The following is a 129,510-nucleotide window of genomic DNA, read 5'->3' as shown; positions in this document are numbered from 1 at the left end:
TTTCCTGAGCAGAAAGTGTTATTCCCAAAAAGCTTATGTCTAAAGTAAACGGAAAAGACCTATTTTTCTCTTCAAACATTGTTTTTTGTGACTTGGTCGCTTGTAAAGAAAACATTATGGAAGATTACGTTTGGGGGCTGATACTTGAAAGTGATTTGCATTAGAGTCGCAAATCTCGAAAAACTATTCTATTCTAAACATTTTATATAAATTTAGTGTAAATACATATAAATCTTGGTTCATATGTTGTATTATTCACACATTATGTAAATGAAAATGTGTAGCTCTGCCCGTTTTACAAAAGCAAAGTTTGAAGAAGAAAATGGCGATTTTCTTTACTTTTACAATATAAGCAATTGAGAAATGACACCACTCAGGAACAAAATTTGTTTTACGTAGTGTTATATACCTTTCATGTGACAAATGTCTACAAATACATTAAGTTTACTAAAACGGATTATCAAACACGACTTTGTCACTAACCTGTTAAACTTTCCATTTCATCCATTAGAAAAACAACACAAGTACTTGAAATTATTCACGATCGGTTAAAACATATGTTTCTAACTTTACCGAGAATCTTAAGTTTTTTTTTTTTTAGACACGTTCAACGTTTCCAAATGACATTTTGTTAGTGTCCAGAAAGTACAAACTTCGATTTTTCTTTATTGGGGACAATAACATCGTCGAATTGTTTCAAAGAGGGAAACGACACGTTAAAAAACTTACTATGTGAATAGTGTGTCGTGCGTATTTATTTTCATTCTCACGTAACTCACGAAGTGATAGTTTCGTTAATTGGTTGTGAACCAATCTGAACAAAAAAAGTAGGTACGTTTTAGTCACAAAGCGTAAGGAATAGAGCAACGTTTGATTATGTGAGAAATCGTAAATAAACTTCCCATAGGTTTTCACATTTGTCTTTTGTGTCATTCTGTCTAACAACAGCTGTTATTAAACGAGTAAGAATAGAAAACACTGAATAACGAGAAAGGAAAACACATATGTGCTGACACGATTCCTAGTTTTATTTTAATTCGTTCTATATCCTCATGAAATAAGAATCGTTAGTGATGTCGTTCGCTACACATAAACTGTTTTTCAAAATAAAATTTAGAAAATATCTAAAACGCTATCAGAAAAAGTTTAAAAACCGTAAACTTGATGTTCTTTATTTATGTTTCCTCTGTCGTTATTTTCGTTATTTAGTTAAATTTTGTATTATATGAAGACCTAATCATCATTCTTTGCTTTTGTTGTAAACATTTAACCGACGATATCTCAATGCTTTCAGCAAAGCGTTACTTTTCATAAACTTTGTAGTTGGCGGAACTCTTGACATGTATTACAAAACATATCCATACAAAATTTTATCTATACTTCTTACACATTACTAGAATTTTAAATATCCTGAAAATACGTGTTTGTCATTAGTTTCGAAATCGCAGATATAATACATATCGTTGAAAAGAGAGAATCACAGTATCAAAAATTTCGTTCAAGGACAAGTATTGGAAGATTAATCGACTTGAAATAGCTCGAATAGACGTATAATAGGAAAGCCAAAATTTTATCGTAATGTTATTGTGATAAGACTTTTATCGTTTCTAAGAAATTTAACAAGGAAGTTAGTAGATAAGGTCTGAAATATCTCGTACGCGATAATTATTTCCAAAGCAATTCGAGACCATACAAGGTTTATGAATGAAACAATTTACACCTTCATGAAAAGTGCCCATTAGAAACAACGAACATCAATATATTTTATAGCATAAAGTATTTTTTTATGAACTTTTATAGTAAAGATGAACTAACGAAGCAGAGTGGCGCAGTGGGAGCGTGCTGGGCCCATAACCCAGAGGTCCGTGGATCGAAACCACGCTCTGCTACGTTGTTTTCTCTTTTTTTAAATATCGCAAAGAAAGGCACGAAAACAAAACGACAAACTCTAGACCTGAGGCTAAACATGAAGCTTCAAATCACTACATTTTTGTTCAATTCCAACGAAAATTTCTAGTAAAATTTCAAACGTAAAAGAACTGTAAAGAAAAGACGGTGAAATTCTAAGTTTTCTATATCTACTAAAAGTTATATATACTTCTAAACAATAAATGTATAAACCGTTTAGTTATCATATTGGGACTTTTCCGCATTGTAGCTGATTAAGAATAAAGGCTATTAAGATGTCATTTGCACAAAATAGAAGAAACAGAATATAAAGATTCAAATTTAGAAATATCTGATGGTGAAAATAGTGATAAACAACGAAAGTAGAGAGTGCGTTAAACTAATTCACTTTCAACAGACTAAGTTGGGGAATTTGTGAATTCCGTTACTTCTCTTTGTAAGATTTTCTGAGTAGCACGCAGAGGACTTAATATAAAAAAAATTATAAACAATAGAAATTCACTTGTAAATGTAGTATAGAATGAAAGCTGATTTATATTAAACGGTATTCGTCTGCATGATATGGCAATTTCTATAAAATTAACGTATCTTTAAAAGTAAATAAAAACGAAAACCCAAATCGTATAGAGAAAGAATCGCCACACTTCTCCAAATACGACATTATCATCATTTACAAAAAAATAAATTATTTGTCCCAATGTTTTCGAATTTATTAGGAAGTTTGAAAGTCTCATTATTTAGAACGTCTCCAGTCACATACTTAGAAGTTACTGTTGAAAGTTTAAATAAAACTTCACAAATATCGAATAATGTTGATAGAGTAATTAAAACCTTAATAATAATACACTACGTTACATTTTTTTCCTTTTTCTTTTTCCTGAGCAGAAAGTGTTATTCCCAAAAAGCTTATGTCTAAAGTAAACGGAAAAGACCTATTTTTCTCTTCAAACATTGTTTTTTGTGACTTGGTCGCTTGTAAAGAAAACATTATGGAAGATTACGTTTGGGGGCTGATACTTGAAAGTGATTTGCATTAGAGTCGCAAATCTCGAAAAACTATTCTATTCTAAACATTTTATATAAATTTAGTGTAAATACATATAAATCTTGGTTCATATGTTGTATTATTCACACATTATGTAAATGAAAATGTGTAGCTCTGCCCGTTTTTACATATAAAATAGGTTAATTTCTGAATTTCCTTAACCAATTAACGAAAGCAAAGTTTGAAGAAGAAAATGGCGATTTTCTTTACTTTTACAATATAAGCAATTGAGAAATGACACCACTCAGGAACAAAATTTGTTTTACGTAGTGTTATATACCTTTCATGTGACAAATGTCTACAAATACATTAAGTTTACTAAAACGGATTATCAAACACGACTTTGTCACTAACCTGTTAAACTTTCCATTTCATCCATTAGAAAAACAACACAAGTACTTGAAATTATTCACGATCGGTTAAAATATATGTTTCTAACTTTACCGAGAATCTTAAGTCTTTTTCTTTTAGACACGTTCAACGTTTCCAAATGACATTTTGTTAGTGTCCAGAAAGTACAAACTTCGATTTTTCTTTATTGGGGACAATAACATCGTCGAATTGTTTCAAAGAGGGAAACGACACGTTAAAAAACTTACTATGTGAATAGTGTGTCGTGCGTATTTATTTTCATTCTCACGTAACTCACGAAGTGATAGTTTCGTTAATTGGTTGTGAACCAATCTGAACAAAAAGTAGGTACGTTTTAGTCACAAAGCGTAAGGAATAGAGCAACGTTTGATTATGTGAGAAATCGTAAATAAACTTCCCATAGGTTTTCACATTTGTCTTTTGTGTCATTCTGTCTAACAACAGCTGTTATTAAACGAGTAAGAATAGAAAACACTGAATAACGAGAAAGGAAAACACATATGTGCTGACACGATTCCTAGTTTTATTTTAATTCGTTCTATATCCTCATGAAATAAGAATCGTTAGTGATGTCGTTCGCTACACATAAACTGTTTTTCAAAATAAAATTTAGAAAATATCTAAAACGCTATCAGAAAAAGTTTAAAAACCGTAAACTTGATGTTCTTTATTTATGTTTCCTCTGTCGTTATTTTCGTTATTTAGTTAAATTTTGTATTATATGAAGACCTAATCATCATTCTTTGCTTTTGTTGTAAACATTTAACCGACGATATCTCAATGCTTTCAGCAAAGCGTTACTTTTCATAAACTTTGTAGTTGGCGGAACTCTTGACATGTATTACAAAACATATCCATACAAAATTTTATCTATACTTCTTACACATTACTAGAATTTTAAATATCCTGAAAATACGTGTTTGTCATTAGTTTCGAAATCGCAGATATAATACATATCGTTGAAAAGAGAGAATCACAGTATCAAAAATTTCGTTCAAGGACAAGTATTGGAAGATTAATCGACTTGAAATAGCTCGAATAGACGTATAATAGGAAAGCCAAAATTTTATCGTAATGTTATTGTGATAAGACTTTTTATCGTTTCTAAGAAATTTAACAAGGAAGTTAGTAGATAAGGTCTGAAATATCTCGTACGCGATAATTATTTCCAAAGCAATTCGAGACCATACAAGGTTTATGAATGAAACAATTTACACCTTCATGAAAAGTGCCCATTAGAAACAACGAACATCAATATATTTTATAGCATAAAGTATTTTTTTATGAACTTTTATAGTAAAGATGAACTAACGAAGCAGAGTGGCGCAGTGGGAGCGTGCTGGGCCCATAACCCAGAGGTCCGTGGATCGAAACCACGCTCTGCTACGTTGTTTTCTCTTTTTTTAAATATCGCAAAGAAAGGCACGAAAACAAAACGACAAACTCTAGACCTGAGGCTAAACATGAAGCTTCAAATCACTACATTTTTGTTCAATTCCAACGAAAATTTCTAGTAAAATTTCAAACGTAAAAGAACTGTAAAGAAAAGACGGTGAAATTCTAAGGTTTCTAAATCTACTAAAAGTTATATATACTTCTAAACAATAAATGTATAAACCGTTTAGTTATCATATTGGGACTTTTCCGCATTGTAGCTGATTAAGAATAAAGGCTATTAAGATGTCATTTGCACAAAATAGAAGAAACAGAATATAAAGATTCAAATTTAGAAATATCTGATGGTGAAAATAGTGATAAACAACGAAAGTAGAGAGTGCGTTAAACTAATTCACTTTCAACAGACTAAGTTGGGGAATTTGTGAATTCCGTTACTTCTCTTTGTAAGATTTTCTGAGTAGCACGCAGAGGACTTAATATAAAAAAATTATAAACAATAGAAATTCACTTGTAAATGTAGTATAGAATGAAAGCTGATTTATATTAAACGGTATTCGTCTGCATGATATGGCAATTTCTATAAAATTAACGTATCTTTAAAGTAAATAAAACGAAAACCCAAATCGTATAGAGAAAGAATCGCCACACTTCTCCAAATACGACATTATCATCATTTACAAAAAAATAAATTATTTGTCCCAATGTTTTCGAATTTATTAGGAAGTTTGAAAGTCTCATTATTTAGAACGTCTCCAGTCACATACTTAGAAGTTACTGTTGAAAGTTTAAATAAAACTTCACAAATATCGAATAATGTTGATAGAGTAATTAAAACCTTAATAATAATACACTACGTTACATTTTTTCCTTTTTCTTTTTCCTGAGCAGAAAGTGTTATTCCCAAAAAGCTTATGTCTAAAGTAAACGGAAAAGACCTATTTTTCTCTTCAAACATTGTTTTTTGTGACTTGGTCGCTTGTAAAGAAAACATTATGGAAGATTACGTTTGGGGCTGATACTTGAAAGTGATTTGCATTAGAGTCGCAAATCTCGAAAAACTATTCTATTCTAAACATTTTATATAAATTTAGTGTAAATACATATAAATCTTGGTTCATATGTTGTATTATTCACACATTATGTAAATGAAAATGTGTAGCTCTGCCCGTTTTTACATATAAAATAGGTTAATTTCTGAATTTCCTTAACCAATTAACGAAAGCAAAGTTTGAAGAAGAAAATGGCGATTTTCTTTACTTTTACAATATAAGCAATTGAGAAATGACACCACTCAGGAACAAAATTTGTTTTACGTAGTGTTATATACCTTTCATGTGACAAATGTCTACAAATACATTAAGTTTACTAAAACGGATTATCAAACACGACTTTGTCACTAACCTGTTAAACTTTCCATTTCATCCATTAGAAAAACAACACAAGTACTTGAAATTATTCACGATCGGTTAAAATATATGTTTCTAACTTTACCGAGAATCTTAAGTCTTTTCTTTTAGACACGTTCAACGTTTCCAAATGACATTTTGTTAGTGTCCAGAAAGTACAAACTTCGATTTTTCTTTATTGGGGACAATAACATCGTCGAATTGTTTCAAAGAGGGAAACGACACGTTAAAAAACTTACTATGTGAATAGTGTGTCGTGCGTATTTATTTTCATTCTCACGTAACTCACGAAGTGATAGTTTCGTTAATTGGTTGTGAACCAATCTGAACAAAAAAGTAGGTACGTTTTAGTCACAAAGCGTAAGGAATAGAGCAACGTTTGATTATGTGAGAAATCGTAAATAAACTTCCCATAGGTTTTCACATTTGTCTTTTGTGTCATTCTGTCTAACAACAGCTGTTATTAAACGAGTAAGAATAGAAAACACTGAATAACGAGAAAGGAAAACACATATGTGCTGACACGATTCCTAGTTTTATTTTAATTCGTTCTATATCCTCATGAAATAAGAATCGTTAGTGATGTCGTTCGCTACACATAAACTGTTTTTCAAAATAAAATTTAGAAAATATCTAAAACGCTATCAGAAAAGTTTAAAACCGTAAACTTGATGTTCTTTATTTATGTTTCCTCTGTCGTTATTTTCGTTATTTAGTTAAATTTTGTATTATATGAAGACCTAATCATCATTCTTTGCTTTTGTTGTAAACATTTAACCGACGATATCTCAATGCTTTCAGCAAAGCGTTACTTTTCATAAACTTTGTAGTTGGCGGAACTCTTGACATGTATTACAAAAACATATCCATACAAAATTTTATCTATACTTCTTACACATTACTAGAATTTTAAATATCCTGAAAATACGTGTTTGTCATTAGTTTCGAAATCGCAGATATAATACATATCGTTGAAAAGAGAGAATCACAGTATCAAAAATTTCGTTCAAGGACAAGTATTGGAAGATTAATCGACTTGAAATAGCTCGAATAGACGTATAATAGGAAAGCCAAAATTTTATCGTAATGTTATTGTGATAAGACTTTTATCGTTTCTAAGAAATTTAACAAGGAAGTTAGTAGATAAGGTCTGAAATATCTCGTACGCGATAATTATTTCCAAAGCAATTCGAGACCATACAAGGTTTATGAATGAAACAATTTACACCTTCATGAAAAGTGCCCATTAGAAACAACGAACATCAATATATTTTATAGCATAAAGTATTTTTTTATGAACTTTTATAGTAAAGATGAACTAACGAAGCAGAGTGGCGCAGTGGGAGCGTGCTGGGCCCATAACCCAGAGGTCCGTGGATCGAAACCACGCTCTGCTACGTTGTTTTCTCTTTTTTAAATATCGCAAAGAAAGGCACGAAAACAAAACGACAAACTCTAGACCTGAGGCTAAACATGAAGCTTCAAATCACTACATTTTGTTCAATTCCAACGAAAATTTCTAGTAAAATTTCAAACGTAAAAGAACTGTAAAGAAAAGACGGTGAACTTCTAAGTTTTCTATATCTACTAAAAGTTATATATACTTCTAAACAATAAATGTATAAACCGTTTAGTTATCATATTGGGACTTTTCCGCATTGTAGCTGATTAAGAATAAAGGCTATTAAGATGTCATTTGCACAAAATAGAAGAAACAGAATATAAAGATTCAAATTTAGAAATATCTGATGGTGAAAATAGTGATAAACAACGAAAGTAGAGAGTGCGTTAAACTAATTCACTTTCAACAGACTAAGTTGGGGAATTTGTGAATTCCGTTACTTCTCTTTGTAAGATTTTCTGAGTAGCACGCAGAGGACTTAATATAAAAAAATTATAAACAATAGAAATTCACTTGTAAATGTAGTATAGAATGAAAGCTGATTTATATTAAACGGTATTCGTCTGCATGATATGGCAATTTCTATAAAATTAACGTATCTTTAAAAGTAAATAAAACGAAAACCCAAATCGTATAGAGAAAGAATCGCCACACTTCTCCAAATACGACATTATCATCATTTACAAAAAAATAAATTATTTGTCCCAATGTTTTCGAATTTATTAGGAAGTTTGAAAGTCTCATTATTTAGAACGTCTCCAGTCACATACTTAGAAGTTACTGTTGAAAGTTTAAATAAAACTTCACAAATATCGAATAATGTTGATAGAGTAATTAAAACCTTAATAATAATACACTACGTTACATTTTTTCCTTTTTCTTTTCCTGAGCAGAAAGTGTTATTCCCAAAAGCTTATGTCTAAAGTAAACGGAAAAGACCTATTTTTCTCTTCAAACATTGTTTTTTGTGACTTGGTCGCTTGTAAAGAAAACATTATGGAAGATTACGTTTGGGGCTGATACTTGAAAGTGATTTGCATTAGAGTCGCAAATCTCGAAAAACTATTCTATTCTAAACATTTTATATAAATTTAGTGTAAATACATATAAATCTTGGTTCATATGTTGTATTATTCACACATTATGTAAATGAAAATGTGTAGCTCTGCCCGTTTTTACATATAAAATAGGTTAATTTCTGAATTTCCTTAACCAATTAACGAAAGCAAAGTTTGAAGAAGAAAATGGCGATTTTCTTTACTTTTACAATATAAGCAATTGAGAAATGACACCACTCAGGAACAAAATTTGTTTTACGTAGTGTTATATACCTTTCATGTGACAAATGTCTACAAATACATTAAGTTTACTAAAACGGATTATCAAACACGACTTTGTCACTAACCTGTTAAACTTTCCATTTCATCCATTAGAAAAACAACACAAGTACTTGAAATTATTCACGATCGGTTAAAATATATGTTTCTAACTTTACCGAGAATCTTAAGTCTTTTCTTTTAGACACGTTCAACGTTTCCAAATGACATTTTGTTAGTGTCCAGAAAGTACAAACTTCGATTTTTCTTTATTGGGGACAATAACATCGTCGAATTGTTTCAAAGAGGGAAACGACACGTTAAAAAACTTACTATGTGAATAGTGTGTCGTGCGTATTTATTTTCATTCTCACGTAACTCACGAAGTGATAGTTTCGTTAATTGGTTGTGAACCAATCTGAACAAAAGTAGGTACGTTTTAGTCACAAAGCGTAAGGAATAGAGCAACGTTTGATTATGTGAGAAATCGTAAATAAACTTCCCATAGGTTTTCACATTTGTCTTTTGTGTCATTCTGTCTAACAACAGCTGTTATTAAACGAGTAAGAATAGAAAACACTGAATAACGAGAAAGGAAAACACATATGTGCTGACACGATTCCTAGTTTTATTTTAATTCGTTCTATATCCTCATGAAATAAGAATCGTTAGTGATGTCGTTCGCTACACATAAACTGTTTTTCAAAATAAAATTTAGAAAATATCTAAAACGCTATCAGAAAAAGTTTAAAAACCGTAAACTTGATGTTCTTTATTTATGTTTCCTCTGTCGTTATTTTCGTTATTTAGTTAAATTTTGTATTATATGAAGACCTAATCATCATTCTTTGCTTTTGTTGTAAACATTTAACCGACGATATCTCAATGCTTTCAGCAAAGCGTTACTTTTCATAAACTTTGTAGTTGGCGGAACTCTTGACATGTATTACAAAAACATATCCATACAAAATTTTATCTATACTTCTTACACATTACTAGAATTTTAAATATCCTGAAAATACGTGTTTGTCATTAGTTTCGAAATCGCAGATATAATACATATCGTTGAAAAGAGAGAATCACAGTATCAAAAATTTCGTTCAAGGACAAGTATTGGAAGATTAATCGACTTGAAATAGCTCGAATAGACGTATAATAGGAAAGCCAAAATTTTATCGTAATGTTATTGTGATAAGACTTTTATCGTTTCTAAGAAATTTAACAAGGAAGTTAGTAGATAAGGTCTGAAATATCTCGTACGCGATAATTATTTCCAAAGCAATTCGAGACCATACAAGGTTTATGAATGAAACAATTTACACCTTCATGAAAAGTGCCCATTAGAAACAACGAACATCAATATATTTTATAGCATAAAGTATTTTTTTATGAACTTTTATAGTAAAGATGAACTAACGAAGCAGAGTGGCGCAGTGGGAGCGTGCTGGGCCCATAACCCAGAGGTCCGTGGATCGAAACCACGCTCTGCTACGTTGTTTTCTCTTTTTTAAATATCGCAAAGAAAGGCACGAAAACAAAACGACAAACTCTAGACCTGAGGCTAAACATGAAGCTTCAAATCACTACATTTTGTTCAATTCCAACGAAAATTTCTAGTAAAATTTCAAACGTAAAAGAACTGTAAAGAAAAGACGGTGAACTTCTAAGTTTTCTATATCTACTAAAAGTTATATATACTTCTAAACAATAAATGTATAAACCGTTTAGTTATCATATTGGGACTTTTCCGCATTGTAGCTGATTAAGAATAAAGGCTATTAAGATGTCATTTGCACAAAATAGAAGAAACAGAATATAAAGATTCAAATTTAGAAATATCTGATGGTGAAAATAGTGATAAACAACGAAAGTAGAGAGTGCGTTAAACTAATTCACTTTCAACAGACTAAGTTGGGGAATTTGTGAATTCCGTTACTTCTCTTTGTAAGATTTTCTGAGTAGCACGCAGAGGACTTAATATAAAAAAATTATAAACAATAGAAATTCACTTGTAAATGTAGTATAGAATGAAAGCTGATTTATATTAAACGGTATTCGTCTGCATGATATGGCAATTTCTATAAAATTAACGTATCTTTAAAAGTAAATAAAACGAAAACCCAAATCGTATAGAGAAAGAATCGCCACACTTCTCCAAATACGACATTATCATCATTTACAAAAAAATAAATTATTTGTCCCAATGTTTTCGAATTTATTAGGAAGTTTGAAAGTCTCATTATTTAGAACGTCTCCAGTCACATACTTAGAAGTTACTGTTGAAAGTTTAAATAAAACTTCACAAATATCGAATAATGTTGATAGAGTAATTAAAACCTTAATAATAATACACTACGTTACATTTTTTTCCTTTTTCTTTTTCCTGAGCAGAAAGTGTTATTCCCAAAAAGCTTATGTCTAAAGTAAACGGAAAAGACCTATTTTTCTCTTCAAACATTGTTTTTTGTGACTTGGTCGCTTGTAAAGAAAACATTATGGAAGATTACGTTTGGGGCTGATACTTGAAAGTGATTTGCATTAGAGTCGCAAATCTCGAAAAACTATTCTATTCTAAACATTTTTATATAAATTTAGTGTAAATACATATAAATCTTGGTTCATATGTTGTATTATTCACACATTATGTAAATGAAAATGTGTAGCTCTGCCCGTTTTTACATATAAAATAGGTTAATTTCTGAATTTCCTTAACCAATTAACGAAAGCAAAGTTTGAAGAAGAAAATGGCGATTTTCTTTACTTTTACAATATAAGCAATTGAGAAATGACACCACTCAGGAACAAAATTTGTTTTACGTAGTGTTATATACCTTTCATGTGACAAATGTCTACAAATACATTAAGTTTACTAAAACGGATTATCAAACACGACTTTGTCACTAACCTGTTAAACTTTCCATTTCATCCATTAGAAAAACAACACAAGTACTTGAAATTATTCACGATCGGTTAAAATATATGTTTCTAACTTTACCGAGAATCTTAAGTCCTTTTCTTTTAGACACGTTCAACGTTTCCAAATGACATTTTGTTAGTGTCCAGAAAGTACAAACTTCGATTTTTCTTTATTGGGGACAATAACATCGTCGAATTGTTTCAAAGAGGGAAACGACACGTTAAAAAACTTACTATGTGAATAGTGTGTCGTGCGTATTTATTTTCATTCTCACGTAACTCACGAAGTGATAGTTTCGTTAATTGGTTGTGAACCAATCTGAACAAAAAGTAGGTACGTTTTAGTCACAAAGCGTAAGGAATAGAGCAACGTTTGATTATGTGAGAAATCGTAAATAAACTTCCCATAGGTTTTCACATTTGTCTTTTGTGTCATTCTGTCTAACAACAGCTGTTATTAAACGAGTAAGAATAGAAAACACTGAATAACGAGAAAGGAAAACACATATGTGCTGACACGATTCCTAGTTTTATTTTAATTCGTTCTATATCCTCATGAAATAAGAATCGTTAGTGATGTCGTTCGCTACACATAAACTGTTTTTCAAAATAAAATTTAGAAAATATCTAAAACGCTATCAGAAAAAGTTTAAAAAACCGTAAACTTGATGTTCTTTATTTATGTTTCCTCTGTCGTTATTTTCGTTATTTAGTTAAATTTTGTATTATATGAAGACCTAATCATCATTCTTTGCTTTTGTTGTAAACATTTAACCGACGATATCTCAATGCTTTCAGCAAAGCGTTACTTTTCATAAACTTTGTAGTTGGCGGAACTCTTGACATGTATTACAAAAACATATCCATACAAAATTTTATCTATACTTCTTACACATTACTAGAATTTTAAATATCCTGAAAATACGTGTTTGTCATTAGTTTCGAAATCGCAGATATAATACATATCGTTGAAAAGAGAGAATCACAGTATCAAAAATTTCGTTCAAGGACAAGTATTGGAAGATTAATCGACTTGAAATAGCTCGAATAGACGTATAATAGGAAAGCCAAAATTTTATCGTAATGTTATTGTGATAAGACTTTTATCGTTTCTAAGAAATTTAACAAGGAAGTTAGTAGATAAGGTCTGAAATATCTCGTACGCGATAATTATTTCCAAAGCAATTCGAGACCATACAAGGTTTATGAATGAAACAATTTACACCTTCATGAAAAGTGCCCATTAGAAACAACGAACATCAATATATTTTATAGCATAAAGTATTTTTTTATGAACTTTTATAGTAAAGATGAACTAACGAAGCAGAGTGGCGCAGTGGGAGCGTGCTGGGCCCATAACCCAGAGGTCCGTGGATCGAAACCACGCTCTGCTACGTTGTTTTCTCTTTTTTAAATATCGCAAAGAAAGGCACGAAAACAAAACGACAAACTCTAGACCTGAGGCTAAACATGAAGCTTCAAATCACTACATTTTGTTCAATTCCAACGAAAATTTCTAGTAAAATTTCAAACGTAAAAGAACTGTAAAGAAAAGACGGTGAACTTCTAAGTTTTCTATATCTACTAAAAGTTATATATACTTCTAAACAATAAATGTATAAACCGTTTAGTTATCATATTGGGACTTTTCCGCATTGTAGCTGATTAAGAATAAAGGCTATTAAGATGTCATTTGCACAAAATAGAAGAAACAGAATATAAAGATTCAAATTTAGAAATATCTGATGGTGAAAATAGTGATAAACAACGAAAGTAGAGAGTGCGTTAAACTAATTCACTTTCAACAGACTAAGTTGGGGAATTTGTGAATTCCGTTACTTCTCTTTGTAAGATTTTCTGAGTAGCACGCAGAGGACTTAATATAAAAAAAATTATAAACAATAGAAATTCACTTGTAAATGTAGTATAGAATGAAAGCTGATTTATATTAAACGGTATTCGTCTGCATGATATGGCAATTTCTATAAAATTAACGTATCTTTAAAAGTAAATAAAAACGAAAACCCAAATCGTATAGAGAAAGAATCGCCACACTTCTCCAAATACGACATTATCATCATTTACAAAAAAATAAATTATTTGTCCCAATGTTTTCGAATTTATTAGGAAGTTTGAAAGTCTCATTATTTAGAACGTCTCCAGTCACATACTTAGAAGTTACTGTTGAAAGTTTAAATAAAACTTCACAAATATCGAATAATGTTGATAGAGTAATTAAAACCTTAATAATAATACACTACGTTACATTTTTTTCCTTTTTCTTTTTCCTGAGCAGAAAGTGTTATTCCCAAAAAGCTTATGTCTAAAGTAAACGGAAAAGACCTATTTTTCTCTTCAAACATTGTTTTTTGTGACTTGGTCGCTTGTAAAGAAAACATTATGGAAGATTACGTTTGGGGGCTGATACTTGAAAGTGATTTGCATTAGAGTCGCAAATCTCGAAAAACTATTCTATTCTAAACATTTTTATATAAATTTAGTGTAAATACATATAAATCTTGGTTCATATGTTGTATTATTCACACATTATGTAAATGAAAATGTGTAGCTCTGCCCGTTTTTACATATAAAATAGGTTAATTTCTGAATTTCCTTAACCAATTAACGAAAGCAAAGTTTGAAGAAGAAAATGGCGATTTTCTTTACTTTTACAATATAAGCAATTGAGAAATGACACCACTCAGGAACAAAATTTGTTTTACGTAGTGTTATATACCTTTCATGTGACAAATGTCTACAAATACATTAAGTTTACTAAAACGGATTATCAAACACGACTTTGTCACTAACCTGTTAAACTTTCCATTTCATCCATTAGAAAAACAACACAAGTACTTGAAATTATTCACGATCGGTTAAAATATATGTTTCTAACTTTACCGAGAATCTTAAGTCTTTTTCTTTTAGACACGTTCAACGTTTCCAAATGACATTTTGTTAGTGTCCAGAAAGTACAAACTTCGATTTTTCTTTATTGGGGACAATAACATCGTCGAATTGTTTCAAAGAGGGAAACGACACGTTAAAAAACTTACTATGTGAATAGTGTGTCGTGCGTATTTATTTTCATTCTCACGTAACTCACGAAGTGATAGTTTCGTTAATTGGTTGTGAACCAATCTGAACAAAAGTAGGTACGTTTTAGTCACAAAGCGTAAGGAATAGAGCAACGTTTGATTATGTGAGAAATCGTAAATAAACTTCCCATAGGTTTTCACATTTGTCTTTTGTGTCATTCTGTCTAACAACAGCTGTTATTAAACGAGTAAGAATAGAAAACACTGAATAACGAGAAAGGAAAACACATATGTGCTGACACGATTCCTAGTTTTATTTTAATTCGTTCTATATCCTCATGAAATAAGAATCGTTAGTGATGTCGTTCGCTACACATAAACTGTTTTTCAAAATAAAATTTAGAAAATATCTAAAACGCTATCAGAAAAAGTTTAAAAACCGTAAACTTGATGTTCTTTATTTATGTTTCCTCTGTCGTTATTTTCGTTATTTAGTTAAATTTTGTATTATATGAAGACCTAATCATCATTCTTTGCTTTTGTTGTAAACATTTAACCGACGATATCTCAATGCTTTCAGCAAAGCGTTACTTTTCATAAACTTTGTAGTTGGCGGAACTCTTGACATGTATTACAAAAACATATCCATACAAAATTTTATCTATACTTCTTACACATTACTAGAATTTTAAATATCCTGAAAATACGTGTTTGTCATTAGTTTCGAAATCGCAGATATAATACATATCGTTGAAAAGAGAGAATCACAGTATCAAAAATTTCGTTCAAGGACAAGTATTGGAAGATTAATCGACTTGAAATAGCTCGAATAGACGTATAATAGGAAAGCCAAAATTTTATCGTAATGTTATTGTGATAAGACTTTTATCGTTTCTAAGAAATTTAACAAGGAAGTTAGTAGATAAGGTCTGAAATATCTCGTACGCGATAATTATTTCCAAAGCAATTCGAGACCATACAAGGTTTATGAATGAAACAATTTACACCTTCATGAAAAGTGCCCATTAGAAACAACGAACATCAATATATTTTATAGCATAAAGTATTTTTTTATGAACTTTTATAGTAAAGATGAACTAACGAAGCAGAGTGGCGCAGTGGGAGCGTGCTGGGCCCATAACCCAGAGGTCCGTGGATCGAAACCACGCTCTGCTACGTTGTTTTCTCTTTTTTAAATATCGCAAAGAAAGGCACGAAAACAAAACGACAAACTCTAGACCTGAGGCTAAACATGAAGCTTCAAATCACTACATTTTGTTCAATTCCAACGAAAATTTCTAGTAAAATTTCAAACGTAAAAGAACTGTAAAGAAAAGACGGTGAACTTCTAAGTTTTCTATATCTACTAAAAGTTATATATACTTCTAAACAATAAATGTATAAACCGTTTAGTTATCATATTGGGACTTTTCCGCATTGTAGCTGATTAAGAATAAAGGCTATTAAGATGTCATTTGCACAAAATAGAAGAAACAGAATATAAAGATTCAAATTTAGAAATATCTGATGGTGAAAATAGTGATAAACAACGAAAGTAGAGAGTGCGTTAAACTAATTCACTTTCAACAGACTAAGTTGGGGAATTTGTGAATTCCGTTACTTCTCTTTGTAAGATTTTCTGAGTAGCACGCAGAGGACTTAATATAAAAAAATTATAAACAATAGAAATTCACTTGTAAATGTAGTATAGAATGAAAGCTGATTTATATTAAACGGTATTCGTCTGCATGATATGGCAATTTCTATAAAATTAACGTATCTTTAAAAGTAAATAAAACGAAAACCCAAATCGTATAGAGAAAGAATCGCCACACTTCTCCAAATACGACATTATCATCATTTACAAAAAAATAAATTATTTGTCCCAATGTTTTCGAATTTATTAGGAAGTTTGAAAGTCTCATTATTTAGAACGTCTCCAGTCACATACTTAGAAGTTACTGTTGAAAGTTTAAATAAAACTTCACAAATATCGAATAATGTTGATAGAGTAATTAAAACCTTAATAATAATACACTACGTTACATTTTTTTCCTTTTTCTTTTTCCTGAGCAGAAAGTGTTATTCCCAAAAAGCTTATGTCTAAAGTAAACGGAAAAGACCTATTTTTCTCTTCAAACATTGTTTTTTGTGACTTGGTCGCTTGTAAAGAAAACATTATGGAAGATTACGTTTGGGGGCTGATACTTGAAAGTGATTTGCATTAGAGTCGCAAATCTCGAAAAACTATTCTATTCTAAACATTTTATATAAATTTAGTGTAAATACATATAAATCTTGGTTCATATGTTGTATTATTCACACATTATGTAAATGAAAATGTGTAGCTCTGCCCGTTTTTACATATAAAATAGGTTAATTTCTGAATTTCCTTAACCAATTAACGAAAGCAAAGTTTGAAGAAGAAAATGGCGATTTTCTTTACTTTTACAATATAAGCAATTGAGAAATGACACCACTCAGGAACAAAATTTGTTTTACGTAGTGTTATATACCTTTCATGTGACAAATGTCTACAAATACATTAAGTTTACTAAAACGGATTATCAAACACGACTTTGTCACTAACCTGTTAAACTTTCCATTTCATCCATTAGAAAAACAACACAAGTACTTGAAATTATTCACGATCGGTTAAAATATATGTTTCTAACTTTACCGAGAATCTTAAGTCTTTTCTTTTAGACACGTTCAACGTTTCCAAATGACATTTTGTTAGTGTCCAGAAAGTACAAACTTCGATTTTTCTTTATTGGGGACAATAACATCGTCGAATTGTTTCAAAGAGGGAAACGACACGTTAAAAAACTTACTATGTGAATAGTGTGTCGTGCGTATTTATTTTCATTCTCACGTAACTCACGAAGTGATAGTTTCGTTAATTGGTTGTGAACCAATCTGAACAAAAAAGTAGGTACGTTTTAGTCACAAAGCGTAAGGAATAGAGCAACGTTTGATTATGTGAGAAATCGTAAATAAACTTCCCATAGGTTTTCACATTTGTCTTTTGTGTCATTCTGTCTAACAACAGCTGTTATTAAACGAGTAAGAATAGAAAACACTGAATAACGAGAAAGGAAAACACATATGTGCTGACACGATTCCTAGTTTTATTTTAATTCGTTCTATATCCTCATGAAATAAGAATCGTTAGTGATGTCGTTCGCTACACATAAACTGTTTTTCAAAATAAAATTTAGAAAATATCTAAAACGCTATCAGAAAAAGTTTAAAAACCGTAAACTTGATGTTCTTTATTTATGTTTCCTCTGTCGTTATTTTCGTTATTTAGTTAAATTTTGTATTATATGAAGACCTAATCATCATTCTTTGCTTTTGTTGTAAACATTTAACCGACGATATCTCAATGCTTTCAGCAAAGCGTTACTTTTCATAAACTTTGTAGTTGGCGGAACTCTTGACATGTATTACAAAACATATCCATACAAAATTTTATCTATACTTCTTACACATTACTAGAATTTTAAATATCCTGAAAATACGTGTTTGTCATTAGTTTCGAAATCGCAGATATAATACATATCGTTGAAAAGAGAGAATCACAGTATCAAAAATTTCGTTCAAGGACAAGTATTGGAAGATTAATCGACTTGAAATAGCTCGAATAGACGTATAATAGGAAAGCCAAAATTTTATCGTAATGTTATTGTGATAAGACTTTTATCGTTTCTAAGAAATTTAACAAGGAAGTTAGTAGATAAGGTCTGAAATATCTCGTACGCGATAATTATTTCCAAAGCAATTCGAGACCATACAAGGTTTATGAATGAAACAATTTACACCTTCATGAAAAGTGCCCATTAGAAACAACGAACATCAATATATTTTATAGCATAAAGTATTTTTTTATGAACTTTTATAGTAAAGATGAACTAACGAAGCAGAGTGGCGCAGTGGGAGCGTGCTGGGCCCATAACCCAGAGGTCCGTGGATCGAAACCACGCTCTGCTACGTTGTTTTCTCTTTTTTAAATATCGCAAAGAAAGGCACGAAAACAAAACGACAAACTCTAGACCTGAGGCTAAACATGAAGCTTCAAATCACTACATTTTGTTCAATTCCAACGAAAATTTCTAGTAAAATTTCAAACGTAAAAGAACTGTAAAGAAAAGACGGTGAACTTCTAAGTTTTCTATATCTACTAAAAGTTATATATACTTCTAAACAATAAATGTATAAACCGTTTAGTTATCATATTGGGACTTTTCCGCATTGTAGCTGATTAAGAATAAAGGCTATTAAGATGTCATTTGCACAAAATAGAAGAAACAGAATATAAAGATTCAAATTTAGAAATATCTGATGGTGAAAATAGTGATAAACAACGAAAGTAGAGAGTGCGTTAAACTAATTCACTTTCAACAGACTAAGTTGGGGAATTTGTGAATTCCGTTACTTCTCTTTGTAAGATTTTCTGAGTAGCACGCAGAGGACTTAATATAAAAAAAATTATAAACAATAGAAATTCACTTGTAAATGTAGTATAGAATGAAAGCTGATTTATATTAAACGGTATTCGTCTGCATGATATGGCAATTTCTATAAAATTAACGTATCTTTAAAAGTAAATAAAACGAAAACCCAAATCGTATAGAGAAAGAATCGCCACACTTCTCCAAATACGACATTATCATCATTTACAAAAAAATAAATTATTTGTCCCAATGTTTTCGAATTTATTAGGAAGTTTGAAAGTCTCATTATTTAGAACGTCTCCAGTCACATACTTAGAAGTTACTGTTGAAAGTTTAAATAAAACTTCACAAATATCGAATAATGTTGATAGAGTAATTAAAACCTTAATAATAATACACTACGTTACATTTTTTCCTTTTTTCTTTTCCTGAGCAGAAAGTGTTATTCCCAAAAGCTTATGTCTAAAGTAAACGGAAAAGACCTATTTTTCTCTTCAAACATTGTTTTTTGTGACTTGGTCGCTTGTAAAGAAAACATTATGGAAGATTACGTTTGGGGCTGATACTTGAAAGTGATTTGCATTAGAGTCGCAAATCTCGAAAAACTATTCTATTCTAAACATTTTATATAAATTTAGTGTAAATACATATAAATCTTGGTTCATATGTTGTATTATTCACACATTATGTAAATGAAAATGTGTAGCTCTGCCCGTTTTTACATATAAAATAGGTTAATTTCTGAATTTCCTTAACCAATTAACGAAAGCAAAGTTTGAAGAAGAAAATGGCGATTTTCTTTACTTTTACAATATAAGCAATTGAGAAATGACACCACTCAGGAACAAAATTTGTTTTACGTAGTGTTATATACCTTTCATGTGACAAATGTCTACAAATACATTAAGTTTACTAAAACGGATTATCAAACACGACTTTGTCACTAACCTGTTAAACTTTCCATTTCATCCATTAGAAAAACAACACAAGTACTTGAAATTATTCACGATCGGTTAAAATATATGTTTCTAACTTTACCGAGAATCTTAAGTCTTTTCTTTTAGACACGTTCAACGTTTCCAAATGACATTTTGTTAGTGTCCAGAAAGTACAAACTTCGATTTTTCTTTATTGGGGACAATAACATCGTCGAATTGTTTCAAAGAGGGAAACGACACGTTAAAAAACTTACTATGTGAATAGTGTGTCGTGCGTATTTATTTTCATTCTCACGTAACTCACGAAGTGATAGTTTCGTTAATTGGTTGTGAACCAATCTGAACAAAAAAGTAGGTACGTTTTAGTCACAAAGCGTAAGGAATAGAGCAACGTTTGATTATGTGAGAAATCGTAAATAAACTTCCCATAGGTTTTCACATTTGTCTTTTGTGTCATTCTGTCTAACAACAGCTGTTATTAAACGAGTAAGAATAGAAAACACTGAATAACGAGAAAGGAAAACACATATGTGCTGACACGATTCCTAGTTTTATTTTAATTCGTTCTATATCCTCATGAAATAAGAATCGTTAGTGATGTCGTTCGCTACACATAAACTGTTTTTCAAAATAAAATTTAGAAAATATCTAAAACGCTATCAGAAAAAGTTTAAAAACCGTAAACTTGATGTTCTTTATTTATGTTTCCTCTGTCGTTATTTTCGTTATTTAGTTAAATTTTGTATTATATGAAGACCTAATCATCATTCTTTGCTTTTGTTGTAAACATTTAACCGACGATATCTCAATGCTTTCAGCAAAGCGTTACTTTTCATAAACTTTGTAGTTGGCGGAACTCTTGACATGTATTACAAAAACATATCCATACAAAATTTTATCTATACTTCTTACACATTACTAGAATTTTAAATATCCTGAAAATACGTGTTTGTCATTAGTTTCGAAATCGCAGATATAATACATATCGTTGAAAAGAGAGAATCACAGTATCAAAAATTTCGTTCAAGGACAAGTATTGGAAGATTAATCGACTTGAAATAGCTCGAATAGACGTATAATAGGAAAGCCAAAATTTTATCGTAATGTTATTGTGATAAGACTTTTATCGTTTCTAAGAAATTTAACAAGGAAGTTAGTAGATAAGGTCTGAAATATCTCGTACGCGATAATTATTTCCAAAGCAATTCGAGACCATACAAGGTTTATGAATGAAACAATTTACACCTTCATGAAAAGTGCCCATTAGAAACAACGAACATCAATATATTTTATAGCATAAAGTATTTTTTTATGAACTTTTATAGTAAAGATGAACTAACGAAGCAGAGTGGCGCAGTGGGGCGTGCTGGGCCCATAACCCAGAGGTCCGTGGATCGAAACCACGCTCTGCTACGTTGTTTTCTCTTTTTTAAATATCGCAAAGAAAGGCACGAAAACAAAACGACAAACTCTAGACCTGAGGCTAAACATGAAGCTTCAAATCACTACATTTTGTTCAATTCCAACGAAAATTTCTAGTAAAATTTCAAACGTAAAAGAACTGTAAAGAAAAGACGGTGAACTTCTAAGTTTTCTATATCTACTAAAAGTTATATATACTTCTAAACAATAAATGTATAAACCGTTTAGTTATCATATTGGGACTTTTCCGCATTGTAGCTGATTAAGAATAAAGGCTATTAAGATGTCATTTGCACAAAATAGAAGAAACAGAATATAAAGATTCAAATTTAGAAATATCTGATGGTGAAAATAGTGATAAACAACGAAAGTAGAGAGTGCGTTAAACTAATTCACTTTCAACAGACTAAGTTGGGGAATTTGTGAATTCCGTTACTTCTCTTTGTAAGATTTTCTGAGTAGCACGCAGAGGACTTAATATAAAAAAAATTATAAACAATAGAAATTCACTTGTAAATGTAGTATAGAATGAAAGCTGATTTATATTAAACGGTATTCGTCTGCATGATATGGCAATTTCTATAAAATTAACGTATCTTTAAAAGTAAATATAAACGAAAACCCAAATCGTATAGAGAAAGAATCGCCACACTTCTCCAAATACGACATTATCATCATTTACAAAAAAATAAATTATTTGTCCCAATGTTTTCGAATTTAATAGGAAGTTTGAAAGTCTCATTATTTAGAACGTCTCCAGTCACATACTTAGAAGTTACTGTTGAAAGTTTGAATAAAACTTCACAAATATCGAATAATGTTGATAGAGTAATTAAAACCTTAATAATAATACACTACGTAACATTTTTTTCCTTTTTCTTCTTCCTGAGCAGAAAGTGTTATTCCCAAAAAGCTTATGTCTAAAGTAAACGGAAAAGACCTATTTTTCTCTTCAAACATTGTTTTTTGTGACTTGGTCGCTTGTAAAGAAAACATTATGGAAGATTACGTTTGGGGGCTGATACTTGAAAGTGATTTGCATTAGAGTCGCAAATCTCGAAAAACTATTCTATTCTAAACATTTTTATATAAATTTAGTGTAAATACATATAAATCTTGGTTCATATGTTGTATTATTCACACATTATGTAAATGAAAATGTGTAGCTCTGCCCGTTTTTTACATATAAAATAGGTTAATTTCTGAATTTCCTTAACCAATTAACGAAAGCAAAGTTTGAAGAAGAAAATGGCGATTTTCTTTACTTTTACAATATAAGCAATTGAGAAATGACACCACTCAGGAACAAAATTTGTTTTACGTAGTGTTATATACCTTTCATGTGACAAATGTCTACAAATACATTAAGTTTACTAAAACGGATTATCAAACACGACTTTGTCACTAACCTGTTAAACTTTCCATTTCATCCATTAGAAAAACAACACAAGTACTTGAAATTATTCACGATCGGTTAAAATATATGTTTCTAACTTTACCGAGAATCTTAAGTCTTTTCTTTTAGACACGTTCAACGTTTCCAAATGACATTTTGTTAGTGTCCAGAAAGTACAAACTTCGATTTTTCTTTATTGGGGACAATAACATCGTCGAATTGTTTCAAAGAGGGAAACGACACGTTAAAAAACTTACTATGTGAATAGTGTGTCGTGCGTATTTATTTTCATTCTCACGTAACTCACGAAGTGATAGTTTCGTTAATTGGTTGTGAACCAATCTGAACAAAAGTAGGTACGTTTTAGTCACAAAGCGTAAGGAATAGAGCAACGTTTGATTATGTGAGAAATCGTAAATAAACTTCCCATAGGTTTTCACATTTGTCTTTTGTGTCATTCTGTCTAACAACAGCTGTTATTAAACGAGTAAGAATAGAAAACACTGAATAACGAGAAAGGAAAACACATATGTGCTGACACGATTCCTAGTTTTATTTTAATTCGTTCTATATCCTCATGAAATAAGAATCGTTAGTGATGTCGTTCGCTACACATAAACTGTTTTCAAAATAAAATTTAGAAAATATCTAAAACGCTATCAGAAAAGTTTAAAACCGTAAACTTGATGTTCTTTATTTATGTTTCCTCTGTCGTTATTTTCGTTATTTAGTTAAATTTTGTATTATATGAAGACCTAATCATCATTCTTTGCTTTTGTTGTAAACATTTAACCGACGATATCTCAATGCTTTCAGCAAAGCGTTACTTTTCATAAACTTTGTAGTTGGCGGAACTCTTGACATGTATTACAAAACATATCCATACAAAATTTTATCTATACTTCTTACACATTACTAGAATTTTAAATATCCTGAAAATACGTGTTTGTCATTAGTTTCGAAATCGCAGATATAATACATATCGTTGAAAAGAGAGAATCACAGTATCAAAAATTTCGTTCAAGGACAAGTATTGGAAGATTAATCGACTTGAAATAGCTCGAATAGACGTATAATAGGAAAGCCAAAATTTTATCGTAATGTTATTGTGATAAGACTTTTATCGTTTCTAAGAAATTTAACAAGGAAGTTAGTAGATAAGGTCTGAAATATCTCGTACGCGATAATTATTTCCAAAGCAATTCGAGACCATACAAGGTTTATGAATGAAACAATTTACACCTTCATGAAAAGTGCCCATTAGAAACAACGAACATCAATATATTTTATAGCATAAAGTATTTTTTTATGAACTTTTATAGTAAAGATGAACTAACGAAGCAGAGTGGCGCAGTGGGAGCGTGCTGGGCCCATAACCCAGAGGTCCGTGGATCGAAACCACGCTCTGCTACGTTGTTTTCTCTTTTTTAAATATCGCAAAGAAAGGCACGAAAACAAAACGACAAACTCTAGACCTGAGGCTAAACATGAAGCTTCAAATCACTACATTTTGTTCAATTCCAACGAAAATTTCTAGTAAAATTTCAAACGTAAAAGAACTGTAAAGAAAAGACGGTGAACTTCTAAGTTTTCTATATCTACTAAAAGTTATATATACTTCTAAACAATAAATGTATAAACCGTTTAGTTATCATATTGGGACTTTTCCGCATTGTAGCTGATTAAGAATAAAGGCTATTAAGATGTCATTTGCACAAAATAGAAGAAACAGAATATAAAGATTCAAATTTAGAAATATCTGATGGTGAAAATAGTGATAAACAACGAAAGTAGAGAGTGCGTTAAACTAATTCACTTTCAACAGACTAAGTTGGGGAATTTGTGAATTCCGTTACTTCTCTTTGTAAGATTTTCTGAGTAGCACGCAGAGGACTTAATATAAAAAAAATTATAAACAATAGAAATTCACTTGTAAATGTAGTATAGAATGAAAGCTGATTTATATTAAACGGTATTCGTCTGCATGATATGGCAATTTCTATAAAATTAACGTATCTTTAAAAGTAAATAAAACGAAAACCCAAATCGTATAGAGAAAGAATCGCCACACTTCTCCAAATACGACATTATCATCATTTACAAAAAAATAAATTATTTGTCCCAATGTTTTCGAATTTATTAGGAAGTTTGAAAGTCTCATTATTTAGAACGTCTCCAGTCACATACTTAGAAGTTACTGTTGAAAGTTTAAATAAAACTTCACAAATATCGAATAATGTTGATAGAGTAATTAAAACCTTAATAATAATACACTACGTTACATTTTTTTCCTTTTTCTTTTTCCTGAGCAGAAAGTGTTATTCCCAAAAAGCTTATGTCTAAAGTAAACGGAAAAGACCTATTTTTCTCTTCAAACATTGTTTTTTGTGACTTGGTCGCTTGTAAAGAAAACATTATGGAAGATTACGTTTGGGGGCTGATACTTGAAAGTGATTTGCATTAGAGTCGCAAATCTCGAAAAACTATTCTATTCTAAACATTTTATATAAATTTAGTGTAAATACATATAAATCTTGGTTCATATGTTGTATTATTCACACATTATGTAAATGAAAATGTGTAGCTCTGCCCGTTTTTACATATAAAATAGGTTAATTTCTGAATTTCCTTAACCAATTAACGAAAGCAAAGTTTGAAGAAGAAAATGGCGATTTTCTTTACTTTTACAATATAAGCAATTGAGAAATGACACCACTCAGGAACAAAATTTGTTTTACGTAGTGTTATATACCTTTCATGTGACAAATGTCTACAAATACATTAAGTTTACTAAAACGGATTATCAAACACGACTTTGTCACTAACCTGTTAAACTTTCCATTTCATCCATTAGAAAAACAACACAAGTACTTGAAATTATTCACGATCGGTTAAAATATATGTTTCTAACTTTACCGAGAATCTTAAGTCTTTTCTTTTAGACACGTTCAACGTTTCCAAATGACATTTTGTTAGTGTCCAGAAAGTACAAACTTCGATTTTTCTTTATTGGGGACAATAACATCGTCGAATTGTTTCAAAGAGGGAAACGACACGTTAAAAAACTTACTATGTGAATAGTGTGTCGTGCGTATTTATTTTCATTCTCACGTAACTCACGAAGTGATAGTTTCGTTAATTGGTTGTGAACCAATCTGAACAAAAGTAGGTACGTTTTAGTCACAAAGCGTAAGGAATAGAGCAACGTTTGATTATGTGAGAAATCGTAAATAAACTTCCCATAGGTTTTCACATTTGTCTTTTGTGTCATTCTGTCTAACAACAGCTGTTATTAAACGAGTAAGAATAGAAAACACTGAATAACGAGAAAGGAAAACACATATGTGCTGACACGATTCCTAGTTTTATTTTAATTCGTTCTATATCCTCATGAAATAAGAATCGTTAGTGATGTCGTTCGCTACACATAAACTGTTTTTCAAAATAAAATTTAGAAAATATCTAAAACGCTATCAGAAAAAGTTTAAAAAACCGTAAACTTGATGTTCTTTATTTATGTTTCCTCTGTCGTTATTTTCGTTATTTAGTTAAATTTTGTATTATATGAAGACCTAATCATCATTCTTTGCTTTTGTTGTAAACATTTAACCGACGATATCTCAATGCTTTCAGCAAAGCGTTACTTTTCATAAACTTTGTAGTTGGCGGAACTCTTGACATGTATTACAAAAACATATCCATACAAAATTTTATCTATACTTCTTACACATTACTAGAATTTTAAATATCCTGAAAATACGTGTTTGTCATTAGTTTCGAAATCGCAGATATAATACATATCGTTGAAAAGAGAGAATCACAGTATCAAAAATTTCGTTCAAGGACAAGTATTGGAAGATTAATCGACTTGAAATAGCTCGAATAGACGTATAATAGGAAAGCCAAAATTTTATCGTAATGTTATTGTGATAAGACTTTTTTATCGTTTCTAAGAAATTTAACAAGGAAGTTAGTAGATAAGGTCTGAAATATCTCGTACGCGATAATTATTTCCAAAGCAATTCGAGACCATACAAGGTTTATGAATGAAACAATTTACACCTTCATGAAAAGTGCCCATTAGAAACAACGAACATCAATATATTTTATAGCATAAAGTATTTTTTTATGAACTTTTATAGTAAAGATGAACTAACGAAGCAGAGTGGCGCAGTGGGAGCGTGCTGGGCCCATAACCCAGAGGTCCGTGGATCGAAACCACGCTCTGCTACGTTGTTTTCTCTTTTTTTAAATATCGCAAAGAAAGGCACGAAAACAAAACGACAAACTCTAGACCTGAGGCTAAACATGAAGCTTCAAATCACTACATTTTTGTTCAATTCCAACGAAAATTTCTAGTAAAATTTCAAACGTAAAAGAACTGTAAAGAAAAGACGGTGAACTTCTAAGTTTTCTATATCTACTAAAAGTTATATATACTTCTAAACAATAAATGTATAAACCGTTTAGTTATCATATTGGGACTTTTCCGCATTGTAGCTGATTAAGAATAAAGGCTATTAAGATGTCATTTGCACAAAATAGAAGAAACAGAATATAAAGATTCAAATTTAGAAATATCTGATGGTGAAAATAGTGATAAACAACGAAAGTAGAGAGTGCGTTAAACTAATTCACTTTCAACAGACTAAGTTGGGGAATTTGTGAATTCCGTTACTTCTCTTTGTAAGATTTTCTGAGTAGCACGCAGAGGACTTAATATAAAAAAAATTATAAACAATAGAAATTCACTTGTAAATGTAGTATAGAATGAAAGCTGATTTATATTAAACGGTATTCGTCTGCATGATATGGCAATTTCTATAAAATTAACGTATCTTTAAAAGTAAATAAAAACGAAAACCCAAATCGTATAGAGAAAGAATCGCCACACTTCTCCAAATACGACATTATCATCATTTACAAAAAAATAAATTATTTGTCCCAATGTTTTCGAATTTATTAGGAAGTTTGAAAGTCTCATTATTTAGAACGTCTCCAGTCACATACTTAGAAGTTACTGTTGAAAGTTTAAATAAAACTTCACAAATATCGAATAATGTTGATAGAGTAATTAAAACCTTAATAATAATACACTACGTTACATTTTTTTCTTTTTCTTCTTCCTGAGCAGAAAGTGTTATTCCCAAAAGCTTATGTCTAAAGTAAACGGAAAAGACCTATTTTTCTCTTCAAACATTGTTTTTTGTGACTTGGTCGCTTGTAAAGAAAACATTATGGAAGATTACGTTTGGGGCTGATACTTGAAAGTGATTTGCATTAGAGTCGCAAATCTCGAAAAACTATTCTATTCTAAACATTTTTATATAAATTTAGTGTAAATACATATAAATCTTGGTTCATATGTTGTATTATTCACACATTATGTAAATGAAAATGTGTAGCTCTGCCCGTTTTTACATATAAAATAGGTTAATTTCTGAATTTCCTTAACCAATTAACGAAAGCAAAGTTTGAAGAAGAAAATGGCGATTTTCTTTACTTTTACAATATAAGCAATTGAGAAATGACACCACTCAGGAACAAAATTTGTTTTACGTAGTGTTATATACCTTTCATGTGACAAATGTCTACAAATACATTAAGTTTACTAAAACGGATTATCAAACACGACTTTGTCACTAACCTGTTAAACTTTCCATTTCATCCATTAGAAAAACAACACAAGTACTTGAAATTATTCACGATCGGTTAAAATATATGTTTCTAACTTTACCGAGAATCTTAAGTCTTTTCTTTTAGACACGTTCAACGTTTCCAAATGACATTTTGTTAGTGTCCAGAAAGTACAAACTTCGATTTTTCTTTATTGGGGACAATAACATCGTCGAATTGTTTCAAAGAGGGAAACGACACGTTAAAAAACTTACTATGTGAATAGTGTGTCGTGCGTATTTATTTTCATTCTCACGTAACTCACGAAGTGATAGTTTCGTTAATTGGTTGTGAACCAATCTGAACAAAAGTAGGTACGTTTTAGTCACAAAGCGTAAGGAATAGAGCAACGTTTGATTATGTGAGAAATCGTAAATAAACTTCCCATAGGTTTTCACATTTGTCTTTTGTGTCATTCTGTCTAACAACAGCTGTTATTAAACGAGTAAGAATAGAAAACACTGAATAACGAGAAAGGAAAACACATATGTGCTGACACGATTCCTAGTTTTATTTTAATTCGTTCTATATCCTCATGAAATAAGAATCGTTAGTGATGTCGTTCGCTACACATAAACTGTTTTCAAAATAAAATTTAGAAAATATCTAAAACGCTATCAGAAAAGTTTAAAAACCGTAAACTTGATGTTCTTTATTTATGTTTCCTCTGTCGTTATTTTCGTTATTTAGTTAAATTTTGTATTATATGAAGACCTAATCATCATTCTTTGCTTTTGTTGTAAACATTTAACCGACGATATCTCAATGCTTTCAGCAAAGCGTTACTTTTCATAAACTTTGTAGTTGGCGGAACTCTTGACATGTATTACAAAACATATCCATACAAAATTTTATCTATACTTCTTACACATTACTAGAATTTTAAATATCCTGAAAATACGTGTTTGTCATTAGTTTCGAAATCGCAGATATAATACATATCGTTGAAAAGAGAGAATCACAGTATCAAAAATTTCGTTCAAGGACAAGTATTGGAAGATTAATCGACTTGAAATAGCTCGAATAGACGTATAATAGGAAAGCCAAAATTTTATCGTAATGTTATTGTGATAAGACTTTTTATCGTTTCTAAGAAATTTAACAAGGAAGTTAGTAGATAAGGTCTGAAATATCTCGTACGCGATAATTATTTCCAAAGCAATTCGAGACCATACAAGGTTTATGAATGAAACAATTTACACCTTCATGAAAAGTGCCCATTAGAAACAACGAACATCAATATATTTTATAGCATAAAGTATTTTTTTATGAACTTTTATAGTAAAGATGAACTAACGAAGCAGAGTGGCGCAGTGGGAGCGTGCTGGGCCCATAACCCAGAGGTCCGTGGATCGAAACCACGCTCTGCTACGTTGTTTTCTCTTTTTTTAAATATCGCAAAGAAAGGCACGAAAACAAAACGACAAACTCTAGACCTGAGGCTAAACATGAAGCTTCAAATCACTACATTTTTGTTCAATTCCAACGAAAATTTCTAGTAAAATTTCAAACGTAAAAGAACTGTAAAGAAAAGACGGTGAACTTCTAAGTTTTCTATATCTACTAAAAGTTATATATACTTCTAAACAATAAATGTATAAACCGTTTAGTTATCATATTGGGACTTTTCCGCATTGTAGCTGATTAAGAATAAAGGCTATTAAGATGTCATTTGCACAAAATAGAAGAAACAGAATATAAAGATTCAAATTTAGAAATATCTGATGGTGAAAATAGTGATAAACAACGAAAGTAGAGAGTGCGTTAAACTAATTCACTTTCAACAGACTAAGTTGGGGAATTTGTGAATTCCGTTACTTCTCTTTGTAAGATTTTCTGAGTAGCACGCAGAGGACTTAATATAAAAAAAATTATAAACAATAGAAATTCACTTGTAAATGTAGTATAGAATGAAAGCTGATTTATATTAAACGGTATTCGTCTGCATGATATGGCAATTTCTATAAAATTAACGTATCTTTAAAAGTAAATAAAAACGAAAACCCAAATCGTATAGAGAAAGAATCGCCACACTTCTCCAAATACGACATTATCATCATTTACAAAAAAATAAATTATTTGTCCCAATGTTTTCGAATTTATTAGGAAGTTTGAAAGTCTCATTATTTAGAACGTCTCCAGTCACATACTTAGAAGTTACTGTTGAAAGTTTAAATAAAACTTCACAAATATCGAATAATGTTGATAGAGTAATTAAAACCTTAATAATAATACACTACGTTACATTTTTTTCCTTTTTTCTTTTCCTGAGCAGAAAGTGTTATTCCCAAAAGCTTATGTCTAAAGTAAACGGAAAAGACCTATTTTTCTCTTCAAACATTGTTTTTTGTGACTTGGGCGCTTGTAAAGAAAACATTATGGAAGATTACGTTTGGGGCTGATACTTGAAAGTGATTTGCATTAGAGTCGCAAATCTCGAAAAACTATTCTATTCTAAACATTTTTATATAAATTTAGTGTAAATACATATAAATCTTGGTTCATATGTTGTATTATTCACACATTATGTAAATGAAAATGTGTAGCTCTGCCCGTTTTTACATATAAAATAGGTTAATTTCTGAATTTCCTTAACCAATTAACGAAAGCAAAGTTTGAAGAAGAAAATGGCGATTTTCTTTACTTTTACAATATAAGCAATTGAGAAATGACACCACTCAGGAACAAAATTTGTTTTACGTAGTGTTATATACCTTTCATGTGACAAATGTCTACAAATACATTAAGTTTACTAAAACGGATTATCAAACACGACTTTGTCACTAACCTGTTAAACTTTCCATTTCATCCATTAGAAAAACAACACAAGTACTTGAAATTATTCACGATCGGTTAAAATATATGTTTCTAACTTTACCGAGAATCTTAAGTCTTTTTCTTTTAGACACGTTCAACGTTTCCAAATGACATTTTGTTAGTGTCCAGAAAGTACAAACTTCGATTTTTCTTTATTGGGGACAATAACATCGTCGAATTGTTTCAAAGAGGGAAACGACACGTTAAAAAACTTACTATGTGAATAGTGTGTCGTGCGTATTTATTTTCATTCTCACGTAACTCACGAAGTGATAGTTTCGTTAATTGGTTGTGAACCAATCTGAACAAAAGTAGGTACGTTTTAGTCACAAAGCGTAAGGAATAGAGCAACGTTTGATTATGTGAGAAATCGTAAATAAACTTCCCATAGGTTTTCACATTTGTCTTTTGTGTCATTCTGTCTAACAACAGCTGTTATTAAACGAGTAAGAATAGAAAACACTGAATAACGAGAAAGGAAAACACATATGTGCTGACACGATTCCTAGTTTTATTTTAATTCGTTCTATATCCTCATGAAATAAGAATCGTTAGTGATGTCGTTCGCTACACATAAACTGTTTTTCAAAATAAAATTTAGAAAATATCTAAAACGCTATCAGAAAAAGTTTAAAAACCGTAAACTTGATGTTCTTTATTTATGTTTCCTCTGTCGTTATTTTCGTTATTTAGTTAAATTTTGTATTATATGAAGACCTAATCATCATTCTTTGCTTTTGTTGTAAACATTTAACCGACGATATCTCAATGCTTTCAGCAAAGCGTTACTTTTCATAAACTTTGTAGTTGGCGGAACTCTTGACATGTATTACAAAACATATCCATACAAAATTTTATCTATACTTCTTACACATTACTAGAATTTTAAATATCCTGAAAATACGTGTTTGTCATTAGTTTCGAAATCGCAGATATAATACATATCGTTGAAAAGAGAGAATCACAGTATCAAAAATTTCGTTCAAGGACAAGTATTGGAAGATTAATCGACTTGAAATAGCTCGAATAGACGTATAATAGGAAAGCCAAAATTTTATCGTAATGTTATTGTGATAAGACTTTTTATCGTTTCTAAGAAATTTAACAAGGAAGTTAGTAGATAAGGTCTGAAATATCTCGTACGCGATAATTATTTCCAAAGCAATTCGAGACCATACAAGGTTTATGAATGAAACAATTTACACCTTCATGAAAAGTGCCCATTAGAAACAACGAACATCAATATATTTTATAGCATAAAGTATTTTTTTATGAACTTTTATAGTAAAGATGAACTAACGAAGCAGAGTGGCGCAGTGGGAGCGTGCTGGGCCCATAACCCAGAGGTCCGTGGATCGAAACCACGCTCTGCTACGTTGTTTTCTCTTTTTTTAAATATCGCAAAGAAAGGCACGAAAACAAAACGACAAACTCTAGACCTGAGGCTAAACATGAAGCTTCAAATCACTACATTTTTGTTCAATTCCAACGAAAATTTCTAGTAAAATTTCAAACGTAAAAGAACTGTAAAGAAAAGACGGTGAACTTCTAAGTTTTCTATATCTACTAAAAGTTATATATACTTCTAAACAATAAATGTATAAACCGTTTAGTTATCATCTTGGTACTTTTCCGCATTGTAGCTGATTAAGAATAAAGGCTATTAAGATGTCATTTGCACAAAATAGAAGAAACAGAATATAAAGATTCAAATTTAGAAATATCTGATGGTGAAAATAGTGATAAACAACGAAAGTAGAGAGTGCGTTAAACTAATTCACTTTCAACAGACTAAGTTGGGGAATTTGTGAATTCCGTTACTTCTCTTTGTAAGATTTTCTGAGTAGCACGCAGAGGACTTAATATAAAAAAAATTATAAACAATAGAAATTCACTTGTAAATGTAGTATAGAATGAAAGCTGATTTATATTAAACGGTATTCGCCTGCATGATATGGCAATTTCTATAAAATTAACGTATCTTTAAAAGTAAATAAAAACGAAAACCCAAATCGTATAGAGAAAGAATCGCCACACTTCTCCAAATACGACATTATCATCATTTACAAAAAAATAAATTATTTGTCCCAATGTTTTCGAATTTATTAGGAAGTTTGAAAGTCTCATTATTTAGAACGTCTCCAGTCACATACTTAGAAGTTACTGTTGAAAGTTTAAATAAAACTTCACAAATATCGAATAATGTTGATAGAGTAATTAAAACCTTAATAATAATACACTACGTAACATTTTTTTCCTTTTTCTTCTTCCTGAGCAGAAAGTGTTATTCCCAAAAAGCTTATGTCTAAAGTAAACGGAAAAGACCTATTTTTCTCTTCAAACATTGTTTTTTGTGACTTGGGCGCTTGTAAAGAAAACATTATGGAAGATTACGTTTGGGGGCTGATACTTGAAAGTGATTTGCATTAGAGTCGCAAATCTCGAAAAACTATTCTATTCTAAACATTTTTATATAAATTTAGTGTAAATACATATAAATCTTGGTTCATATGTTGTATTATTCACACATTATGTAAATGAAAATGTGTAGCTCTGCCCGTTTTTACATATAAAATAGGTTAATTTCTGAATTTCCTTAACCAATTAACGAAAGCAAAGTTTGAAGAAGAAAATGGCGATTTTCTTTACTTTTACAATATAAGCAATTGAGAAATGACACCACTCAGGAACAAAATTTGTTTTACGTAGTGTTATATACCTTTCATGTGACAAATGTCTACAAATACATTAAGTTTACTAAAACGGATTATCAAACACGACTTTGTCACTAACCTGTTAAACTTTCCATTTCATCCATTAGAAAAACAACACAAGTACTTGAAATTATTCACGATCGGTTAAAATATATGTTTCTAACTTTACCGAGAATCTTAAGTCTTTTTCTTTTAGACACGTTCAACGTTTCCAAATGACATTTTGTTAGTGTCCAGAAAGTACAAACTTCGATTTTTCTTTATTGGGGACAATAACATCGTCGAATTGTTTCAAAGAGGGAAACGACACGTTAAAAAACTTACTATGTGAATAGTGTGTCGTGCGTATTTATTTTCATTCTCACGTAACTCACGAAGTGATAGTTTCGTTAATTGGTTGTGAACCAATCTGAACAAAAGTAGGTACGTTTTAGTCACAAAGCGTAAGGAATAGAGCAACGTTTGATTATGTGAGAAATCGTAAATAAACTTCCCATAGGTTTTCACATTTGTCTTTTGTGTCATTCTGTCTAACAACAGCTGTTATTAAACGAGTAAGAATAGAAAACACTGAATAACGAGAAAGGAAAACACATATGTGCTGACACGATTCCTAGTTTTATTTTAATTCGTTCTATATCCTCATGAAATAAGAATCGTTAGTGATGTCGTTCGCTACACATAAACTGTTTTTCAAAATAAAATTTAGAAAATATCTAAAACGCTATCAGAAAAAGTTTAAAAACCGTAAACTTGATGTTCTTTATTTATGTTTCCTCTGTCGTTATTTTCGTTATTTAGTTAAATTTTGTATTATATGAAGACCTAATCATCATTCTTTGCTTTTGTTGTAAACATTTAACCGACGATATCTCAATGCTTTCAGCAAAGCGTTACTTTTCATAAACTTTGTAGTTGGCGGAACTGTTGACATGTATTACAAAACATATCCATACAAAATTTTATCTATACTTCTTACACATTACTAGAATTTTAAATATCCTGAAAATACGTGTTTGTCATTAGTTTCGAAATCGCAGATATAATACATATCGTTGAAAAGAGAGAATCACAGTATCAAAAATTTCGTTCAAGGACAAGTATTGGAAGATTAATCGACTTGAAATAGCTCGAATAGACGTATAATAGGAAAGCCAAAATTTTATCGTAATGTTATTGTGATAAGACTTTTTATCGTTTCTAAGAAATTTAACAAGGAAGTTAGTAGATAAGGTCTGAAATATCTCGTACGCGATAATTATTTCCAAAGCAATTCGAGACCATACAAGGTTTATGAATGAAACAATTTACACCTTCATGAAAAGTGCCCATTAGAAACAACGAACATCAATATATTTTATAGCATAAAGTATTTTTTTTATGAACTTTTATAGTAAAGATGAACTAACGAAGCAGAGTGGCGCAGTGGGAGCGTGCTGGGCCCATAACCCAGAGGTCCGTGGATCGAAACCACGCTCTGCTACGTTGTTTTCTCTTTTTTTAAATATCGCAAAGAAAGGCACGAAAACAAAACGACAAACTCTAGACCTGAGGCTAAACATGAAGCTTCAAATCACTACATTTTTGTTCAATTCCAACGAAAATTTCTAGTAAAATTTCAAACGTAAAAGAACTGTAAAGAAAAGACGGTGAAATTCTAAGTTTTCTATATCTACTAAAAGTTATATATACTTCTAAACAATAAATGTATAAACCGTTTAGTTATCATCTTGGTACTTTTCCGCATTGTAGCTGATTAAGAATAAAGGCTATTAAGATGTCATTTGCACAAAATAGAAGAAACAGAATATAAAGATTCAAATTTAGAAATATCTGATGGTGAAAATAGTGATAAACAACGAAAGTAGAGAGTGCGTTAAACTAATTCACTTTCAACAGACTAAGTTGGGGAATTTGTGAATTCCGTTACTTCTCTTTGTAAGATTTTCTGAGTAGCACGCAGAGGACTTAATATAAAAAAAATTATAAACAATAGAAATTCACTTGTAAATGTAGTATAGAATGAAAGCTGATTTATATTAAACGGTATTCGCCTGCATGATATGGCAATTTCTATAAAATTAACGTATCTTTAAAAGTAAATAAAAACGAAAACCCAAATCGTATAGAGAAAGAATCGCCACACTTCTCCAAATACGACATTATCATCATTTACAAAAAAATAAATTATTTGTCCCAATGTTTTCGAATTTAATAGGAAGTTTGAAAGTCTCATTATTTAGAACGTCTCCAGTCACATACTTAGAAGTTACTGTTGAAAGTTTGAATAAAACTTCACAAATATCGAATAATGTTGATAGAGTAATTAAAACCTTAATAATAATACACTACGTAACATTTTTTCATTTTTTCTTTTCCTGAGCAGAAAGTGTTATTCCCAAAAGCTTATGTCTAAAGTAAACGGAAAAGACCTATTTTTTTCTTCAAACATTGTTTTTTGTGACCTGGGCCCTTGTAAAGAAAACATTATGGAAGATTACGTTTGGGGCCTGATACGTGAAAGTGATTTGCATTAGAGTCGCAAATCTCGAAAAACTATTCTATTCTAAACATTTTATATAAATTTAGTGTAAATACATATAAATCTTGGTTCATATGTTGTATTATTCACACATTATGTAAATGAAAATGTGTAGCTCTGCCCGTTTTACATATAAAATAGGTTAATTTCTGAATTTCCTTAACCAATTAACGAAAGCAAAGTTTGAAGAAGAAAATGGCGATTTTCTTTACTTTTACAATATAAGCAATTGAGAAATGACACCACTCAGGAACAAAATTTGTTTTACGTAGTGTTATATACCTTTCATGTGACAAATGTCTACAAATACATTAAGTTTACTAAAACGGATTATCAAACACGACTTTGTCACTAACCTGTTAAACTTTCCATTTCATCCATTAGAAAAACAACACAAGTACTTGAAATTATTCACGATCGGTTAAAATATATAATTCTAACTTTACCGAGAATCTTAAGTCTTTTCTTTTAGACACGTTCAACGTTTCCAAATGACATTTTGTTAGTGTCCAAAAAGTACAAACTTCGATTTTTCTTTATTGGGGACAATAACATCGTCGAATTGTTTCAAAGAAGGAAACGACACGTTAAAAACTTACTATGTGAATAGTGTGTCGTGCGTATTTATTTTCATTCTCACGTAACTCACGAAGTGATAGTTTCGTTAATTGGTTGTGAACCAATCTGAACGAAAAGTAGGTACGTTTTAGTCACAAAGCGTAAGGAATAGAGCAACGTTTGATTATGTGAGAAATCGTAAATAAACTTCCCATAGGTTTTCACATTTGTCTTTTGTGTCATTCTGTCTAACAACAGCTGTTATTAAACGAGTAAGAATAGAAAACACTGAATAACGAGAAAGGAAAACACATATGTGCTGACACGATTCCTAGTTTTATTTTAATTCGATCTATATCCTCATGAAATATAAATCGTTAGTGATGTCGTTCGCTACACATAAACTGTTTTTCAAAATAAAATTTAGAAAATATCTAAAACGCTATCAGAAAAAGTTTAAAAACCGTAAACTTGATGTTCTTTATTTATGTTTCCTCTGTCGTTATTTTGGTTATTTAGTTAAATTTTGTATTATATGAAGACCTAATCATCATTTTTTACTTTTGTTGTAAACCTTTAACCGACGATATCTCAATGCTTTCAGCAAAGCGTTACTTTTCATAAACTTTGTAGTTGGCGGAACTGTTGACATGTATTACAAAAACATATCCATACAAAATTTTATCCCTACTTCTTACACATTACTAGAATTTTAAATATCCTGAAAATACGTGTTTGTCATTAGTTTCGAAATCGCAGATATAATACATATCGTTGAAAAGAGAGAATCACAGTATCAAAAATTTCGTTCAAGGACAAGTATTGGAAGATTAATCGACTTGAAATAGCTCGAATAGACTTATAATAGGAAAGCCAAAATTTTATGGTAAAGTTATTGTGATAAGAGTTTTTATCGTTTCTAAGAAATTTAACAAGGAAGTCAGAAGATAAGGTCTGAAATATCTCGTACGCGATAATTATTTCCAAAGCAATTCGAGACCATACAAGGTTTATGAATGAAACAATTTACACCTTCATGAAAAGTGCCCATTAGAAACAACGAACATCAATATATTTTATTGCATAAAGTATTTTTTTTATGAACTTTTATATTAAAGGTGAATTAACGAAGCAGAGTGGCGCAGTGGGAGCGTGCTGCGCCCATAACCCAGAGATCCGAGGATCGAAACCACGCACTGCTACGTTGTTTTCTCTTATTTTTAAATATCGCAAAGAAAGGCACGAAAAGAATGCGACAAACTCTAGACCTTAGGTTTAACATGAAGCTTCAAATCACTACATTTTTGTTCAATTCCAACGAAAATTTCTAGTAAAATTTCAAACGTAAAAGAACTGTAAAGAAAAGACGGTGAAATTCTAAGGTTTCTAAATCTACTAAAAGTTATATATACTTCTAAACAATAAATGTATAAACCGTTTAGTTATCATCTTGGTACTTTTCCGCATTGTAGCTGATTAAGAATAAAGGCTATTAAGATGTCATTTGCACAAAATAGAAGAAACAGAATATAAAGATTCAAATTTAGAAATATCTGATGGTGAAAATAGTGATAAACAACGAAAGTAGAGAGTGCGTTAAACTAATTCACTTTCAACAGACTAAGTTGGGGAATTTGTGAATTCCGTTACTTCTCTTTGTAAGATTTTCTGAGTAGCACGCAGAGGACTTAATATAAAAAAAATTATAAACAATAGAAATTCACTTGTAAATGTAGTATAGAATGAAAGCTGATTTATATTAAACGGTATTCGCCTGCATGATATGGCAATTTCTATAAAATTAACGTATCTTTAAAAGTAAATAAAAACGAAAACCCAAATCGTATAGAGAAAGAATCGCCACACTTCTCCAAATACGACATTATCATCATTTACAAAAAAATAAATTATTTGTCCCAATGTTTTCGAATGTAATAAAAAGTTTCAAAGTCTCATTATTTAGAACGTCTCCAGTCACATACTTAGAAGTTATTGTTGAAAGTTTAAATAAAACTTCACAAATATCGAATAATGTTGATTGAGTAATTAAAACCTTAATAATAATACACTACGTTACATTTTTTTTCCTTTTTCTTTTTCCTGAGCAGAAAGTGTTATTCCCAAAAAGCTTATGTCTAAAGTAAACTGAAAAGACCTATTTTTCTCTTCAAACATTGTTTTTTGTGACCTGGGCGCTTGTAAAGAAAACATTATGGAAGATTACGTTTGGGGCTGATACGTAAAAGTGATTTGCATTAGAGTCGGAAATCTCGAAAAACTATTCTATTCTAAACAATTTTATATAAATTTAGTGTAAATACATATAAATCTTGGTTCATATGTTGTATTATTCACACATTATGTAAATGAAAATGTGCAACTCTGCCCGTTTTTACATATAAAATAGGTTAATTTCTGAATTTCCTTAACCAATTAACGAAAGCAAAGTTTGAAGAAGAAAATGGCGATTTTCTTTACTTTTACAATATAAGCAATTGAGAAAAAACACCACTCAGGAACAAAATTTGTGTTACGTAGTGTTATATACCTTTCATGTGACAAATGTCTACAAATACATTAAGTTTACTAAAACGGATTATCAAACACGACTTTGTCACTAACCTGTTAAACTTTCCATTTCATCCATTAGAAAAACAACACAAGTACTTGAAATTATTCACGATCGGTTAAAATATATGTTTCTAACTTTACCGAGAATCTTAAGTCTTTTTCTTTTAGACACGTTCAACGTTTCCAAATGACATTTCGTTAGTGTCCAAAAAGTACAAACTTCGATTTTTTTTTATTGGGGACAATAACATCGTCGAATTGTTTCAAAGAAGGAAACGACACGTTAAAAACTTACTATGTGAATAGTGTGTCGTGCGTATTTATTTTCATTCTCACGTTCATCACGAAGTGATAGTTTCGTTAAACGTGAACCAATCTTAACAAAAAGTAGGTACGTTTTAGTCACAAAGCGTAAGGAATAGAGCAACGTTTGATTATGTGAGAAATCGTAAAGAAACTTCCCATAGGTTTTCACATTTGTCTTCTGTGTCATTCTGTCTAACAACAGCTGTTATTAAACGAGTAAGAATGGAAAACACTGAATAACGAGAAAGGAAAACACATATGTGCTGACACGATTCCTAGTTTTATTTTAATTCGTTCTATATCCTCATGAAACAAGAATCGTTAGTGATGTCGTTCGCTACACATAAACTGTTTTTCAAAATAAAATTTAGAAAATATCTAAAACGCTATCAGAAAAAGTTTAAAAACCGTAAACTTGATGTTCTTTATTTATGTTTCCTCTGTCGTTATTTTCGTTATTTAGTTAAATTTTGTATTATATGAAGACCTAATCATCATTCTTTGCTTTTGTTGTAAACATTTAACCGACGATATCTCAATGCTTTCAGCAAAGCGTTACTTTTCATAAACTTTGTAGTTGGCGGAACTGTTGACATGTATTACAAAAACATATCCATACAAAATTTTATCCCTACTTCTTACACATTACTAGAATTTTAAATATCCTGAAAATACGTGTTTGTCATTAGTTTCGAAATCGCAGATATAATACATATCGTTGAAAAGAGAGAATCACAGTATCAAAAATTTCGTTCAAGGACAAGTATTGGAAGATTAATCGACTTGAAATAGCTCGAATAGACTTATAATAGGAAAGCCAAAATTTTATGGTAAAGTTATTGTGATAAGACTTTTTATCGTTTCTAAGAAATTTAACAAGGAAGTTAGTAGATAAGGTCTGAAATATCTCGTACGCGATAATTATTTCCAAAGCAATTCGAGACCATACAAGGTTTATGAATGAAACAATTTACACCTTCATGAAAAGTGCCCATTAGAAACAACGAACATCAATATATTTTATTGCATAAAGTATTTTTTATGAACTTTTATAGTAAAAATAAGCTAACGAAGCAGAGTGGCACAGTGGGAGCGTGCTGGGCCCATAAACCAGAGGTCCGTGGATCGAAACCACGATCTGCTACGTTGTTTTCTCTTATTTTAAATATCGCAAAGAAAGGCACGAAAAGAAAGTGACAAACTCTAGACCTGAGGGTTAAAATGAAGCTTCAAATCACTACATTTTTGTTAAATTCCAACGAAAATTTCTAGTAAAATTTCAAAGTAAAAGAACTGTAAAGAAAAGACGGTGAAGTTCTAAGGTTTCTAAATCTACTAAAAGTTATATATACTTCTAAACAATAAATGTATAAACCGTTTAGTTATCATCTTGGTACTTTTCCGCATTATAGCTGATTAAGAATAAAGGCTATTAAGATGTCATTTGCACGAAATAGAAGAAACAGAATATAAAGATACAAATTTAGAAATATGTGATGGTGAAAATAGTGATAAACAACGAAAGTAAAGAGTGCGTTAAACTAATTCACTTTCAACAGACTAAGTTGGGGAATTTGTGAATTCCGTTACTTCTCTTTGTAAGATTTTCTGAATAACACGCAGAGGACTTTATATAAAAAAAATTTTAAACAATATAAATTTACTTATAAATGTAGTATACAATGAAACCTGATTTATATTAAACGGTATTCGCCTGCATGATATGGCAATTTCTATAAAATTAAGGTAGCTTTAAAAGTAAATAAAAGCGAAAACCCAAAACGTATAGAGAAAGAATCGCCACACTTCTCCAAATACGAGATTATCATCATTTACAAAAAAATAAATTATTTGTCCCAATGTTTTCGAATGTAATAAAAAGTTTCAAAGTCTCATTATTTAGAACGTCTCCAGTCACATACTTAGAAGTTATTGTTGAAAGTTTAAATAAAACTTCACAAATATCGAATAATGTTGATTGAGTAATTAAAACCTTAATAATAATACACTACGTAACATTTTTTTCATTTTTCTTTTTCCTGAGCAGAAAGTATTATTCCCCAAAAGCTTATGACTAAAGTAAACGGAAAAGACCTATTTTTTTCTTCAAACATTGTTTTTTGTGACCTGGGCGCTTGTAAAGAAAACATTATGGAAGATTTCGTTTGGGGGCAGATACGTAAAAGTGATTTGTATTAGAGTCGGAAATCTCGAAAAACTATTCTATTCTAAACATTTTTATATAAATTTAGTGTAAATACATATAAATCTTGGTTCATTTGTTGTATTATTCACACATTATGTAAATGAAAATGTGCAACTCTGCCCGTTTTTACATATAAAATAGCTTAATTTCTGAATTTCCTTAAGCAATTAACGAAAGCAAAGTTTGAAGGAGAAAATGGCGATTTTCTTTACTTTTACAATATAAGCAATTAAGAAATAACACCACTCAGGAACAAAATTTGTGTTACGTAGTGTTTTATACCTTTCATGTGACAAATGTCTACAAATACATTAAGTTTACTAAAACGGATTATGAAACACGACTTTGTCACTAACCTGTTAAACTTTCCATTTCATCCATTAGAAAAACAACACAAGTACTTGAAATTATTCACGATCGGTTAAAATATATGTTTCTAACTTTACCGAGAATCGTAAGTCTTTTTCTTTTAGACACGTTCAACGTTTCCAAATGACATTTCGTTAGTGTCCAAAAAGTACACACCTCGATTTTTCTTTATTGAGGACAATAACATCGTCGAATTGTTTCAAAGAAGGAAACGACACGTTAAAAACTTACTATGTGAATAGTGTGTCGTGCGTTTTTATTTTCATTCTCACGTTCCTCACGAAGTGATAGTTTCGTTAAACGTGAACCAATCTGAACAAAAAGTAGGTACGTTTTAGTCACAAAGCGTAAGATATAGAGCAACGTTTGATAATGTGAGAAATCGTAAAGAAACTTCCCATAGGGTTTCACATTTGTCTTCTGTGTCATTCTGTCTAACAACAGCTGTTATTAAACGAGTAAGAAAAGAAAACACATATTATGTGATGACACGATTCCTAGTTTCATTTTAATTCGTTCTATATCATCATGAAACAAGAATCGTTAGTGATGACGTTCGCTACCCATAAACTGTTTTTCAAAATAAAACTTAGAAAATATCTAAAACGCTATCAGAAAAAGTTTAAAAACCGTAAACTTGATGTTCTTTTTTTATGTTTCCTCTGTCGTTATTTTCGTTTTTTAGTTAAATTTTGTATTATATGAAGACCTAATCATCATTCTTTGGTTTTGTGTAAACATTTAACCGACGATATCTCAATGCTTTCAACAAAGCGTTACTTTTCATAAACTTTGTAGTTGGCGGAACTGTTGACATGTATTACAAAAACATATCCATACAAAATTTTATCCCTACTTCTTACACATTACTAGAATTTTAAATATCCTGAAAATACGTGTTTGTCATTAGTTTCGAAATCGCAGATATAATACATATCGTTCAAAATAGAGAATCATAGTATCAAAAATTTCGTTCAATGACAAGTTTTGGAAGATTAATCGACTTGAAATAGCTCGTATAGTTGTATAATAGGAAAGCCAAAATTTTATCGTAATGTTATTGTGATAAGACTCTTTATCGTTTCTAGGAAATTTAACAAGGAATTTAGTGGATAAGCTTTAATATATCTTGTACGCGATAGTTATTTCCAAATAATTCGAGACGATAGAAGGTTTTTGAAAGAAACAATTTTCATATTCCTAAGACGGTATCGTTAAAGAGAACCCAAATCAGGATATTTTATAGTATAAAGTACTTATTTCATGAACTTTTGTAGTAAATATATAGAAACGAAATAGAGTGTTTCTTTGGGATCCAATTTCTTTACTTTTACAATATAAACAATGCAGAAATAACATTATACTATTCTGGAACAAAGTTTCTGTTAAATAGTTTTATCCTCGCAACTCGTATAAAGCACAAACTTTATTTTTAGCTAATATATCGTTGTTTAGTAAGCGACGCATCAAATATTAGAAATGTGCGAAGGTAAAATCCAGCTTACACGAAAAAGGTAAAACTGATGCGTAACTTTTCAATGGGAACTTTTACCACATTTAGTTTTAAATTAATCATGAACTGACATAGGACATTGTAATGTAAAACTATTTTCTGTCACCATTTATAGGCTTAAAGATCTCTTTTACGCTACTATTATTTTCGAGCTGATTTACTGAACAAAGAGAATATCGCTATACGTTTTGCATGTTTAGCTTTTGGAGGCTTTTATCTGTTACAGTCAACCAACCTTCTTTTGAAAGGTATTTTTTATGTTATGGCTGAAGCTTATGTGCTTTTGTCCGTTTAATCTCCATTATACACTGCCAAGGTTGATAATACGGACAGCAAGTTCTAAAATTAATAGTACTTCAATGAAATAATTCAGTAAGACATCTTAGTGATATTTTCTTTTCCTATAGATTTCTATTTCATCACAGTTTGCTGGTTTCTTTGCCATTTTGTGTAAAATATCTTCATATCCTTTGCTAGAAGCTTCCGAAATTTAACCACAACGTCCTGGTCCACTTACTCTAGGTTATTTATGGGAGAATGTTTTAAGCACTATTAAAAACAACAAAAAACATGTCTTCAAACATTATTTACTGGAATGGTTAAAAAAGCTTTAACCCGGTAGAAATGAAATTATGGTTAAGAACTTGGTTTCAGATTTAATGTTAAAGACTGTTGGTTACAGACTCGTAACATCTGAGTAGTTTTATACCTTCTTATTTATGGCCAGGTGGGTTAAGGTGTTCGACTCGTAATCTGAGGGTCACGGGTTCGAATCCTCGTTGCACCAACATTTTCGCTTTTTCAGCCGCGGGGCGCTATAATGTTAAGGTGGACCCCACCACTCGTTGGTAAAAGAGTAGTCCAAGAGTTGGCGATGGGTGGTGATGACTAGCTGCTTCTCCTCTAATCTTACACTGCTAAATTAGGGACGGCTAGCGTAGATAGACCTCATGTAGCTTTACGCAAATTATAAAAAAACCTTCTCATTACTTAAAGCAGTAATGGAAATTTTCTCAATTATTCTGTGCCTTGGTCTGGTTGTTAGGGCGCTCGACCTTTTGCGGAAATTAGTGTTTTAGTGTCAACAGTTAGTACTATCTCATGTTTTTTAGAATTGTAAAATGCAGTTTGAAGAAATGTAATAACTTTTCATAACCATTTAACTTGGCCTGATGGTTGAGGTGTTCGACTCACATCCTGGGGGCCAAGGGCTCAAAACCAATTAATGAACATGTCCGCCCTTTCAGCCATGGAGATGTTATAGTGTGATGGCCCAAAACATTATTATATTATAGCAGCCCAAGAGTTCACGGAAGGTGATTATGAATATCTGCCTTACCTCTATCTTATCTAAATTGAGGACGGTTAGTGCAAATAGCCGTTGAATAGTTTTGCACAATATTCAACAAAATAAGCAAGCAAACTCGATCATATGCAGTTAGATAAAAGTAGACACAACTTTACCATACTGAACCAATCTAAATCTTTGTTCAATATTGAGAAGATCTCTATCACCTATTGTACGTGAACTATATACGCAAAAACTAAAAAAGGTGCATTAACCTGTGCTCTATATAAACCTATGAAATGGTTTATATATGTTGATGACGCTTTTATTTTATTGTGGTATACTAAAGATAAAAACTACACAAGTTTCTTGAAAATCTTAGTAACTCATAATTACCAGTTCAATTCATCTTAGAAAAAGAACATAGTGGACATCTTCTATTTCTTTGCACAGCTGCAAGTAGAGATGGACACCATCTTCTAAACAAAGGCTTAGAGAAAACCTTTAAAGAACATTCAGTGTATTACTATCAATATAATCAAAGTTAATTGTATTTTTGCAGGTTAAGTTTCTAATTTAATCACTTATATTGTTATTTTGACCAGAGGGATGTTTGATGATTCAAGCTGGAGTAGAAAGTTATTAAAAATTGAGTTTGCTAACAAGGTATTCTTGGTCGACAAAATCGTTAAGTTCCTGTGTATGTTTAGTCAGTTTGTCTGTTATTATCAGACGGTTATTTCTGTGTTGTAATTTGTAATTTTACGTTTATGTTTATAACGTACAAGCTATGTGAAATTAGTATCATGATAAAACTCATCCACCAATAGAAACCACTCAAAGTTAGTTTCAGAAGTGAGATTATTTTGCTAAAAAACAATCAACTTCAAGGTGGTGATATGTGCTCAAAATTTGATGAAAAAGTTGCTGTATATAATGAAATAGTGGAAAAAAACAATTAAAGAGTTGGAAAACTGACAGAAGACCAACAAGAAAGAAACAGGCAGTTAAAAAATGAATAAGAGTGGATAAAACATCTGAAGAATGAATTTCTAAATGCAAGGATCAAACTAGCGACACCTCTTTCAACATCACTCGAGAATTCCAACATCAAGCATCAGTAAGTGTGGTGTATGAGAACCCATATGATGTACTACTGCTACAATTACTGTGTATCATCTATAACTCTAGCTACACTACTACTTTGTTAAATTATAAAATCGGCAGACCAATACAAGAACATCATCCAAACAAAGAACCATTACATTTTGGTGAAAAGACAATATGAGAGGTATATCAAGCAAATTTTGAAATAATTTACGATGTAATTAGATGGAATAATTAACACCAAGCTATTCATCTTGCTGAACATTAAAAAAATCGGCTTTAGTTACATTAAGCAATTTCCTAAAGAGAAGTGCAGTAACTAATATACCTGATGACTGAATGATGTTGACCTTAGACCTCAGTTTGTGAACCAAAATGCACTCTTTTTAACTGAAGCTTAAGAAGAGAGTTTTCTGATTCACAAACTGAAGCCTGAGATCAATGTCATTAAGTTATCAGGTAGATTATTTTTAAAATTTAAAATTTAAACCGTAATATTTACTATGCATTAGCGGTCATCTTATCAAATAGATTTCATTTATAACACCAGAAAATGTTTCTCAAGTAAAGTTTAGGAGGATTAAGGAAGAAAAAAGAGATCTTAACTGAGCTTGTGAAAGATGTGGAGAGATTTGTTCATTAACTTTATCCGAGTGCTCCACATGAACTGATGTATTTGTTGACATGAAACCATTTCGTATATGCCATAATTCACAAAGATATGTGAATTAGACTAAAATAAAATAGATACATCTATCTTTGAAGAAAGCTGTTACTTTTGTGGTAGACCTTGAATTAATTGAATTTGCAGCTAAACTATCATTAATATAACTCAAAAGATTAATTAACAACAGTTTTTTTTTAGAATAGATCAAACTATGTTACAGGACAGTAAAAATGTAGCTTAAAAGGCCATATTTCTAGACAATGTATACAAATGTCTTTGGAAAATAATAACCACCCCTTATAGAAGACAAGAAAAAGTAAACTAGCATAAATGTAGAAAACATGGAAATTACACCTGTCTCTGTGGTAAGTCATCCCCTAATTATATACCATGGATAAAGTATTTTGAGAATAAAAATAACTGTTCTGCCCAAGTTTAAATAAGGAGTAAATTGTATTATTTAAGGAAAACAGTTTATGGAGCGATTGATTCATTGATGGGAAGCTTGTAATATGATGATTAACACTGCTTCTACGAGAACAATAGTTCTGATTTGTCAATTAAAGTTGGTAATTTTTTCTAGAGATGAAGAAAGAAGAGGGACTGTTGCGAATGACAAATATTCATAAAATTTCAGCAAGAAGAAAGTTATAAGTCATTCTTATGGTGTGAAGCTTCTCTACACAGCATGATGTGTTGGATGTGGATACTGAGGAAGAACGCATTATGGGTATTAACTTCAAATATAAAAGGGAAGTTCTGTTCACTTCAGTTAGTTTTACAGCCTATGATTAACATAAAACATCGTTCACTGTTTGACGATTTCCTGATCAAAAGTTGGACTTTCAGTTGTAACAAGGACAGAAACACAAGATAACCAAGTTAATGTGCAATAGAGTCGCATACAGAAAAACTGGACATTTCAGGCCAAAAGTCATTCACCATGATTGTTTTTCGAAGTATAATGTGTCAGAAAATTGGCCAACTGGTAAATTTTTAGGGAAGGCTTCACTAGAAGTAATTTAACCTGCTTAAGAGACGTGATTGAAGTTCTAGTCGGATGTATTACCAAATAAGGACCGACATGGCCAGGTGGTTAAGGCACTCGATTCGTTATCCGAGGATCGCGGGTTCGAATCCCCGTCACACCAAACATGCTTGCTCTTTCAGTCGTGGAGGTGTTATAATGTGACGGTCAATCCCACTATTCGTTGGTAAAAGAGTAGTCGAAGAGTTGGTGGATGGGTGGTGATGACTAGCTGCCTTCCCTCTAGTCTTACACTACTAAATTAGGGACGGCTAGCAGATAACCCTCGTGTAGCTTTGCACGAAATACAAAAATAAACAAAGAAGCGAATTGATATAAACAAAGAGATGATAAAGAACAATATATCATCTTATCTTTGTATCATAAGTCAACAAAAATATTTGCTGGCTAGACAGTTTAAGAACAATAAATGAGTAAAACAATATTTTATTTAACTAATTATAATTTTGATTGCACTCTGTTTTACATAGTTAATTAATGATTGTAATGTTGTACGTATTTATGAAAGTTAATGTTGCTAATTGTCAAGAATTATTTTATTGTTAATTATGGAATATTTAAATTAATATGGCTTTGTTTTATTTGAGTAATAGGAATGTTCAGTGTATTTAACAGTTCAGGGGTTTACAAGGGGATGAGTACATTACGCTTAAATGGTTTTAGCCTAACCAATTCATTACACTCCATATCATATCATTAAGTTATGATCTATCTGATGTCATGCATCTTGACAACAGTTTTATTCCGTAGTTTTCATTGCCAAAGGCTCTGTCATATCAAAAGCTCACCACATCTTTATGCATGTTTTCCATAATCAATCTAGTATCTGAGTACAATGGTTTTCTAACACTTAATTCAACAGAAGAAATCCATTGGCACTGTGTTCAGTGACTTGACTAGTAAATATTCATACGAAATAATGTGAATACCGGTTTTAGTCTCCAACTACTTGAAGTATTAGGTTGAGGAATAATTCATGAGTGTTTTTAAATAATTTCATTCAAGCATTACATGCAAGACTATACAATACTTCAATGCATGAACATATTACACCCAACACATTTATTATAATACTTTAGTTCATGTAATACCTAGGTATATAGTATGCATTGTTTTAAACGAAATTGCAAGAAATTAAATGCGAAAAGCAAATGGTGTCGAAAATGCTCGATTTTGTCCACTTGACATTCCATTTAATGAGCTGAAAATGAAAGCAAATATTAAAAACATATGAAAATCAAACACACCATCTATTAGAGCAAAAAATTATCTACCAAATGACATGAAATATTTTGCGAAAGCGTTTCATTTATGAATATATTTTTTTAACTTGAAAAACGCTCACGAATTATTCCTCAACCCAATATATAACAATTCAACGGAAGACGTTACTAGAAGTCTTATCGTGATGAACACATATTCTGGTATTCTTATTTCTAGACAGAGATCTTCTTTGTTCATGTTGTATTCTGTTACCTGGACCAAGTGATTGAACTTAACTAGTGACTTTTGTTGTTGTTGTTTTTTTGTGTTCAAATCTGTTGTGTGACTCCATACTCTACTTATTATGCTAGGGTGTAATTTGTTGCGGGTGTATTTCTGAATGGTTCTCGTCTCCCGAGCTGACTTTATTCTTTTTTTCCAGTGTCATTAAGTGTAAAGGGATGCCTTGTCTTAAAAATTCTAAATCCCAGATCTGAACATATTTTTTATGGTCTGAGTATATGAATATTTTGCACCGGAAAAAGCTGTTACACATCCTTTGCAAAAGCAAATAATTTTTTGTGGTATCACACTATCTACAAAATGTAGTCCTGATATATTACATTATGCTGGAAGTTTAAATCGGCTTTGGTTGACACGTGACTTACTGATTTACATATTAAAATTGTTTCACTATAACGCACCCAATTCTGTACAATATGTTTTAAATTTAGACATTTGTATCGTTGTTTTAGAACACCCTAAGCGATGTAAAACGGGATAAGGCTAGAGTAAATAAGTATAGATTTGTGAGTAAGTCACATTGAGTGAGAAGTAATGAATAATTACCTCAATGAGTCTGCTAGTTAATTAATGATTTAGTCAAACAATTTGTTTCTACCAACCAGTTACTTATTGTTCAAAGCCATAATTTGTGTGTGTGTGTGTGTGTGTGTGTGTGTGTGTGTTTTATTATAGCAAAGCCACATCGGGCAATCTGCTGAGTCCACCGGGGGAATCGAACCGTTGATTTTAGCGTTGTAAATTTGTAGACTTACCGCAGTACCAGCGGGGGATGCCTTAATTTGTAAATTTTTATGCTTTCGTTTGGCTTCTCTTGAACAGTGGTATAGTTGCAATATGTATATACTAAATACCTTGGTCATTTTTCCATAGTGTATATTTTCTACTGTTTACCTGCTTGGCCGCAGCGGTATGTTTACATACTTACAATGCTAAAATCCGGGGACCAGTTTCTCATGTAGACAGAATGTACATTGTCCAATGTGTAGCTATCAATATTTCATCAATAAAAAAATAATTCTTTTAAATGAGAATTTAAAATATCAAATTTCAGTTGAGGTCATTTTCTAAGTACAACGTGAATTGTTAGAGTTATTGTAAACTGTTTACCCAATGAACTTATCAATGTTTCATGCCACAATTCTGTTGTATTTTGCTTCATACTCTGTCTGATAAGAAACCCATACGCATGTCACTTGAAACAGGGACAGTTCAGCTTTCCTGCACATATTTTATTATTATATAATATAAAAATAGTTTTGGCACTTTTTGAACAAGTGCTTCTTCTCTCGGTTTAACATTGATATTACCAAATTGTTTCAGAGTAGAAATCCTTCTGAAACGAGCGGAGTTGTCTAAAATCAGTTTAAACTGTTTTTTTTTTTTTTCTGCCTCTCCCTAATCCCTCTAGCTGTAAGTCGAAAGGCTTATAATGATAAAACTCAGTTTTCGGAACTCGCAGTGGGGAGGGGCATAGAGTACATTGTGTACTTCTGCGCAAATATCAATAAATAGTGAATTTTAAGTCTAACTTTACACCTGATAAAAAGAGTTACTGAAAGAACTTGAAAACTTGTGATCGAATTATATACTAAAAAGCCTGTTAAATTTTTGTCATATTAATTACTGAGAGAAGTTTTAGATCGACTTAATTGAAGAGGGTAAAAAATGCTAACATGGAAAGGTAATTTTTAGAAATTCATATCTTACATATTTTTGCGTCACTTTATGTTAGTAAGTTTCAAATTACCGAATATGTATGTATTTTCTATGTTTATTTTTTATTACATATCCCATTTTTATTGTTTCTACGAGTACACGTGTTTTATTTAAACCTGTTATTCTTGTTTTGTTGCTCCCAGAAGCGTGTAATATTTCATCATAGCTCTTGCAGGAAAACCCAAGTGAAACTGACGGATAACTTACATCATCATAGCAACCAATAACATTTTAGTATGTTGAAGTGGTTGCCACGTGGCACCCAAATTGACACAATTGAAACGTAGCAAAGAGGGGTACAACGTTAGAGTAGTTTTTGAATTAAGGTATGTTTCGTTTGTATAGGCTATAAATGTGTAAGCCAATTATTTATTTATTTTTCATTTCTTCACCTATCGCTTTATCCTAAAAGTGTAAAATTGAAGCTGGAGTTGAACAGTATTTCTTATACCCAAAAATGGCTGTCGTAATAAGTGTTCACAATCGAATAGGATCAACAGAACAACAATTTAAAAAGCCCTTGTTTCCTTCGGTATTAACAGAAATTTCAGACTCTCTAACCCCGTTTGGTTTAGTTTCTAACATCAGTACTACTTCTCGAACATCAACTATGAAGAGAAAGAAGACTTATAAAGAAGATAAAATGCTGGTAGTAGATCAAGACATCTTAGAATCTAAGTCTGTAGAAAATACCCAACCTTCTGTTATGGCTAGGAAGAGACAGAGACTTGATCATCTTAGCTTCGAAGAAAAGATCATGAGAAGGTAAGTTGGAATTATATGTTTATTTATATTTTCACCTTCTAACTCAAAGATTTACTCATTGTAACTAAGCAATATAGTCTATAGAAAAAACTGAGAGACTGTAACCCATCCTTGTAATTTGTATTTAATTGTAACCTCTGAGTTTTAAATTTACCATTAATATAAAAACATTTTCCATAAAATGGTGAACATCAAAATTTAAAAAAAAAGGGAAAAGCAAAGCCAATAATGTATATTGTTAGTCTCTCTAACTACTTCCCTTCACTTCAGTTTTGAAAACCTAATTTGTTCAAGTTACTTATTTGTGAGTTAAGACTCAGTATAATTACTAGTGTTATAGTAAATGATAGCTATAATTTTTTTTTTCTGCACTGTTTTATTTGTTTGTTGAAGTATCTTAATATCGTAATGTAACAATTACAAGCCCATCCATTGGCTGGTTAGCATAAGTACTTTTACAGTACCAGTTGCAGGTGTACAGTGTAGACTATATACAAGACTAGTTACTTGTTACTAACATTGTATGTGTAAGTGAGGTTTTGAAGAAGTTATTTCATTTTTTGTAACTGCGATTACTTTTACAGAAAACTGAAAAACAGAATTGCAGCCCAGTCTGCTAGAGACAGGAAGAAAGCAAAATTAAGTGAGCTTGAAATTGCTCTTGAAGAATTACAGGAGGAGGTAAGATAGTGATATTTAGTTTGAAAAGCCTAAACCAGTTACATGTGAACTTTATTTTCTATCAATAAGTAATATCTACCATTAATAGAATTTAATGAAATAGTATACATGGTGTTCCTAATGACCACAAGACGAATAAACAAGATACCTGAGTATTCATCAACCAGAGGATATGTATTATATATTTGTTTTATTTCAGTTTGGAGAGCCATGTTTGTCAGTCTGCAACACATGTGATAATCTGGAAGAAAAATAAATTCTGTACCTTAATTACATGATCATATTTTATTACAAGAACAAAACATTTTAAATTAGAACCAGTTTAAAAGGACGGATTTAGGAGTATGATTCTAAGCTCAAAAATTAGAAAGCTAACCATTTTCTGTTCTCTTGGCTTATGAGAACATAAGTTAACTTACATTTAATCACACAAATGAGTATGATTGAAAATTATAATCTGGGAAATATATTCAGAATCTTATGTGGCTGTCTACATTGATTAGTTTGGAGGAATATGCACCATCCTCCAGTGAAAGCCAAATTCATAATCATAATGAATTCATAATCTCTTTATCTTGAGGTTGTGGACTTCATTACCTGTATCACACTACTAGCTATTGAAACTAAGGATCAAAATCAATTAAACCCACCTGATAATTCTGAGTTAATTAATAGGCTTAGGCTTACATCTTGGAACTATTCATAAGGATCACGTGTATAACTTGAGCAGTAAAACAAAATCAAGATTGATTGTAAAACATTTACATGGCAACCAAGTAAACAGAAGCCATTTTAGTTCTGATGTAAGTTAATCAATAATTGTAAAATTATAAAACAAAAGTGTGTGGCTGTTACTTGGCAGTAGTATTACCAATATATAAACATAAGATAAAAGCTTTTTATCTAAAATTATATGTATTAGTACGTTAAAGTTACCATTTTGTCAGTAGAAAAGAAATCTAATAGTCATTGTGGAGATACCAGTTAATTAATAACCTAAAATCTTCAATAAATAAAGAGTACAGTTGATTACTTATACAATGAATTGTGTCATACAAACAAAACTTTTAGTTTGAAAAGTAAGCTGTTATTGATTCAATAGTCTAATCATGTGATGCTTCCATACACTTATTGACTACATATTCTTTCTTAAATACAGAAATTATATCCAGTGTAATGAATAAGATAATTATAATATTGGTGCCTTTTACATAATTTTCATTAAAACTCTACTTTTAAAATTATATCACAAAAAGATGCAACTGCATTTCATAGAAATATTATTGTACAACATTCATTTAGATAACCATTGAAGTACAAAAAACACATCTCATAAAGTCTTTATTCATTGTAATAATGTAACACCAGTGAACAGTAAAGTACAATTGGTTAAACTGCTGTTGTAAATTATGCTCCATGAACACCTTTTGGAATAGAGGAATTTATTGTAGTAGTTTTTTTTTTCTTTTTTTGCTTATGTTTATTTAATATGTAATGGTAATTTTCATATATTCTTAGTGTTAGGTTTCCATTAACATTTCTTTCATTTGTTCTAGAGATGAATATGTGATTTTCAGTTGTATTTAAAATGCTTTGTAAAAATTTTCTAAAATTTTATTTTATAACTTCAAACAAGTATATGTGTACATTTCTTCTCAGAAAGTGGCCTTATTATCAGAAAATAAGGCATTAAAACAGAAAGTAATGCTTCTGGAAAATGAAAACTCAGATCTGAAATCAAGACAAGGCCTTAGAGAGGTGAAATTGAAGCAAGAAAATGTGGTATTGAACTCCAGCATGCTGTCATATCTGTCTGTACCATAATACAAACTAGTTAAATTAGTTCTACTTTTGTTATTTACAGTGAATTTTTTTGCATATTTAACAGAATTTTAGACTCAATATTTATCAGTGAATGTAGATTATATTCATTATTTTTACATTTTAATTTTTAACTACATATGTCTGAAGATAATTTATCTATATCTTCCACTTCTTTTCTCTGTTAACTCTCTTCCAGTTGTTTAAATTATCATAAGGTATAAAAAAATTACTTTGCGTACTTTGCATGTTACAGTGGGTGGTAAGTGGAATTTGTAAATCAGGTAATCATCTGGATCATTAATTGACTACTTTCACATGGGACTTGTGTAGTTGAAATAATTAAAAATAATAATAAACATTAACTTTGAGTAGTTGAGTTACTGATCAGTTAATTTCAATTTTGAATTAATAATAAATAATAGATCATAGTGTTTCTGTTCCAACTATTCAAGTAATCCAACTTCAATTAGCTGGTTGTTTTACATGCTCTAATTTAGTAACTGACTTAATCATCCAGCTTGAACACATGCACATTGTACAGGTAGTGCAGGACTTCTGGATGACATCATGCTTATATTATTTTAAGCAGTTGCTTGTATATTGAGTAACAATAGTATTAACATTTTAACAGTACTAAATTACCTTCTCTCTTTCTTTAATTTAATTACATTTGGAGACAGTACGTGAAACATAAGTCATGGTAGTCATAATCGACACAAATCTGCTAATGAAGCCTTTGGTGAATCCTGTATGTGTTTTAATGAGGTGAATGTAGGTGACTATCATATGTTTACCTATCAAAGACCACTAGTATGTTGGTGACTGTAGTTTTATCTGGGCTATATGCTACCATGAATGTTATAGTACTTAGGTACCATGATGTTGTCATATGAGCTGTGGCAGTGCTTAGTTAAAACCATTACAATATTTCAACTTTAAAGTTTCAAGTTTTGTTAACAAAATGTAATATTTACTTTCATGGGTTAAACTACATTTTATTTTACTGTTCTTATCTAGTTTATTGCAATAAGTCATAATATTTGAGTTATCAGATTTAATAAAACTTTATGTTACCATATTGAATTTAAGAGTCATACTCATTCACTCAATCATTTGATGTTTTCTTTTATTAATAAAAACATCAGATTTTTATTATGCTCAGATTTTGTATCTGAATAAAAACATTACCAGAAATTTTATTTTAAATCAACTAGCAGTGAGTAAAACTTCTTAGATTTTACAATATTATTTATCATATTCAGTTTTTAAATTAAGAAAGTAGTCATTATGTCTGTTTAGATAATGTTATCAGATGGATCTGAAGTGTAGCTTTGTAAAATAATTTGTATATATTTGCATGTTTATGTACTGTTTATCAAGAGTTTGTGTAGAGGATGTATATCTACAAAATGTGAATATCAACTGAAAAAAAACAATTTGATTATCACTTCAGGAACAGAACTGTGTCTTTGAAGAGAAGGACTTAAGTGGATCTCTTAAGCATGCATCGCTTATTAATAGTCCTCTGCAGAAGGAACAAGATCTACTGATTCCTATTCTCTTGATGATGCAATATGTCTTCTTGCCAGTGATGATGAGGTTTGTATTTTATGTCTGATATTCCTATATTGATCCTCACATGTTTAAGAAACAATATTTGTTCAAAGTTTGTACAAGTAGAATGATTATAACAATTTATTATTGTTTGTTCTCTCTTTCTCAGTATAAGTTAAATGTGAACATTTTAGTGCATGATATATCAGATGTTTATAATTTTTTTTACTGTAGTATAATGCTGGTAATATCTTAATAAACAACCAAGGAATATTAATAAGTTTTTTTATTTTGATTGAGGAATTTTGTTTATTATATATAATTTTTTTTTTATTTCCACAATGAATCTTTAATAAACATGTTGATGACTTAAAATGCTCAACTTTAGGAATGTGAATTACACATGTGCAGTTGTTTTGCTTGTAACATCTAGTTTTTATAAACATACAAACCAGAAAGTTATTACTTAGACATGATGAAGTTTCCCCTTTAAAGTTGCCTTTTTTCTTTAAATCTTCTATTTGTAATATTTTTATTTCTCTTTGCACTGTGTTCTTATAGGAATGCACCTCCCTCAAATGGCATGTCTGTAGACTTACACTGCTAGAAACTGGGTTTCGATACACACGGTGGGCAGAGTGCATATAGTCCATTCTGTAGCTTTGTGCATAATTCCAAACAAACTAACTTATATGAATGATTATTTCCAATAGTCCTACAAATGCAAGAGAAGATAGAACAAATGTACACTAGTTACAAATCAAAGAATACATATAAGTAAATAAGGGAATGTTAACTTACAGTTGGCTGCTAATTTCCAATCCTTATGTAAGATCCATCAAGATTCTAACCTATGGATCACTTAAAGTACATGCACTGATCAAATAGCATTTTGCTATTCTGAGTTGGAGCTAGTGCTTTAATGAATAATTTAAAAACTTACTAATGAAAAGAGGAACTGGATTGAACTCTCTCACTAATCATTGTGAAAGGTCAAACCAAGACTTGCATGTCTCTGATTTCCATCCACATGTATATGTTAGTTACTGTTATGGAAGTGTTTCTTTAATTGCCACATATCATATAATCCATGAGGTGTGTAAATTAACTATACATTTGCATAACAAACAGATTACACAAATCTTTAAATAAAGCAGTGTTAGAGCAGACAGTTGTATGGTTTGTATTAGTGAGATTGTACAGGAGTACATTCTGTACCTTATACATTATGTGAATTAATAGATATACCCACAGTGACACTTTCTATTTAGTAGATTTGTAGTTGGTTCTTGGAGGATGCAAAGTAGGGATCAGTCACATAAAGGCTCACTATCAGACAAGGTGCACAGTGACACAACCACATCACTCAACCCTATTGTGTAATTACACAATGCTTGATCATCTTATAAGTTACAATTTTACTACATGCTGATAACACAAACGAGCTTCTGTGTAATTTATTAATAATTGACAGTTACTATTTTTGTCATATAGATTCATAATACTGGTAAAAACTGATATCACCTGAAGAAGAGCATTGCCCATAAAGTTGTATTGACAATGATATATGTATATATCTGTAGCCATGTTCTTGGTGGTTTGGCCTACAACATTTTTTTTCTAGGTTCATAATATATGTATATATATTGTCAACTATAGGTTTTAAAAAATTATTGCAGTATTTTATGGTCTTAATCATAAATCATTCCTAATCTATGAATGAAAGTTTTTAGTACAATAAGGAGTAACTAAAGTAACATTACTGTAATGGCAAACAAAATGCTTTCACTGTTAAACATTAGCTTGTGCCAACATTACATGGAAAATTACGTATGACATTTGGTACAAAAACAAATACGACAAAACTTAGAAGTAATGGTATGTGATTTAATAAGTATTATCTTATGGATATCAAATTATTTGATTAGTACATTACATTTTCTAACAAATACATATATGTAACTGTTTAAGAAGGAATTGTAATGATTTTTATATGGTAGGCATTTAACTTGTATCATAATTTCTAACCAACTCGGATAATTTGATATCTCACCAGTGAGGTTTTACTGAAAGATGTGTCATTTTATTGCATGGATTTTCAGTTGCCAGGTGAAATTATGAGCTGCTCTAACAAGTCTGGTTCCTTAGATTTTCAATTTGTGATAACAATTATTTTTGCTGTATGTATAGAAGATTGTGTATTAGCACCTGCTAAATTTGTCAAGGACACTTTTCATCTAATTTCAAGAACATTCTTTTTCCAAATCACACCTTTTTAAAAAACATAACTCAGGATATTCAAATCATTTTATACTTTATCCATTAAAATTTGGTTGTGTAGATTCATTTCACGATTGAAAATCCAAACAATGTACCAAATTTGTTTATTTCTTTAACCCTTTAGCAACAGCTCAGGGTTTAAAGGCCATATCACATTTGTTCATTACTATTCAAAAGTTTATTGAACTACTATTTTATGAATTTATGTCAGTAAGTTTGGAATCAAATTGTAGATTATGATACTTTCATACCCTATATGAGTTAATTTCTTAATTTAAAAGTAAATATTAGAAGAACACATTTAAAATGGATATTAGTGAGTTGTGTGGCATGTTGAATGCAGTACTGTTTAAAATTAAATGTTTGTGATGTCAAAATAATGATTCTATAATTTTGTACAAATTAGGAACTTGAATTATTAATATTGACAAACTAGAATATAAAATAAGAATCTCATACCTTTTAATGTTGCTGAGATATGATTTATGTACTGAATCGAACATGGTGGTCTTGTTCAACTCTTTCCATTCTTTGAAATGGCCCCTTACATACACCTGCTTCAATCTATAACAGGGGTTCCCAACCTTTTTGCACTTGCGACATGAAAATGTAATTGATGAAATAAAATTAATGTTATCCCAAGCTACTTCTAACAAGGCTATGCGACTCCCCTGCCAAGGCTACGCGACTCCCCTGCCAAGGCTTTGTGACCCTCTGCCAAGGCTTTGCGACCCCCCAAGGGGGTCGCAACCCACCGGTTGGGAACCCCTGATCTATAACATCTGAATAACCAATCAACAGCTTGGAATATCCCCAGAGTAGTTTTCCTCACCATTTTAATCTTTGAAAATATTTCTACATTCTTTTGATTCAAGATTTCAGTAAGATAGATTGTGTCTTTAGTCTACTCAAAGTTTCATATTTTATAATATCTGAATAAATCTTAGTGAGCTTGATAAATTATAGTGGAATTTTGTGGTATCAGTGTAGTTATTTGCATGTGTATTTATATTTATTTCCTAATTACTTTATGATTGTTCAAAGGTTGATTAAGTGACAGACCCATATAGTTACAATATAGAAAATAATATAAAATATAAAGTCTTCACTAAAAACAAATGTTTGAAATGTATTTAGGAGGTTTTAAAGATTATGCAAGTAATTTGAGATTTTTTTGGGTGAAGAATAGTTTTTAATTATAACATGAAATCACTCTGTGCTCAGACCAGTAACAAACAAATCTTTAGCAAAAATATTTCATTAAAAAATATCTGATTTTTTTTGCATGTGAATAGCACGTAATCTTTACTGAAAATGTACCAAATTTTGTGAAGATGCACACGCTATACCAAAAGTTATAATTTAAATACTTAATGCATGCAAGTGTGTAGACAAGCTTGTGTATATTATATGAAACCTATTGTGAAAGGGTTACTAGGCAGATTTATTATATTTAAATGTATTATTGTCCTTTTTATTCCAGTCTGATGAACTTTTTAACCTGCTTCAGCAGTACAATGAAGAGCTATTCCAGTGTAATCTTGAGTCAGAAGACTCAGTTTTGTTCAGCTCTGAATCTGTGCAGGTTTGTTTGATATTTTTGTTTATAATGGAAGATTATTTTAAGATTGAATTACAAATTTTTATGTGAAAAAATGCCAATGTTCACAGAGAAGCATGTAATATAATGACTTGTAAGCTTTTTATATATATCTACATTATAAATCCTGGCTTAACAGCTTTTGACATGTAATCTTATTAAGAATACTTGATACTAGTGAATTTAAAAGTAAGACAAGAAAACAGTACAGTATTTTGAAGAATATGATGCACTTATAACTATAATGTGTAAATGTAACATACAAATATTTAACTTTCAACAGTGTAAAAACATATTAAGAAGTTTGATATCCTAGATTAACGTTATAATGTATACAATTAAAATTTAGCACTTAGTTTTTGCTAAAACAATGAAGTGCTACATTTTAGTTGAAAACATATATTTAAGTTTCATATCTTAGATTAATGTAATAATGTATTTAACTAAAATCCAGCACTTAATTGTTGCTAAAACACCCACCATAAATGAACCACAAATCAAAAATACGTACACATCAGTATTACCAAACTATAGAGCTTTACTGTGTAATAAAAATTGTTCTAAGTTGTTTCATTTTAGAAAAAAAAAAAAGTCAGTATTTTTCAAAATATGGTTTGTTGTGGCTCTAATTTTATATTTATGCAAAAACATTCATTTTTGTTTGGTATAACATAACTAAAACTTCTATTATCTTTACATCCTTAACATCATTTTGCTTGAGCTAATATTGGCAGTTTATTTACAATTCAAACATGAACATGACTAAGTTCATAAGTCACTATTTTTGCTGTAGGATAAAAGAAGCAAACCCAGCAATCAAGTGGTGGGGCCCACATCAGAAAAGTTGGAATCCATCAAAGAAATGATCAAATTCGATCATGTTTATTATAAGAAGTCCAGTGTTGACACCATGTCACATGTGGCTGAAGATCTTGCAAACGATAATTGTGCTTTTAATTCCACTGATGATTCAGTTCCAATGAAAGAAGAGAGTAAAATTAATCAAGAACAGCCAGAACATACTATTTCATCTTCTGAATCTATGGACATTCCAACAGACAAACTGTCAGAGATTGTTGTTAGCCAAGATATCATAGAGATTCCCAAAGAAGATATTTTCCCTGCATGTTCAACTGTTAGTCATTTAGATATTCTGGACTCTTTGGAAATGAAGATATCACCATCTTGGAGTGATTCAGGATATGATTCTGGTCTATCTGTTTCTTCACCTTCAAGTGATAGAAGTTCTTCAGAGTTAACTAGTTTTCTAGGTGACTCTTTTTGGGAAGATTCTTTTTCTGAGTTGTTTCCATCTTTAGTCTAATTTTTTTGTCATTACCCTTAATATATATCAATATTAAAGTTTGTACATTAGTTTTTTCATTTTGTAAGTAGTTGTACATGTATTAAATTGGTATTGGAGTATTTTGTGGAAATAAAGGCACAGAACTTATTGCACTGATGTTTGTAATAATATCTCTTAATGTTAAAAGGTGTTATTTTGAAATTAAAATAACTGGAATATGTTTTTAGCTTAGTATTAGTAAATATCCAGCAAAAATGATACCAACTAAATTAACTTGTCTGGTTGACAATAATTTGACTCGTATGTTAGAAATTTTCAGGTAACTTTTAATACCAGGCATACAGTGGCAAACGTGTTATTAACTTGCTTGATCTTGCATCTTGTGGGATAATCTCTTTCTTGTTAGTAACACCTGATAAAAGTGTGTACGTTAAGTTTGTTGAAGTGTTATTTTTAAGATTGAATTCTTTCTTTTTGCATATTATTGTTACATTAGGAGCTTAGTGATTTGGTTTGTTTTGAATTTTGTGCCAAACTGCTCGAGGGCTATCGGCACTAGCCATTCCTAGAGGGAAAGCAGCTAGTCATCACCATTCATTGCCAACTCTTGGGCTACTCTTTTACCAATGAATAGTGGGATTGACCATCACACCATAACACCACCATGGCTGAAAGGGTGGGCATGTTTCGTGTGATAGGGATTCAAACCTGTGGCCCTCATATTACGAGTCAAGTGTCTCAACCACCTGGCCATGCTGGGGCACTTGATAATTAACTTATTGCTTTTTTTTATTAAATTACCCAATAGATAAAAAAATGTTTATCACAATTACATTACACTAACTTTTGCTATTCATAAGACCAACTGAAACCTTCCATCAAAACTGAAGTGTAAGCTGAGTTTTGCAGTTTGCATATATATATATATTGTAAAGGAAACAGTAAATTAGTTGGGTCACATACGTAATTAATTCATCCATATTATTAGGAAATATCAGTTTCCAAAGCCAAAATCCTTAAAACAATATTATTCATTTCTTTTTCAGTAGTTTTTATATTACTAAGCTTTGCACATTACATTTTCGAGGAGTAGATACTTTGTTGAATCCATGATATTATGGAACAGAAAGTTTTTTGATTTCTTATACACTTTGAAATTATTATTGGTCACATTATACCGTGGAAACATTTTTTTTACCTTTTTGATAGATACAAATAATTGAAATTTAACTCTCCAGTCTTACACTAAATTATTCTAATTTCATCATGATTGTTTTTGTGCAAACAAACGTTTTTTTGATAAAATTGCTAATTATAACATTATATTCATTATATACAAAATAGATCCAGAAGGGGATTAGTTTAAAATATATTTAAACATCTTAATTAAAATATAAAGTAAAGTCGTTTGTCTGTCAGGTGTTGTGAAGTTTGCATAGAGTTTAAGTGGACAAATAGTTTGGGCTTGGAGGCTATTTAAGTTTGTTACCAACTTTATGGTGGAAATGAGGATTTGACTGAATGAGATGGTTGGTAACAACTCGCATAAGGATGATGCTAAACGAAAGTGATGTATAATGCCACTCACAACAAAGGGACTTTGTTAATTCGCAAAAGTTGAATAGTTTGTAATGTTCCAAATCTATAAACATTCCAGGTTAACTTCAGGTTAATCACAATTATAGATTCCGAGGCCTATAGAACACTGTCTGATAATAATGTTAAATTCTCTTCTGAATAGCTACTTTTATACGACACAAGCGAGTTTCTCGAGCTTTCAACAATGTTCGAAAACGAGCTAGCGTTTCTGTAAAACAAATATTGTTAATTCCTACTGCCATAAACTTCTACAAATTTAGAGAACAGGTGGGAACTTGCACAATACATAGGCAAAAATATACTAAAACAAGCGTAGGTATTAAAATAAAAATTAACCGTAAATCCGTTGCAAATAAAACTAGTGATAGTTTAGTCTGATGCGTTTTGCTTGTTTTCGTATAACCTTGAACTGTATGTACATGTACACTGTTTCACTCTTCGTCGTGTCATTGCTGAAGTAATACGAGCATTAGTTTGTGGCAACTAGGCGAGACGGAAACAAACAGGAAAATTTCTAATACATATTTGAACAGACTGTTTTATTTCCAGAACTCCTATACAAGAAGAAAAAGGCGAGTTTCTTTATCATATTTGGTTTTATCTACATCATTCATGCAGGATAGATATTTTAATTTCCATAATATTTATATGAATATAGTTTCTTTGGGTGAAATTGTGCGATGGAAAATTTCGTAAAAAAATACGTTACCAATGAGAGAAGTGTTTACTCATTCCATCGTTTGTGCAGCATTGTTTGGCAACATCACTGCTATATAAATTTAGAACAGCTCTTCATGTCGTAGGAGAAGAAAATAAAAAAAAATCCAATTTTAAGACTTAACACGTGTGATTGTTTAAAAATAAGTGCACCCTATGGTGTCGCGATACTTATAGCGATTGAACATTTGCTCCAGTTAGCAGACTTTGTGCACGTTTAGAGTGTTAAGATATTTTATTTAAAGTTTTTATTTAATTTTGACTTAAATGTTATAATGTAATTCTACAATGCACAAAGTCACGTCGTTATGATTTTGCCTCTCGCCTTAAACATCCTCTGTGATATACTGATATTAGTTAAACCGTGGCGGGGAGATAAGAAATGTACGAAAACACCCTGAAAATTACAGGAATATTGCGCGTTAACGTAGAGGAGTGGTATGAAAAAATGGAAAATAAAAATACAGGAGATCGTAAGTTGTTTTTTTTTTTGTTGTTGTTGTTTATTTTTAAACATCATTTCCTGTCTGGCAGCCGGGAAATCTAGTTGAGTAAAATCTCACAGTTGTAAGCTTAACTTATTCATACATTGAGGAGTAACTTGAGTGAGTTTTTTATTGTCCTTTTTGTTCCTACGCCTTGTGAATATATTAGTCTGAATAATTTATAGTAACTTTGGAAGTAATTGTAATAGAAAGTCAGCTAAGCGATCATTATTTTAGATAAGAGACCTTCACTGAGATTATTTTAGAAAATATATTAATTATTTTTGTATAAATTTCTTTGAGACAGTTATAATCTGTTATTAGTTCAGCGAATCAAGTAAAAACAGACACCGGTAATAATAACACCAACTATAATGTAAGTAGAAATAAGATGTTTACGAGAAGCAACTTCTCATTGTCATTTCTCTTCTTTGCGGGGATATGTGGAATGAAATTCAGCGTGGGAAGAGAAAAAATATCGATGGAGAGATAAAACGAGGATAAAAATGTAAATAGATTACTGATGCCTTTACTTATTTATTTATACCAGAGATATACACGTATTGTAGTTTCAGGATAGAGAATATAATTCTTCTGTGTTTTCTAAGACATTTACTGTAATTTTACAGTGTGGCCCGTGACCCCCTACCCATCCATATATCTTATGTATCCAGTGTATCTGTATGCTGTCCCTCATTCTCGTTGCATAATATTATGCAACGCCATGTTCTGTGAGACATTTTCCTCAATACAGCAGGGGTTATTGTTCCAAATGCCGCGGTAACAGCTGCCTTCAACTCATCAGTAGTACAGGGTGTTTGGAAAGTCACTGTGCAGTTTTGTTTGATAATAAATATATAATTGCACAGTGACTCTCCGAACACCCTGTATTATAACATTGTTTAGACACAATGTCCTTTATGTATCCCCAAAGAGACTTCTCACATGTGTCAAGTCCGGACTTCTTGCGGGCCATTTCATGGGTTCCGGGGATGTTACAGAACCACGACCTATCCATTTGTCTGGAAAAGTGTCATTAAGATAATCTCGCACAGTAAAGGCATAATGAGCCGGAGCTCCATCTTGTTGAAACCAGACTTCTGATTCCAAGCTCATTGAGTTTCGGTATAAACCATTGTTGTAATATGTTTAGATATGAGGTATGGTTTACTGGCTCGTCAAAGAAGTATGGTCCAGTAACATGACGCGCATTAAGTGCTGCCCACATCATGACATGCGGAGTGTTGTATTCAATTTCTTCATAATAATGAGGATTCTCCTTTGCTCAGAAGTAAACATTTCGTGCTCGACTGAACGGTAAATTGCGCACTCGTCCGTAAACATCACCTTTCCTCAAGAAGGGATCGTATTGAAGATTCAGTAACTCATCACACGCCAGTTTCCTATTTTCTCTATCAGCATCACTTAATTCATTCACAAATGTTGGTCCCCATGCTTTAACTCCCATGCCCTTTTTCATAAAAGTCTGCATGGTTGCTCGCGGGATACCAAGTTCAGCTGATCTTTTCCTTGTCGACTTTAATGGTGAGCTAATCACTGACTCTTCCATACCAGCACATGACTCTCTACGTTTAACTGGTTTTCCTGAACGAGGTGCATCCTTAATATTGCCAGTTTCAAACAATTTGCTCTCCCAATTTGATATCGTTTCTCGTGTTGGTTGATCCTTATTAAATCTTTCTCTAAATTTGCCAGTTATTTTATTCAGGGTGTCACCAGTATTCTTACGCTCATGCACCCACGTACTCGTCACAATACGCTTTTCAAGTGTAAATGGGCTTACATCGGCCATATTTCTCTGAAGAAAAAACAAATTTATAATACATGCGTAATTGAATATAACATAACAACATATGGATGGGTAGGGACTTACGGGCCACCCTGTATATGTTTGTATAATATGGACAGATATAAAGCTAAAAAAAATTATATTCAATATTTATATATCTCACGTGACGGTCAGATGTTCTTTGAGTATTTCAGCGTAGGTAGCCCTCGTGTAGTTTTGAGCGAAATTCAAACAAACGCGTATTTCAAATACTGGTCAGTTTTCTTATTGGAAAGTTTTAAGAAAACGCACATCAAGATTTGGGAAAAGGAGGGTGGTTAGACAAGTGATTTTGTTAGTAACTGATGAGAAGGGATACAAATTATTGGCCCAGTTCAAGAGAAAAAATTATATAATGTGTGTATAATTTTTTAAATTATTTTCGAAAAAAAGCAATGCATTATTTCTGGTAAATTTTTAAGTAAAATTATTATCGCTACTACTTTTCCTCATGCATCTTTCAAAAATATCAAGGTGTTTGTACGCAAAATTGATATGATGAACTGAAAGAAAAATCGTCAATCAATGAACATGTTCAGTAGGTCCTGAATACAGAGCGAGGTTGACGAAAATGAATCTTTTCTTTTATGATTTTTCATTTTATACATTAATTTCACGTGTTTCATTAAAGCAAAGGATACAATCTCTTGAATGTATAGGTCTACATTACTTATATATATATTGCAGCGCAGATTTTTTTTTTTTAATTTCGTGCAAAGCTACGCTAGGCCTAACCTTCCCCAACATAGCAGTATAAGACTAGAGGAAAGGTAGGTAGTCATTCGAACCCGCGACCCTCAGAATACAAGTCGAGCGCCCTAACCACGTGGCCATGCCGAGACTGCAAAGGAAGATAATAATTGTGATTGTGTTGGAACTTTATTTGTTACATAGGGATATATAATATTTTAAGCATTTCAGTGGTCACGAAAAATACTTAAACGCGGAAGGGGGAATCAGTAGGAAAATTATTATTTCATACGGTAACTATTTTTGTCAAACGATCCCCAAGGAAACCTTGATGAAAATTTGACAGTATGTTTTCTCTCCCACTCGCTGTCCTCCTGTGAGCCAGCGGTAAGTCTTCGAATTTACAGGGCTAAAATCAGAGGCTCGATTCCCTTTAGCGGATACAGCAGATAGCCTGACATGACTTTGGATAATGAAACAAATTTTCTTCTTACAGCCTTAATTTTTTTTTAATCATGATTATTAACAGTTATTTGTTAATAAGACATATTAGACTTAGGTACTAAATGTATTTATTGGCCTGCGCAGGTCAGTATCTAAATAATTAAAAGTAGGCGTTGGTCAACCACCTTCTCTCCCTTGTACGAAAACGAACGCAACCCTTTCAAGGATAATTAACAGGAACTCAAAACAAAGTGATCACGCGCTTTTTTTTTCCCCATGACGACAGAGAATCTAAGCGAATCTGTAAACACGATGATGGACCGGTGTATTCTACTCGATATTAATAACAATAATATTACATTTTTCATAAATAACGAATGTTGCTAAATTCGGAGCTTTGTTCCTTAAACGAAAGAGAATAATATAGTAGTATAAGTGATAAATAGTGGCGTGAGTTATCAACAAGGAGAAGACAGTTGAAAACGTTTTATTTAAGTGAAAGTACCAAACAGTGTAAGTAGGACAAGATGGCGTAATGTTATCTACAAACTTTGAAACTGAGCAGTAAAACCGAATTGTTAATAGCATGCCTAAAGCATATGTGCTTATGCATATTTTTTTCGCCGTTTTTCAGTGGTCTAGTAAACGTAATCAAGGGCGTAAAGCGAGCTTCAATCATGTTACTGTTTAGTGAATAGTAATGAGCTAATGCACCTACTGTGCCTAATATGAACCTATTTTTATTATTTCACTTTCTTAGAAGTTATAAACTTTATGATTATTTAACTCTGGATTTAGTATTGTTTATCGCGGGTTTGAATCCTCGTCGCACCAAACATGCTCGCCCTTTCAGCCGTGGGGGCGTTATAATGTTACGGTCAGTCCCACTATTCGTTGGTAAAAGAGTAGCCCAAGAGTTGGCGGTGGGTGGTGATGACTAGTTCCCTTTCCTCTAGTCTAACACTGCTAAATTAGGGACGGCTAGCGCAGATAGTCTTCTTGTTGCTTTGCGTGAAGTTCAAAAGAGCCAAACCAAAACATATCGTAATGTAGAGGATATTTTCAGAATTTCGCTGTTACATAGGATTGTTGGGTTTACTATGTTCAACTTATCTATGCATATAAAACTAGTATTTTCTTTTTATAAAATTATCCAGTTATAAACGCTTTATCAGTTCCAGATAGCTGCAAAGGGCTCTACATTCTGACTAAAAAATTGAATCGGAACTTATCCCGTAAGCCTAAAATAGATTGGATTATTAGTTTTATATTTTAAGTATTCAACTACTAAGAAGATAACGTGAGAAGTATTGTAACTGTAATATCATTTTAAGCAAAAAATTACTATGGGTATGTGATAAAAAAATGCAGTCGTATATACATGCACACATATGTAACATTTCATGAATACCCAAGTTGTTGTTTTTTTTATAATGCGACGTTTGTGTTACTGAAGTATTTAGAAAAAAATCTGTTGAGATATACGTTGTATCCTACAGAATCATGTCGAAATATCTGACTGATAAAACATGGTTCCTTCGGTTTGACACTTTGTTATGTAAAACCGCTTGAGGTGACTTGTGTGTAATTTTGTAATGGCTACGATAACGTGGGAACAACACTTCGTGTAGCGAGGTTTAATTTTAAATAAATGAATATTATATAGTGATGCTATTTCAGTGTTATTTATACCTTATTATTACATTTTCATGTGTTTTTACTTGAATTACCGTTTCTTAAAGAAGTTAGAACTTTGGAGAAATATAAAAACAATATTTGGAGTTTTCTAACGATTCCAAATCTTCAAATTACACAGTTACTTGTATTTTGGGAATTCAAAAACTATTTTTGAAACGTCTAGTTTTCAAAGTAAATCACTGTTTTGTTTTTGTTTGAACAAAATAAGGGTAGTTTGGGTTACATTTCATTAAAACCAGTATAATCATCTAAAATTGTATATATGTTTACGTTTTAACTCTAGAAACATTATGAATTGGTTTTAGTGTTTCCTATTGCAAGAGTTTAAAACACTAAACGTCTTAGGCTGTGTTTTTACGAGAAACTATTCAGTTTTGTTCCTTTGTTTTCTATTTTCTTCGAAGTTCACTATGAATGGTGAGCACATTTATTAATGCCATAAAAATATATACACACATATAATATTTTATTTAAAGCAGTTAAGGCATGTTGGTAAAATGGTTACTAAGTATTTTCTTCATCAATGAAGGTTAAAAAAAAGTTTCGTTTTGATGACAACCGTTTGTTATTCATACGCGGAGTTTTCAGAATTTGTTGTTTTTGTACCTTAAATTTAACAGTAATTCCGGTTTGTGAAGTATAATCCTAAAGAATAAAAACTACTTTTTGAGTTTTATTGTTTTGTTAAGTTGGTACTAAAAAATTTAAAAACAGTAACAAAAATGATAATATTTATTAGAAAAGTCATTATTTGTCTCTCTCTCTCTGTCGCAACAAAAGACACACACACACACATCTGATAAAGAGCCATCGCGTTCATTGATTCAAATATTTCACGAAATAAGTGCGATTGCGCTTACAATTTTGACACCATTTATTTCTACGTTATAACCTGTCCGTTACCCTTTCTATTTTCTTTTTTTTAGGATTGTATCACCATGCGCTTAGCTCCAAGAGAACTCGAAAGTCTCCATCTGCATCAGGCAGGATTTCTAGCTCAGAAACGACTGGCTCGTGGACTCCGACTGAACCACCCAGAAGCTGTAGCTCTTATTGCTTCTCAGGTATATAGTCTATGTTTTCAAAATATGTCACTGAGGTGTGGGGGAGGGAAGACAACGTAAATTTTGAGGCTTCCAGATTACGAAAAAAATAAAATCCAGTACAAAGTACTTTGAAGTACGTACATTGAAAATATCGAGTTATTTTTTAAAATATTCAACTTCTAAAAAATCGCCTAATGAGTGTCCTTGCATTCAACATTCTGTAGCCATTTGCTTGAATATATGCTACTAAACATTTATATAATTATTTAAGGAATCGTCGATGTTGGGAGCCGAGTCGAATGCTCAAGTTTAATGATATTTTCCGTTTGAGATCGATATATTACAGCATCACGAAGGAAAAAGTAAATAAATCGTTTATGTTTAAAAAATAACAACTCATGATCATTCAATAAACGATTCTAAAACTTAAACAGTTTCCAGTCTAAAGAGTACAATAAAATACCAAGAACGTACTATACATAATTAAAAGTAGTTAAAAAAACCCGCAAAAAATCCGATAAGCTGGAAAACTTTCTCATACATTCTTGATGACGAGAAACCCACTTGAAGTAAAAATGTAGCTAGGGTTAACGTAAAGATGATGAAAGAACGTCGAAACGTTGTCTCTTCTTTTATTAGTAAAAGTATTAATACCAGTCTCATACGCTCTACTCGTTTCGACCTATATCAATGCGTCATTCTCAGGAGCGTAATGTTTTACAAATTACAACCCTTACTTATTCAATTACCAGAAGACCAATTTGCACATTAAAGAATATCACGCCATCTACTGACATTTCCCTCAGGTCTATCATCCTTATTTAATAATTTTAAATTTACTTTCTTATTTATTTAATTATCTCATTAGATTCACACATATTCATAATTAAATTTCCAGGTTGTGCTAAAATAAGTTGTTGTTTATTCCGTTGAATTGCATGTTTAGTTTCGCTGATGTTTTTCGCTTAAGTAAAATAGTAATCTTGTTTTTTTTACGTTTCTTTTGTGTTCCTTAATTCTGGATATTCCATTTCTGCTAGTCTGTCCTTTGTAGGCCCGTCATGGCCAAGCGCGTAAGGCGTGCGATTCGTAATCCGAGGGTCGCGGGTTCGCGCCCGCGTCGCGCTATTCTCCCAGCCGTGGGGGCGTATAATGTGACGGTCAATCCCATTTTCGTTGGTAAAGAGTAGCTTGGCGGTGGGTGGTGATGACTAGTTGCTTCCCTCTAGTCTTACACTGCTAAATTAGGGACCTAGCACAGATAGCCCTCGAGTAGCTTTGTGCGAAATTCCAAAAACAAAACAAACTGTCCTTTGTAAACTATTATACATTCACTTGATATTTTATGTATGTACCCAATTTTTTCCATTAAATTTATTTCTTCTTTAATTGTATTAAGAATCTGGCTTTGTTTATCGGCTTGTATATCAGAAAAAAAAAAATCACTTGTTTCATTATTTGACAGGATGAGCCTGGTATAAAGTATAGTACTAAACATTCTGCGCCAAACATGTTCGCCCTTTCAGCCGTGGGAGCGTTATAGTGTGACAGTCAATCCCACTATTCGTTGGCAAAAGAGTAGCCCAAGACTTGGCGGTGGGTGGTGATGACTAGCTGCCTTCTCTCTAGTCTTACACTGCTAAATTAGGAACGGTTATTGCTGATAGCCCTCGAGTAGCTTTGTGCGAAATTCAAAAAACAAACTAAACATTCTTTTTTACTTTATTCGGCAATTAATTTATCTTAATATTTTTATCCTGTTTCTTAGTTTTTGACAGCTCTGTTAACAACAGCAGGATTAAAACCTCTTTATACAGCTATGTGCTTAATTAATAATAGTTCATTTTTAATATCATCCTGTTTACAACATAATTTTAATATCTTATGCACATAAGGGTAAAGGACAGAAGTTTTTTTGAGATTTATTGTAACAATATTTTTGATGTTACGGATATTTTTGTTTGTTTTTGGAATTTCGCGCAAAGTTACACAAGGGTTTTCTGCGCTAGCCGTCCCTAATTTAGCAATGTAAGGTTAGACGGAAGGCAGCTAGTCATCATCACCCATCGCCAACTCTTGGGCTACTCTTTTACCAACAAATCGTGGGATTGACCATCACATTATACCCCCCCCCCCACGGCTGAAAGTGCGATCACGTTTGGTGTGACGGGGTTTCGGATCCTCGACCCGCAGATTGCGAATCGAGCACCCTAACCACTGGTCATGTCGGGCCAATTGTTATTCATAACGAAACGGGACTTCTCACTCATCTGACTTGATGGGGATTTCGTGATAACTTGTTTAAGTTTTGAATTTCGCACAAATCTTTAAAAGGACTATCTGCGCTAACCGTCCCTAATTTAGCGGTGTAAGACCATAGGGAAGACAGCTAGTCATCATCACTCATCGCGAACTCTTGGGCTACTCTTTTACCATCGAATAGTGTGATTGATCTTAACATTATAACGCCCCTACGGCTGAAAGTGTGAGCATGTTTGGTGTGACAGCGATTCGAACTCGCGACCCTCAGAGTACAAGTCGAGTACCTTAACCACATGACGATGCCGGGCACGTGATAACTTTGCAAACCTGTTGCCCGTTTTACCCTGTAGATATGTGGTTATTTCGACAAAGAAGATAGATACTGGAGGTAATAAGTGTCGGTGTTTTTTTTCGCTAACCAGTAAAGAAAACTGGCTAAAATCACAAACATCAGAAGTTAAAAGATAACAGTTTTAAGTTGCACAACTGCTTTAAAGTACAAATTAAAATTAGGATGGATCAGATTGCTAGTTAACAATACACTTCCGGGTTGGATTGCTAATTAACAATATACTTTCGGAACGGATTGCTAATCAACAATCTAGAATATAGATCGAGTGATTATGTTTGAATGTCGTGACATGTTACATCTGTTTAACGTTCCACGGATGTCATATTTTGAGAAAGACTGGAATATTTGAGAGTAAGATACGAGCAACATTTTAGCTTATTTAAAATGTGGAATAAGTTATATATTTTTTATTTATTTAATGAACTTAAATCTTTACAAAATGATTCTTCCAATCATCAGAGTTATGAAACTTTATCGTAGGAAGGATGTAGCCTATTGCCACCAGATGGACATCCCTACTCTAAAGTGATGAATGTATCTGAGTTGAATGTTAAAAGATACACAATATTTTTTTCACCAACATTATTAAAACAAATTGAGTAGGACTACTTCAGTCGTGTATGTATACTTTCAATAATTCCACCATGGTGTAAAAAAATTGTGTGAAAGTATACGAGTGACGTCACAAACAATATAGCGCTGAAAGACGCTGTTTTTATCTTGAGAATCATCGGCTTTACTATAAAATAAATGTGTACTTTTTCGAAATTTGAAAAGCTCATGTCAAATAACCAACTTTTGTTAGATTAGCATTGTAAATACATCATTATTTTAAGCCACAAGCAAAAGAAACGAATGTGTCATAATATGCATAAACGTAGTTAGAATGACTCCCAAAATAAAAGTACGAAATTGTTGTATAAGCTACTGTAAAATAGGATTAAGACGCTGACATTTAGTACAATATTCCGGAACGAAGGGATTAGTATGATTTACCCACGGACATCTATTATTTATTTCTTATATGTTACTCATATTATTTATTCCGAGTGAAGAAAGAGAGCTGTTAGAACTTACCATTTTATTGTTTATTTGTTTGTTTTGGAATTTCGCACAAAGCAACTCGAGGGCTATCTGTGCTAGCCGTCCCTAATTTAGCAGGGTAAGACTAGAGGGAAGGCAGCTAGTCATCACCATCCACCGCCAACTCTTGGGCTACTCTCTTACCAACGAATAGTGGGATTGACCGTAACATTATAACGCCCCCACGGCTGGGAGGGTGAGCATGTTTGGCGCGACTTGGGCGCGAACCCGCGACCCTCAGATTACGAAGAGCACGCCTTAACGCGCTAGGCCATGCTAGGCCCCTACCATTTTATAAAATTTAACTGTTTGATAGAGCTAGATTATATGCAAACCGTATGGTTCACTAAGTTACTATGTCTACTTTACTTCAAGGCCTTGAGACAATGTATGCAAATTATTGCAGAAATAAACCATAATGTTCTCAGTTTGTTAAAATGTTAGCAGTATTTTTTGTTTCAGTAAACAGTCGGTTACTTTCGATACGTTATTTACTGTATGAAAAAGAATGAAAATTAACTTCTCAAAAAAGAAAGTTCCCATTAGCATAGTATTTAAAAAAAAATTGTTTTCTATAGCACGTAATCCAAGGATTCGTCGTTTTCGACCTGCTCCCACAAATGCGTGTTCCTCACTTTGGAGCGGTAGGTGCGATATAAGAATGACATTCAAATAATACTATTTAATCAGAGAAGTAACGGTGACTGTTGTTGACTAGATAACTTCCCTAGGTCAGCCACTTTAAAATTAAGAATAGTTTTGAGTAGACACCCTTTATGTAGCTCTGCATGAAATTATGATATAAATGTATAATAAGGGGTTATTTTTTGATCAGACTTTAGCTTCATGTAAGTATTCCAAACAAGGCCCTGAGATTGAATTATTAATTTTATTCCCTTTTTTATGAGGAATTAGGGTGAAACCATGATTTGCACGATTATTTATTCATTTGTTAATTTCTTTCATAGAACTGTCTGAAAGGTTATTCTGCGTTTTCTCTATTTTATAAATTCATTTTCTAAGTCCTTCGTTCACTTTACTCTGTAACTCACCAACAACACTTCATCTTCTTTGTTTGTTTGTGTTTTTTTATGAAACTTTCGATCAGTTTTATTTTCTTAAATCTAAATTTCCATTGATAAAATACAAATATTATTCAATCAATAAAGTAAAATTAAAAGTTTGAAGCCTATCTGAGATTAATAATAAGTTACTTCCTGTATTATAGTCTTAATGCTGAGAAGGCTAAAATTTTGTCACAGCACTATTTTTAATTTGACCTAATCATGGCGGAAATAACGTAGATACTAACTTCCGATTTCACTGCACAACATTTTTTTTTTTAAGTTTTTGCTGATTGTAACAGGTACCTGGTGGGTATGCACAAATATAGTTTTGGTTTTGCTTCATCACGTAGGAACTCTGAGAAATAGACAGTTAACTGTTTACTGGCAATAACGTATTTAATTGCGTTTCTAATACGCTATTAAGTTCAACATAATTAAAAGTGTTTTGCTCCTAATTTTTGTTTGTATTCAATGTCCGGTGCATCACGTTGCAGTGTTCAACAGTAGTCAGCAAGCATTCACGGATTACAATTGCCCCGATATCGTTTTTCCATTGTAGCAATGTCCTGGTGAAACTGAAGATTTCGATGAAATAGTACGTGATGAGCAAATTTGGATGTGATTTTCGTGATCAGCAGCCAAAAAATCTATAAGGAACACCCAACAGTGTTCAAGAAGCAAAAACTTTGTTGTGCAGTGTTTTCAGAATCCTCTGTGATAGTGTTCTTATTTTCGTATCTTTCATTCTAGAACCCTTCTATGGGTTATCTGCGATAAATTTGTTAAACTGAATATCCGTTAGGTACATATTGCGAATCTGTTTTTGCTGTGAGAGAGGATTTTAAAATCTGCCGTTAAAGAATTTATTAAACTAAATGTTACTCATCATTTCATACCTAAGAATTGCTTGTTTATTCTTTCAAATCTTTATTCGATGACTTAGTTTCGCAGATTATGCACGGTGCATACAGTCCTCACAGTTCTCGTATGGCGATTCTAATCAGCCTCTTGGTGTGCAGTCCTGATGTTATTTCCAGCTTCAAATATTTTATTCATCACTAACGTTCTTAGGCTGTCTTAGACTGTGGCCATTCTATGCATGGCCATCGAAACACCCTATAAAACTTAATTCGATTTAAATATTGTCCAAACCACTAAATTCACCGTTAAATTTCCACCTTGATACACAAATAATCTTCACTTCCTACAACATCATTCTCAAACCAATACCTTATATTCATTCATTCTCCACTGTTTGGTTGGTGAAATTATTCCATGACAACATAATCTCACATAGCGTGATAAAGCTCTTACCAAGACTTGCTCAGAAGTGTAGTTTCTATCGATGTCTTATTAGACCGCCTAAGTCAAAAACTCGCCTATAGTAGAAGTCTTATGGTGACAAACTTTCAAACCTAACCCTCTATAAGTCTGTATTACATATCTCTTATTTTCAAAATTTATTTAATACTCACAATTTCAATTGTTTTTAACAGTTTTTATTTAAGTAAATTAGAGCCTTTAGATTGCGACATTTCCATTTTAAATTCCCAATCTTAGATTATTTCTGTATTGTTTAGACCTAGCGTTTTGGAGGTTGAACAACTAAATAACCACATGTGTTTCTTTCTCTCATTCCTTACTTATGTTTATGAAATTTCAGCATATGTTCAGGTCTTGTTTTGGTCTTCAAACAATAAAGTTTGAATCCAGTTTTCACCCTGTAAGATACGACCAACGTTGGTCAAGTTAAGAGAAAGTACGTTTCAAGCGTGTATTGTCTTGTCTTTTCGTTATACATTTAGTCCAGTCAAGATTTACTTTGTATTGTCAGTAAATGGGGACTAGACAAAATAGAATAAAATGAAAGGCTGTGTTAATATTTGGTTTGGATGTTACTGTTGAGTTGAAAATATTTTTGGAAGTATCAAGTGCAGTACCGATGAATTTGCCTACCCACCATGTGCCCAGTATTTGTAGAGTACATTTCTACGTATTTAAAATGCATGGAGTTGAGTCCATAGACTTTCAGGTTTCCTCGTTCATTCCTCAACTATACTAAACGTTGGACATACTTTTTGAAATCCTCAATCCAGACAGGTGAATAAGGAAAGTCTTAAAAGTGTCCAGACTAGTCTTTCTATTCATTTGTAGTTGCTATAATATATCTTTCAGATGACATTTTTCATTGATATTGTATCTATGTAATCTCAAAGACTCGATTTTTTTTTGCATCAGAGCAAATGATATCAATTCTTTTTCTCTCCAACGTTCATTCGTCTGTACATGTGTTCACAAAGTAGTAAGAATGTCCGATGACACTCTTGTTTTATATTTGCAGTTAATACTTGATAACAACCATGTATTGTTGTAAGTAATGAAAATATTACTCCTTTAGTGTTTTTTTAAATTTATTAGCCACCTAGTGGTAGCACGATTAACTCATTTTCTTACCGTTTTTACATACAGTTGCTTTCTGAGAACCTTTAGATTTCCAACAATGAATACAGTAATTTGACAGCGTGCGTTAATTGCTGTTTCACTGTATTTTGGTTTTTTGTTAGTATAGTTTTGATGCTCGTACACTTGTATCGAACATGAATACTGCACTGAACTATAAAGGAGCGTGCTACAACGTGTGGAAAATGAACACGTTTATCACCCCATGTGCAAGTCGTATCACGTTTTATTAACATCTAATTGGAACTGACGCTGTTATTTCTGTTGATTGTAAATCTGTTACTCAAGTTACCAAACAATGTGATAAATAATTTCAGGTTGTTCTTAAGCACAAAGATATACAAAGGATTATTTGTGCTGAGCCTTCGAGTATCGAACTGTGACTTTTATTGTCATAGGTCCAGAGATTTGCTGCTGAACCAGTGTGTGCGTGTGTGGGGGATAGTATTCTCCAGTACTTTTTTTTAACTATAAGTGTGAAGACTAGTTATTTAATTAAAAACCAAGATGCAGCTTTACTGTTAAGAACAACTATTATATAATGCAAGTTTTTCATCTTATTTTTACAGGTACAAGAGCTGGTTCGGGATGGATACACTGTCGCAGATTTGATGGATAAAGGGAGACACATGCTAGGTAGGTTTTCAATCCTTTGATGTATGTCCACACAAATGAAAGTAACAATGTAAGAATTTGAATCAAACAATTTCTTAGAATTTCAACAAAGAAAAATTATAGCCTTATACAAAATGAAAAGCATTAGTATTGTAAATCAAACGTTTGACGTTCACCTGCTTAACCAGCATTTGCTTCACTGTCCTTGGCTTGATAAGAAATTTGCTTTTCTGATGCTATGTCATCTTTGCTAAGCTTTATTACTCTCGTTTGTTTCGAAGGACGTCGCCAGGTGCTTCCGGGCGTCGAGGAGATGATCTCGGAGATTCAAGTGGAAGCAACCTTTCCTGATGGAACTAAACTGGTAAGCAAAAGATTCCTTCAGTGAGTTTACTGGATGTTCTATCCAATTACCGTCAACCCGATTTTGCAAGTAATTCCAGAGAATTGACGGCTGAGAAAACATCTGTTAAAATATAAAGAAAATGAATTGGCTTTGAATTTCGCGCAAAACTACACGACGGCTATCTGCGCTAGTCTCCCCTAATATAGCAGGTTAAGACTAGAGGGAAGGCAGCTAGCCATCACCACCCACTGCCAACTGTTGAACTACTCTTGTACCAACGAATAGTTGAATGGATTGACTGGCACTTATAACGCCCCCACGGCTGAAAGGGCGAGCATGTTTGGTGTGATGGGTATTCGAACCTGCGACACTCAGATTACGAGTTGAGTGCTTTAACCATCTGGCTATGCCGTGGCACAAAAAGAAAATGGAATGATTAAAGACAAATGCATGTGGATTGTGGGGAAACCATTATTTTTGTGTAGAAGAAACATTTTATTAACTATCCTTCAGACAAATTAGAATATTATCTGTATCACACCGCACGAGGGTCACTTTAATGTATATTTATGCTAGTCCTGAAATAAAAAAAACATAAAGTAAAATGCCTTTCAAATTTCCGTAAATAGACTACAATGTGTCTATCTGTCTGTTTTTCAAATAGCAAATGATATCTGCTGTGTCTACTCAGGGAAATCAAACCTCTGATTTTAAGCGTTGTATATCCGAAGACGTACCGCTGCCCCAGAGGGGAACAAATAGATAACAATATTTTGCTGTTTTTCATCTTGAAGTTATTTCGTCTTTTACTTTTAATCTTCAGGGATAAAAAGTGTTTCTGATTTGAATGTTACATTTTCATTAAGAAGAACTGGAATTTATTCTTTCGATTCTACAAGTCAAAGCGAAATGCAGGTCTTAATTTTTTTGTAGCACCTTATCGTACTTGTACTTTGACCTTTTTGCCTTTTGGCGAGTTTGGATAAGAACTGTAGAGTAGCTTAATTGAAATCATACTTTATACAGATACAATGTAATCTGAGCTCTAAATGATCTTTAGCAGTCTGCCCTTGAGAGCTAAGATCCGAGTAATAGTTGCCAGGTTTCGTCACTAGTTATCAATCATATCATCACCTGATTAGTACAAAGGATTTAATTTTGAAAAGTTCTGTGACCAACAGTCTTTCGCTCATCCTACGTCCCTGGTATGATGTAGAAACGTTAACACCAGTAAACAAGTTAACACATGTAAGAAATTTCGTTGATAAACTAAAGAAGCAGAGAAATATTCCCAGAAAACTGTTCTTGTTCTGAGGAATATTCTGTTTTTGTGGTTCGTCCCTGGTTAATACTTTATGAATAAAGTAATTATGCGCCAGCTTACTATTCGGTGAATAATATTATGCTGTATATACCACTCAAAAGGAGAGAAATAACCTTTATGTTTTAACCGTTAGGTACTCCTTATACTGTTCCAATCCTGTAGATCACTCATCTTTCATACTTCAAACCAAAGAAACTTACAGTATGTTCAAATTAACAGTTTTAATATACACGTATAGTTACAGAGGGTTTTCTTATTATAGATATCATATTATTGCTAGCTACGGATCTGGTTTTCGGCACATTTTCCAGTTATAGGTGTCATATTATCTCTAGCTTGGGGCTGGTTTTCGGCACGTTTTCTAGTTGTGAGTATCATAATGTCACTAGCTCCTGAGCTTGTTTTCGGCACATTTTCTGGTTATAGGTGTCATAATATCTCTAGCCCCGAAGCTGGTTTTCGACACATTTTCTGTGCTTCACGGGGATAAATATCTCCCCGATAATTCTCTAATAGTAAAGCATATTTACTATTCTAACAGAAATTACTTGTGAAACGTACGAATTCGAACAAGGAGATTAGAGTTTAATGTTGGATCAGCCCTTAATACGCTTCCTAGACTCCTATTTCTAGAAATACTTTTCTAAATAGCTAATGTGGTAGCGTCTGGTCGAGGTCATTTCCATTCTCTCATTACAGAACACGCACATAACCTTTCTAAAAAGACAACAACAGAAATACGCAACCCACGGCTTAAACAAGTCAAGACCTCACTCACAATTACGATGTTTGGTAAACAAGTATGTAGGTTTGTAAATACCTAAATTCGTGGCGTGAAACATGTGAAACAGATATTTTCACGAATACAGACGATAATGTTCGTTGGAAGCTAGTGTCTCAGTTATTCAGAAATAAAACTGTCCTTTTTTTACCGTTTGTGAATTTTCTGCCACGCTATTATTTTTTTTATTTGTATTTGTTTGTCAGGTACTGTATAACCTTGTATAAGCTTGTCAGGTACTGTGTAATATAAGACAATATCCATACTTACGCACAACCTGTTATTTGAAAATTGCTTTCAGATGTGAAATATAACTTAAATTCTTGATATATATATTTAGTTTAAAAGAAGCTTATTTCGAATGTACAGTATTTATTATTTCTGTTTAGTTCCTCCCATTTTTGGTCACCTAATGTTTGTAAGAAGTATTATAAGGGAGATCGGATTTTTTATGTCACTAAACGTTAGAAGCGTAATTAGTGTAGGACGTTCGTTGTATGAAAATTCTTAACGATAGACGTCTGACCAGGGATGGTGATTTTTGTGTCGTTTATTGCAGGACTGTTAACTTGAGTAGCGTCATCAGTGTCTCGTATTCTCTCAGTACTAGCATTTGTAAGAAATATAACCAGTATCAAACTTTTCAGTATTGGCTCTGTCAGTACTAATCCCTGTAAGAAATATAACCAGTATCAAACCTTTCAGTATTGGCTCTGTCAGTACTAATCACTGTAAGAAATATAATCAGTGTCGGTCGTTCTGTGTTGTTCAGCGTAGTAAGATTACCATTTGTGAGAAACGCGATTAAAATGGGTTGTTTATCCTTGGTATCATTAAAATAAGCTGTATAACAATAACATTAATCACATGAATTTTAATGAAAGGAACACACAATGTTTTTTTTTTGTACATGACGTAAGAAAATATAAAGAGCAAACTAAAGTGTTCTCGTTAATCGTGAGAGACTATAGTAAGTGTAATAAAAACATAAAAAATATATTCAGTGTGTTTTCAAATTAAACTTGTACAGGTAACAAAAGTGCCAGATCGATAAATTAATGGCGCCATTATATATATAATCATAGATCGAATTAGAAGAAAAAAAACCATCTTTCTGAGCCTTTGGTTTCTTGTCGGCTCAGTGGTAAGTTTCACAGGTTATAATGTTAACAAATCGAGTTTCCATACTCGCTTTAGGTAAAGCAAAGACAGTCCATTATGTAGCCACGTATTGATAAGAAATAAAGGCTATATGCGCTGTGTTCACAGCAAGTATCAAGTCCAGTTTTTGAGTAATATGTTATAAGTTATTAAACTTTTCGCTGAGCAAATGGGGAATATATCTTTATGAAGCCAAAGTTCATTGTTTTTCTTAAAGATTGAAGCACTTCTAATCTTGGAACAGGTGTAAGCACTGTAATTGGTTTGTCAGACTAATGGTAAAAGAAATTGAGTAAACATTCCAATAAATCTAATATCCTACTTTAAAAGCATATACAAGTATCATTTTTAAACAAAACTCGCTAATATCAGTTTTATGTTTAGGTAACTGTGCACTCTCCCATATCAAGAGAAGATGGCGATCTCTCCCTAGCACTGTATGGCAGTTTCTTACCAGAACCAGACTTGGAGGTATTTGGGGACGAACAGGTAACAGATTTGATACTTTAAAAATATATATATTAAATGGCTTCGTTTCTTATGTGAGATATAATTATTTCATTGTTCTAACAGAACGACTAACTTAAAAAATTACAAAATACAAATTCATCATTATCAGTTTATATGTCTTTTGATAATCTCGTTGATTGTGCTAACTCGAATTGTAGAACTAGTTTACGTTTGTGTTAATAATTTCAGCGATTCTTTCATTGAAAACAAACAATTATAACAGCTGCTCTTGTTTCTTGTTTATGTAGAAAACGCAATCTTGTATTCCTGTAATAGCTGACGAGTCTGTCATTGACCAGCCGCCAGGGAAAATATTTCCTCAAAATTCTGAATCTTTAGAACTAAATGCTGGTCGCAAAACTAGACTTTTGCGTGTTACAAGTTTATGTGACAGGCCGATCCAGGTTAGTAACTGTTCGTTAAAAAGGCTAAAAGCGAGCTTAGGCCAAAACTTTTAATGAGTAATAATTCGTAATCACTGTAAAGAAAATTCGGTTTAAAAATTTAAAAAGAACAAATGATATATATATATATATGTATAGAATGGTACTACTTAATAGTGAAGGTAGTGTTAACTTCAAAAGTAAGGATTATAAATACACAAACTCCACGCGTGTAAAGTATGTATGGCCTAACAAAATAAGTCTAAACAACATCAAACTACATTAAAGACGCTACATAACGTAAACTAATCGTCAGTGTACAGATTTTAATCTAGGATATGAGATGTGCCCTGGGTTTTGGAGGTGACTTCGGAATTAGGGCCCCTATTGTCATTTATTATTTATTACACGCACCAATTTCGCGATACTTTTGGAATTTCTTACTTGGAGCTTAGAATGTCAACGTCAGGTGGTAAGTTTGTTTTATTTACACCCAGTAGAACAGCTGTAAGTTTACAAATTAGAACACTAAAATCAGTGGTTCGATTCCTCCTTGTGGACCCAGCAGATAGCCCGATGTGACTTTACACACACATTTGGAGAGTAGTCACCTTCCTGCAGTTGTCTACAGGCAGATAATGGTGAGATGTTGTAGGCTTCAGAACCCACATTTTGCTCACCTAATTTGTTTTATTTATTTTTATTATTTTATTTTATTATAACATGCGAGATGAACGGATGTTAAGACTGATAAACAAGTGTATCTATGTCTACCTCCAAAACGTGGAGAAATACGTATCCCATACTATAACCTGCAATCTGATGATTCTTTTAATGTATGTAGAGCCTTTATTGCAGCTTTTGTGTTGTTTGGGCCTGTTTTGTTCTCTAAAATGATATGTAATATATTAGTAATTGCTTCATCAAAAGCATTTTAAAAGGGGAAAACAAAATTAAAACGTTTTTCTTTCTATTTGTGAAACCTAATATTTCTGAAATACATAGTCTGAAAATACTATTGGCATATACTAAGGAAATACTTTTATTCTTAGCTATAAACTTTGGTATTTTCAACTTGAATAGAATTCAATTATACAACACATGGTTTAAGCAGCCATGATGAAAGTGCAGAGCATATTGAGTGGCATATTGTAGCTTAAACCTTGGACTTTGTGACACACAGCTAACTACCAAACCAAGTCCAGTACAAAAATGTAAATAAACATAGTTATTTATTGGGTTGAAATAAAAGAGAAAACAAAAATTGTCAATGAACAATATGGTTATATATTTTGTGTATGGCTTTACAGACGTCAATTTCATTATAAGTGAACCAGATATACTCAAAGCTAAATACTATGTTATATTTATGTTATAATGAGATGTATGTGTAATATTTTGTGGTATTTTATTATACTGTTTCTTAACTGGACTTCATTTGTTTAAGTAAGATAATTATAACTGTTTTTATGTGGGTTTGACACTGTCTTGAACATTAACTGTTTATACCACCATGTTGTGCAGTGTTGATGTTTTTGGTTGTTAGTATAAGAACAAAAAGTACACTTTCAAAATACTGTTAATAATAATTTTTGGGGTATTTACAGGTTGGGAGTCACTACCATTTTATAGAAACTAACAAGTCATTGGTGTTTGACAGAAGTAAAAGTTATGGTATGAGGCTGGTGAGTTTAGTAATTCATTTGTGGTTTGTTTGATGCTTCTTTTTGCACAAATATTTTACTTAAAATGCCACCTAAGGAATTGCAAAAAAGGGAAAATGTTTGAAATAGATTTAAAGTGTTCCTCTTGCTTGATTTGAAGCTAACTGGTTACAACCAAGAGAAGCAATACAGTCGTGAAGCATGTAACGTGTAGTTTGAAACCAGCTAGCTGGATACAGTCAAGTGAAACGACAGTAGGACATTGTTATAAAGCATCAAAGTTAGTGTTATGAAAGATGGGAGAAAGTAATGCAATCAAAATTAATTTTCTGAAATATAAGTCAAATGGATTAATGTACCAGAAAAGCAAAAGTGAACCTGTGATACTTAGTATGAGATTAAAGAACTATGGGGAACCAGCTGTGTTTGTGCACTCACAAAATCTTACTTTGGAGATGGTATTGATTAAGTTTTTTAGTGATTCCTCTTCCAACAGGCTGTACTGAATGGCACAATGAAAGGACATTAGGTGATTTGTTTAGAATTTTGTACAAAGCTACATGATGACTACCTGCATTAGCTGTTGTTAATTAAACAATAATAAACTAGAAGGAAGGCAGTTAGTCAACAGCATCCACTGCCATCTCTTGGGTTACTCTTTTACCAACATGTAATAGGATTGGCTGTTACATTGTAATGACCCCATGACTGAAAGGACAAGCATGTTTGGTGCAATAGTCGAGTGCCCTAACTGCCAGCTACAAATGAAGGGATGTGGAAAACATATAAAATGGGAGTTTGTATTTTGTTATGATTGGTTCTAAATGGTATTGTTATTATGGTTGTACTTGCCTGTGGGCTTAGTTTTATATAGCATAAATATGAATGAAGAACAAGTTCAATTAAATTATCAACTGTAATACCTTATTAACCAATAAATATTATTTTATGAATATTTAGAAGAATACTTTAAATTGATTTAAGTAAAGAAAAATCATAAAGGTGGTTTTAAGAAGTATAGGATATGATTTAAGTATTACACTACTTTTGAATATAAACATTTCCTGCAGCAACAAAGTTTAAAGTATATTCGTCATTTTGCTTGTGACTTCTATTTTGCACACATTGATTTATTATTTTTAAGTGGTGAGTGTCTATTAATAAAACAGGTTTAGGAATAACATAATATGTTTCTATTTTCCAGCACATTCCAGCAGGAACAGCTATTAGGTTTGAACCAGGAGAAACTAAAGACATACCACTTGTGGAAATAGCAGGAAGAAGGTATAATTACAGTATTTAATAGTATATTGTTGTTGATAAGGTGCTACAATAATTATGTATAGTGTTCTTATTGAAAAATCTTGTTGCTTCAGTCTTCCTCGTAGTTCCTAATTTTACATATTTTGCTTTTTCCTTAATTTCCCTATACCTATACTGTACCACATCTTGTCTGCCACAGATAGCCTTGAAGCTTTGTGCCAATAAACATTGAATACTTACCTACCTACCTTATTGAAAACTAGCTGTAGTTATTTGTCCACTTACACTACCTTACTGAGAGTGAAACAGTAGGTTAAAGAGATATTTCTTGGGAAATAGCATATTTGTTTTTAGCTGTTAGTTGAGTCCTTTTTTACTGTAAAACTAAAATGTTCAGTCGTAATAATTAATAAAAGATGTTTATCATAGGAAATGTATTTCCATATTAATTTATAACTGAGAAGTTAAAGATATGAGTGATGCAAGTGAAGTATAACCTTAAGTTCCTAGTTTTAAAAATTATCGAGTATTATTAAAAATATTGAATAACAGTAGATAAATGTTCCATTTTAGGTCTTTACCAGGATAGTTTATTTGATAAAGAACTATTTCCTTGTATGCTTTATTTTGTTTTTATGGCAAAGCTTTGATTGAACCTGGGTAAGTACGTAATTATTTATGCATCTGTTGTGTCTATCACATAGTGATGTTGGTGTGTTTAAGAGCATGTTTATTATAGAAGCTGCCTGTGTTCTAGGCCTACTGATGTTGTTGACAAAACAGTTTTATAGCTTAATTCTGCTGTTGAAAATAATGTTTTGAAACTTTTTGTGTCCTCATTTAAGCTGAAACTGTATGTGTAATCTCTGATGTTTTTTTATGTTGAACATTTATTTGCACATACTATTTTAACTCGATGTAATTCTTCCAGAGTTGTCAGAGGAGGAAATGGTCTTTGCGATGGTCCGGTGGATCCAGTAAGATTACCTGACATTCTCAAGAGAGTTAAAATGTTAGGATTTGGCCATCAAGATCAGGTATGATTAAATCATTATGTCATCTGAAAATCAGTACCAAACCAAATTAGTGAATCCAATTTTAAATCCCTATGATATGATCTTTTAATTTTTCAAGTGTTCTAATGATCCAATTTAGATATTTTTGTACATTAGTTGTTAACAAATGGATGAGTTCTAATTTCTATCTTATTCTAAATTCACATGAATTAAAAAAAACAAAACAACTCTCCACATTGGATTGTTTTTAGTTATAATAACATTAAGATACACTTACTGCATCACATTATTCTTATTTGTATTTTTATGTCAATATTTATAAACGTAATAAACACTGGGAAGAAGTAATTAATTTTTTCTTATGCCTTTTAAGAATTTTAACAAAAAATGCCTTCACTCTTACATTTAGATATGGAACTTTAAGAATGTCTATGACTCATTTTAATTGTAAGGAAGTGTTTCAAGAAAGTGAATGATACTTGGGATTTTATTTGACTCATTACAACAAAGTACAAAGTTTGATTTACAAAATAAAGGGTATTTACTGAATTCATCTGCTTAGTATTAGTATCATAAACGTTTTTGTTATTTAACTGTGGTTTATTGCAATGAACACTTATCAGAAATTATAATTAAAATTGAAAAATTGTATGTCTCATCTTTCTGGAATTCCACTATAGAAAAATGAAAAACTTTATTTAAAATAAACTGAAAAGGCAATTTCTTACTATGTGTTTTGTATTGGGAGAACACTTCTAGCAGAAGTGGGTAGCACTCAGTATTTAACAAAGAATGTAAAGCATGTGACTTATGATACCGGATTCTTTGAATAAAATTGATTATACATTATCCCACATTTTGAATTTTTCAGAAATAAATATTGGGGCCATTTACTTATATAATGTCACCCTGAACTGTGTCTTTACATTAAGAAAAATAATTTCAAATAAAACCTTAAGAAAGCTCGTTTAGTGGAAATGGCTTCTGTCTTATCATTGAAAAATTGTATTTTTTTTTTCAAACGTGTAATCTTGACAAAATACAACTTCGTAAGTTCCCCATCTATAAGGTTTAGGGCTTGAAATGCTAAGTTTTAAGTTTCAACTCCTTTGTTGGACATATCTTTGCACTTAGTAATAAGTAAACAAACAAATAAAATGAAAATGTATAGCTATGCCTTCTTCGAAAGAGAAACTATATATTTTTACATCAACTTTAGTCTCATAGTAAGAACACTCTCGTCACTTATGAACCAGATGTTTGCAATATAGTTTTGTAATTTGAAGCTTCAACAAATCAGGAACCATATTCAAACACAAAATAAACATTTTCATTCTGTATAAATGTTGATCTGTATAGAACTAAGGACGATTATTGATTGAAATGTGTCCTTGTGTTAGCACTAAGCTATACAATCACCTATCAGTGCTTTGTTGTTCACCCTGAGAAATTGAACCCCAGGTTTTAGCACTGTAAGTCATTAAAACTGTTGGTGACCTCTTGGGATTGATTGTGGAATTTAAACTTATTTTGGCAGAAATATTGAACTGATGCTATATTTTTAAATAAATGTATGAAACAACCTTTCTTTCAGAATGAAGACATAACTGGACCAAAGTGCACGCTACCAAGGTCTCAGTATGCTAGAATTTATGGACCTACAGTGGGAGACAAGGTAAATATTCAACTGCACAGTATGTTTGCTTCAGTAGATCCTGTCTGATGCTGAAATCTTTTCACATCTCAATTCGCATGTAATGTTTTAGAAACATTTAACTTTCACTCTTTGAATGATAACTTTTATTTTAAATCAATTTCATAGATGCATTTGGAAAAAATGCTTTTTAAATAAAGTTAATAAATGATAGAACTGAGTATATAGTTTGGGTTAATGTCATTATTGACATTTCAGGTGAGATTAGGAGACACATCACTGGTCATCGAAGTAGAGAAAGATCACACGGTTTATGGTGATGAATGCAAGTTTGGAGGAGGAAAGGTTAGCATCTCACGTATATTAACGATTGTCCAAAATTATTTGTCTTATGTTAGGTATTGACTAATTACATTAGTCCAGTTGTCTCAGACAAGAAATTAGCCAAGTTTCTCAATAGTACATCAGGCAACGTGTGCTAATAAACTTACCAATTAATATGCAGAAGCAAGTTTTGAAGATCTACATCTATAAACAATAGGACCTTAAACATAACTATATAATGGAATGTGAGAAGATCTGTGTAATGTGTGAACTCCTCATCTTAAAAATTATTTCTTAATATTATATTTTATTTTGTGTCATTTAAGTTTGACCAAGGGCCAGGCATGGCCAGGTGGGTAAGGTGTTTGGCTCTCAATCTGAGGGTTGCAGGTTCAAATTTTCGTCACACCAAACATGCTCGCCCTTTCAGCCATGAGGACACTATAATGTCGAGGTGAATCACACTATTTGTTGGCAGAAGTGTAGCCCAAGAGTTGAACTTGTGTAGCTTTGTAAGAATTTCAAAAACAAAAGAAATAGAAGTTTGATATGAAAATATAAATGTTGTGATAGTATTCTAAAAACATCTGTTAACTGTACAATGACTCATGTCATTATTATTGTTAAATGAATAAGGCAGTGATTAGGTATTAAGGTAATGGTTAATTATTTGTAGTTAACACAACTATGAAAAGACGTTTCTAGTCCTGATTTCTCCAAGCCCGTTCCCCTGGCTGTGGTTTCGCTAGATAGTAGATAGGGACAGTGGGAATCTCGTTAATCCATTCATTAATGGATTTAAATGGCAATTTCATTTAAATACAAAATTATTAGCCTAATATTAATAACCTTTCAAGTTGCTCTGGGGCCCATTAGGCCCCACTTTTTGTAGGAGTGTTAAAACTTGTACTTTGATCAAAGACATTAATTTCTGTTGGCAAACATTAGATTTTTAAATATTAATACGATCTTACTGCAATGTGATTAACCCGTTTGGATAAAAGATAAATTTGAAAAGTGAAATGTTTTTCGAGTTTATCTTGTATATTTTGATAGATAACTTCTGTTTCTTTTCATGTCATCACATGTGTTTATTTATGTTCACCAGGTCTTGAGAGAAGGAATGGGACAGGCATGTTTAGTAAGCAGTGAGACATCTTTAGACACTGTTATCACCAATGTTCTTATTGTAGACGCAGTAACTGGTATTATAAAAGCTGATGTTGGAATAAAGGTATGTGTTAACTAGCTATTTTTGTTCGTCATGAAGTGATAAACTTAAAAAACAATATGTTTAAAAATTTGCTTCTCGAAGTGCCAAGAAGTATATGCATTGTTTGTTGTTGGTTAAATTATTTCGAACTTACTTTGCACAAACAAAGTTACATGAACTATTACGTAACACTATTTTTTTCTGTAAGTCATGTCTTAGTTATTGAAAATCTTATTTCATTTTTAATTCTTAAGTTACATTAAATTATCTTATGATGTAGAACTAGGATGTATGTTACATCTTAAATTTTTCTAACTCAGTACAGTTGGATTGATTTCTAACTGTTCATTAATTGTAAAGAGTAATTTGATGTCACACTTACATTAAAATGATAATTCTTGAATATCGGATGTGTGTAAATAATTAGTAAAAAGGTACTTGATTTAAGTTTGAAAATAATGAATTGTATTTAAAGTTTGTGTTGATTTTTGTTTCTCTAACAATGCATGAAACTTCACACAACATAAATGTTGTGAAAACTATGAGTAACAAATATTTTTGGATTTTTACTTTGGTTTGTTGAAATCATTGAACGTTTATTTTGTGTGTGGGTAACTGCATTCCTAAATTTTTAGAATTTGTGGAGAGCAACAATGGACGTAGGAATAAAAAGACACACGAATATATTGAAACTAGTTTTTCAACATCAATACTTCTGACACATTATTCCATTTACTGTTTTTGTTTTACTAGCAGCAACGAAATTCCAAAATTTTAAACCTCTTTGTGAAAGTCTGTTTATTACACTATATAACAAAAATTTACTTTTTCTTGTTCCTGGGCAGAGAGTATTATTTCCCAATTGCTTATGCCTAAAGTGAATGGAAAAGACCTATTTTTCTCTTCAAACTTTCCTTTTGTGACCTGGGTAATGAAATTTTCAAATTTACCCATTTTTCACAACATTCCAGGAAAATTCAGTGCTGAGTAGCTGATATAGAATTTTTTCAAACTTACAAGAACTTTTTGGAATATTGTACAACTTGTGAGAAGTTTTAGAACTTTCCATAGTATTATGTATATACTCCCTGCTTCAGTTTAGTTCTAGCTGCTTAAGTGAACACACATACAAATCTGATTTTATCAGAGATGGCATCAAGAAGCCGCAAGCATTCTCCAGATGTATTCTGCTATGTATGTGGCCAATTTATCAAGACAAGAGCGAAAAAGTACTCTGTTGACAGCATCTGCTGAAATGTGTAAAGCCTACAAGGCATACCTGTCAGGGATCAAGACAAACCCTGGGCACCTCATTTTACTTGTGAGCAGTGCAATAAATTCTAGAAGGTAAGACAGACAATTTTTGCTTGCTTGATTAGAAAGATTTTATATTATACAAATTTTAGATCTTTTAAAATTTAAGTATCTTTTGGTGCACCTCAAAGAAGATTACAACAGCATCAAGACCTTGCTAGAAGCCTTGAAGTATGATGAGCATGGCTGGGAGGTTATCAGAGACTTCAAAATGGTGGCATTTCTGATGGGTCTCCAAGGAAGCTTTACCAAGTATTCTTATTATCTTTGTTTTTGGGACAGCAGGGACACTGCAGCACACTACAACAGAAAGTACTGGCCACAATGGACCGAGTTTTTTGTGGGGAGACACAACATCAAGTATGAGTCACTAGTGGACCTCCAGAAAGTGTTGTTCCCACCATTGCACATAAAATTGGGTCTTATGAAATAATTTGTTTCAGCTGTTGATAAGGAGTCTGCAGTCTTCAAATACCTTCAAGACTTCTTCCCTAAGCTGTCTGAAGAAAAGGTCAAAGCTAGTGTCTTCGATGGACCACAAATAAAGAAGATCCTGGAGTGCACAGAATTCCCCAAGAAACTCAGTAGAAAAAAAATAGGCATGGGGCAGCTTTATCGCAGTGGTTCAGAATTTCTTGGGCAATCACAAGACCGAAAATTATATGGAACGGGTTGAGTATCTGGTGAAGAACTACAGCAAAATGGGCTGCAGGATACCTCTGAAAGCCTATATCCTTGACGCTCATCTTGATAAATTCAAGGAGAACATAGGAGCATACTCAGAGGGACAAGGCGAGTGTTTTTACCAAGATATACTGGACTTTCAACGCCGCTACCAAGGAGCATATAATGAAAACATGATTGGAGACTATATTTGGGGTCTGATGCGTGACCCTCGGTGTGGATTCTTGTTCGTGGTGAGGGTACCTCCCAGGGAAGGTTCTGTTCTGTCTGGTTACCTTCTCTGGGATCTAAACATCCACCCACGTGTTTAGATGGAGAGGATCCTGGTGGTTAAGGGGTCCAACCCTAACACACCACTTTGGCCTTGAATTGCTGTAGACGGGCGGCCTTTGGGTGGCCCCCCTTGGGTCAATCGGCTGGTCCATTTGGGCTAGAGTCAACCAAGTACCAGTGTTGGAAGTTCTCAACGGGCGTTGTGGACATTGTGCCTAATGCTGGTGTTTGGGTATAGTGCTCACGAAACCTTGGCGTTGCTGCATTGTCCTTGCATGACTTTGTAGTGCGTCCCCTTGTAGGGCTCCATGGTGGGTGGGGTCAGTGGGTACCGAAATTTTTCCTTTTTCCTATGGATCCTTCTTCAAATATTTAAATAAAATTGTGAAAAAACAGTAAGCGACCACGTCTTGAAGACTCTGAATAGCAATCTTCAACATCTGTAACACACGTACCTCATTTTCTTATATTACATTCTCTTTCGAAAAAACCTTTACGGCAATTGTCCCCCTATTTTTATTCAGAAGGGACTAGAGGGACTTGCTGGCTCTCCAAAGTCAGTAAAGAAGCTTCGATCTGGAGACATATTGGTTGAAACTTCCACATCACAACACAGTGAACTCCTTGAATTCAAAGGCAATTGGGGATATACCTGTTGAGGTTACACCTCATGCTACTTTAAACTCATCATGAGGAGTTATTGTTGAGAGGGATTAGAAGAACGTCCCCGAGTCAGAGATTCTCGCTGGTCTCTCCACTCAAGGAGTTTCTGCAGTGAGGCGCATCTCCACTCGCAAAGATGGAGTTACACTGCCAACAAATACCCTCGTTTTGACATTTACTTCATCACGTGCACCTGCCACCATCAAGGTAGGTTATCTCATTTGCAGGGTTCGGCCATACATTCCAAAACCTCTCCGATGTTTCCAATGTCAGAGATTCGGCCACTCCAAGACATCATGTCGTGGTTCCCTCGTTGTGGGGGCAAGGATCACGATGCATATGAATGTGACATGGACTCACATTGTATCAACTGCAATGGTTCTTACCCCTCTTACTTTCGTTCTTGCCCAAAATGGTTGGAGGAAAAAGAGGTGCAGCGTTTGAAAACGATACATAACATTAGTTATCCTGAGGCTCGGAAATTTTTTTCTCCCACATCTTCTACATCTTTTTCTCCCACCCCAAGAGGCAAAACAATCACTCGTTCACGTCCTCAGTCACTGGAATCCCCTTCTAATGACAAAGACCTGCCCCATCGACCCAGGGCAGAATCCATGGAGGTTGATAGGCCTCCTCCGACTAAGGACAGTAAGGAAAAAAGACGTGGTCGTAAACCGAAGGATTCTCCAGCGACTTCACCTACCCGTTCTTAAAAAATGGCCACTTTGATACAATGGAACTGTCGAGGTTTACGTTCTAATCTGGATGATATCAAAACACTTATTGCTTCCTACCATCCTGTATGTCTTTCCATACAAGAAACATTTCTCAACCCTGCTGATACAATCTCCATTCGGCAGTTTTCTCTGTATAGAAATGACAGTTTGTGTGATGGACGAGTACATGGAGGGGTGGCACTATTGGTTGATCAGCATGTGCCCACCCTGTCTTTGTCACTCAACACACCCTTGGAGGCCGTAGTCATTCGTGTTTCCTTGGGTCATACCATCACTGTTTGTTCTCTCTACCTGTCCCCTGGAGAGACATATGAGCAATCAGACCTTGATGCTCTCGTTGAACAGTTGCCGTCTCCATTTCTAATCCTGGGGGATTTTAATGGACATCATCCACTCTGGGGAAGTGCTGTTATTGATGGGAGGGGTCGATCTGTAGAGCGTATGCTCTCTGATCACAATCTTTCTCTTTTCAATTCTGGTTCTTCCACTTATTTTCATGCACCTAGTCAGTCCTTTACCGCTATTGATCTCTCGGTTTGCTCCCCTTCATTATTCTCCCATTTTTCATGGAGGGTTGACAGTAATCCACTAGGCAGTGATCATTTTCCTATCCTTTTGAGAGAGACTGGCCGTGGTCAATGCCACCCTACCCGAGTGCCCCGGTGGAAGCTGGATTAGGTAGACTGGTCCACTTTCACTGCTCTCGCAGAACTTGATCCTGCCATCGTAAATCAGCCATCAGTAGACGATTGTATGGCAGCGGTAACTGGCTGTATTATACAAGCAGCTGCTCAGTGTATTCCTAAAACCTCGACACGTTTTCCACGATATCCTCGTCTGTGGTGGAATCCTGCTTGCCACTTAGCACGGAAGGCTCAAAAAACGGGCCTGGGATACTTTTCGTAGATATCCCACACTTTCAAACCGTGTCGCTTTCCAACGGGCCCGTGCACATGCTAGGTGGATAAGACGACAAAGCTAGAAGGAAACTTGGATTAAGTTCACAACTAGCATATCTTCTACCACCAGTTCCAAGATCATATGGGACAGGATTCGAAAGGTTAATGGGCACTACAATTCTGTTCCCCTCTCGATCTTACTCTCTGATGGTCAGGAGGTGGCTGATGTCCGGAGCATCGCTGATACTCTAGGTGAAAGCTTTTGCCGGGTATCTAGCACTTCTGCTTGTTCCTCCACCTTCTTGGCCATCAAGACTCGGGCAGAACAATCACCTCTTTCCTTTTGAGCTGATTGTCTCTATGACTGTAATTGTCCCTTTACACCGGTGGAACTGAAAATGGCTCTTCATCGGTCTGCCAGTACATCTGTTGGACCTGATGATGTTCATTATGACATGCTGCACCATCTATCTCCTGCTTCTTTTGATGTCCTTCTGATTGTCTTTAACCGGATCTGGCAGGAGAATGTTTTTCCTGATGCCTGGCGCCATTCTATTATTTTACCTTTCTCTAAGCTAGGGAAAGATTCCAAGATTCCTTCAAACTATCGTCCAATTGCTTTGACGAGCTGTCTCTGTAAGACCTTAGAAAGGATGGTTAATGCTTGTCTTGTTTGGTTCCTCGAATCAAACAACCTCCTCTCGCCCACCCAGTGTGGGTTCCGACGACGGCACTCCACCACAGACCACCTAATTCGTCTTGAAACATCTATCAGAGAAGCCTTTCTCAAATGACAACATCTTGTATCAATATTCTTTGACATTGAGAAGGCTTACGACACAACATGGAGGTATGGCGTTTTGCGAGACCTCCATACATATGGGTTACGTGGCCATTTACCCATGTTTATTAAAATTTTTTTAATGGACAGGAGATTCCAAGTTCGTGTGGGTTCGACACTTTCCCGTTCTTTTGTACAGGAACTTGGAGTCCATCAAGGCTGTGTTTTGAGTGTCACACTTTTCAGTATGAAGATAAATGCCATCACTGAACAACTCCCTCACACTATTGCGAATGGGCTGTATGTCGACGACTTTCACATCTCTTGTCAGTCATTGAACATGAGATATATTGAGCGGCAACTACAAACTGCCCTCAATCGTATACTGAAGTGGAATATGGCGAACGGCTTTAATTTCTCTCTCTCTAAAACCGTATGCATGCACTTTTGCCGTCAACGGGGTATCCACCCTGATCCTGAAATTCATATTGCTGAAGTTTTGCTGCCAGTGGTCCCGGAGACCAAGTTCTTGGGGCTTATCTTTGATCGTAAGCTGACCTTTATACCACACTTAAAGCAGCTTCGGATCAAATGCACAAGAGCACTGAACATCCTCCGTGTCCTCTCTTCTACCAGTTGGGGAGCAGATCGATGTTCGATGTTAAATGTATATCGTGCTCTTATTCGATCAAAACTCGACTATGGATCAATGGTCTATGGCTCTGCAAGACCCTCGGCCTTAAAGATGCTGGACCACATTCATCACCAAGGACTTCGACTCTGCACTGGGGCTTTCCGCACCTCTCCAGTTCAAAGCTTATATGTTGAATCTCATGAACCTTCTCTGCACCTTCGCCGTTTGCAACTATTTTTACAATATACTTCGAAACTTCGTTCCTTAACAAAGCATCCCACTTGGGGATGTGTTTTCATTCCTCGATGGGCCGTACTTTTTCAGAAGAGACGATCTGTCATTGCTCCGTTTGGCCTTCGCATGCGGGCGCAATTGGATGAATTGGGTCTGTCCTTGGATAACATTGCAGATTCCACGGGTCAGCCCATCCCACCATGGCTTATTACAGCCCCCAAATGTGACCTTTCTTTCAGTCATCTAAAAAAGGCAGATACTCCAGATTGGAAGTACCGTCCTTTATTTAAGGAACATCTTTCGAACAATCATTCAGTTCCCATTTATACAGATGGTTCCAAATCAGGTAATTCAGTGGGCTCTGCTATGGTTGCCGTGGTTCAGTAGTTGCGCGCAGAATCCCCTCTTCAGCTTCTGTGTTCACTGCTGAACTGTATGCCATATCTCTTGTCCTGGATCATATCGCAGCTGAGCAGTACTCCAACTGCACTATTTATACTGATTCGCTTAGTTCTATACTGGCCCTGGAATCGCTCCACGTTGGCTCACATCCTGTTCTCGCTGACATTCAAATTCGACTGGCCCATTTCTCATTAACAGCTACTTCTATCCAGTTTTTCTGGATACCAGGCCATGTTAGTATTCGCGGGAACGAGCTTGCAGACACGGCAGCTAAATATGTCTGCTTCAGCACCATCACTCCTATGCCTATTCCGTACATGGACTATGGTGTTGTCTTCAAGGCTCGGCTCCGTGCCAGCTGGCAGTCCATTTGGAGTGAGCAACGTGACAACAAACTTTTTCAAATCAAACCCGAAATTGGACTTTGGCCATCTAGCTTCCGTAAAGTTCGGAAGGAGGAAGTTGTTCTAACTAGATTACGCATTGGTCACAGATTTTTAACTCATCGTTTTCTGTTATCTGGAACTGATGCACCAATGTGTAGTTTGTGTGACACTCAAATCACTATCATCCACGTTTTACTTTCTTGCCATCGTTACAATTCTCAACGACGGCAATATTTTAAACATATTTTTTCCCAGGGTCTATCTGTAACACTGGACAGTGTTATTGGTGATGGTGACACTGTCCACCTTGAAAACGTTTTTAATTTTTTAATGGCCATTAATCTTTTTAATCTCATTTATGTGTTGCATATTTCTTCATTACACCTTTTTAATTGTGGTTCCTTTTTTACAGTTTTATTCTCTCTCGTTCAATTTGACATTGGACAATGGCCAGAACATTAAATAACTCGACACCAGGACTGGAAAGGCCAACTTCAGGTGACTAACGCTGCTGTTTGAACTACTCGTTAGTCATCCTGGCGAGTTGTTATTACACTTTTGCTGCGTGTCATTTCACACTTTAACTACCTTACCTTTTAGTACTGACCATAATGACACATAACCCGGAACCAGGACTGGAAAGACCAACTTCAGGTGACTAACGGTGGTTCTTGTACTTACGTGTTAGTCATCCTGGCGGGTTATGATCATTACCATTCTGCTACAGGTAGCCCTTTACAACTTTGTAGACTGGATGTCAACATTGGTTTTATGCCATTTTCTGTTTTTAATTGCTGTTTTGTTTTTACCTTTATTTACTTTTACAAATTTTACTCCATTTATTTGACATTTATCTTTTTACTGGACATTTGGCTACTCATTATTACGATTTTGCTATGTGTCTTTTAAAACTTCTATTCTTTTACATTTTGATAATGGCTGCTATGACACATAACCTGGAACCAGGACTAGAAAGGCCAACTTCGGGTGACTGACGGTGGTTCTTGAACTTACTTGTTAGTCTTCCTGGCGGGTTATGTTCATTACCATTTTGCTAGAGTAAGTACTTTACAACTTCTTTTACTCTGCTTTCTCTCTTAACATTGTAGACTATGTGTCAACATTGGTTTTATACTTTTTTGTTTTACCTTCATTTCCTTTTATGTATTTTACTACATTTACTTTATTTTTACCTTTTTACCGGATGTTTGGCGCAGATAGCCTAGCTGCTTTGTGCCATTAAACACTAAATCAAACAAACCAAACAAACAAACTGATATGTGAAAGTGATTTACATTACAGTTGCAAGTCTCAAAAAAACTACTCCCTTCTAAACATTTTTGTATAACTTTAATATAAATTCATGTAAATTCTGATCCATATGTTGTTTTATTCAGACTTTATGTAAATGAAAATGTGCAACTTTCCCCTTTTTTACATAGAAAATAGGCTAATTTCTAAATTTCATTATCCAGGTTACAAAAGCAAAGTTTGAAGGGAATAATGGCCATTTTCTTTACTTTTACAAAATAAGCAATTAAGAAATGACACATACTTCCCAGAAACAAAATTTGTGTTACAGTGTGTTATCTTACAGTTCCTTATTTTGCCTTGAGTAATTGTTATATAAAATGTCAAGTGCTAGAATCGCTCATAAATAACTACTTCAGCAAGTTTCTACTTCTCTCTCTAAAAGTAAAACACTGTGTATCAATGGGAAGTATATATTCATACACTCGTGTTAAAACCCTCTGTTACCGACTTATTTACATACCCTCACTGCTAGTAAGGTCCATGTAGCATATTGTATTGAGTAATTGTATATTTATGCCTGTTACAACACTCGTGAAGAGCTGACCCAAAGCTCCGAGTGAAATTGTTAATGTTTTTGAAAAATACGTAGGTAACCCTAGCAGTAAATAGTGGAATTAATTACAACATAGACGGTACGTTACATTGTTTAAACGTGGGTGTTATTAGGAGTTTTCTAACCAATAAAGTCGTAAACTCACACGTAATTTGGTGCATAAAAATAACTTATACGAATGTTTAAAAAGCCGATGGAGTCTACGAGGTTCCCCATTGAGATCTCCAATGTTGTACTTGACACTGTGGTCTTCCACACAAGGAACAGCTAGGTTTCTGAATATGAAATGCACTGTCAAATTAATATGCTATGTAATATTTTGTCTACGTATAAGTATATAGAGTTTACAAGTTTTACGTCAATTTTGCTAGCTTAAATTATTTTAAATTCTATGGAATTATGGTTTATTTCCCCTTAAATATTAGGTATTGTTCAAAAATTTCTACTGAAACGAAGTTTTTACAACTTATTTATAAGAGTTCTGAATAGCTGAAAACTTTGAAAACCTTCTAATAATAGTAGGGTAAACATTTTAAACAAGTTTTATACTTATTTCAACTTCTATTCATTTGTTTATTCAGTTATTACTTGATAATGAGGAAATACTTATGAATAGTAGGTGCATTTCATTTATTATTTATAAGTTTGTAATCGTGAGCACATGTCTCAGATTTGTGAGACATAAAATTCATAGTTATAATTTTTTTTCTTTAATTACGTTAGGAGCTCTAAATGATAGGGCACAACTAAGTTGCTAGAAAGATGCTATTTCTCAAAATAAATTTCGGTTTTAACTTTACACAGATTATTAACGCGACTCTGATCGATAATAAAAATGTGATGTCGTTAGCTTGAAAGAATCCAAAGGTTTATCTTTTTTAAATAATGGAAGAAATTAAAAGAATATTTACTAGCTGAAACTCGGACTGCTTTACTAATGTGAAAAATTCTTATGGCTGTTTTTTTTTAAGTATTTGGAAGTTTCATGGAGAAGTTTTATTTCTTCGTTGTCATGTGCTTTGAAGTAACTAGAAGTGGAAAGACAGAGCCGATACTTTTGATGGGAAGATATTAATAAATCAAAAAGCACTAAGTTTTGTGAATGCTGAATAATTTAAGTGGATTTGTTTGTCAATGGGTACAAATGGATTTATTCCTAAATATCTATATCTAGAAGATTCTGAAGTTGATGAAAGTTTGATTCTTCTCTAATGTTTCCATATACTTTCGAAATAAACTTTGACGACTAGATTCGGAGTAGCAACAAAATGTATTCATTATGCAGTTGGTTGTAGTAAATCGATTGTTTGTTTTTATTGAAGTTCTTCATATTTTCCAAGAAATTTAGCTTTAAACGTGAAGGGACAGTTGACTCATAGCTCTCAAAGCTTCGTAGTTGGATTTAAGTTTATTTAAAAATTAAAAAAAAAAACAATTAGAAAAACCTTGGAAGTTTCTATGAAACTAAAGCTTATGATGTTTTGGGATTCGGTAAATCAGTAGCACAAAGGTGTCAAACAAGGAAATTGGTAGGTACTGCAATTCCCTTTATACATTTATATTATCAGGTGGCCCTGAAAAACAACGTGTCTGTCTGTTTGTTCGTTATCTAACTACTACTAGGTCATTGGGCTAATCTGAGCCAAACTTTTTGGAATGATGGTTTGGAAGAAGGAGAAAGTTAATGGGTGATCACAAATCTTTCAACCCCATTATTGCTGTTCGCACAGTGTATACCATGTTTTAAGTATATAAATACTTATATATTAAATCTTATAAAAAGTTTTGGTGAGTCAATAATGAATACCGTTATAATATTTTATGTTATAAATATGTTTTGTGGAAGTTGGGATTTTTTACTTTGAAGTAAAAATATATTCTTAAGATGGCTGATATGGGTATTAAAAACTTTAATTAAAATAAAGTACAAAACAACGTTTCAACATTTTTAGGTCATCTTCAGGTTAACAAAAAGTTTGCAACCGACCGTTGCTGGGCCCGTGTCTCAACGACTAGAGTGTAAATGGGTATGGGATTGTAGGGGGCGTTGTAGTTAGATGTTAGGTTATTAAGTATAAATGTTTAGCATAGATATAAAGGTGTTCCTTTATATTGGTTTAATTTTGGTTTTAGTTGTTGTATAAGTAGGGCTTCTTTGATTTTGCATTTGTTTATATTTGTTTCCCTAATTAGTATCCAGGTGTTTTCTGTTACTATGCTGTTTTTATTTGATTTACAGTGTTCATAAACGTCTGGAGGTGTATTTTGTGTTCTTTGAATCTAGTTTCCATTTTTCTGCTTGTTTTTCCAACATAGAGGTCATGGCGGTTGTTGCAATGTTCTTTATGAATAAAGTTGGTGTTGTGTTTGTCAGTGTAGGTTTTACATAGTATGGACTTTAGTTTTGTACCTGGTTTTTGAATAAATTTGGTGTTTACTGGAATGTTGTGTTTTGTTATGAGTTTTTTCCAAATGTTGGTTTTTTTTGCTGAAGTCTGGAACATTTGGTATGCAGCATTGTAAGGTTCTGTAGTTTGTTGTATTTTAGGATTTATTGTTGTTGATCTAGGTGTGTACGTATAATTTATTCCACAGTTTTTAAGAGGAAATTTGTTGATGTTGATGAAGTGTTGTTTTATTTTGTTGATTTCATCATTAATCTTATCAGGTAAGCATAGTTTTGTGGCTGTGTTTATTTGGTTTCTTAATATGTTGAGTTTTTGTTTTGTTTTGTTTAATGTGCTGAGTCCCAGAAATGTATAGACCTGTATGGGTGATATTTCTGTGGATTTCTATATTGAATTGTATATAAGTTATTGTAATCTTCAAGTTGAGAAATGCTACTTGGTTAATTTTTCGTGTTCATAGGTAAACTTAATGTTGGGGTATGTATATATATATATATTGTTTGTTATATTTTTCAGAATGGATTGATTGCAGGAATTGGTAAAGCTGGAAACCCGGATGTAATGGAGTCTGTAATGTTGAACATGGTAGTGGGGGTTGGCACTGAGGCTATAGCTGGAGAAGGACTGATCCTCACAGCAGGTGCATTAGATTCCCACGTACATTTTATCTGCCCTCAACTAGTCAGAGAAGCTATAGCAGCTGGAATTACTACCATGTTTGGAGGAGGTACAGGTCCTGCCTCAGGCACTTGTGCTACAACCTGTACTCCTGGACCCAATCATATAAGGTTTAGTTACTGAGTAAAATATCATAATATCTCTCCAATTTAATTATTCCATAAAGAATTAATTAACTAGAGAAACTTAAAACGTTTTAGTATTTTCATTTGTTTTAAGTTTTACTAAGTTTCATGTTCATTTTTTCCAGCGATACTAGTCTGACAGAGAAGAGATGTCATGATGTCCACATATCTGCCCAAACAAGTGAAATGTTAACGTTTCAGTAACTTTGGTTTTTCTTCACTAAGTGTTCATATCTATCTTGCAATCATTTCGTTTCACTGGAAACTAGCTCACATTTTAGAGAATGATCTGATATAAGCTCTTTAGTTTTTTAGCACTCGCTTTCTCTTAGTAATCTATGATTACATGAAATTAAATATAATACTTTTGTCATGCATAAATAGAATTTTGTGTGCCTTTTTGCAAACAGTGCGTAATTAAAATCGGTACTTCTCACATATAGGATCTTAATTACTGATAGCAATAAATAAATGTTCAAATATTACATTCCAACGTTAGTGGGGCCATGCATGGCCCGGTGGTTAGGGCACTCGACTCATAATCCGAGGGTCGTGGGTTCGAATTCCCGTCACACCAAACATGCTCGCCCTTTCAGCCGTGGGTGCGTTATAATGTACGGTCAATCCCACTATTTGTTGGTAAGAGTTGGCGGTAGGTGGTGATGACTAGCTGCCTTCTCTCTAGTCTTACACTGCTAAATCAAGGACAGCTAGTGCAGATAGACCTTGTGTAGCTTTGCGCAAAATTCAAAAACCAAACCAATGTTAGTATCACAGCAGAACATGTTAGCTATTAGAAGTTCTATTAATCCGTCCAACTGCTCTCCCAAAACATTCACTGATTCAATTATTCCAAAAACATTTTTGTATTGTCATCCTTACTCCTGCTATCCTGGAGATTTGCTTCTAATATATTTATGGTATATATATATTTTTAAGATAATTTTAATGGCTCACTAATCCAGATTTTAATAATTTTATATCATTAGTAAGCAAACTATGGTAGAGTTTTTCTCACTTCTGATACTTGTGAGCCATTATTTACTCTTTGTTCTTGTTATCCTAACATTCTATTATGTCTCCACACCGAAATATACATACAAGAATTTGGGTTTCAAAATTAGCTTTTTTTTATATGTTATTCCATGTAGAAAATATTAAAAGTAATTCTGAGTAACATTCAAACTACGAAAAACAAATGTTCTATCATTTTGCTAATTGTTATTGGACTTTCTTAAGCATTAAGACTATGAATCGTGACTCCAAGTTTAGGCTAAAGAAATATTTGTTAAAATGCTGTTCAGTTGTTCGAAAAGGAGTTGAAATATCTGTTAGTTTGTTCATCTTTTTTACTGTTTTTGTTGCTTGATTGTTCAAGATTGCATTTTCGAAATTTCTAGAAAATTTTCAGTTCACGTACAATACAATCAATTCATCTCTTAAATACTTGTACTAAACTAACGTTTTGTATTCACTGCAGCGATCAGTTGTATGTTGCTTGTGGACAAGTTTACTTGTTTCAGCGTTTAAATATTTTACCAAATTGCATGAGTACATTGTTTTTGGATGAACGTAATATCCACATTTAATTAAGTTATATTTTAGTGCTTCTTCGAAACTACAAGTTACAAAACCCATTTATTTTTAAATATCTTTTTTTTTCTGCTAATCAGTACAAAGGACGCTTTACTTAATGAAAAACTGTTTATCTGCTGTATATCTGAACAGTAAAAATGCTCATTAAGAAGTAAAAAGAATACTCGTAATGAGAGTTTCGAGGAGAATACGATATACTGACGAGAACTTAGATCTGAACTAAATATAATTTAATGAAAGTGTTTATTTATTCAACACAGTATACACATCTGTGTAGTAACAAATGTCTGTTATCAATGATTTCTTACCTACAGCTAATAATGAATGTTTGTTGTTAATTTCATGACACTGATGCTCGAACGTATACAATTCGAATAATATTAAAATAACTGTTTAAAATATGGGGTTTTCTAATTTGATACAAACAAAAAATATTATTTACCAAGTTTTTATTGCATCTAGGAAATAACTTACATAAAAATATTGATGTACAGGATAGTATAAAATTATCTGTTTTATTTTAAAGGGTGATAATTAACTAACAAACAAAATACAGTCGTACGGTTCTTAGTGCCTTGTAGCGAAACTTAAACAGATTTCAGTGAACATCGATGTATGTGCCCTTAATGGCTCTCAGCACGTCTTACCAAAATTCGATTTCATTCTACGTTCACTGCAACATGTACGAATTTGCGTTGGCAACCGTTTAGCAGCGTGATATTTGCTACGTGTGTGCGATATACGATATCCTTACAAACCCCTATAGTCTTACCTGTATTGACGTCTGTAATTACGCTGCACCACAATTACTGACCTTGTTTCTTCAAGCCAAACGGCACGTGGAACCCTTTTTCTTGCATGATTGCCATTTTATAGTCTAACACTACTCACTGGAGTGAAAACAACAACAAAAAACATGACAAAGTCTGTTTTATTTGGGCTATAAGATGTTAACTGTATCGCTTTATTTCCTTATTTATTTAATTATTAAATCTTAAAATAGGAAAGATCATTTTGGGCCACCCTATATTTTGAATTCTAGTTTAGTGAAACAAATATACTTATGGAAGCTGCATGAGTTAAAAAAAGTAAAATATCTAACGAAAACACATGACAGTGTGATGAGAATCAACATTTTTTACAACAAACTTAGATAACAAAAAGTTTATCTAATTAACAACTTTGGGATCATTTAGAACATCTCGTTGTGCAGTTATTGTTCTTTTTATCTCAGAAAGATGTATCTCACCTGAAGATGACCTAGGAAGGTCGAAACGTTGTTCTCTCCTTATCAGTAAAAGTCTTAATACCCAAACCAGCCGTTCTGAGATACATTCTTATTTCAAGTGGATTTCTCATCATCAAGGATTATTGTTCTTTGTTTATAAGTTTGTAATAGTATCTTTTAGAAATAATACTTTGAATTTTGACATATAGTGGCATAAGTAAAAACTTATTACGTATATAACATTGATCTCTCTCTCATTTATATATACATATATAAAGGTGAAATATGTGTCTGTCTGTAATGTAATTCCTCCTAGTATATTGGACTAGTCTCAACCAAAATTTGTCTGTAAACACTATGGACTATGGGGAATGTCATCTTAACAGGGTCAAACTTAACCCAATTTCTATTTTATAAATCATGTTGGTTAATTACTCAGTCTATTGATTCAATCTCAAACAATCTTTGCAGGTAGATTCTTTACACAATGTTAAATGTTTAAAAATGTTTTTGTTTCAGGGTCAAAGAATTAAAGTTGCTGGACTGTTTATCAAACAGTCATGCTTTGCTCATAGTCAATGAGATGCAGGTTGTTCAAGGGTGAAATCACTGGAAAATATTTGTTGGTATAAAGAAAGTGAATTGCAAATGTTGCTTATGAAGAAGCTTTGTTATAATTTTGAGATGAAGCTTATGTTTAAGTTATGACTTTGAAATACATGGTTGCTATTAAACTTGCACTGTTCTTGCACTTTTCACAAGTACATTAAAGTTTATTTCAACTTAAAAACTATGCAGAATACTCCCCAAGTGAAACATAGATAGTAAGTAGTCCTGCAGACTTGTAATGCTGGAAACTGGATGTCAATGCTTGCAGGGTACACATCTAAGATAGTCCATTGTGTAGCTTTGTGCTTAAATACAAACAAACGAATAAATATGCAGAACATGTGGATTGAAAAAAATTATAAAAATTAGTTGTTTTACTTTGGTGTGATACATCAAATTTTGTTTATGTATTTCATTGGTTGTTAGGTATCATGTATCAAACTGTATTTGTTATGTATTTTACAGGTTGATGATTCAGAGTACAGATGACTTTCCTTTGAACTTTGGATTTACAGGTAAAATATTATCCATATTGCTTTTGAATATTTGTCAATATTTAATTTTATAGTCTTACTTCTGATATGTTTTAATATTATTACCTCTCATCCACTTTTATCCTGTTAGTAAACAAAATTTGAGTATAATTACACATTTGAACATTATGGCTTCTTTTATCCAATAAGAATAGAAGTTATTTTGAGGGTCATAATTTTAACTTTTTTTTTTGTAATATTTCCTAAGGGTGAATTTATACTATGTAACAACTAGCAGTTTAACAGTTGCAAGTAGTTCAAGTTCTCTCTGTGTGTAAAGTATATGATGTTTTTAAATTGTTTTGGGAGAAATATCTTAATCCATCCATAATCTCAACCTATGGTTGGCATTCCAGATAATGTGTGCTTTCTTACTTGATGTTTTAATAACAATCTGAAATGCTTGTAATTATTTCATTTATTATACCCTACATGAGGTGTTAATGAAAATGCCCATTTTACATACTTTAAATTATAACATTGCTGAAGGGTTAGGATGCTTGACTCGTAATCTGAGGGTCACGGGTTTGAATACCCATTGCACCAAATATGTTTGCCCTTTCAGCCATGGAAGCATTATAATGTGATGGTCAATCTCGCAATTCATTGGTAAAAGAGTAGCCCAAGAGTTGATGGTGGGTGATGATCACTAGCTGCCTTCCCTTTAGTCTTATACTGCTAAATTAGGGAAAAGTAGTGCAGATAGTAAACATGTTGCTTTGCACAAAAATTATTAAAAACCAACAAACAAACATCAAGTTCACTTCACAGGGTTTACTTTAAATTACTGAAGATATCAATACTTGTAAATTATGCTTACTTTAACACTATCAGGATGTGATAATATTGGATTTTCTTTATTCATTTCTTTTCTGTTTCTATGTTTCTTTTTCAATTTTTCATATTTTTAACAACAGAATACAATTGCTTCACGAGGTTCTTGTGTGAAATTATATAAATTTTTCTTAAAGCGAATACTAAGAACTGAGAATAATAATAAAAGATTAAAGAATATTATAAAGTTAAATTTACTTTCAATTATTTTAATAAAATACTTTCAGAATTTCTACCTGACCCAAACTCATTGTCCAAAATCAGATGTAAATATTATGGCTCATATCCATTTTAATGCCACTATTATTTTGTTTTATAGGAAAAGGTAACACATCTCGTTCTGAAGGAATTTCTGTTGAACTTGTAGAGCAGATAGAAGCTGGAGCTATTGGGTGAGTTGTTTTAACGACCTGTTTTTTTGAAATTTCTAAATGCTCTTTAGGGTGCTTTTCATTTATTAAGAAAATAAGAGTGACTGTTAAAATTCCGGTAATTAAATCATATTCTACAGATTAGAATACACTAGTATATAAAGTTCCTTACAGGAGTGCCTTATAAAAGTTTTTACCAGCTTAGTATTTGTTTTAGAAACAGCATGCAGACAAGGAAACAAAATGTTTAGGCTTCAGATATTCTTATCCTAGATTCATTACAAGTTATAAACAGTAAAACTGATATGTGATGGATAAATACCAAGGATAAACTTTTCCTAATTAAAAAAAACAACAAAAACTTTTATTAAAGAGGTATAGTAATCGGTCTTTTTGTTTTTTGTTTTTACTACGATTATAATTTTTCAGAGAGGTCATTCATTATGTGTCTGAAATTACAAATGTTTCCTTTAAAATTGAACAAATTAATAAAGTAAGGTCTTTGTTATTGCTTGTGTGTGATTTTTATTATGTATATACAGAAATACCAGTTTCCTAAAATTAAATTTTCTTGCAATATAAATTCGTTTTTTTGCACAAACAAGTTGAAATGACTTTGTGTTTGAAGCAAAGAGAAAGATTTAACTTGTAGGAAATATTTTGATGTTTCAATGAAATTTCATTTGAAGTTACTTCTCTCTTTTTTTTTTTTTGGTGGTAAATGTATATTACGTTACTGAAAGGAGAATCTAAGTTACATTATTTGTATAGAGAGAAAGAGTAAAGTATATGAGAGTGACAACTCTCTTAAGATGTTTCTAACAAAGTGTGAAAATAAAAGTTGTGTTAACCATGGTACTGTTTTATATTTCTTCGTGTAAACACCAAGAGATAAGTGTGCTTTAAAACTATTTATTTCTCTTCTCTGTTATGCTTAACAAATTTTCAAAATATAACTAAAGAGGATTTTTTTTTTCAGATTAAAACTCCATGAAGACTGGGGTTCAACACCTTCAGCAGTTGACCACTGCCTCCGTGTTGCAGAGGAGTGTGATGTTCAGGTATAGTCACACATTTGATAAAATCATATGTAAGAATTTGCTAAAATCATAAGTAACATTTTGATCAGCTTAAAGCCTCTCACTAACAATGCGCTATTTTGACAGCTTTTCCATTTTGTGTTTTGTTCAATAATTTTCTGTAGTTCAGTACTGTAACTTTGTAATTTTTATTACAGAAGTGATAACTTAGCAAGTTCACTGAACCTGTAGTTAGTGGGATTATATTAATTTTTTTCCATGTTATTCTTAATTTATGCATTTTAGATGCAATATGAGAGAGATGTAAAAACAGCGTTAGAGGTCTGTTTATTTTTATCTCCTGCAATTCATCACTTAAGGGGTCTTTTATTAATACCAGAACTCATCAGTTTTTCTGAAAGATGAGAGATTTTGAATCCAAAATGGATAAATTAAAAGAAGTGTGAAAAACAAAACATTGCCAGTTAACATTATTTCTGTCACAAATTTTAGACTTGCTGGCTTATAATTCCACTTGTTTTAGGTATTTAAAGCATAACTTTTAAAGTATTCTACCTCGTGTGTAAGTAACATTTCAGAGATTTTGTTTCTAATCGTTCAACCCAACAGAGGAATTCTAGTATTAAACAAAAGCCTTTATGATTAGTAATTTGTGGGAGGCAACTGAAAGATAGACTTGCTCATTTGTAAAGTCTTATATATTACTATAAAAATTTCCTTTTCTTTCAATTTGAATATTTTTTATTAATTCTAAAAATATTTGTGTTACAAAAATTGATATAATATTCTTTTGTTAACCTCATTTGTATGTAACTTATCACTACTAATCCAGCTCAAATATGGAGTTCTTGATTGACAAATCTTATCTGGAATAATGAAAATAGAACAGTAAAATATTTTGTAAATTTCTTTTTTATTATTTGAAAACTTGTTCTGAGATCCCTTTGTACAAGATTTTCTAGTTACAGTTCCAGAATGTGGCAGTTTCAATAGTTCTACTGTTTTATGATATACTCAATGGATGATTAGCTTGAAAAGAAATACTGAAATAAATTTGTTGAACATAATGGTATTCTTAAAGTATTGTAAGGAATTGATAACAAATCGGATCTGTTTTGATACACAAACATTTTATGGTTTGTGAACCTTATCCATCTTAATGTTAAGCACAAAGAGGTTCCACATATTTGGACATCGGGAGTATCTCATCAATACATAAATATTTGTCTCAAACTTTATATATTGAGCATGTACTAAACCTAAACGCTAGCTACCTTTAACATTAGAATGATTAGATTTATAATTGATCAAGTAACGGTTCTATACTTGTACGAACAGTTAATCTTGCAGTAACTCAAATTGTAATTCAAACTAAATCTATAACATAGTAACGCTGTATTCTATAAAATTTTTTCAAACTAAATCTATAACATAGTAACGCTGTATTATATAAAATTTATTCAAACTAAATCTATAACATAGTAACGCTGTATTCTATAAAATTTATTCAAACTAAATCTATAATATAGTAACGCTGTATTTTATACAATTTATTCAAACTAAATCTATAGCATAGTAACGCTGTATTCTATACAATGTATTCTTCTTTACTTAAAAAAAAGTTAGGAGGAAGGAAAATAAACTTACTAGTTTCTGAGACGTCTTGATAGTCATTACAAAATACAGTAACGTGTAAGTTTCTCATAATGATAAACGGGGATTAATATTTGTTGGACCTACTTTAAGCTCAAATTAGGTGTAGTCTGTTGTAGAATAAAGGCTAATCAAGGGTGGTGAATCATAGTGACGAGTTAATTGAGATAGTTAGAATACGAATTATTTGTATTCTCACAAATTTCTCAAGAGAGAGAGGAAATGATAACGAAAATAAAAAATGAAAAAACGATGATGAAGGGAGGGTTTTTTAATATTTCATAGTGGTCTGCAAGGCGTTGTGAATGTTTTTTGCTCAGCGCTATTAAATAAAAAAAAGTATTATGCCACGCATTTAGTTCAGATAAAATGCAGACTTGCTTACTATGTAGATTTAATATAAATTATTATGATTTAATTTCAAGTGTGGAGTTACTTTGTGTTTATTTTTTTTGTTACCTACAGTCTCACTTAGTATTTAGTTATAGCCATAAATACGATATCCTAGATAGATGTAATGTTTACTTCTAATCATAATGGAGTTACGGTTAGTTGAACTGTAAGTACAATTACAAAACTATTAGTTGCTTAATTATATCTGTAGGTAAGATCAATTCTAGTGTTAAGCCACTTGAAACTTAGTTGTATGCAACTTTACAGGAGTTGTGTATGTTATGTTAAAATGTTTGAAGCGTCATTACATTGTTATGATCCACGTGCCCAACTTGACAACTGTACATCATTCTTGTTGCCTCTCAGAATAGATTCCATTTCAAAAGGCTGTGTGAGGTCGTTTTGTCTAAAACATACCCTTCTTACCTGATATATTTCCATAAGCAACCTTACGAGGACGACGGTCTATAATACAGTCCTACTACTCAGAAATTCGTAGGAGCGATGTTCGGTGATTCGATGGGTGTGGTTTTATAAAGTACACCACAGATATCTTACTCATTCTTCATCTGTTTGAAGTTGGAAGTTTTGGACACGTATAGAAGGAACCTTTGTACACGTGATTTTTGACGCTTTTCCAGATGTTACCCTTCTTTATTGCATTGTTACCTGGAGCACATGATGACTTTTGCCTTTGAATTTTGTGTTCATGGACCATTCAAAAAACTTCATTTACTCACTATGACTTGGAATGAGTTGTCTCAGGTCTCTTTATGGCTGGACTTGGTGCCTAAAGTTGATAAATATCCATTTGTTTTTCGATACCATTAGGTACTTTAAATCCTAAATATATTTGTGATCTGAGTGTATGAATATTTTGTATTGAACGAGACTGTTATATATACTCGTATACTTTCAACAGCAATCTTCTTTATTTTTTTGGACGACGTCAGTCTCCTTACCTAACACTGAATAATGTCAAACACAGATCTGTAGTGTGTTTCTACATTTATTCTGAGTTTTTGTTAATGTCAGATTAACCCATTACAGTTGTTGTAGATTGTCCCTAGTGCAGATATTAATAAATACTTAATACGAATATGCTGAAAAAATTCTCAATTGTTGTTAATGCGAAATACTCTTTGTAATAAATCAGTTAATATGTTATTTAATTTTTTTTATGGCTAACACATCTGTTCAACGAAATCATCATTAACTGTCCACTAAAATGTGCGTGTGCTATTTGTTTGTTACTCTTAAACTCGCTTTTGGCACTTGCGTTAGTAAAGTAACTCTACAGCTCAAAATCTTTATAAGAGAAAATATAGTTTATAAAATTATAAAAAAAAGGAAAAGGTCTTGGGAAAATGTTCATTTCTTGGTTTGTTACAGAGTGAAGTTCATACGGGCCTTTTTCTTGGTTTGTTATAGATTATGATTCATACGGACACGCTAAATGAATCGTCTTGTGTTGAGCAAACGATCGAAGCTTTCAAGGGTCGAACTATTCATACGTATCACAGCGAGGGGGCAGGAGGAGGTCATGCACCCGACATCTTAAGGGTATGTGGAGAATCCAATGTCTTGCCATCTTCTACCAACCCAACAAGACCTTTCACAAGAAACACTATAGACGAACATATGGATATGCTGATGGTGTGTCACCATCTGGATAAGTATGTGTGATATTGCTGGGTTTAAAGATTAGCAGAGTGTAGCACATAAATAAGGGGGAGGGAAGAACCGTTGTTCTACTTTATACAGATGGTAAATCTTTAATTGTTCAGTGTTGATTCAAATTACTTCTCATGTTTGTATATCATGACGAAGCTGATTGCACGTAATAACATACATAAGGGAGAGAGAAGGCTACAAATATAGCTTTTAAAAATTTTGCTTGTGTTCTGGAACCTGGTGTGATGATCTGTAAAAATATAGCCAAATTTATCCTAAGATGATAAATATTTTAACACGCGTGGAAGCTAGTAGCCTAAAACGCAAGCGCAGTATAATTTTGGCTCTATTTGCAAACTATTTTAAGAACCAATTCAAGAATTATTTATGTATGAAATCTTTAGGCTCTGTGCTTATTAATATTAACTTCTAATGAAAACAGATCATAAATAAGAATTCATTCAATAATGAATATAGATAATCTAATATAGAGTTCTTATTTTTTAAGATTAAAATAAGTTTACTTATCAGTTGGGTGCTACCGTTAATAACGGATTTTTGGCCTTAATATTTCACGAAGTTAAATGCACTTCGCTAATAATGCAAAATAATCGTTATGTAAAGTATATATAGATTGTAATTTACAAATGTTTATTTCGTGCATTATTTCGAAGTTTCGTTTCTTAAAAAAAAACTTGTCATTAGTGCATGCATGATTTATGCAATCTTCCCTAGAATGCTTTGTAATCAATGAAAGTCTATTAAACGACACAGACTGTGTAAGTTTACATCTAACATAAACTACTATAACACGTGTTACTGTGTATCTATAAAATGACGTTATTTATTGAGGTCTTTACATGAGCTGGAGGTTACATTCCAGAGAAGCACAGTGATACTTAGCCATCCATAGAGCAGCTCAAAATTATTTTACAAACTAGCAATGAAAGTGAATTACAGACATCAGAAGCCATTGTCATGTGATTTAGATAACCCTACCCTCAACACTAGAGAACAAACTCTTTGTCTCTGAAGCTTGGTTATCATGAACCACGGTAGTTTCATAATAGGATTCGTCCATGAATTTCACATAAGTTCTAACAGAGCAGAGGTCGGCACGGCCAGATGGTTAGAGGGGGGCTTGAGTCGTAATATAAGAGATGCAGGTTCGAATCTCCGTCACATCAAACATGCTTGCCCTTTCAGCCGTGGGGGCGTTATAATGTTACGGTCAATTTCGCTGTTCGTTGGTAAAAGAGCAGCACAAGAGATTGCGGTGAGTGGTAATGACTAGCTACCTTCCCTCTAGTCTTACACTGCTAAATTAGAGACAGCTAACGCAGATAACCCTCGAGTAGCTTTGCGCGAAATTAAAAACAAACAAACAAAAATATATTAGAACATACGAGCAAAAAGCAGACTTGTTCTCGAAACAACACTAAATATTTTCTATCTCAGTGGCTAAGGCTGCTAAAATATTGATAGCAATAATAATGAAACACATTGATTTTTCCGATATTTAAACAAAATTCAAAATTCATACATTTCTTTTTCATATCGTTGTTGTTTTGTAAGCCTACCGAAAAAATGGCTTTGAATATTTTATTCAAACCAGGCCAAACGTACTAGAAAAAATAAGACAACAAAAAAACTCCTGCGCAGGTCATCGGACTATTTTTGGGTTGATTTTTTGAAAGAGATTTTATCAGTTTTCTTATTGTTGCTGGCCAAGTTTCTCTTCGCAACCATTGAAGCTTTGAAGCCTATAGCTGAAATAACTAGGCATATTGCGTTAAAATCTGTGAGCATCTACTAAACAACGACCTGTGAAGGCTGTAGAGCTGTTTATAAGTTGATTATTGAAAGTCGAAATTTACATCTAAAGTCTTCCAAGTTCTTTTTCGCTATCGATACAAATTCTTTGAAGCCATTCAAACATCCCAAAAATGTAAAAGCCAACATATTAGTCAGAAACGGCCATCTGATGTCACAGCGACATATCTGCGGACTTACAACGCTGGAATCGGGGTTTCGATACCGTGGTGGCCAAAGCACTGATAACCCATTGTGTTTCCTTGTACTTAACTTCAAATAAACAAACAAAATAGTCAGAAACAATAAGTTTTACTGAACCATGTGTATGTTTTAAACAGTGGCTCTAGCCTTATTACAGATTTAAAAGCCGCAACAGTGAAAACGGGTACGAATGTTTTAATGAAGCCTGGACAATAATAATTAATTCAGTTTTGAGTATGTCACAGACTAGTTTGAACATTAATTAAAGCGCCTTCGTTTTTTCGTCTTGAAGAATTTATTTTAAATCTTTCACTTTTCGCCATTGAAAAAATTTGGTGTAATTTGTGTGACTTGTAACACATTAATTGGAAACTGACATGTTGAGGATTCTTCATTTCTCTAGTTCGATGTTGCACTTTGTTTCCACGTGGTAAATTTTATGTGACTATTTCAGTGTGTTTTCTGACAGTAGACGATTACTATAGTAAATTTCTCTACTCTTGTGAGTGGTGATGTATTATACTGCTTTTCATACTTTGTTTAAATTGTGAGTATCTTATTATTAATATTTTTGTTTCACAAGCCTACAGCAAAATCGAATGGGTATTTTACACCAAAATCTAGACAGATATACTATGGCCAGGTGGTTAAGGCACTCGACTCGTAATCCATGGGTCGCGAGTTCGAATCCCAGTCACACCAAACATGCTTGCCCTTTCAGCCTTGGGGGCGTTATAATGTGCGGTCAATCCCACTATTCGTCGGTAAAAGAGTAGCCCAAGAGTTGGCGATAGGTAATGATGATTAGCTGCCTTCCCTCTAGTTTTACACTGCTAAATTAGGGACGGCTAGCGTAGATAGACCTCGTGTAGCTTTGTGCGAAATTTAAAACAAACCCAAACCAGACACACCATATGAAATGCTGAGAATGGCCATGACTTATTTAAAAGAGTTGATTATTTTTCATTACTATAGTTTACTTGCTGGCTATAACTACATAATGCATATGACGTTGTTGTGAGTAACTTACTTTGTATTCGACGCTTGTTAAACACGAGTTTATACGAACTCACCTGACTCAGAAATAACAGTTGGGTAGAATAAAGTCTATGCAACAATTAAAATATTAAAAACACGTAACATTCCACTGACTGCGTATGTACAGACGTAGCTTGCAATTTATTCTTTATAAATGGACATGAAATCTTATTAAATGAGGTAATTAAAAATTGTTTATTTAAAAAAGGAGATAGGGATCGTCAAAAAGAGCAGAAATAAGTTGAGTCAAAATATAACAATTAAATCTCAAGCCTACAACTAAAAAGTAAACAAAATAGACTGAAAATATTGTATACATTTTTTATTTCTCAAGTTACAAATCCTAGGCATGTTTACAGTACTTATAATTTTAGTGATGTCAAAATAGGGACTTGTATGTTGACAAAATAATGTAGACACTATTCCCAGCCTAGTTTCAATATACTTTGAGCACCTAGTTGTAAACACGAAACTATAATATTTGTATTTTGATTCAGTTTGTGTATGTACTTTTCTAGTGATCCGTGTTCCCCCTTTTTAAATTAACAATTTTTAATTATCTTTTAGAATCGAGTAACTGGAAGACGAAAAAATAGTCCAATAAAATCAATTGTGATGTTCATGGTGATAACAATAACTGATAATAACAAATCAAATGTATAATAAAATTGTACAGTTAATAATCAAAGTATTGATTCTGTAAGCAAAATAACCAATTAACTTGCTGAAAGAGAACAAATTACTGAAGTAATTGGGTAGTGTCGAAGGCATTTAATTCGACTTTAACTATTCTCATTTATTTAACAACACAGATGGAGCGGGCAGCGTATGTTTGTCCCTAACATGTGTGGATGACAGCGGGCAGTATATTATAGTGTTATCAGAAACATTAAGATTCGGAATTTCATGCGGACACAGTGGAAAAAGAAAGTACTGTTCCGTATTTGTTTCTTCAGTTGAGATTTAGAGCTGCAAGATAGTGGACTAGTAATCAGTACCATGAATAGTATTGTGAATTAATTTCTCAGCATGAGAAGATTTGTTTAGACAAAGCATGTCTTTCTCCAGCACGAGCTTCACATCTAGTAGATTTTATTCTCTAACCAAGGTCTTTCGACTTTTGATGAATCAAATGAAGAATCATTTCTGAAAATACAACTGTTGCATTATATAACTAGTTACCTTTTATTTATATGTATAAAAATGTGTGTGTGTGTATGTATGTATTACTTGGTTCGACGTAGGCCTCTTACCAAATAACAAGAACTGACCTATCAATTACCTTTTCACATGTGTTATAATACGGGCTTCTAAGAACATTCTTTAATGTGTAAAGAAAACAAACAACAAAATCAGATGGAGGAAAAACTGTTTTAAATCCATCTGACGTAATAAAATATTAATATATTTTTTTCCCGTTCGTTTTAATATCTATTTCCTTAGTAACATTGTGTTTTGGTCATTTAATGAACAGTCAGAAGAATTTCATACTAATAATAATAATTCGGTGCCATTTTATCCAAACGCTGTTTTAGTTGACATTAATACTGACGTGTTTAGTTCAACTCGTTAAGAGTAAAACGTGCAGGATCTATTTTTTTTAAAAACGGAGCTACGAACTGAACTTGCTTCAGATAAATTTCCAAACGGGTAAAGAAAACCAAAACCCCATTAACACGTAAGGTTCTTTAGCAAATGTTAAACTAACATATGATTAACTGTGGCACAGTTTCTGTGTTTTATGAAATCCTGTATTAGTTCTTTACTTGACAGGCTTGTTTATCAGGGTGTAAAGAACTGTTAAGCCTAGTTGTGCACAGAAACTCACGTATTAAACATTTATAAGAAACACACTGCAAGCAACTGTACTCTCCGTTAAGTTGGACGTATATATTTACATATTAATAAATGTGTACACTAGAAAAATACTGTGACTAATTGTATGAATATGTACTTAAACCAATAAGAAGTGACTTGCAAGGAAAATCTGTATAATTATACAGATTATAATTGTTTAGTACTGTGTTGTATGTACATGTAACTACTTTTCACGTTGTGGATGGATATTGACCAAAATTGGTATGGAGGTTCACTAGGCCCGTGCTTCGGATACATGGAATATTGTGGTTTCACGTTTTATGCTTGGCAGTTTTTATAGGCGTTTTGTTGTCACTACTTCACTTCTCTTGATCTTCGCCAAAATTTGGTAAAAAGGTTCACTAGTTCAATGAGTAGATACATGAAAATATGCGATTTCGCAATTTTTATGAGCATTTTTGCGTTATTCATAATCATATAAGGGAAGTAACTTTTCACGTTCTAAGGTGATCTTTCATTAATCACAAAGCTACTTCTATCTCGGGGACCTGTACCCCGGCTGGTTCTCTATATCTTTACGACAGGCGAAAACATCACTGCAGAATCTTGTTTTTATTCGCTGTATGAATAATAGACTCCTGCAGTTTTAAACGTAGCTGTGTTAAACTACACAGTTTCTTCTAAAGCTGGACAAAACAACTCTTAATAACTTTATCATCTTCCATACAATCCTATAGTTGTGGGAGTGGGCTAATAACAAATTAGGGCTTATTAAACACAGTTTAAATCTTAGCTTTTTTTTCTTAATTCAAAATGTTTGAATTCAGTTATATCAAGATAACACTAAATAATCATTCTTTGAAGACATTCTTTGTAGCATTTAAACATGGAATAGCATTTATATAGAGAATCATACTTTTATTAGAATAACTTACAATGACGTATTATTACGAAAATTAATAGCTGCTGTTTTTCGTCAGTCGACTAAAGGTAATAAATTAAAGATTTCATTTTTTTAATGAGACGTATCTAACCAGATAATCTTTATTGTTTGTATTTTGTTACATGAATATATTTAAGTGAACTTCAGGTACAAAAAGTTATGCAATTGTTTGAGTTTTATTTTTGTAAGTTACTTAATAATTTGGGAGCAGTGGCTGGAATATTGTTTCTTCTTTACCAAGATTCTATTTATGTTTACTAAAGTACTTTAAACTTTTAATATTAGAAATTTAAAAGAAGACGTTGCTTTTGCGGAATCTCGTATTCGAGCGGAAACTATTGCTGCTGAGGATATCTTGCACGATATTGGCGCCATTAGCATGATCAGTTCTGACTCTCAAGTAAGTATGTTGGTAAATTTTATTTGTTGATTGTTAGTGTGTTGTTAGTCTACATAGGTAGACTCTTGGTTAAATGTATAGTTAGTCTACATAGGTAGACTCTTGGTTAAATGTATAGTTAGTCTACATAGGTAGACTCTCGGTTAAATGTATAGTTAGCCTACGTAGGTAGACTCTCGGTTAAATGTATAGTTAGCCTACGTAGGTAGACTCTCAGTTAAATGTATAGTTAGTCTACGCAGATAGCCTCGCGGTTAAATGTATAGTTAGTCTACGTAGATAGCCTCGCGGTTAAATGTATAGTTAGTCTACATAGGTAGTCTCGCGGTTAAATGTATAGTTAGTCTACGTAGGTAGACTTTCAGTTAAATGTGTAGTTTACTTATGTATGTTGACTTTCAAGCAGGTAAATGTAGAGTTAGGGTTAGACTACCTAGGGTGGAAAGCGATTTTTTTTTTACTTTGTAGTAAATACACGTTCATCATTTTATCTACTTATTTCGGTGACATTCTACTGAGAGGAGAAATTCTCTTTGAATAAAGTATTTTCCCAACAAGACCTAAGTGAAACTTTAAAGGGCAGTTGGAACTGAATGTTAAATAATTCATTAGAAGTCGATAATAAAATCGAACAAAAGATAAAACTATAGCACTTGATGTTTATCATATGGTACAACAGCACATGTCATTAAGTAAAGGCCTGGCATGGCCAGGTGAGTTGAGGCGTTCGACTCGTAATCTAAGGGTCACGGATTCGAATCCCCGTCGCGCCAAACAAGCTTGTCCTTTCAGCCGTGGGGGCGTTACACCGTGACGATCAATCCCACTATTCGTTGGTGAAAGAGTAGCCCAAGAGTTGGCGGTGGGTGGTGATGACTAGCTGCCTTCCCTCTAGTCTTACACTGCTAAATTAGGGACGGCTAGCACAGATAACCCTCGAGTAGCTTTGCGCGAAATTTAAAACAAACAAACCAAACTAAAATTTGTGTTATTTCTCGTGTTGTTTTTCACGTAATTGTGTTACCTACCTTTACAATGTGAAATAATTCAATAAACTATTACTTTTTTAATGCTAACATAAATAACGTATTGCACCTGAAATGAATTATGATAATTTAATTTAATTACTAAATAGTCAGTTTGGGGAACACATTTACAGAAAGTGAGGTTCAATGAAATCAATACGTATAATCACAGAAGAAGGTTTATTTTCTTGTTGTTTTGTGGATCGTTCAAAATGGAATATAAATATAATTTATAAAATGCCTTAAAGCGGCTACCATGGGTAATTTTGAAAGCATTTAAACTCAAACTCTCTTCTAATTTAAATGTTGCCTGTTCAAATGCAAACTTAGCGAGAAGTTGTACGCTTATAGCAGACGGTATAGTGTAGCCGTTCGTATCAGTCAGTATTTCTATCCATATGAATATGTAGTACAAGCAATGGAATGTTTAATAACATATGCAATTAAAAATATCTTTTGATCAAAAATGTTTTAAGTAAGTTTCATTAAAACATATAATGTGATATTTCTCTTCAGAATTTAGTTAAAATGTGTGTATGAAAAATGAATGAAACCAGATCAGTTTTAGAGACTAAAAGAGAGAATTACTAGGTTTTCCTGGATGAAATAAGAGACTGAAATATATTTAAAATATAAAAGGACCAAAAATCCAAGAAGAACATTCAATTCTAAATGACCAATCTTAAAATTTCAGGCCATGGGAAGAATTGGAGAAATCATCACCAGGACCTGGCAGACAGCAGACAAAATGAAATGTCAGCGAGGCCGCCTACCGGAAGAAAAAGGAAGTAACGACAATTTTAGAGTCAAGAGGTACATCGCGAAATACACTATTAATCCTGCTATCGCCCATGGTATGAGTGAACTGATTGGTTCGGTCCAGGTGAGTTTAGGATCAGAACATCCTTACATGTAAGTGCCAAGGTTACTTTTTGAAATGCTTGAATTGTGTCCATCATTTACGAATTGTTTAGTTTAGCGTTTTTTTTTTGTTTAGTTTAAGTTGGTATTGGAAGAAAACGCAGACTCGCTGTATGCTTTATGTTAACCTTGCTAACCCTTTAGTTAACCCTTAACCTTTAGCTAAGTCCACATCTCAAGAAACGTACTACTAGTGCTTATTTAGCTATTTTACACAAGTGTTAACGAAAGGAGTATTGTATGTGGTCATTATCTTAAAGTGATTTTAAACAGTACATGTGCTTTATACTGAATACACAGTGCACAATCTGAAAGTGACATGTTTGTGAATTAGTCATTCTAAAATAGTGCGCGCTATTAATTTAGCGTGTGTAATGTATACTGTTATTTTAGAATACAGTGAATGTTGCCAATTTCAAATATATTAAGCACTCCGGTACTGTGACCTTAGTTATTGTAGGATACAATGGATGCTGTTAATCTAAGGTACAGTACCAATACACGCTGTGATGGTGATGTTTTTAGTCATTCTGAAATACACTATATGCTGTTGATCTGAAATACACAAATAAGTGTATTCATGGTGTATTTGAATCATACAGGAAAAGTATATATTGTGGCTGCCTCGTCGAATACACGATAATATTCTGGTCATAAGGACTTATGAAAAAAAAAAAAACATACTAATCTATCGCCCACACTATTTGGGATATCTAGTATGAGTGAGCCCTTTCGTCCAATCTCAATGGTCGTCAAGGATACGGCAATATTATATCATCAGCTAGTTTAACAAGTAACTTACATAGTGCTTATAAGTTAACTCTTAAGGTTATTATTTTCTCTAGTTTTATAAAGCATATACAACCGAGTGATTAGAGACGCTTGACTTGCAATCTGAGAGTTTCAGGTTCGAATCCCCATTCCAACAAACATGCTTGTACTTTCAGTCTTGGGACCATTTTAATGAAACAGTCAATCCTACTATTCATTGGTAGAAGAGTAGCTCAAGAGTTGGCGGTGGTTGGTGATGACTAGCTGCCTTCTCTTTAGTCTTTAACTGTTAAATTAGGTAGGGTTGACGCAGATAGCCCTCGTGTAGCTTTGTGTGAAATTCAAAACTAAACCAAAATGAAAAGCTACAGTTGTGGATGGTTAATGTAAACTAATCGAATTTTCTTTTTTGTAAAATATTTTTCTTAGAAAGGAAAATTAGCTGATCTGGTTCTTTGGAAACCTGCTTTTTTCGGAGCGAAGCCTGAAATTATTATAAAGGGTGGACAAATAGCCTGGGCACAGATGGGTGAGTATATTTTGTCCATGTAAAAGGGGAGGGAGGGAAGCAACTTCTGTACATTTTCAACGAGGAAATTCCGTTATTGTACTCAAATACCATATAACAAATGTATAACTTGTTTCTTTCAATTAAATTAACAATTAAAGCTGTTTAATTTAATTAATTTACAATGCAATTATTATAATATTTGAAAAGTATGCTGATGTTTCTTAATTAACTGGTAGTCTTGCAATGGCTAAGTAACTCTACTGGCTTGCAAAATGATATATTAATTTATTCAGGAACTTGATAAATGTTTGATGAACAGGAATGCCGAATGCTTCCATTCCTACACCACAACCAGTCAAGCAAAGGAAGATGTTTGGTGCTTATGGAAATTCGGTTGCCAGCAATTCAGTGGTATTTGTATCTAAGGTGAGAAAATGATTTTCCCTGTATATTTTTTTTACTACATATATTTTGGAAGTGGACCTTATTCCCTTTCCCCATACGAAGTCATAAGTATCGCTTTCAAATCCGCGGGTTGAATCATGCCGCACCAAAACTTGCTTGTCCTTGCAGCCGTGGGGGCGTTATAATGTGATGGTCAATCCCATTCCCATTATTTGCTGGTAAAAGAGTAACTCAAGAGTTGGCGGTCTAGTCTTACACTGCTAAATTATGGGTAACTAACGCAGATAACCCTCGTGTAGCTTTTCGCGAAATTCCAAAACAAACAATCTTTAGCGAGTCATAAAAATGAATTCGAAACTCAGAACTACACTGACCACGTAGAAATACTGAAACCATTACTATAATGGTTCCAGAGAACGTATTCCTAAAGGCAGACTTTTAAGTGTTCGACCGTTTACATATAAATTTACAGGTAATGGTGCAAAATATTTCTTAATAAAACAATCCCTAATGTACCGTAATGTACCGGCATTAGAACGTCGAAACTAATTTATCACTTGTACCTTTTGTTCGGTACAAAGATGCTTGCATTTGACATAATTTTTTCTCTGATTATATGCCATAATACTTGTTTTAACATCCATAAGCTTGTTTCGTTCTTGCATTTGGTAAGATTAACAAAGTTGCAAAGGAAGAAATGTAAATAGCTTAAGAAAAAATACGTAACTACAATGTACGCTATAGACCCCTCGTGGGGTAAACAAGCTGCAAAAATATACATAATAATTTCGTTACTTTTAATTAAATAATTTTATATCCCTTAGACTATGCGAAAACGTGGTTTTACTTTTTTCTTTGAACTTGACATTTGACCCTACGTCCTACCAAGGATGCTTAATTATTGACGTACAAACAGTGTGTATGTGTATATATATGTATATTATTATTATTGTTGTGTATATTCAATAAGTCATGGTATTTCTGTTGGAATATATGTGGTTTGGTGATTAGACTTTTGTTTAAACGTGTGACTATGTTTCTTGATGGAGAAAGCTTTCAGTGGAAAATGGAATTGTTCAGAATTATGGAGTTCGAAAGAAACCAGTACCAGTAACGGGATGTCGCCAGTTGACAAAGAAAGACATGATATTGAACGACTACTTGCCACGAATAACAGGTGGGTCTTTAAATTAGCCAATAGCAAATTCTTCTTAAAACATTAAAGCACATTGAGCAAAGAAAATTCACTAGTAGATTTGCTTTTCATAACTTAAAAATTGAAATATTCATTTACTTATAAATAAATAAAAATACACGTGGAATGTTTATACATAATATTTAGCAAAAATACAAATATCTCCATAAAGTCTTAAAAATTTTCTTCAAACATAATAATTTGGAACGAAATGCATTTTAAATTTTGAAAATAATGTTGCAAAAATAGTTTCCGAGAAGCTGGGGAAATCGTACGTTTGAAACTGTAAATAAACACATGACAGTCCAAACTTCCTTCAAAGTTTTGCTGAAATATTTTACAAGTAGATTTATTAGTTATGGCAGAATGAAGGACTTGACATATTCTGGAATAAAATTATAAGAGTCGCTTAGATTCAAGGAATAGTAATTCTAGTATACTGGCCTTATGAGTTTAAGTAATTCTAACTTCACACTAATGTTCATAAATTAATACATTTCTACGTTAGGTAGGACGTCTACTGGTAGAAAATGACTTTAGATATGATACTTTTCTAACGATTTCAACAGTAAAAAATATGTTATTTACATAAGTGAGACAGGCTTGGCTCCTGATTCCTACCCTATCAATCCTAGCTCTATGGTGGGAGGCTTGATTTCAAACTTACAATACTTTGGGAAATGAGGCGTGTTTCATCACTGAAAATACGTAATAGGATATCAGCATTATGAAATATAATATTTATTGGAAGTAACGCTATATCGGTTACTGATCATACAGTAGTTAACCCAAGAGGCTGCATCGATTACTCATAATACAGTACATCATTCGTATTTTGCGATATTTTTGGACGTTTTTGACACTACTTCTGCTCCTCTTGATGGATATTCACGAAATCAGACATGAAGATTTGTTGGGTTCATGTGCAGGTATGTGTAAGTTTAATGTTTCACATTTTGTTTTGCATTTTTATAGACGTTTTTGCGTTTTTCGTAATATTACATATAAAAATAGCAACTTTTCATATCTTAAGATAACCTTTTATTAATAATGAATTTACGTAACTTCCGTCCAGGGGAAGGACACTCCAGCTGGCAGTGTAATAAAATATCTTGCACAGAGATTTGTTTTTTATCTGATAATGCAATTTAAATCCTTTTGGTGAAAATAACTGACATATTAATTTAATATCACGCAACGTCTGGCACTTCTAACCATAAATGCTTCGACTTCTAATAAAATCTGCAAAAGAAAACGTTTCGTCGTATTGAAAATAAATCGTGCGATTATTGGAGTCAGTGAAGTGGCATGCACACATTTGGGATTAGGGCCTTGGGTTTGGTAATATTATATAATTAAAGATTTATCTACCATCTGGTAAGTTATTCACTTGTTTTCTTTTCTTTTTGATTGCGTTACGTCAGGAAGACTGAGAATAAACATTGATCTTAAGCTACGAATGATATTAGATGGTGTGAAACCTGGCTATGAATAATATAAGCTGGTGTGAAACCTGTATCTTTATCGGGTGTATATCTGCTTCCGAGTTAAGAAAAAGAAAAAAAAAAACATTGTAGAATTTTAAAGGCGTATATGAATATATTGTTATCGGCAATCTTCGATTGTGGAATACACATAAGTTTCTTATGGAGTTTCTAATTATCTGACTTAAGAACATCTGGTTTATGAAAACTGCTTCATTTCAACCTTTTATTTTTGTAATCCGTAACAGTTAAATGTGACATGCTTTTTTAGAATAACGATTACTAAATCGGATTTATACGTTATTTTTGTTTTTTTACAGTGGATCCTTATTCGTACCAGGTTCACATTATCGAAGATCGCAATGGAAAGGAACACGTGGAGCTATTAACATGCAATCCAGCGGACAAACTGGCTCTTGCCCAACTTTATTATTTGTTTTAATACGACCTTCCGACCGGTTTTCATTAAGCTTCAGATCGGTTTCCTGAAACTAAGTTTGGAGCTTCGACAGCAGAAATTGATAATATTAAGTAAGAAACTTTCATAGTTGTTTAAAACTTGTCATTCCTGAAATTTATCAGGTTCTACTTCGTGTTTTGATATCTGCAGATGACACAAAGCCGAGAGAGCAAGTGTATTAGACTACCTTTCGGGTCGTTTCGCTTGTACTGTCACCTTTTTTTTTGTACTTTCTTTTATTTTGACACAAAATACGTCAGTTAGTAAGAGTTATTTCCAAATTAAATTCGAATATTGCAAGAAGTAGTATTTTATTTCAAAAATCAGAGCGTCAAACCTGAACATAAGTTGCGCCACCTTCACTGGAATAAATGTTTACTCTTTTCCTTAAACTAAACCGAGGAGACACTCTGCAACAAAATTGTTGTATTATCTAATCAGCTTATTTACATCGTTTAATTAGATACATCTCAGTTTCGCCCTAAACAATTTTTTTTAGCTTGATCGACTCTCTATTTAATGTTTTATGCCGACTTGCACAATAGTGACGTCTTTAGAATATATTCCAAGTAGACGTAATTTTACGTATAATTATTCTCTACTGTTGCATGAATGTGTCTTCATCTATATTACTATATTTTTATTTGTAATAAACACAATAAAAATCGACACCTGTTTAAAAAAAATAGATAAAGAAGATATACTTTGAACACATATTTGATATCATTAACGAGAAAAATGTGTTTTACTAAGTAAAATAAATAACTATTTTCTAGAGAATCCTTGATTTAAAAAAAAAAAGTTAAACTGTACTGAGTCAGTAAGGTTAAATAAACAGGGTCTCGACTCTCGAAAACCTTGCAAGAGATGGCGCTATTAACATGTTTACCTATGTGCTGTTCAACGATAATATAATTTTGTAATAAATTGATTCAGTATTTGGATTAAAAAGTAATAATTTAAGTAACGATCAAACGATACATAAGTGCGTCAAAAATTGGTGTTAGTTAGCGAGTAACTCTTAAAATTACAAAACATTAATGTATTATTTAAATTTTGAAACTTAAGAAATGTCACTGAATAGTAGTTTCACGTTTCGCTGCTGAAATCTATTAACACGTTTATTAAAGTGCCGATTTTTTCTACACTGATTGTTATACACTAACAATATAGCAGATAATAAAGTGAAGGCTGTAGTTTCTTCTACAGTTATCAGGATTAAAAATGATTTTTTTTAAGTGCAATGACACATGAGTAGTATTTTCGTTTCAAATGGTTTGTTTCCAAATAAATTTCAAACCATTAGTATCGGTGTTCTTTTCTTTTCTATACACAATTTTACGACAAACATAAGTTAATGTAGGAATGGCATGGCCATGAATTAAAATATAAATTAAAGACATGCTTCTAAATTTGAATTTTGCGCAAAGCTACACGAGGGCTATCTGCGCTAGCCGTTTCTAAGTTAGTAGTGTAAGACTAGAGGGAAGGCACCACCCACCGTCAACTCTTGGGCTTCTCTTTTACCAACGAATAGTGAGATGGGCCATAACATTATTACACCCACACGACTGAAAAGGGCGAGCATATTTGGCGTGATGGGGATTCGAACCCGAAATTCTCCGATTACAAGTGAACGTACACGTAGGAACTTGTTTCCTTGTATTAACAAATAAATCTCGTCAGGACGTTGTTTCAATTACTAGAGAATAGGGACTTTAACAGAATGTTCAACTGGAGCGAAAATATATGTATTATTTCTTTATAAATATGGGTTAAAGTCGGAGAACCAGTTTAAATTTAGTTACCACAAACGTTATTCATGATATTACATGTTAGCTACTACAGAAATAGTAATTGAGTATAAAAATAGATATATCACCGAGGTTGAAAGATAAAATCAATATTTATCTATTTTTGTGACGTAATCACTTTACAAAATCCATATTTACGACTTGCCACATTTTTTAAATTAAAATTTTTTCTTTCATTTTATTGTTTTCTAATGTTTTTGTTTTATGTTGTAAAGGACGTAGAAACGTGATACGTCAACATGCAATAGTACGAATATCACGGATGTATCACTTATTTCAGGCCCGGCATGGCCAGGTGGTTAAGGCACTCGATTCGTAATCTGAGGGTCGCGGGGTCGAATCCCTATCACATAAAAAATGCTGGCCCTTTCATCCGTAGGGGCGTTATAATGTGACGGTCAATACCACTATTCGTTAGTAAGAGTTGGTGGTATAGGTGGTGATGACTAGCTGCCTTCCCTCTAGTTTTATACTGCAAAGTTAGGGACGGCTTGCGCAGATAGCTGTTGTGTGTCTTTGCGCGAAATTAAAAACAAACAATTACTTGTTTCAGTCCCAGAGATCGATTGGTATGGTACGACTATCACAAAAAGTACAGACTATCGTATAAAGTGGAAAACGTGTGAGCATTTCGGTTATCAGTTGATCTGTGTAATACATCAGAATGCGATTTGTGTGCCTAGAAAATTATTTTTTAATGTTGCAGCTTTTGGAGGAATCAGTTTTAAAGCAAAGAATTACCTGTTCGGAGAACGTACAAATAATTTGTGTAACATATTCGTGGATTCTTCAGATAACGAGTGGATCGAAGGTTTGGTAACAATATTTGTTTTCTGTGTAAAGTAATACAAGATAAACTGTAGAAAGATTCATAAAACTGAACTATAATCACTTGAGGACAGAACAAATAAGGGAAGTGAAATAGATAAACAAAAAGGAACGTGAGGAAAGGATTGAAACTAAAGGTAAACTGGAAGATAAAGTAGCAGATATTTACAAAACTACTTGAGAATTTCATGCTGGTAGGAAAAAACAAAGACAAAGGGGGAACCTTTCTCAAGCTTTTGTTCGAAAGGAAAACTGTTAACGTTGGATTCTCGAACACAATGCTTTAATAATAAATAAACTAGTGGATTGAATTTTACATTTCATATCTCGAGAAGTTAAGTGTGAGTCATCTATATTCAGCTTCTAAGTTAGCACAAAGCTACACAATGGGCTATCTGTGTTTCGCCCACCATGGGTATTGAAACCCGATTTCTAGCGTTGTAAGTACGTAGACATCCGGCTGTGCCACGAGGGGGGGAGCAGTAACTGTAAGGACTGTCTATCACGACATTTTTCCTGACTCTCAACCAACATACCAAAAAATCATAAATATTTGTCTCAACTTAGGCTCAAAGTCATAGAAAAGTGGAATCGTGATATAAACTTGCCACACCTACAAATGATACATTTAACTTCTATTTTGTGTTAACTTTTGTGTTATACTTTTGTGTGTGTGTGTGTCTAAAGTCTACATTAAAGTATTGTTCTACAATATATACATACTTCTTAAATTTAATTTTACTCGTATTTTGAGCATAATTTCAACAGGAACATTTTATCAGTTTAATGCTAGTTAATAAGCACAAAGCTACATATTTTTTAATATTATAAGCCTTCAGGCTTACAATTGAGCCAATGGGGGCATCAGTTAAAATATTTTTTTTTAAACTGTGTGTTACTGTGTGCTAAAGAGTGTAACTGTTGTGCTTATTTTATACAGTTCCTTTCTACCCAAAATTATAACATAAGAAAACACTTCTATGTATAATGTTTGTTTGGTTGGTTGCAGTTTAGCACAAAACTATGAAAAGGTACGTGTGCTCTGCATACCACAGGTATCAAAACCCAGTTTATAGCGGTATAAGTTCACAGACATCTCTAGGTGCTGCCTGGGGCGGGGCGCAGTTCTTATAGAAACTCTCGTCCATATATTTAACTACGTTTTTTAACATATGATTCTATAACTCAGCTTTTGTTTGAGTTCGTAGTATTTTGGTATATTACTCTTCAGAACTATTGGTTTTTCTCATTGAACCAACCACTGTTGTTGTTGTTGTCTTGAATTAAGCACAAAGCGATACAATAGGCTATCTATGCTATGTCCACTACGAGTATCGAAACCCGGTTTTTAACGTTCTAAGTCCACAGATATACCGCTGTATCACTGGGGGGCAAATGAACCACTGAAGTTTCTGGATTATACAGATAAACAGGAAAGCATAAAACAAAAAGAGATATTGAACCAAGTGAAGAATATTAAACGTTTATCCTATTATAATTAGGTAGTTAGAACAATTAAGTTTTATTCATGTATATCTTAAAGTTAATAATCCAATAAAACCATATTCTTCAGTTGAATGTAATGTAGGTATAGTGCTTGAAATAACATGAAAATAAAGGATTATTGTGTCTTGGCAGATGCTGTCCATTAAAATAATTCAACCTAAAAATAGTAATGAAAAAACATAAAATGTGCAGTCAACCCAGTCATGGGATCATAGTATATACGGAAACATTATTGCCTAGCGGGCCTTTTACAACTGCCTTTTGTAATTCCATGTGTTATTTCACTAAGGACAATTTTACTCTGTTTGTGTTTAACCAAAGATACTAACTGAAATGCATCCAGAGCGATAGAGCGCTTAGGTTTACTAACTAGCTTTGAGATTTTCTGGCGGATGCTGTCGTTCCTTGTTATGTAATTCAATTAAAATCAGTTTATTCAGTATGGTGCAATAAAATCATTAATGTATGTTACAACGATGTGAAATATGTGTGTGTGTGTGTATACGGCCTAGCATGGCCAAGTGGTTAGGGAGCTCTGCTCGTAATCTGAGGGGCGCGGGTTCGAATCCTCGTTATAAAGTTTCGATCAATCCCACTATTCGTTTGTAAAAGAGTAGCCCAAGAGTTGTCGGTGGGTGGTTATGACTAGTTGTTTTTACTCTAATCTTACATTGCTAAATTAAGGACGGCAAGTGCAGATAGCTCTTTTGTAGCTTTGCACG

At 32.6% G+C, this 129,510-nt stretch overlaps 2 protein-coding genes and 12 non-coding genes across 18 annotated transcripts; all 14 read left to right on the top strand.

Moving 5' to 3' along the window:
- Positions 1 to 1,817: 1,817 nt before the first annotated feature.
- TRNAM-CAU (transfer RNA methionine (anticodon CAU)) lies at positions 1,818 to 1,889 on the top strand. Its single transcript has one exon. It is a non-coding gene; the product is annotated as a tRNA-Met (tRNA).
- Positions 1,890 to 4,639: 2,750 nt separating this feature from the next.
- On the top strand, positions 4,640 to 4,711 carry TRNAM-CAU (transfer RNA methionine (anticodon CAU)). The gene has a single exon. It is a non-coding gene; the product is annotated as a tRNA-Met (tRNA).
- A 2,743-nt stretch (positions 4,712 to 7,454) lies between these two features.
- Positions 7,455 to 7,526, top strand: TRNAM-CAU (transfer RNA methionine (anticodon CAU)). The gene has a single exon. It is a non-coding gene; the product is annotated as a tRNA-Met (tRNA).
- A 2,740-nt stretch (positions 7,527 to 10,266) lies between these two features.
- TRNAM-CAU (transfer RNA methionine (anticodon CAU)) lies at positions 10,267 to 10,338 on the top strand. The gene has a single exon. It is a non-coding gene; the product is annotated as a tRNA-Met (tRNA).
- A 2,747-nt stretch (positions 10,339 to 13,085) lies between these two features.
- Positions 13,086 to 13,157, top strand: TRNAM-CAU (transfer RNA methionine (anticodon CAU)). Its single transcript has one exon. It is a non-coding gene; the product is annotated as a tRNA-Met (tRNA).
- A 2,748-nt stretch (positions 13,158 to 15,905) lies between these two features.
- TRNAM-CAU (transfer RNA methionine (anticodon CAU)) lies at positions 15,906 to 15,977 on the top strand. Its single transcript has one exon. It is a non-coding gene; the product is annotated as a tRNA-Met (tRNA).
- Positions 15,978 to 18,722: 2,745 nt separating this feature from the next.
- On the top strand, positions 18,723 to 18,794 carry TRNAM-CAU (transfer RNA methionine (anticodon CAU)). The gene has a single exon. It is a non-coding gene; the product is annotated as a tRNA-Met (tRNA).
- Positions 18,795 to 24,353: 5,559 nt separating this feature from the next.
- TRNAM-CAU (transfer RNA methionine (anticodon CAU)) lies at positions 24,354 to 24,425 on the top strand. Its single transcript has one exon. It is a non-coding gene; the product is annotated as a tRNA-Met (tRNA).
- A 2,748-nt stretch (positions 24,426 to 27,173) lies between these two features.
- TRNAM-CAU (transfer RNA methionine (anticodon CAU)) lies at positions 27,174 to 27,245 on the top strand. Its single transcript has one exon. It is a non-coding gene; the product is annotated as a tRNA-Met (tRNA).
- Positions 27,246 to 29,989: 2,744 nt separating this feature from the next.
- On the top strand, positions 29,990 to 30,061 carry TRNAM-CAU (transfer RNA methionine (anticodon CAU)). Its single transcript has one exon. It is a non-coding gene; the product is annotated as a tRNA-Met (tRNA).
- Positions 30,062 to 32,809: 2,748 nt separating this feature from the next.
- Positions 32,810 to 32,881, top strand: TRNAM-CAU (transfer RNA methionine (anticodon CAU)). The gene has a single exon. It is a non-coding gene; the product is annotated as a tRNA-Met (tRNA).
- A 2,751-nt stretch (positions 32,882 to 35,632) lies between these two features.
- TRNAM-CAU (transfer RNA methionine (anticodon CAU)) lies at positions 35,633 to 35,704 on the top strand. The gene has a single exon. It is a non-coding gene; the product is annotated as a tRNA-Met (tRNA).
- A 15,656-nt stretch (positions 35,705 to 51,360) lies between these two features.
- On the top strand, positions 51,361 to 61,787 carry LOC143238573 (X-box-binding protein 1-like). Of its 2 annotated transcripts, XM_076478928.1 has the most exons (6): positions 51,361 to 52,386; positions 52,971 to 53,067; positions 54,727 to 54,849; positions 56,345 to 56,490; positions 60,209 to 60,310; positions 61,119 to 61,787. In XM_076478928.1, exons 1-6 carry the CDS (start codon positions 52,079 to 52,081, stop codon positions 61,189 to 61,191), a joined length of 849 nt encoding a protein of 282 aa, XP_076335043.1. In that variant the 5' UTR covers positions 51,361 to 52,078; the 3' UTR covers positions 61,192 to 61,787. The 2 variants fall into 2 exon arrangements, with proteins under 2 accessions (XP_076335043.1, XP_076335044.1); XM_076478929.1 differs by lacking the exon at positions 54,727 to 54,849 and having other exon boundaries at positions 51,850 to 52,386.
- Positions 61,788 to 63,663: 1,876 nt separating this feature from the next.
- On the top strand, positions 63,664 to 125,945 carry LOC143238572 (urease subunit alpha-like). 4 transcript variants are annotated; one of them, XM_076478924.1, is made up of 23 exons: positions 63,664 to 63,802; positions 70,040 to 70,177; positions 77,953 to 78,019; positions 78,280 to 78,362; positions 81,995 to 82,099; positions 82,369 to 82,524; positions 84,111 to 84,188; positions 85,372 to 85,451; positions 86,362 to 86,467; positions 88,041 to 88,121; positions 88,359 to 88,445; positions 89,533 to 89,658; positions 101,436 to 101,707; positions 105,621 to 105,670; positions 106,842 to 106,914; positions 107,873 to 107,954; positions 111,411 to 111,655; positions 117,754 to 117,868; positions 119,588 to 119,776; positions 121,015 to 121,114; positions 121,416 to 121,522; positions 122,555 to 122,678; positions 124,501 to 125,945. In XM_076478924.1, the coding sequence occupies exons 2-23, from the start codon at positions 70,052 to 70,054 to the stop codon at positions 124,620 to 124,622; spliced, it is 2,574 nt and encodes an 857-aa protein (XP_076335039.1). In that variant the 5' UTR covers positions 63,664 to 63,802; positions 70,040 to 70,051; the 3' UTR covers positions 124,623 to 125,945. The 4 variants fall into 4 exon arrangements, with proteins under 4 accessions (XP_076335039.1, XP_076335038.1, XP_076335042.1 ...); XM_076478923.1 differs by lacking the exon at positions 63,664 to 63,802 and adding an exon at positions 64,093 to 64,420; XM_076478927.1 differs by lacking the exon at positions 63,664 to 63,802 and adding an exon at positions 64,532 to 64,552.
- The last annotated feature ends 3,565 nt before the right edge of the window (positions 125,946 to 129,510 follow it).

This window comes from Tachypleus tridentatus, chromosome 13 (genome assembly GCF_004210375.1).
Source record: "Tachypleus tridentatus isolate NWPU-2018 chromosome 13, ASM421037v1, whole genome shotgun sequence".
Classification (NCBI taxonomy): Eukaryota; Metazoa; Arthropoda; class Merostomata; order Xiphosura; family Limulidae; genus Tachypleus; species Tachypleus tridentatus.
This window is presented reverse-complemented; position numbering and strand designations above follow the sequence as displayed.

Bases quoted from the DNA above. Each gene is read 5' to 3' on its own strand.
- LOC143238572 (XM_076478923.1), top strand. From the start codon at position 64,388: ATGAAAAAATGGAAAATAAAAATACAGGAGATC. The intron at 101,708-105,620 runs GTTTAGTTACTG...TGTATTTTACAG, and splicing joins CCTGGACCCAATCATATAAG to GTTGATGATTCAGAGTACAG. The intron at 106,915-107,872 runs GTGAGTTGTTTT...TTTTTTTTTCAG, and splicing joins ATAGAAGCTGGAGCTATTGG to ATTAAAACTCCATGAAGACT.
- LOC143238573 (XM_076478928.1), top strand. From the start codon at position 52,079: ATGGCTGTCGTAATAAGTGTTCACAATCGAATAGGATCAACAGAACAA. The intron at 53,068-54,726 runs GTAAGATAGTGA...ATTTCTTCTCAG, and splicing joins TTGAAGAATTACAGGAGGAG to AAAGTGGCCTTATTATCAGA. The intron at 54,850-56,344 runs GTATTGAACTCC...TTATCACTTCAG, and splicing joins AATTGAAGCAAGAAAATGTG to GAACAGAACTGTGTCTTTGA.